The sequence below is a fragment of the Solanum dulcamara genome, chromosome 2 (genome assembly GCF_947179165.1).
Source record: "Solanum dulcamara chromosome 2, daSolDulc1.2, whole genome shotgun sequence".
In the NCBI taxonomy this organism is placed as follows: Eukaryota; Viridiplantae; Streptophyta; class Magnoliopsida; order Solanales; family Solanaceae; genus Solanum; species Solanum dulcamara.
This window is the reverse complement of record NC_077238.1, coordinates 42,763,393-42,907,571: the sequence shown is the minus strand read 5'-3', so window position 1 is coordinate 42,907,571 and position 144,179 is coordinate 42,763,393.

Here is a 144,179-nt window from a genome sequence, read left to right as displayed (position 1 = left end):
GTAATGGACTTACCCAAAAGTAATAATATTCATTGGAAGACTAAGTTTATTGATGGCCTTCCTCCTTTATTTGCAGAAAGAGTTCGAAGAACTCTTAGAGGAACTTATTCTGCTATTCCTTATGATGTCTATACATATGGTCAATTAATTGGAACTTTCATTCAAGAAGGATTAATTCTGTGCAATGAGCTTAAATTAGCTCAACAACTAAAAGCTAAAAGTAAAAAGTAAAATCATAATTAGGAGATTTTTGTACTCAATTCGCCTAGAAGGCCCTTTTCATAAAAAGGGAAAAACTCTAAAAAATATAGTCACTCTAGGGAAGATAAACCATATAGAAAATATCGTCGTTCCCGTTGAAGTAAACAAAAATATGAAGAAAAGAAAGCTCATCGTAAATCTACTAGATTTACAAAAGAATATTCTAAAAGAGATCTTAGCAAAATAAAATGCTACGAATGTGGTCAATATGGGCATATTGCTCCCAATTGTAAATTACAAAAACTTAAAGGTTTAAAACTTGATGAAGATATTCACGATAAAGTTTATGGTTTATTATACACTTCTGATTCTGAATCAGATTATTACTCTGAGTCCGAATCCAGGTCTGAAAAATATGAAAGTGAAGTTGAACTTATTGATTTTTCTGATAATGAGAATGATATTTATTCTACTTGTGGTATTAATTTCACAGTTACTAACTGTCCTTGCAAAACTGATCAATTTTATAAACTACAGTCTCAATTTCAAGATTTGAATGTTCATACTATTATTTTTGATAATGTTATTGAACTACTGAAAGAAATTTTTGATGAAGAAACTAGGAGCAAAATCATTAATATGGCGTCTGTAGCCAGCTCCTAGTCTAATAAGTTTAAATCTAAAATTGATATTGATTCAAAATCATACTCCTTAACATAAGTCTTGGCTCGTCTTGATACAACGACTAATACTACAATAAGAGACACATCTTTGGATGATTTGAAATTCGAAGTCGAAAAACGTAAAAAGGAGGTCAAATCTCTTAAACAAAATAAGATGATTCATGATCATAGGATCTCTCAATTAGAGACAACTAATAATACAGATGATTCAGAATCATCACTTCCTGTTAATAAAGGGAAAGAAAAATTTAATGAATTAAACCAAGTTGAAGATAATAATGAAGAACCTTGCTCTAAACAAAATTCATTTTTAGGAATGCTTCAGATTGTAACTGTTCATCGTTGGTATATTAAATGTACCATTCTAATTAATAATGAATTTACAATTACTAACACTGTCATGATTGATAGTGGAGCAGATGTTAGCTATATTCAAAAATGATTAATTCCTTCAAGATATTTTGAAAAAACTATTCATGCTTTTAAATCTGCATCTGGACATACTTTAGATATAAAATATAAATTATCTAACACTTATATTTGTCAGAATAAAGTTTGCATTCCTCATTTCTTTTCATTAGTAAAGGACCAAATACATCCTCCAATTATACTTGGAACCCCCTTTATTAATACAATATGTACTTCTTCAAAGATAGATGCAAAGGGATTCACTTCCAATTATAAAAATAAAGAAATATCTTTTTCGTTCATAACTGTACCAGTCACTAGAGATATAAATGCTTTAATGCATATGAAACAAAAGCATGTAGAATCTTTACAACTGGAAATATACAATTTAAATATTTATGATACAATAAAATCTGCTAAGGTTCAAGAAAAAATCAAATTAATCTCCGAAAAATTGGCCGTTGATATTTGTGCCACCATCCCAGTGCCTTCTTGAATAGAAAGAAAAATATTGTAACTCTTTCATATGAAGATGATTTTTTTGAAGAAAATATTTCCACTAAGTCACGTCCTTGTCAGATGAACACTGAGTTAGTAGAATTTTGTAAAAAGTAGATTGATAATCTTCTACAGAAAGGTTTAATAAAACCTTCCAAATCGCCATGGTCTTGTACTTCTTTTTATGTTAATAATGCTGCAAAAAAGGAATGTGGTGTACCCAGGTTAGTAATAAATTACAAACCACTTAATAAATTTTTAAAATATATTAGGTATCCTATTCCAAAAAAAGACTTATTATCACGTCTATATGACGCCAATATATTCTAAAAATTTGATTTGAAATCAGGTTATTGGCAAATTCAATTTTTTAAAGAACACACATATAGGACTGCTTTTAATGTTCCATTTGGGCAATATGAATGGAATGTGATGCCTTTTGGACTAAAAATGCTCCATCTGAATTTCAGAAAATCATGAATGATATCTTTAATCCTTATCTGAATTTTTTCATTATTTATATTGATGATATATTAGTATACTCAAAAACTTTTGAAACTCATATCAAGCATCTTGATATCTTAAAAAAAATAGTTATACAAAATGATTTGGTTATATCTAAACCAAAAATGAGTTTATTCCAAACAAAGGTTCAATTCCTTGGCCATAACATCTGTCAAGGTAAAATTACACCTATTTAGAGGTCAATTGACTTTGCCTCAAAATTTCTTGATGTTATCACAGATCGAACTTTTCTTCAAAATCTTTTTGGGAAGTCTATATTATATTTCTCCCTTTTATAAAAAATTATCTCGAGATTTATCTCTATTATATGAAAGATTAAAAATGAATCATAAATCTCCTTGCACTGATAGTCTAACTGAATTAGTAAAATCGGTTAAATATCGTGTTAAATCTTTGCCTTGTTTAACCTTGGCTAATCCAACTTGGCCAAAAATAATTAAAACAGATGCTTCCAATATTGGTTATGGAGGAATACTCAAACGAATAAATTCTAATGATAAACAGGAATATCTTATATGATTTCATTTAGGTAAATGGACAGAGGCCCAACGCAAATATGCAATAGTGGCCCATGAAATACTTTGTGTTGTTAAGTGTGTTTTGAAATTTCAAGATGACTTATACAATCAACGATTCCTAATAAAAAAAGATGCACAATCAGTTAAATATATGTTTGACAAAGATTTTAAACATGATGCTTCAAAATTAATATTTGCTAGGTGGCAGGCCAATTGGCCCCATTCGATTTTGATATTCAATATAAAAAGGGAATTGATAATTCCTTACCTGACTTCCTATCTAGGGAATACTTAGCTAATTAAAATGCATTATTTCACAACCTTTTTTTGATAATAAAACCCTTAAAACAATTCTAAAAGTTGTTCCTTTAGGCCATGATATTCAAGCAAAAATTCTTGATAAAATCATAGAAGATATCATCAGAGAAGAGTTGAAATCATTCAATTTCTCTATTCATTCTTATGAAGAAGATGATGGTCCATACTACCTTGATATAGATGATTTTTTTGAATATTACTAATATCTTATGTTTGTAGACATGGCAGCCCCGCCGTGGTCAATAATCCGAGGTCGCAATAATACTCATGCTAAAGGCAGATATGGCTCGTCAGTATCTAGCAACTTTCATGTGCTCCATATGGGAGTTTGATAAACTCTAAGGTCAGTGAAGCATCTTCATCTACCCAGAAAGATAATTCTGCAATTAACCTGGAAGATATTCCAGAAGATAGACCATTATATGGGCAATTGAAAGCATACTTGGAATTAAAAAGGCAGAAAGATACTTTTGCTTCAATCACCAAAGAAATAGATGATAACAAAAATTATGAAGAGGTATCCACAAAAGAAATTATATTTCTTTTAGAAAACTCTGACATTCAGAGATAGAATAAACCATGGAAGATCTTCCAACGATATCTAGTAAGGGGGTTATATTTCCCAGGCGAGTCATATAAGACTCGTACATATTATGAAATAATATTAATAAAAATAGGAAGTGCTGATTTCTAATATTTTACCACAGGAGAGAATGTTTATAACTTCTCAAAGATTATCATCAAACAGATCATATCTTTTAAAGAGTGGGGGATCTCCACCATGAATGAACGACAAGTTTGTGTCAATAACATGAACATCAATTTAACTTATTAGGATTATATCCAGGCATTTCACAAAGTCTTCTATTATAATAATGATCGACACAAACACACTTGGTTTATCAAAATTTATGCAAAGATTTTTGATGGACCAATCTCAAATTAGTTTATATGATGGTGTACATTCCACGGACCTACGTTAAAGATTTTACCGTATGAATATCTTAATTTATATAAAGAATGGATAAAGATTTCTTCATTTTTGACAGAATTATACCGTCCGATCATGTATGTAATCTCGATAAAATAGACCAAATATATTTCTTTATTGAGTTTTCTATACCATGGATCCATAAATGGTTGCCAGAAGTAGGTAATACCACAGATGAAAAAATCCCATGTCTCTATCATGTCTATTATAATAATTTTTAGGACAAGTTAACAAGGACTGATCCCAATACTAAACAATCATATGGTCAGGAGCTTATTGATGGTATTCGAGTAAAACTCCAGGAATACACAAAACTACCTCAGAAGAACTTGGTAGCTGACAATACACTTAAACATATTGCTTGAAGAATTTTGGTCCAACAAGGAAACAAAACTGAATTAATCAATGAGTACCTTGAAGAAGTTAAAAGAAATTTACTTCAAACTTTAACCCAGTATGATAAATCTAACACTTCAATGAAAAGTGAAGCCAGTGATGATATTGTTGATGCCCAGTCAGATGGACCCAGGCTTATCCTATCGGAATAGTAATTAGAAAAGGTGGAAGAATTCCTGGAATCTCTACAAGATAAGGAAGATTTTCTTTGGACAATTGTCAAAGGAAAAGGAAAGGCGAAATGAGTCGTCTGCTAAAAACACAGAAAAGAATAAAAGAATGGTGGGCCATGCGGGGATATATCCCCGATAATATTAAAGTAAAAAGAATCATTTACATTTCTACAGTAGAAACACTGTATATGTACAATAGATATATTTTTCTACATACCCACACGAGGGATCCAGTGGACCCATTTTTATTCTTGTTGTTCCTTTAGCCCTTCTATATAAAGTGTGTTTGTTTTCAATTTCTAAGGCAGAGTTTACTACTCCCCTTCTCTCTCTACGACTTTCTTCTCTCCCTTCTCTCTTGTATACATAGCCCTTTGTAATATATAAATAAAAGTTTGCAGTTTGGAATAGCCTTCAAGGAAAGGTACGTTATTTATTTATTTTTTTCTTTTAATTATCATCTTCCTTTATCCATAGTCATGACTATGTCCGACTAGAACTCTCATATCTATGCCAGATATCTAAGTTGTATAACATATGTAATATGAAAGAAACAGACTTAATCAACTTTTAAGAAGAATTTATCATAATTTCATGATACAGCCAATTTAGACACTACTATATTAGTCCAGCCGAGTAATCAATGATTGTGTAAGTCCCCGTTAAAAGAAAAACAAAAGGGCAGTATTTTCATACTGTTAGAACTGCTAGTTATCGGATTAATAATAGTATGTATCAGAAGATTTGACAGGGCCCTTGCTCAGGTGAAAGATTCCAAACAACCATAAATTAAATAAATCTCCTTTAGTTTGATTTTATCCTTACTAACTGCAAGTTTAAGGATATAGTTTTAAGTAAGATCTGGACTACCGTGCAGACTACCGCCAGCCTTTTAGATCTGATTATTATTATTATTATTATTATTATTATTATTATTATTATTATTATTATTGTTGTTGTTGTTGTTGTTGTTTTTGTTGTTAATAGCTAATATGAAGGATCAATCATATAAACGATATTTGAAGAGAATATAGAAAATTGCTAGTTCGTTAAATCAATAACCTGAGTAGGTATATTTTCATATCTAATAACACAATCATCTTTTTTAACAAATAATATCAAACTTCCTGAAGGGGAATATGCTTTGTCTAACATCAACATAATATTAACAGTAGAGTAATTTTCTAGAGCAACACAATATTATAATAGTATAATATCTTAACTTAAATAAAAATATAAGGGTCCAATAGGCTTCCATACCTTATCCCACTTTAACCAATATTATTCAGGGTATTCGTGAGACTTTTAACGGATATTTTAATCTCAACCTTTTTATAGGTAACTTCTCTGATGCTCCTTCAGAATAACTCAGCACAACCTAGATTCATTTTCTACTTCTAGGCGTAAGGGTGATATGGAAGGGGAGACTGTTCTTTTTATAAAAGAAAAGAAATTATAATAGAAATAATAAATTTGCTCTAGAAAATACTCACAAACTTAGATATTATTCATAAAGGGGTATTTCTATAAAGAGAAAATAGAGCATTCAAAGCTTTTTTTTGATCGATGCCTCTTCTAAAGACATGCTACTTCCTTTTATAGATGAAGGAAGTCTTTTACATCTTACAATTTACTTTGAAATGAAAGTGACTTGAAGGGAGCGTTATCCTTATCAGTTTAAGACATTTAAAAGTAAATAACTTGAAAACGACGTTACTTATATTATTATAAGAAAACAAACTAGGTGGGACCCTATATTTTTAATATAATTACAAAAGACAGAAGGGTCACTATCAGTCTCTTTCTTCCCTTATCTTCTACGTCTTTCTGATCCTTATCTTTTCTCCTTCCATTTTTATACCTTTCCTCCTTCTTATCTTCCATATGTCCTTGTTTTACTCGAATGATGTTGACATGGAGTCTTCAATTATTTTCTCCTTTTCTGGAGAGCAGAATTCGCATGTGCCTTTGGTATGTTGCCTAAGCTCACATAATCATTTTTGTGCCTATGGACTTGATTTTAAAATAGCTTTTTTCTATCATATTGTACTTAGCCTGTAAATATTGAGCATCCACTGGTAGAGTATTCCGCGCCGGTGCTATCATAACTGAGGAGTGCATTTTTTCTCCTCCGTAGGTTCTGAATCCTTTTTTGGCACAACTATCGATCCCTTGTAATATTATCTGAAGGTCGATGGCTCTTCAATAATGAATATCAGTTTTATTGAATCTATTAAATTCTTTTGTAGTTTTATCATGTTGAGTAATATAAAAAACTGTAGATTTTCCCAATTGTACCAAATGATAGGTAGCGTATCATTCTTCCTTGGAATAATCTGGTCCCGCTGAGAAGAATTTGAGGACCAAAGTATCTTTAGGAGTGATAGTAGGGTTGTTTAGGTAACAATCTCTAACACCAGTTTTTATCCATCGAGAGAGTCTATCAATTGCAGTAAAATCGGGTGTAGTTAGGTATATCGAGTTAATGGCTCCGAAATCATACCAATAACGAATCTCCTGTGGAGAGAAATCTTGCAAATAATTGATTTGGTGATAAATTCCTCCAAAATTGACATATCTAGTGGGAGTATTTTTGAGAGAAAATAAATCTCTCATTATCATTTCCTGACTTTCAGCTGTGGGCTGTACAAGCCTTTGAGGACTAAAGGACATTTGCTCATATTTATTAGTTGTTGTGGTATCAGATTTTTTGATTTTGATCAAACTGTTGATCATATCGTAGTTGTCGCCATATTGTCCAACTTTGGATGTTATCTTAGCACATATGCTTATTAGTTTGTTAGCAATCTTTGAGTCATAATCGAAATTAGCAACTGCGATAATATCGGATATTAAAGTCTGAAATACATTAAAACATTTATTAATATCTTCCAGATGTGTTATCAGCCATTGCTTAATATTGTTGTCCATCTCTTGTGAGAAAGTCTGCTGCAATATTTTTATCAGATCGAATAATTTCAATATCAAAAGAATATTCTGACAAAAGCATTTGCCATCTGATAAATTATTTGTACTCCGATTTAGCAATTTCGATAATATCGGATATTGAAGTCTGAATATCATCAAAGCATTTATTAATATCTTCCAGATGTGTTATCAGCTATTGCTTAATATCGTTGTCCATCTCTTATGAGAAAGTCTGCTGCAATATTTTTATCAGATCGAATAATTTTAATATCAAAAGAATATTCAGACAAAAGCATTTGCCATCTGATAAATCGTTTGTACTCCAGTTTGGATGGTAAATTGTTATGAATAAAAGTCTTTACCTGAGTATTATCTGTTCTAAGAGTAAATCATTTAGGTAATAGAAAGTAATACAACTTTTGATAACTTTTTACTACTGCCAATAACTCTTTTTCATTAATGTGATATCGTGTATGAATGTCGGAAAAAGTTCCAGAGTAGTATCAGCATAAACTTTCTCCTGTCTTATTTTTATTAGAATCATAATCTATCTTTTTTAGTACGCCACTCCAGTAGTATTCTGAAGCATCCATTTCTAAAATTAAATCATCACTATCTTTTCGTAGTTGTAACTTTGGTAAATTGTTACAAATAGATTTAATATCTTTAACTTTTTTCATTAAAAATTTATTGAATTTAAAACTTTTATCCTTTTTTAATAATTTTTGAAATGGCTTTCTTAATTTAGCCAAATTATGAATATAATCTGAAGCATATTTAAGTATTCTTAAAAAGCTTTGTACTTGTTTTTTATCATATAATTTATCTGGGAAGACATATATTTTTTCGACTATATGACTTTGTAGTTTTATACCATTTCCATCAATTATCATTCCTAAAAATTCTATCTCATTTTTTAATAAGCTTGCTTTTTTTTAAAAGTGCTAATCCATTTTCTAAGATAAGTTGGTAAACTTATTTAAATGTGTCAAGTGTTCTTCAAGACTATCAGATAAAACTAAAATATCATCGACATAGACAAATATATAGTCATAATCTTTAAAGATATTATCCATTTTCTTTGGAATATCTATGGTGCATTTTTTATTCCAAATGGTATGACTAACCATTCATACTGTCCTTGAGGGATTGAGAAGGAAGTATATTGAATACTATCTTTATTCATTTTTATCTGTCAGAATCCACTTTTATGGTCAAACTTAGAAAATATCTTTTTGTCAGTAGTTCTATTAATTAAAATTTTTTATGGGGTAAGAAATATCCATCAAATATGGTATTATCATTTAATTTTTTTATAATTAATAACCATCATTGGTTTATTTCTTACTATATCTGCATGGTTTCTTACCATGAAAGCAGGTGAAAGATGAGGAGAGTTACTAGGTCTTATTATCCTAAGACTTAATAATTCTTTATTCTGTTTTTCAAATTCTTCTTGGTCTTCAGGACTGTATCTCATTGGTTTTACTCTAATAACTTTATATTTGTCTTTCATTTCTAGCTTGGCTTCTATTATATTTTTATCCCAAAATTCTAAGGGATTTTCAGAGAAACATTGTTCTAAATTTTGTTTAATTGTATCTATATTTTCTTCTAATTTGCAGAAAGTTATCTGATATTCGAGCAAAGGATATCGTTGATTTATTTCTCGAGGATTGTCCCAATCAATATCATATTGTAGTAAGGGAGTACTTTTTGGAAAAATTAGTTTGTTTTGATATCCTATACCACCACGCTGGGTTGTGCGGCATTTAAATTGAATAGGTAATATTTTTGACTAGGCAGTTTAAAAATGTTTTACTACAATCGTATGGTGACAAGGAGTCTTAAATTTTATATGGAATAGAACTCTATCTATAGTACGCTATGAAATATTTCTAAAAAGTTATTTTCTAACAATATATCCTGTCCAGTGTTATAAAAATAAAATGGAAGACATTTTATTAAAAAATATTTTAATAATATAATCGGTTGAGCAATGCCTCTTGGTGATAATCTTTGGGAAATATTTCTGGTCTGCAGCAATATTTTTCTGATTTGTTATCTATGTAAGTAGCAAAATATTTTGCTATATAATCTTTATAAGTTATTCCAAAGGTATATAGATACTATATGGACTTGTCATTTTGATATAAATATTATCTTATTATTATACGTAATCTTGATACCTTGATCAAGTATATCATATGGCTTTACATTATTTAGAAAAGTAGTTCCTAATAGGATTTCTAAAGAATCGTTATTTTGTTCTGGTTCATCTAACAACCTTATTGGTATAGTTTCATCTTCGAATTTTAAAATGGTCTCTATCATGTTTGTTATCTCATATCTTTTTCCGTTAAAATCATTATAAAGGTGTTTATCTTTTCATTTATATTGTTGGAGTTGATCACATAATTTGAGGCTAATATAGTTTCCACTAGCTCGTTTATCTACTAAGATGTTAACGGGAATAAATCTTATTCCGTTAAAATATTCGCCTTTATCTTATAATTTTTTATTTCATCATTTTTGCTTCTAGAATAGGTCTAGTATATCTTTTTGACTATTTTTTTCTTATTATCGTAGAAGGGTTTATGAATCAACTTTCATCAAAGGATAATCAAGATGTTGAATCGTGTTGGTTATATAAAGGTTTAAGTTATAAATCTAAGTCTAATGAAGTATCTTCTATTTCTTGTATCCATGCTATACTAGATATTTGTATTTGACTGACTTCTTCGAATAGATAGGGATAATCTATTGTATATTTTATGACAAAACAATCTGAATGATGTGTATTTGAAATAACATATCAGATTACATAAGTTATCGAATAGGGTCTATTGTACTTGTGAAAGAAATATTTTCCTTTAAAATCTTGTATTAAGCTTAGTGTTTTATCAAAGTTTTTATCTAGGAGATGGTATGAAATCCTACGATAAATATTATTGAGTTTGCTTAAAATACTAGTTATCAATCTAGCATCCAAATGGCTTATTTTGAAGCTTTGTATGGGAGAGGGTATAGGTCCTCGGTGAGATGGTTTGAAGTAGGTGATATGGCATTGGTTGGTTTCGAGTTAGTGATGGATAGTATTGAGAAGTTAAGACTTATAAGGAAGAGGTTGAAGATGACTCAAAGTTGTCAAAAATCCTATATGGATGATAGGAAGAGAGACCTTTGAATTTGATGTGGATGATTGGGTCTATTTGAAGGTTTCACCCATGAAGTGTGTATTGTATTTTGGTAAGAAAGGAAAATTGTGTCCTAGGTATGTTGGACCTTATAAGATATTGATTTGTATCATCAAGGTTGCATATGAGTTAGATTTTCCATTTGAGTTGACTATGGTTAATCTGGTGTTTCATGTGTCAATGTTGAGAAAATTCGTGGGTGATCCTAATTACATTGTGCCAGTGGAAGATGTGAGTGTTGAATAAAATTTGACTTATGAGGAAATTTTGGTGGAAATATAGACCTGCAAGTGCAGAGGTTAAGGAACAAAGAAGTTGCGTCCATCAAGGTGTTGTGGAGAACTCAACAAGTAGAGAATGCTACATGGGAAGCAGAGGTGGAGGTGATGAAACGATACCTGTAGATCTTTCCCTCTACTCAAGCCTAAGGTATTAAGTAGTTCTTATTCAAATAGATTGAAATCCTATGCATTTAGTCCCTCCTATATCATTCATATGCATGCATGTTCATGAAGATTGATTTTAAGTCATATTTTTTGTTAAGTTTGAAAATCTTATATTCTATGTATTTCAATGTGTCATTATAATCATGATGGGTTTCTAGTCTTCTTTCCATGTCTTTTCTACATTAGTTGAATCTCATTAAAGGCCGAATATTCCAAAGGGGGAGATATTATCAGACCACAAAAGTTGGAAAGGTGGAAGACAAAAAAATCTCACAAGGTGTGTCTGTCTCTGAGTCTACGACTCTCGATACAACTCGTAGATACTCCTACGACTAGTAGGGATGAGTCGTAGAGGGATACCTTAAGACTATTTAGGACCAAATCTCATAGAGGCACTATGAATCAACAAGAGGAGTCATAGGCCTATTGACGAGTTGTACTACTAACTCGTAAGGGAACTTCAGAAACTTAGGGTTTTATAGGTTTTTAGAGATTGCAGGATGAATGGGGTTTACGATTCATAGAGAAAAGGATGAGGCATAAACATGAATCTTGAAAGAAAATCATAGACCTTAAAATCTCAGGGACTTCTCAGACCTACAGGATGACTTAATTCTATGATCCATAGACTTGAAGGCGAGTCGTAGAATCCAATTCGTACGTCAAGTCCAAAGTTTAATGAAGGGTATTTTTTTCTTTTTCCAAATTTAGTTCAATAAACCTAGACACATTTATGGCCATATTAAGAACCTATAAACACCCAACCCTTCAAATTACCCTCCTATTCTAATTCATTCTCCTAAATTCCCTAAGGCAAGATCAATCAATTTTGTCGTTCCTCCTACAATTCCAAGCTAGAGTTTAAAGAAAAATCAACTTCTTCTTTAATTTATGAGTTGATTTCAATAAGGTATGTGGAGATTGATACATGTGTTCCTATCACCCATGGAGTCCCAAGGTTTTGCTCAAATACCTTTTTATATTTCATTGATTTTCTAACCCTAATTTTAATGAATTGCATTAAATTATTTTAATTACATTTTTAATTGTTATCAATGACCATTATAAGCATGATTTTACATTAATTGCATGATTTCAAATTAAATTATGAATGCACATGTATAAATCTATGTTCAATGATGATTTACATAAATGTTCATTATGAAGTTCAATGATTTTCAAAGGAATTTTTATGAATGAAGTTGAGATTTATGACTGAATGATAAAAGTTATAATATTGTTTAATGATGATCCAAGAGAGTGATTATGGTTTGATAAATATAATTCTCATACAAATTATTTTTATATGGTGATGAGAAAAATTCTCACCAAAGTTTATGAATACCTATGAATCACTAAAGTTAATGAGCTACTCTAATGGTTATTTTTATGATGAAGTTAATGATAGTGTTAAAATGTTTTAATGAATTCTACTAGAATATTGATTAAGCACCACGAAGACTTTTAGGTGGGGTTTGTTTCTATAACGTTGTTAGTATCCAAGGGAATCTTAGTAAAAACCTAAAGTCTTAAATTACGTTACCAATGTAGGTTTCCTTATGGCTTAGCTAGTGGATCCACATATATCTCAAGATGCTATGTTTTTTCTCATGGAGTGTACCTTGGCAAGTAGCCTCTCTCTTCTCGATGTGGGAGTTACATTGGATTCTATGTTATAGCTTGCATGGTCTTAGATGTTGATCAAAGGTCTTATCCCACACACAAGTTTATGCAAATTTGTAAGGTTAACTATGAAGTTTTATGATGCATTGACCATATGTTTTTATGTGATTTCAATTTTTTTCAAGCCTTACTCGTGTTCATTTATGTTGGTCATGTATCCTATATCATATTGCTTATGTTTTGTCAGTTGTACATGTAAAACTCACATACTTAGTACCTTTTTTGTACTAATACATATTTTTCCTACATTGTTTCATAATGTAGGGTCGGAAGACACTCACGTTCCTCACATTCGTGTCTAGAGATGGTTTATTTCTTTTCAAGAGTCGGTGAGTCCTCATTCATTGATGACATGACATTTTGTTTTATGTTTTTACCTTGAATTTTGCTTATGATTTGTGTGAGCTAAGAGCTTATCCTAAATCCCCCATCAAGTTTAGTATAGAGGCATGTTTAGACGTGAAAGATTGATGTAGCCCATTTTGGACATTTGGATTGAGTTTACCTTCCTTGATTTCTATGTTGAGTTGATTCTTCCTCTTATTTCATTATGTTCATTTACCTTATGTACATGATGTATGCTATGATGTATTGATTGGTATCCTTTGTTCTCCCGCTCATCGTGTCACATATAGGCCCTAGGCTCGGATTGTGACATTCACAGATTGTGGTGGCCCTCTCATGAAGGAGCCCATTTCAGTTAAGTTTAGGGGTGTTTTGGTCTTTTCCCTAATAAGTTATTGATGAATATGGACTTTTTTTTGGGGGGGGGGGGGTATTCTATCCTATTAACTACCCTAGGCCCTCCTAACTCTCTCATTCTCACCCTAGAACTCAAATCCCAAAATCTTCTCTCTAAAGTTCTCACTCAAGAGTCTTCTTCTTCCTCAAGCTAATTCAAAGTGAAATCAAGGTAAATACTTCAATCCATTGCAATTTATGGCTTCTAAGGCTAAAGATATATGGGAATTCATCCATGGGTCCTTTCACCTATTGATTTCCAAGGCTCTTCTCAAATTCTCTTATAAATTCTTCTTCTAAAAGCCCTAGTTTTTATGAATTTTCATTAGGTCTTCTTAATTATGATTTATCTTATCACTACTGATCAAATTATGCATAATTCACATTATATTGCATGATTTCAAGTTGAATATTAATGATCTATTTTATGCGTTATTTCAATTATCTTTTCAAGGAAACTATGATCATGAATTTCAAGTGATTTCAATGAAAACTTTATGAATGATTACCAAAGTTTATGAATGACTCATGAAAGATTATGAACGATTTTTATGCAAGTAATTATGGTGTGAATGGTAATTCTCATACAATCATGTTAAAGAGGTGAAAACACATTCTCACCAACTCATGGATTCTTATGAATAAATCATGTTAATGTGCTATTATTACGATTTCTTTATGGTAAGAATTGATATGTTTTATTGTCTTTCCTAATGATGTTAATGACTATGATTTATGACTTCCGTTGTAATAATGACTAAGCACTGAGAGGTTTTTAAGGTGGGGTTCAATCAGTTACCCATAGTAGCTACCTAAGGGAATACTAGAAGCAACCTTTAGTCCCTAAATACATTGCCCGTATAGGTTTATGATGCCAATATGGCCTAGCTAGTAAATCCACATATAGCTTATGATTATGATGTTGTCACAGAGTCTACCTTGGCAAAGTATCCTCTCCCTTATCGATGTGGGAGTTGCATCTGATTGCACGTTATAGCTCACCTTGTTTTATATGTTAGTTGAAGGTCCTATCCCACACCAAGGTATATGAAAAGGTATGAAGTTATCATGATGATTTTTTGATGCATTGACCATATGATTATGATGTTTAAATATTTTAAAGGTTTTATTCATAGTTTAAGATATTGGTCATGCATCTCATGATTCATAATGATTATGTCCTATATTCATTCTTCATGCATACTTCTCACATAATGCACTCCATGTACTAACACATACTTTTCCTACAATGTATGTTAATGTTGGGTCGGAGGATCATCGCGCACCTCCTACTCGTGGCTAGAATTGAGCTTTACTTTCTCATAGTTGGTGATTCATCATGCTTCGAGGAAAAGACTTTTATCTTTTTTTCGTTCTTATGACTGATATATGTTGTCATGGGTGATCTAGGAGATTGTCTTATGCCCCCATAAACTTTAGTAGAGGCGTGTTGGTTGTCATGGAGTCTATGTTGTCTTTTAATTTAGAGTCTGAGATTTTTTCTCTTTTTTTTGAGACTTTCTATGTTGAGACTTTATTTCTGCATCTATGTCTTAGCTTTATTTCTTTTCTTATCATATGTATGCATATAAATTATATGCTAAGAGGCTTGGCTGGGGTCCTTCAGGATTTTAATCATCGTGTCATACTTAGGGCCTAGCTTGGGTTGTGACAACTATGATCACCTAGCTGATGGCTAACTAGTTAGGTCATTAGAGTACTTTAGTCCCTATCTCTAGTTCCCAAGAGCCTTTAGCTACTATGAAGATTAAAGACTTCTTAAGGTTAAACCCGCCAATTTTCACAGGTTCAAAGGTTGAGGAGGATCCCTCGAATTTCGTAGATGAAATGTGGAAGATCCACAAGGATATGCATGAGAAAGAAATTCAAGGAGTTGAGCTTGTCTCCTATCAGCTTACGGATATGGACAATGTTTGGTACAACCAGTGGGAGGAGATTCATGGTGAGGATGTTGAACTTGCTGCTTGGGATGAATTTGAAAGTGCATTCCTAGACCACTTCTTTCCTAGAGAGCTGAGAGAAGCTAAGGTTGAATATTTCGTGAATTTGAAACAAGAGGGGTTGACTGTGAAAGACAACAATCTTAAATTCATCCAAGTTTCCAGGTATGCTCCATATATGGTTCCTGATGTAAGATCAAAGATAAGAAAAAATGTCTCTGGCCTCGGCAAACATGTGGAGCAAAAGTGCAATGCTGCCTTGTTGATTTGTGATATGGAAACCTCTACACTCATGGTATATGCACAACAGGTTGAGGAGGAAAAGAATAAAGATAGGGAAGAGAATCTGCATAAGAAAGTGAGGTTTGCAGGTAATGAGACTAACCACTAGAAGAGTGCTAATGGCAGCCGTCTCTCTTTCAGAGAAGATCTTCTAGTTATGCACCTTCATCAGCTAGTGCACCAACGTCCAACAATAAAATTAACCAGAGATCTCAAGGTAACAAGAACTTCAAAGCTCAAGGTTCTCAGTCTCTAAGTAGTGTGGCCCAAGGTTCTTCTCTTAAGATGCCTTGTGGTAACTATGGTAGATTGCATTTGGGTGAGTGTCATGATGGAACTAGTGGCTACTATAAGTGTGGTCATGTGGTCCACTACATGAGAGACTACCCATCAGAAAAGCAAGATAATGGGGGAAAATATATATGCAATAAAAGATTCCTCCCAAAACCTAGAAGACACAAGTATAGAGATACTATAAATGAATACAAGTTCTAAAAGTGGAGCACAAAAACAAGACTTGTCTCAAAAAGCAAAAGACTAGTCATAATATATAAAAAAGGAGGTGGGTAAATCCAGGATGCGATATGCTCACCCTCGTCTCCGGATCAGACTGTTGTAGGCTCGAACTCAATGTTGGTAGTGGTTGCTCAGTCCTCCATCACAAAAATAGATGTAATGTAGAATCAGTACCAAAATAACAGGTACCCAGTAGGTATCATCGGCTGACTAAGCAGGAAAAGTAAAAGTAATATGAAATACTAGAATTTAAACACAACACTAGAAAGAGGGCAGAAATCTAATTGGGATGCATATGAGTGTACTAAAACACAAACAAAGAGAAAACAACTATCTAATTCCAACTGGAGTCCCATAAGCCCAATGGCTACACTCGTGAATAGGCTTAAGCAAAATTAAAATTGACCACCATAAGCCCGACAGGTGCACAAAAGAGTTAATATCAATAAAGATAGTCCGATGATGTTTCAAAGATTACTACGACCTTCCATAGACTTGAACTGAACCAATTGAGTGCTAGAAACATTATTCATATAAAGTAGGAGCTAAGGAATTGAACGAGTAGGAAGAATTAAAGGACTTTAATAAAGATTGAAATTATCAAGGACTCAAACCAATGCTAAATATGATAATGGACTCGAACCAAGTCCGTTTGTGGACAAGGACTCAAACTAAGGCTGAAGATAGCGATAGACTTGAACCAAAGATGCAGGTAGTGGTGGGCTCTAACCACGACTGTAAATAGCTGTGGAATCTATCCACGACTACAAATAGAGGTGGATTCTAACCATAGATACAAATAGTCGAGGACTCTAACCATGATTGAAGATGGCCCAGGACATGAACTGAGGCTAAACATATCGAGGAATGGATTTAAATAGTACCCTATGGAGTGAATCAGAGACTTGAACTATGAAAGGAGGCGAATCGATTAGATTTAGGATCCGCGGTAAACCGATCATCAAGGGGAACCCCAAACTGAGTGCCATCCATAAATTACTCCAAGTCCGAATAAAATCCAACCAAATCGATGAGCGGCTTTCTTACTAAGAACCATGTACAGAAGAACCGACAAAATGAGGGAATTATGGATATAAGGTTCCAAAAGATGTGTTAATGCCTAGATAAGGCTAGACTATCAGATTTAAGTATACTATATCAATATACAGGGAGCTAAGCCACCCAAAGTGAAGTCGGAGATATTCTAAGGCCTAACGACTCCAAAAATATGCAAGTCTATGGAAATCACTAGTCTAAGCCTAGACTAAAGCCAAACATGATTTCAATGATAAACACAAGCAACAATCAAGACACACCACAAGGTATAGATGATCAACTAACACAACCAACATGCTTTCATTGCCCAAAATACAAGAAAATAGCCTAACACATGGATTCTAAGAATTAAGCATGATCAACCACCAATTCACCCCAAAATTCACACAATTCCACATATATTTACATATTCATGCTTAATGTAAGGAAAGGAAAGTTATAGCCTACCTTTTGGTCGATCGCACATGCTCAAAGTCAACTTGTCATAGTGTTTCCCTTTCGTACAGCCTTAGAACGCTGCCACACTATCAAAAATAGACTCACAATGTTATTACAGTCGTTTAGACTCTAAAATTATTTTAAAATAGTGATGGACTAATTTCAAAATCTAAAATGGTAATATGGGGCCCATACTAGATATTTCTAAATTAACTCCATGAAAGGGTCTAATTCACTTGGAACATAATCAGGGCTCAAAATAAGGAAAACCAGAACATTCAATAATATGACAATTAAATCTAAGAAAACCCATAGGAAAAATAGCTAAAACCCAAAATATACCTCAACCACAGCCTTTCAGACACTCTCAAACTTATCACCCACATAGACCCGATGATTTGGAACACACCAAGCTTTGAATCACCAAAAAAAACTTAAAATAAGGGAGAAATCACAATATGAACTTTTGCAAGTGAGTTGGTTTGCGTCTCTAGTCTTCTTTAAAAAACCAGAGAATTATTCTCTATGATCGCGGCTACAGTAACCTATGAATGCAGAGAAGAGTGGCTCAGGCATTCATAAATAAGAAAGAGCTCTGTGATCACGGAAGGCAAAGCCCTCGGCCTCCATAAAGGCAACAACTTCCCAACAAATGCGAAAGGCAAGCACTCAACCCTATGCGATCGCATCTAGGGCTCCATACACACGAAGACCATTCATCTGGCCTTTATGAATATAGGTATATGCCCAAGAATGTTAAGAGAAAAATTCCACTGCACCAGCAACTACTGCAACTTCAAGTTTTGGCATTGTCCAAGTCTTCGATAGAGTGCTCGGGATTCTTTCGAAATCCCGTGTGCATAAATAGATTGTGCTACCCTACCAAATTTGACATTTCATACACAATGGCGCAATCTTTCCATTCAAGATCATCCAACAAAAAGTGAGTCCCACTTTCAAGTGTCGTTTTGAAATAATTTAATAAGGAGCCTTGAGATTAGACCGGAACTAACTACGCTCAGAAAATTTTCATCCGAGCGTGTTTTCCATGAATTTTGAGCAAGGTAAAATTTTGGACAAACTTCAAAGGATAAAACGCCTAATGGTCCAAACTTGTTTAGTTTTATTGCTAAAGGTTGATCATCCTAGCAAGCTCACAGATTTCAGACCAATAAGCCTTAGCAACTACATCAATAAAATTATCTACAAGTTACTATGTCTCAGATTGGCTCCTATACTCCCTTTTCTTATTCATGATAACCAGTCTTGATTTGTCAAAGGTAGGAGCATCACAGAAAACATTATGTTGGCACAGGAAATTATTCATGGTATTAAGAGACCCAAAGAAGGTGATAATGTTGTGGTCAAGCTAGAAATGGCAAAAGCATATGACACAGTTTCCTGGGCTTTTACTTTCTTGGTTCTGAGCAAATTTAGCTTTGGGGAACTCTTCATAGACATGATTTGGAGAATTATGAGCAACAATTGGTATTCTATCATCACCAATGGTACTAGGCATGTCTTCTTTCACTCTACTAGAGGACTTAAACAAGGAGATCCATTGTCCCCAACTCTATTTATTTTGGGAGCTGAGGTTTTATCAAGGATGCTGAACAATCTTCATCTAAACCAACAATATCATGGTTTTCATATGGAGGGGCCTTAAATTAATCATTTTATTTTTGTTGATGATATTATTATCTTCACCTTAGGAGGTAGAACCTCTATTTAGCTAATTATGAAGACCCTCTCCACATATGAGCTTGTTTCTAGTCCTGATCAACAAGGAAATAAGTTATTTCATGATCCTCTCTAAAGCTGTTACTGCTGTTAGTGACATCATTAAGGAGGTCATTGGTTTCTCAAAATAAAAGAGTCCTATCACCTACTTAGGTTGTCCTCTATATATAGAAAGGTAGAGAATAATTTATTAATCAGAGTTGGTTGCAAAGGTTACTAAGAAAATTTATGGGTGGCAGTCTAAAATGCTCAATTTTGGAGGAAAAGTCACTCTTGTAAGATAAGTTCTCCAATCTATTCCTATCCACACTCTATCAGGTATATTCCCTTCCAAAACTACTATTAAGTACATAAAAAATGTGACAGCAGATTTTTTTTGGGGAGGGACAAGGAAAGGAATAAATATTATTAGGGATCTTGGGAAACTATTAGTTTTCCTTATGAGGAAGTTGGCATTGGAGTGAGGCAACTCACTGATGTACGTACAACTCTACAATACAAGTAGTGGTTGATCTTTTGGAGAAAGAACTCTCTGTTGGGATAGTTCTTAAAGACAAAGTATTGCCAAAGGTCTAATCCCATAACTAAGAAGTGTCACACAAGTTAATCACTAGTATGTAAGTATATGATGAAGACGAAACAAGAGGTGGAAGCTCATATAAGGTGGAAAATCAACTCAAGAACTTGTTCCTTCTGGTGGGATAACTGGTTAGGCATTGGAGCTTTATCCAATTACAATGACACTAGCCCCATACTAAATAATGCCACAGTGTCACAATTTCTTTTGAATAGTCACTGGAATGAGAATAAGATAAGGTAATAGGTACCCCCACTTCTGGTTCCCCAGATTCTTAATCATAATTTTCACTATCAGGAGGGGATTAGTGATATTGCAGTTTGGACTCTTAGAGAATATGGTAAGTTTACTTGCTCTTTAGCATGGGAAATCATCAGGAAAAAGAATGAGAAGAATATTACCATCTCTTATCTCTGGAACAAAAACATACTCTTCAAAATTTCCTTTTTACTGTGGAGAGCATTGAGAATCAAACTTCCTACTAATGACAAGATTATTTCTTTTGGGTGTGAGCATGTACAATGATCTTGTTGTCTCAGACCTGGCTGGGATGATATAGATCATATTTTTATCTCAGGGAACTTTACAAATCACATCTGGAAGGGCTTCTCTAAGATCTTCGGTCTCACTCATAGTCCATCACCTTTAAGAAGCCATTTTATGAGATAGTGGTATAAGAAAGCCAATAATGAAGTCCACAAGACTCTGATATATTCCATTCCAAGCTTTATTTCCTGGAATTTATGGAAAAATAGATATGCAGCCAGGTATGGTGCAAGAAGTACAAAATTGCAAGAGTCAAGTTTCTTATTTACAAAGATACTATATAGCTCCTCAATAGCATGTTTCCACACTTGAAATGGCCTAATCGCTGGAGATAATTAGCTCTTATGGTAGAAGCTTGCACTCATGAAATAGGAATATTCACTATCAAGTGGAACAAACCTCCCATTAGTGTGTACAAGCTCAATACAGATTGGAGTGTATTCAATAATCCTTGACATATTTGGGGTGGTGGTATACTAAGGTACTGGCAAGGAAATATCATATTTGTTTTCACCATTCCTTTAGGATTTGGAACCAACAATGAAGCTGAGACTCAAGCAGCCACCTATGGGGTGAATTGGCGCATTCAACATGGGTATAGAAGAATCATTTTGGAGATTGACTCAGAGTTACTCACCAGATGGCTTATTCCAACATCTCATCAACCTTGGAAGATTTAGTTGTACACACATGGGCTACAAGGGTTGATCAGACAACTTGATTACTTTCAATGTAATCTTACCTATAGAGAACCTAACTATATAGCAAACTATTTGGCCAAGTGGAGCCAAATATTTGACATATTACTGCTCTACTACATTCATCAGCATTTACCTATGGGAGCTAAAGGAAGCTATGTATTGGAAAATCTTGGAATAATAAACTTTAGAAGGAGAAAGTTGAAAAAGATCAAAAAGCCACCATGATGTTTTGTTTTTGTATTTATTGGTATAGACTTCTCTGTACTCCTTATTTTATGTGTTACTTACCCTTTTCAATTTAGCTATTTCATTCCTTAGTTATAGCTTTCTTGAATAAGATTAGAATATTTTCTTTTCTTACTTTTGTAAGGAGAGAGTCTCCCTTATTTATGCTTTCCTAGAACTTATGTGTTTAGAGGAGTCCTCTCTATAGGTCATAGTTTCTAGGTTTTCGCTCTTTCTTTAGAATGGGGATGAGTGATTTGTCCTTAGTAGGTTAAATAGCTCATGAACGACCTTAGGATAGAGGTAAGGTTGATCAGCCCCTCCATGTATTTTGTTTTGCTAGCTTTTTTTTATGTTAAGGCCTGGGGTGTTGCTCAGCCCCTAAAACCCCTCCAAGGGTCATTAAAATAATAATAATTAAAAAAGCCTCGAGGCTCATGCCAACCACTCCATTAGCCTTAAATGACTATTCCGGAGTTAATGGAACAATTAGAATTCCATTTTGAGGTCAGTTACTTAATGTTTTGACTGAAATCAACTATTCAAGTTTCAAAACCTCCAAAATAGGGAAGCTGACATAAATCCCAAATGAACGAGTAGGCAACCAAACAGTCAGTGCCAGCAAGTCATAAATAAATTAGGGCCATGATAGAAATGCTCTAAACAATGAAAAGAATGTGTTTACTCAAAAATGACATGTAGGGTCATTACAAAGAGTCTATTCAGATTGTGTAGTTTCTGTTAATCATAAAGACACCACAGCTGACTTAGTAAGATAGATGTGGTAGATTTCGATGTCACTCTAGCCATGGATTGACTTTATGCTTGTTATGCCTCAATCGATTGTAGAAATTGAGTTGTCAAATTTTAGTTTCCCAATGAGATAGTTATTGAGTGTAAGGGTAGCCTAGAAATGTCTAAGGGTCGATTTATTCCATACCTTAAGGTCAGGAGGTTAGTCTCTAAGGGGTGTATGTACCGCATTGTTTGAGTTAGTGATGATAGTGTGGAAACACCATTCCTATAATTAATCCTAGTGGTAAATGAGTTTCGTGAAGTATTTCCTAGGGATTTACCTAGAGTCCCTCCCGACAGGGAGATAGACTTCGAAATAGATGTTCTTTCCAATACTCAGCCTATCTCTATTCCTCCATATTGAATGGCTCCAGCCTAGTTAAAAGAGCAATTGAAATACCTTCTTTATGAGGGTTTCATCAGTTCGAGTGTCTCACTTTAGGGTGATCCTATCCTATTCGTACGATAGAAAGATGGTTTCCTTAGGATGTGCATTGACTACCATCAGTTGAAAAAGGTCACCATAAAGAATAAGTACCCTCTTCTAAGAAATGATGACATGTTCGACCAACTTTAGGGTGCCACTTGTTCTCTGAGATAGACCTTAGATCATGCTATCATTAGTTAAAAGTGAGAGAAAGTGATATCCCAAAGACAACCTTCAAAACTCGTTACGGTCATTATGAGTTTCTTGTCATGTCTTTGGTTTGACTTATGCCCCTGTAGCTTTCACAAATCTCATGAATAGGGTCTTTAAGCAGTAATCGGACATGTTTTTATCGTGTTCATCGATGATATTCTGATTTATTCTAGAAATGAGGAGGAGCATGCGAACCATCTCAAAATTGCTCTCTAGACTCTTAATATTAGGGAGTTGTATGCTAAGCTTTCTAATTGTTAGTTTTGTCTTGTATCTATAGAATTCTTAGGCCATATTATTTCTTGTGAAGGTATCTGAGTTGATTCAAAGAAAATAGAGGTAGTAAAGAATTGGCCTAGACCACATCCCTGATGGACATAAGGAGTTTCCTGGGTTTAGCAGGTTATTATAGAAGGTTTGTAGAGTGATTTTCATCCATATCATCTACATTGACTAAGTTGATTAAAAAAAAGACAGTTCCAATGGTGAGATGCTTATTAGAAAAATTTCAAGAGTTGAATTGGGTTATGTTTTGATGCAAAGAGATAATATCATAGCCTTTTCTTCTAGATAGCTTAAGATTCATGAGAGGAATTAGTGGACTCATGATCTAGAGTTGGCAGCAATAGTATTTTCTTAGATGATATGAAGTCACTATCTCTATGGCGTGCTTGTGGATGTGTTCTCTGATCACAAGAGCCTATAATATATTTTTAGCCAGAAAGAGTTGAACCTGAGGCAGAGGAGATGACTTGAGTTTCTCAAGGATTATAACATAAGCATTCTCTACCACCCAGGTAAAACTAATGTTTTTTATTCTTTTTTCATGCTATCCATGGGGACTACTACTCATGTAGATGAGGAGAAGAAGAAAATTAGTTAAATGCATAGACTTGCACATTTGGGAGTTTGCTTGATAGGCATAGATGAAGTGGGTATATTGTTAAGAATGGGGATGAGTCTTCACTACTGGTGGAGGTTAAGTAAAAGAAAGACCCTGAACCTAGTCTACTACAATGTTCACAGGTGGAAAGTGATGGATTTCTCCAAAGGGGGAGATGGTGTGTTGAGATGTCAAAGTAGACTATGTATTCCTAAAGTTGCTGGTCTTTGAGATAGTCTTGGAAGAGACCCATAGACCCACCCATTTCACAAACAGAATCCTTAAGTACACCAAAAAACATAATCAAATAACAACACAAGATGATGATATGCAGTGGTTAGAAGCTAAAAGCAAAAACTCGGAGGATTCCCCTAGACGCCCGGAATTAAACCTCAGACTCATCAATAGTGAAAGTGTAACCCAAGATATGTGACCATAGGCCATCAGAAATTATACCTCGAACTTATCAATAAGTAAAAGAGTAAGATGTAGCCAATACCTAAGTCAACGGGCAACCCTAAATTGTACCACTTATCAATAATAACCTAGAGTGCGCTATAAATCCAAGCAACTAAATATGTTTAATGCCGCTCAAGTCATGCTTATTACAAGAATTTCCCCAAATTAACCGAATAAATCCCATTTCAGGTATAAACCTCAAAAAATAGCATATACGTATATATTTCCCATCATAAACAAGTTCCCTTCAATAAAATGCAGTACGGGTTTTATCCCCTTCCCATTATAAAAAGTTAAGTCAATGCCGCTATCACAAATAATTCACATGAATGCAACTCATTGGAAAATCAACAATCCACACCATATATGCATCACACCAAAATATGAAAAATATCAATCACAGAGTAGCGGTACTAACTCAAAACTCCAGCCAGTCCATGTTCAAGGCCTCAAGTCCAACAAGTATAAAATAATGCGATTAAACCAAAGATAACAACACCAAGGAAACCAATCTACTAAGCATTCAAATTATGTAAGGACAATGTTTCATATCACCTAAAATTATACTAAGGAGCTAAATCGTTAAGCAAGCCAAAAGTCAACCTAAACTAAGTATAAACAGCTAAATAATAGTTAAAATTTTGGACATGGCCATTTCAATACTAACGATCATGAAATCCTGAAATCACTACATATAATCCTTCCTAATGATCAAACTACTCTCATATATATACATGAACTATCCGAACCATGTCTAAAGGAGAAATCATAACCTACCTCAAGGTTGAAGCCGCACCTGAACCTCTATTCCAAAGTGTTTCCTTTTTATAGAGCCTCCAAATAGTGCCACACTATAAAATTAGCTGAGAATACATCAAAATAAGACAATTGATACCCATATTATATTTTATAAATTAAGAATCAAAGAAGGCTAAAATTGGACCTTGGGACCATACACGATATCATAAAAATGACTCTATCACAAGGTCCAAATGAGCTTAAGGTATTCATGCTAAAAAATGAGCATAACCCAAGCACCAATCATCTCAAATCAGTCCCACAATTAGAAGAGTCAATAAAGATCAAAAATTGATGTTTAGGAGAAATTAACAAAAATTACCAGGATAGACGGAGGTTTCAACGGCCCCAGAACCTACCCATGTGAATTTCAAACGCCCTCTAAAAAGAATAACAAAATTTGACCAAGAAATGCTCTCAAAATCGTGATTTTTACAAGTTGAGAATGATAGAATGCATACTAAAAATGGGATTAAAAGTTCACTGGTGCCAGGCCATTTGGCCTTCATGAACACAGAGAATAGCTCCACTAATGGGGAGGTCAGTGAGTTGATCCTTCAGGAACACATAGGCTAGTCTATAACTGTATAGAACAATCCCAATGGCCTCCACAAATTTGAGCTCCTACTGTGATTGTGAAGAACAAACCCATTGCACTCCACAAAAGAGAAGGTCCTCCCGTGAATGCAGAGAATACTTAGCCAGATCTTCACAAAAGTGGCCAAGGGCCGGCAATCATAGAGAAAGAATCTTAATTACACCAGCAGCTAAACACCAGCAATTTCACAAGGATGAAAAATTCCCCGTCGTGGGCTCTGAACTTGTTCAGAACTCCGTCGACACAAATAAGCCATGCTACTCTATTGGAAACAACATTTTAGACTCAATGAAAAGGACAAAATAACCGATCGTGGTCGTTTTCTCAAAATTTTGACCAAACTCAACACTTATAAAGAATTCACAAACAACTCAACCAAAGCCAAAAACTCAACCCAAAAGCCTCGGTAATTGAACCAAAGGTCATTCTAGACCAAATTTGGCATTTTGGAGATAACTGCACTGTCTGAATAAGTTTACCAAGAATGTTGAACAAAATCATACTTTGGCCAAAACTTTAAAACTAAATTGCATAATCGCACCCACTAAAAATGATGTCCTCGAATCCTGAACAGATCATCATACTAGACAAAAATGACCCTTACAGAACTGATGGAGCTGACGGAATCTTCATCTATTATCAGAATCTCTGAATGTCGGATAAAGTCAACTTTTTCAAGTCTTAGGCCTCAAAAATGGGCAAACTCACTCAAAACTCACCCAACCTCCTGGAGAAACGTTTCACCCATCCCAACATCTCACAAATGTTACAAAGAAGCTAGGTGAGGGGAAAAACAGTAAATGCATGCAAAAACACAAAAAATACCATGAGGATCATTACAACATCCACTACTAAAAGGACTTTCATCCTCGAAAGTAAAAGGAAAGGAACTACCTGAAGTCTTGAAAAGGTGAGGATATCAGGTTTGCATATCAACCTCGGCCTCCCAAGTCGCCTCCTCGATCGATAATGTCTCCACTGGACCTTTACTTATGGAATCTCCTTAGTCCTCAACTTCTGAACCTACTTGTCCAAAATAGCCACAAGCTCCTCCTCAAAATCCAGGGTCACATCCAACTGAAGCAAGTATGACTCATCTGGAACATACCATCTCAGCATACAAACCTGGAAAATATGGTGTACACTGAAAAGAGATAAAGGCAAGACTATCTCATAGGCCACCTCACATACCTATCTCAAGATCTCAAAAGGATCGATGAACCTGGGGCTAATCTTGCCCCTCCTTCCGAACCATATCATGTCCTTTATAGGCGATACCCGCAAAAACACCCCATGACCAACCATGAATTCTAAAGGCCGTTGGCCACTTTTGTGAAGTCTATAGTTATTTCGTCCCACTTTAGCTTTGGAATGGGTAGATATTAGGTCAAACTACCTGGCCTTTGGTTTTCATACTTCAACTGCTGATAGTTCAAGAATCTAGCCACAAAATCTAAAATATCCCTCTTTATCCCACACTATTGGTAGTGCTGCCTCAAATCACTGTACATCTTCACCGCACTAGGATGGATAGAAAATCTAGAATAATAGGACTCCTCTAGAATCAGTCTAACCAAGTCTCTAACTGTAGGGATACAAATTTGACCCTCAATCCTTATAACTCTCTCTGGATCTAAAATCACCTTGCTAGCCTCACCACTTAGCACCTTATCTCAAATTACCCTTAACCGCGGGTCATCAAACAATTTTCCTAAATCTGATCCATCAATAAAGATCAAGCCTCCATACAAGCAAGTACCCTACTTGGCTCTAATATATCAATTTTAACCATCCGATTGACTAGGGAATGAATGCCCAAAGCCATAGATCGTTCCTCCATATATAGGAAAGCTGCACTCCCCATATTCACTGCCATCAAGCTAAAGACACCGTCTACTTCATTAGCCTTGCTCGAGTGATAAATAATGAAGAGTTCATAGTCTTTTAGTAAATCTAACCACCTACGTTGTCTCATATTAAGGTCTCTCTAGTTGAAGATATACTAAATTATACGACGGTTGATAAATACCTCACAATGGAATCCATACAAATAATGCCACTAAATCTTGAATGTAAAAACTACCGCCACCAACTCTGATTCATGAGTGGGGTAGTTCTTCTCATTAAGATTTAGCTTTCTAGAGGAATAAGAAATAATTCTACCATACTGCATCAACACACAACCCAGGCCAACACCAAAAGTATCACAGTAGACTATAAACCCATGGCCCTGAACAAAAAGAGTCAAAATTGGAATTTAAGTGAATAAGGCCTTGATCTTTAGAAAGCTCGCCTCATACTTATCAAACTACTAGAAGGGGATATTCTTCTAATTCAATCTAGTCAATGGTGCCACTATTCAAAAAAAATTCCTCCACAAACAGCCTTTAGTAGCCTACCAATCAAACAAAACTGTGAAACTCAGTGGGAAAAGCAGGTCAGGCCTAATCACAAACTATGGCAACCTTTGCCAAATCCACCCTAATCCCATGCTTTGACACCACCTACCCCAAGAATGCTATAGACTCAAGCTAAAACTCAGACTTAGTGAATTTTACATAAAACTGCTGATCTCGCAAGGTCTGAAGTACAATGGTCAAGTTCTACTTATGCTTCTCCCTACTACTAGAGTAGGGAACAATAAAATCATGTCTGCCCTGGTACCATACAAAAAGTTACTCGCCATTTAGGATTGATACACTTGATCCACTACTAAAAAATCACCTACGAAGGTAGCTACACACATAGGATCATGAAAAGATTCATACAACATATCCAGATGATTAGCATAATAGGCAGACACATACGAGTAGGTAGAACCGAGATCAAATAAAGCATATGCAGACTAATGAGAAACTAAGATCGTGTATGTGATGACGGTATCCAAAGCCTCTGCCTCTTGTCTCTCTGGAAAAGCACATATATGGCATCTACCTCAACTACCTAACAACTCCGACTGAGGGACACTTCGAGAATTCAGATGACCATCCCTTCTACCTTGAGAACAATCTCTGGTAGATTGAACTTCATCCTTGGGAGACTGTACCTACTGAACCTTCTGGCCCCTTTGCCTACGGTGATCAGTAGTAGGGCATTCCCTAGCATAGTGCCCTATTATGCCAAAATCATAACATGGACCACTAAATGTACCCCTCCAAAATAGATTGGCTGAACCTAATTGGACAACACGGCCTAAAGACTCAGAATGTGCACACCAAGAAGACTGAATTGGAGCCTAAACCAATTATCTACTAACACCGTAAAAATTGCACTATTTGTAAGCTGAAGGGTTGCTTGAACTGCCCTAGCAGGCTGAAACTAGTGTGAGTAACCTCTGCCCGAAATTACCCTACTGTGATATTTAGACCTATTGAAACTACCCTTATAGTGGGGCCTCTTTTTGCTGCCTCCATATGCCTCATGATGCATCTCTTTAATGGTGCATGCATGATTAACTATCTACACAAAAGAACAATTCGACGCTACCATCTACTCTATAGCAATACTAAGTGAATGCCTCTAACAAACCTGCGCACCCTCTCATGCTCCATCAACATAAGCATATTTGCATGTTTAGACAACTCATGGAATCACGTCTCATAGTCATCAATTGATAAGGATCCCTAAGTTAAGTTTTTAAACTCATCCCGCAATTGTTCTCTCAAGTTGTGAGGCATATACTTCTCAAAAAATGCCTCAGAGAATGGAGCCAATTCATCAGAGGTGACCTGATTGGCACACTGAAGATAAAACCTCCATGAATGCTTTACCCACCCATCTAGATGGAAGGTAGTATAATCAACTCCGCAAAACCTCACTAAAATGAGGTTATGCAACCTTTCCTGGCAACTAATTAGAAACTCATGGGCATCCTCACCTCCTGTGCCTGAAAAACTTGGGAGGGCCTAACCTGATCAATCGGCCTAGCATCTTTTACTCCTTAGAAGACATATCTAGTCTGGGTTCCAAAGGTGAAGAAAAAGTAGGAATGGGCTAGACCACTAAGCAAGGATCCTCAACAGTAGGTTATTAACCTAGAATCTGAGCACCTTGTGCCCCTGCCTGGGCTTGAGTCTGAGTCTCGTTCGGGACTTGAGGTTTGGATGAAGTGCTAGGAAATGTTTCTGAGTTGGAAATACTCTCCATGAACTTAAGGATCCGTGCTACTATATCTTGAAACATAGCAGAGGTTGGGAAGTTCCCACACCATTCAGCTGACGCTGAACATGTTCAACCTTTATGTCAGGCTCTAGTGATGGTGCCTGCTCCTGATCTCTAGCTGGTGCTATGGCTCCCAGTCTACCTCAACCTCTAGGTCGATCTCAACCTCAACTCCTACATGGGGCCCTACCTATTGGTGTAGGAGGATCTCAACCTCCCATAGAGGACTGCATCCTACAGATGTTTGGAGGAATGAAAAAAGCAAATACTTAGAAGTTGCTAAAAACTGCACGATAAAGGACCAAACAACTGAATTTTTCCTAGGAATGTCCTACCGCATCTCGCAAGCAGGATACGGGCGTCATCAGACCAATCCACACGACTCTACTAAACACTAGCTTGTGTACTAGTGAGGCTGATATACCTAAAACTCTAAGACCACTATGTCACAACCCAAGTCAAGCCAAGATGATGCCTACTATATCTCTTCCAATGTAGTCAAGCTTAAAGCCCCAAGAGTTATAAATTTGTAGAAAACAACATTATATTAAAACAATAAAAAAAATGAAAGGAAGGAATAATAAATATAGAAAATAGGCCATCTAATAAATCTGTAGTACGATACAAAATATACAAAAAAGGCTCAAAAGTAACCAAAAAGGACAAACTAACACAAACCAAATCCTCAGACCTGGTGTCACCTGTACAGGACCTACTAAGTAGTAAAAGATATATATATATAAAATATACAAGTCTGTGAATGCTGGGAGCTCACCACGATCCAAGTTTGTGACAGCTACAAGAGATCCAAAGCCCAAGGAGGGTGGCTCATAGTTGGAGCTAAATCAGAAAAAGATGTAGAAGTGCAGCATTAATATCGAAACAAAGGGTCCCCATTAGGCATCATAGGTCGGCCAGCTCAAAAGGATCATATATATAAGTAAGGTAGTACTACAACTACTAGATAACAGTTGAATAATTCACGAACATAGACCAAAACATAGATAACTCAGACCCATATCACGAAGAGAACACTCAAGTATATGAAAATGAATAATCGAATAACAACACAAGGTGATGCAATGCAGTGAACAAAAGCTAAAAGTGAAAACTTGGAGGAGTCCCCGAGCCACACGAAATAAAACCTCGGACTCATCAATAGTGTAAGTGTAACTCGAATATATGTCCACGAGCCACACAAAATGATACCTCGGGCTTATCAACAAGTAAAATAGTAAGATTTTGCCCAAACCTAAGTAATTGGAATGCTCAGAATGGTACCTTAGACTTATCAATAATAACCAAGAGTGTGCTATAAATCTGTGCAACTAAATGTGCTCAATTCCATACAAGTCATGCTTATTACAAAAATTTCCCCAAATTAACTGAATAAATCCCATTTCAGGTATAAACCTCTAAACTAACATATATATGTATAATTTCCTTAAAAAATAGTTCCCTTCAATATAAATGCACTATGGGTCTTATCCCCTTCTCATTACCAAAAGTTAAGTCAATGTCGCTATCACATGTAATTCACATGAATGCAACCCATCAGAAAATAAACAATCCACAACACATATCAATCACACCAAAATCAAGCAAACACCAGTCACAGAGTAGCGTTACTAACTTGGAACTCTAGCCAGTCCAAATTAATGACATCGGGACTTACAAGTATGAAATAAAGCGATAAACCAAAGATAACAACACCAAGGCACCCAATCAACTTATTCAAATCGCGTCAGGACCAGGTTTCATATCACCTAAAAGCATTCTAAGGAGATAAATCCTCAAGCAAGCCAAAAGTCAACCTAATCTAAGGCTAAAGGACTAAATACTAGCTAGAATTTCAATACATGGCCATTTCAATACTAAAGATCATAAAATCCTAAAATTACTACCTATAATCCATAACAATGATCAAACTTGTCACAACCCAATCCAGGGCATGATGGCGCCTTATATAACCCCCGAGTAGGCAAGTCAAAACCCAACTGATGCGAAGGTCAAACATCAATTTAAATATATAATAAATAACATAAGAAGGCAAAAGAAAAAAGAATATAACAAAAGAACAGCCAGACCAGGGAATAAATATATAAATACGATACAAAATATATAGAAGGACCAATAGCGACCAAAAGAAATGATGAACTGGCACTAGTCCAAACCTTGGACCTGGGGTCACATATATAGGAGCTACTAAGTACAAAAGATGATAATGTGTATATATACAATACAGATCTGACTATCAAAAATTACAAGTGTAAATCATTACAAAAGAGGGAATTTAGAAAATCTCTGAACACCGAGAGCTCACCATAATTTGAATATGGCAACACTACAGATGATCAGGCACGCGTTGGGGTGGCTCGAATTAAGAGCTGCATCAAAAAAATGCAGAAGTGCAGTATGAATACCAAAATAGTGGGTACTCAATAGACATCATAGGCCGACTGATCTCAAAATGAATAAATATATTATAAGCAGCACAATGATAACACTAGTAATAAGAGAGAAGCATAAACTACAGTGATGGGAAAAAGGGGTGAAGGAAGGATCATAGCGTAATCAAATAAATTCCAACCAAACAGGAAGTCATATTAACAATCTCAACTCGCAAATACCAAAGAAATACATCATTATAAAATAATAAATATAGGTCAATATTTCCTCAACAGTGTCATGGGGCACCTGGAATTCACAACTCAAGCTTCTCAATAATAATAATAATAATAGGAAGCCAAGTATATATCAATGGGCTCCCAGAATTCACACCTTGAGCTTTTTAATAACAATAGTAATAATAATAATAACCCAAAATATATGTCAACGGGCCGCCCAAAATTTACACCTCGAGCTACTCAATAACAATAGTAATAATAATAAAAATCCAAAATATGTGTTTGTGGGCCACCAAAAATTCATATCTCGAGCTTCTCAATATGAAATATCATAAGTAAAATATCACCGGTAATTCTTTAATAAAATCCTTACCGTGATTCATCAACAAAAAGTATTTTAATGTCATCATTTTGTTCATTCTTTAAAAAGGGGTTTTAAACACCAGCGAGGGAAATCAATACAAGAACTGTGGAAAAATCATATACCCCTCGAGCTAAGTAAATATACCACTAAGAGCACCATATCACTAACTTGAGACTTCGGTATACCAAAAACACGGCCTCGAGCCCAACATTTAAATATCAAAGGCAATTAACGTACAAGAATAAACTAAAATTCCCAACAAGTGGCAAACGAAACCAAACAAGTCAAACCACGATATCATAAGTCCAAATAACCCAGAAGTGAATTCTAAGGATTCTAAGCAGTGCAAGCATGCCACAAAATCACCTAGACTAAGGCTCCAAGGCAAAATCAAACTAGTCCCAATGACGATAATCAGTTCTAAATTGGTAAATAAGATATCAACACCTAAATCACCAACCTAATCACATGTTAACACCTAAAATATACAAATTCCAACCAATCCAAGTTTAACAAAAGTAAGTGATAACCTACATCAAAGCCAAAATCATACCCGAATTGCTAAACTTGAATCTTTCCTTTCCAGGCTACCACCAAATGATACCAATCTATCAAATTATCAAAGAACACATCAAAACAAGGTCAACTATACCCATATTTCTATAATTACAAATGAAACTAAAATCGGGTCAAAATTCAAAATCAGAAATCAACTCTGTAACAAGGTCCCGAATAGCTCAAGGAACTTGTGCCCCAAAAATGGGCACATTCCGGCACCGAAAGAGCTCAAACAATCCCACCAAATTTAATCCCTAGAATAGTTCAAAAAAGCAAGAAACAATGAAATTTGAGTGAAATTTATAAGATTTTTTGGACGGAAAAGGGTCTCAGAATATTCCCACCAGAATCTCTAACACACCAGAACGAGAATGATAAAAAATGATCAAGATTTGCTCCCAAAATTTGTGTTTTGATATGTTAGAAAGGAGAAAATAGGGGATGGCAACGGGTCTGAAGAGACCACACTACCAGGCCCTATTTGGCCTTTACGAACGCGGAGAACAACCATCCATAACTCCGCGAATGCAGCTAAAGCCCACGAATGTGGAGAACAAAATTCTTGACCTCTACGAATGCTGCTAAGGGCCTACAAACTCGGAGAGTAATTTTCATGTGCCCAGCAGTTGTGCTGGTGCATTTTTACTAAGGGAACAAGTCCCTCAAGGGGGGCTCTGAACTCATTCAAAATCCCGTTGATATAAATGAACTATGCTACCTAACTGGAAATGACATTCTGGACTCAACGTAATTGATGGATTTCCCAATGCATTTTGACGGAATATTGACCCATGTCAAACATTTCAAAGAAATACTTAAAATGTACAAAGGGCCAAAAACTCATTCCGATCACTTTGGGACCCAAACGAAAGGTCATTCTAGACCAAACTTGGCATTCCAGAGCTAACTGCGCTAACAAAATTTTCATCTGAGCGCATTTACTCAAAATGTTGACTAATGTCAATACTTGGCTAGAGTTTAAAGTTAAAATGGCAAAATCACCTAAACTATAAATGAAGATTCCAAAACCCAAACCAACCTTCCTTCTAGACAAAAATGGACCTTCCAGAGCTAATGGAACCACCGAAATTTTCATACAATGCTTGAATCTATGGATTTTGACTAAAGTTGACTCTTTCAAACCTTAAGCTTCAAAAATGGCCAAACCACCTCAAAACTCAATCGAACACCATGGAAAGCATGCCACTAACCCCAATATCACATATAAGATATAAAGAAGCTATGAGAAGGGATAAAATGGTAAAAACACATAAAAATACAAAAATGACCTTGGAAGTCATTATAACATCCACTACTAAAAAGGACATTCATCCCCGAAATTCCAGAAAGAAAGGTACCTGGTGGCTCAAAAAGGTGATGATAAAGAGTACGCATGTCCTACTTGGTCTCCCAAATAGCCTCCTCGACTAGACAATGCCTCCGCTGGACTTCATAGATGGAATCTCCTTAGACCTCAACTTCCTAACTTGTCTATCTAAAATAACCACAAGCTCCTCCTTAAAGGGTAAGGACTTGTCAAATTGGATCGAATCCCACTGAAGCACCTAAGACTCATCTAGAATATACCGCTGAACCATAGAAACATGGAACACATGGTGAATACTTGAAAGCATTGGGGGCAAGGCTAACTCATAAGCTACCTTCCCTACCCATCTCAAGATCTTGAAAGGGCCGATAAACTTAGAGCTTAGCTTACCCCTCCTCCCAAATCTCATCATGCCCTTCATGATCGACACTCGTAGGATGACTCGATCTTCAATGATAAACTCCAAAGGTCAAACCCTTTGATCAGCATAACTCTTCTGCCTACTATAGGCAGTACGGAGCCTCTCCTAGATCATACAAACTCTATCAATCAATTTATGCAATAAATCATTGCCCCAAGGCCAACCTCAAAAGTATCAAACTACCCTATAGGGGATAGACACTCCTACCATATAATGCCTTAAAAGCTGACATTATGATTCTCGAATGGTAGCTATTATGATATGCAAACTCTATAAAATCCAAGGACTGATCCCAATGACCTCCAAAATTTATAACATAGGCCCATAACATATTCTCCAAGACCTGAATAGTCCTCTCTAATTGGCCATCGATCTAGGGGTGGAAAGCTGTAGTAAACTCGACTCGGGTACCTAAATCCTTCTATATAGACCCCTAGAAGTGTGAATTGAACTGAGTACCGTGGTCTGCAATGATAGATACTACCACCCCATGCAATCAGACAACCTCCCGGATATAAATTTGAGCTAACTTTTATGAAGTATAGGTAGTCTAGACCGGTAAGAAGTGAGCCGACTTGGTCAATCAATCTACGATGACCCAAATGAAGTCAAAATCTTGGGAGATGTAAGGTAAACTCACTATAAATTCCATAGATATCTGCTCCCATTTTCACTATGGAATGGGCTGGTACTGGGTCAAACCACCTATCCCCTGATGCTTGAACTTAACATGCTGACAGTTTAAGAACCTAGCAAAAAAAGCTATAATGTCTTGCTTCATCCCACACCACCAGTAATGTTGCCATAGGTCGCGATACATCTTATCCATATTAGGATGAATGGAATATCGAGAATAATAGGCCTCATCAAGGATGAACATGACTAGATCTCAAACTCGAGGGACACAGATACGATCCTCAATCCTCTAAATGCCCTTCTAATCTAAGGTCGCCTTTCTAGCCTCCCCATTAAGTACATTATCATGAATCACCCTTAGTTCTGGGTCCTCAAACTGTTGTACCTGAATGGGCTTTATCAAGAAAGACCTAGCCTCTAGCGGCCTACGGGGTTGGGTCATGACCTAGATAATGGTTGATGTTGTTAATTACACTTATGATATGTTATTTCCCTTAGTACCATTATTCCCCTACTTCCACTTATTATTTAATATCATTACCTATGAGAAGCTAAGTGAATGCTAAGAGGCTTGGGCGAGGTACCTCTAGGTGTCTCATTCATCGTGTCACATCTAAGCCTTAGGCTTGGGTCATGAAAAATATGGTATCAGAGGTCAAGGTTTTGAATGGTTCTCGGAGTCTAACATACCGAGTTGACTAGAGTCTTTCTCATGGTTTTGAGGCATGCCACAACTATGACTAGGAGACTATGAGACATTTAGAAAAGTTTTCACTTCTTTCAAATTCATGTCGTGCCCTAATATTTTATAAGACTTACCCTAACTAACAAACCCTTTTGTGTTCTCTAGATAATTCCTTGAGGAATATCACCTCCACCTAGATCAAGGGTTGATGATGAGTACCAAACTTCTCCAGTTAACAAAGCTCCATATCATGAGGAAGGAGTGACACATATGGAATTTCGCAACATCATCACAATATTGGATGAAGCCGTAGCCAACAAAACTAACCAAGATATTATTCCTCCTCCTTTTTAAGTTCCTAGTCCAGCTTCCAAGATTCAGGATTTCAAACGGATAAATCCACCCTAGTTTGATAGTTCCAAAGGGGATGAGGACCATATGGAGTTCATTGATGAAGTTTACCGGATTGTGGCTATTATGGGTATTCCTCTAAATGAGAAGGCCGAGCTAGTGGCCTATTAACTCAAAGACGTGGAAAAGGTTTTGTTTGATCTGTGGGTTTTGTAGAGGGGTGAAGATATGAGACCCATAGAATGGGAATAGTTTAAGGGTTCCTTCCAGAATGCTTCTTCCCTTTGGAGCTAACAGAGGCAAAGATCTAAGAGTTCATTAACCTTTGTCAAGGAAGCATGAGTGTGACAAAATATGCCCTTAAATTCACTAAATTGTCTATATTCTCCATTCATGGTCTCCAACCGAAGGTCAAGGATGAGCAAGTTTATCTTCGGTGTTTCTATCTTGTATCCAAAGAGTGCAAGATGGACATGTTGGTCAAATATATGGACATTTTTGGACTCATGATATATGTGGAAAAAATTAAGGAAGAAAATTTAAGGGAGAGGTCCAGAGGGTTAAAGAAAGCTAGAGTTGGTAGTGGAGGGTTCAATCCTCAAAGGTTTGATCATGGTATAAATAGAAAGGGCCAAGATGGGAAATTACTCATGGGGAAAGGTTCGAACAATACTCCTCCACCAAGGTTCAATAAGGATAAGGGTTCTAACCCAATGGTTCCAAGAGAGAATATTGGTTCTCAAACTTTCTTGCTAGCAAAAAGTATGGAAGGACTCACAAAGGGCTTAGAGGGATCCTATGCATGTTTCAAGTGTAGTAAACTAGGTCATCATGCTAGGGATTGTAGAGGTGGTAGAGGTAAGCCGCAAGTCTAAATTTCTCAAGGCCAACAAGCTCAAGAAGGTGGCCAACACACCAACCACTTTTACGCTTTGCATGGGAGACAAGAGGTTGAGGAAGTACCCAATGTTGTTACCAGTATGTTAAAGGTCTTTTCTTTTGATGTGTATGCTTTATTATATTCAGGTGCCAATTTATCATTTGTTACTCCATTCCATGCTAATAAGTTTGATATGATACATAAAATGTTAGAAGAGCCTTATTTGTTATCTACCCCCATTGGTGAGTCGATTGCTTCTAGAAAGGTTTATAAGGGTTGTCCCATGTCTATCTTGCATAAAATTATTCCTTTTGATCTCATAGAACTTAACATTGTAGATTTCGATACTATTCTAGGGTTGGATTGGTTACATGCATCTTATGCTTCTATATATTGTAGAACTCCCAAAGTCAAGTATAAGTTTGCAAATGAGTCTATTCTTGAATAGAAGGGTCAAGATTTAGTGAAGGGTAGGTTCATTTCTTGTCTTATAGCCCAAAAGTTGATTGCCAAGGGTTTCATCTAGCACATTGTGAGGGTTAGGGATGGTAACTCTGAAAGTCCTTCCATTGAGTTGGTCCTCGTGGTTAATGAGTTTCCTTATGTCTTTCGCGATGTCCTTCCTGGTATCTCTCCCAAAAGGGAATTGATTTAGATATCAATCTCCTCCTATATACCCAACCTATATTTATTCCTCATTACTGAATGGCCCCAAAAAAACTAACAGAGTTAAAAGAACAATTAAAGGATTTGTTTGGGAAAGGATTCATAAGGCCAAGTATTTCACCATGGGGTGCTCCCATATTGTTTGTGAGAAAGATGGATGGGTCGCTTTGGATGTACATAGATTACCATCAATTGAACAAGGTGACCATTTAGAAAAAGTACCCAATCCCTAGGATATATGAGTTCTTGATCAATTGCGAGGGGCATGTCATTTCTCTATGATCGATCTTTGGTCCGACTATCATCAACTAAGGGTGAGGGAGTGTGACATTCCCAAGATGACATTTTGAACAAGGTGTGGTCACTTTGAGTTTGTAGTAATGTTATTTGGGTTGACAAATGCATCGGTGTTGTTTATGGTTCTAATGAATAGGGTGTTCAAACCCTACCTTGATACATTTGTGGTGGTCTTCATTATTGACATTTTGTTTTACTTTCGGGGTGAGGAAGAACATAAAAATTATTTATGGGTTGTGCTTCAAACCATAAGGGATAGGCAATTATTTGAAAAATTTAGTAAATGTGAGTTTTGGCTAAAAGAGGTGGCATTTCTTGGTTACATAGTGTCCGGTGATGGGATCAAGGTTGATACAAAAACAGAGGCAGTAAGGAATTGGCCAAGACCATTGTCTTCTTCGAACATTAGGATTTTTTTGAGTTTCACTGGTTATTATAGAAGGTTCATTGAAGGGTTCTCTTTTATATCATCTCCTATGAAAAAACTGACTCAAAAGAAGGCAAACTTTCTATGAACGGATGAGTGTGAGAGGAGTTTCCAAACTTTGAAAGATTGACTTACCTCTGCTCCTATCTTGACTTTACTAGAAGGGTTAGAAGGCTTTATAGTCTACTGTGATGCTTGAAAGATTGGTTTGGGTTGTGTCTTAATTCAAAATAGGAAGGTTATAGCCTATGCTTTTAGGTGATTGAAAGTGTATGAACTTAACTGCCTTACCCATGATCTTGAGTTGGTGTCCATTGTATTTTCTATAAATATTTGGCGGCATTACCTCTATAGGGTTCATGTGAATGTGTTCACCAATCACAAAAGTCTCCAATATGTGTTCACCCAAAAAGACCTCAATCTAAGGAAACGGAGGTGACTTTAACTCCTAACAGACTATGACATAAGTGTGCATTACCATTCAGGGGGAGTGTGACTCATGTGGATGAAGGGAAGAGAGAGTTGGTGAAAGATGTTCATTAGTTGTCTAGATTAAAGGTGAAGTTGAGTGGTTTCAATGATGTTGGTTTGATTTTTCATAACTAGTCCAAATCATCTTTGGTGATTAATCTTAAGTTGAAATAAGACCTTGACCTGACATTTGTAGAGTTAAAGAGGTTAATGAGAGAAAAGAAAGTAGGAGTTTTTCACAAGGGGGAGATATTGTACTACACTACGAAGGTCGGTTATTTGTTCCAGATGTGAATGTCCTAAGGGGTTTGATATTGAATAAGGCTCATAATGCTTCATACTCTATTCATCCCGATTTAACTAAAATGTATCGAGACTTAAAAAAGTTCTATTGGTGGGATGGTATGAAAAAAGACATAGCAAGCTTCTTTGCCGAATGTCCAAATTGCCAACAATTTAAGTCTGAACAGCAAAGGTTTGGTGGCATAGCATAAGACATCAAAATCCCCACTTGGAAGTGGGAAAATCTGAACATGGGTTTTGTAGTGGGCTTGCCTCATACTAGGAAACATCATGATTCGATTTGGATGATTATTGATAGGATGACTAACTCGGCTAACTTTCTACTGGTCAATACTTCTTATAGTCTCGAGGATTATGCTAAGTTGTATATTTAGGAATCGGTAAGGTTGCATGGTGTACCATTTTTAATTATTTTGGATTGTGGTACCCAATTAACTTCTCACTTTTGGAGGTCATTTCAAGGGGTCTTGGCACCAAGGTGAAGCTAAGTATCGTATTCCATCCTCAAACCGATGGGCCATCCAAATAGTCAATTCAAATCCTAGAGGATATGTTAAGGTCTTGTATGTTGGAGTTTAAGGAAAGTTGGGATGATCACCTACCGCTCATTAAGTTGGAATATAATAATAACTACCACTCAAGTATTGAGATGACATCGTTTGAGACTTTGTATTGAAGATGATGTAGGTCTACGATTAATTGGTTCGAAGTAGGTAAGATAACCTTATTGGATCTCAATTTGGTTCTTGATGCTTTAGAGTAGGTGAGAGTCATTAGAGAAAGATTGAAGACAGCTCAAAGTCTTCAAAAGTCTTATTCCAATACTAGGAGAAGTGATATTAAGTTTAATATGGATGATTGGGTAAACTTGAAGGTTTCACCCATGAAGAGTGTAGTACGGTTTGGTAAGAAAGGGAAATTGAGACCTTAGTATGTAGGGCCATATTGAATCTATAACATCCCTAAAATAATGCTCACAAAATGCTCATAAGTGCCTTAAGAATGCCTTAAAATATAGGCCCTCATGTAACGCATTATCCTTAATCTTTTTGAAAAATCTAATTTTGGAATATTGATCAGGGGGTCAAAACTTGTGGGAAAATGGTCTCGGTGGATTTTTAGGACCCGTAGAATGGAAGAAGGATTTTAAAGAATCGACAAAACAGTGTGGTCCGCAACAGGACCACAAAACATACTTAGTTTTTTTAAGGGCATTTTAAACTTTTCCCAAATTATTAGTTAATGAACCTAGATGTTTTTAGGACCTAATTTAACTCTATAAATTAACCTAAACCTCTAATTCTGTTCATTCTTCTACAATTCATCTATCAAATATTTCTCTCTCTACAAAAAAGCTCTCAAGGGTTTCCATTGAAGATTTTAAGAAAATTCACTCAATTTTCCATCAAAATTCTCAATTTCTTCCAAATGAATTAGTTTTCTCACTCAAGGTATATGGGAATTGATTTATAGATCCTTTTATCAATGAAGCCCAATCAATTTCTCAAGGTTTTCTATTAAATTAAAGTATGGTATTTTATAGGTTTTGTGATATCTACTCCAATTGCATGAATTTTGATTTAAAGTATGATCATGAGACTATTTTGATATAAATTGTTGCTTATTGAATTAAATTGAAGAGTTTTTCCATAAAATCTCCTACTTTGATTTCTAGGATTCATGATGTAAATTATTAGTATTTTGATTCAACTTCTAAAGGATATTATCTATATGAATTATGTATGGTCTGATATAAAGTTTATAATCATTCATATCTTTAAGTATATTTCATTTCTTTTAAGTCAATTGCTCATGCATCCATCTCATACCCAAATTTCAAGTACAAGCTATGGTCATGAATTTTCAAAGTATGAATTATGACTATGTGTTTCCATGATGATCATGAATTATAAGTATGTTTTAAGGTATGAATTTCATGCAAGTTATGAAGTAAGGTGACTTAGGGCCTTTTGTGGTGACCTAAGACTTATTGATATGAATTATGCAAAAATGACTGTAATGATGGAAGGACAATTCTCATATTACAAATATGCTATGAAAATGAGCTACTCTATAATTTCAATCCTATGATCATGACTATGATATATGATATTATGATCTTATGTTATGTATGTATTCTATGGGATTTGACTTAGCACCGAGTGGACTTGAGGTGGGGGCCGTACCAAAAGCCTTAGTAGCAGCCTCATGTCCCATAAACTACGTGCCACCGTAGGTTTCCTTCATGGCCTAGCTAGTATATCCACAATTAGCACATGTTCATGATTAGGAGTCTACCTTGGCAAAGTAGCCTCCTCCTTCTCGATGTGGGTATCATCATATTCTATGTTATAGCTCACATGGTCTTATTGTCGGTTATGGTTCCTATCCCACATATGTATGATTTCTTAATTATGTTATGACTTGAATTATGTTTTTAAATGCTTTGGTCAATATAATTTTCTCCTGACTTTATGTATTCTAACTTGTCATGTGTTTTACTTGACCATTGCATTCCATGATTTACGATGAATGTCACGCCCTCATACATAGTGCATTCCAATGTACTAATGCATATATTTTTCCTATATTGTCTCATAATGTAGGGGTTGAGGTTGAAGATCCTAATCGTCCATGTAACTAGTAGGCGTTCTTATCCCAAGGTGTTGTGGTGAGTCCTCATTGACAGGGGACTAGTTCAAGTTGGTAATTGTTTCCTTTTCTAAAGACTTTTATTTGCATTGTATATTGAGGGTGAGCTTAGGACATGTCTTATCCCTCGCCCATATTTATGTTTAGAGGCATCTCGTTAGACATATGTTTGAGTCTATATTATCATAAGACATTTTCAGATTTCTATTCATGTTTTAGACTCTCTTATGATGTTTCTGCTTTTATATTTCACCTTATGTATGCTTATGATATATACAAAAGCCTTGTTGGATGCCTTTGGGGTTTCAATCATTGTGTTATGACTAGGCCCTAGGTCGGGTAGTGACAAACTTGGTATAAGAGCATAAGGTTTTCCATATGTCTTAGGGTGTCCAACATGCAGCGTCAAGTAGAGTCTTATTAATGGGTGTGAAGCGTGCCACACTTATGTGTAGGAGGCTATGAGTCATTTTAAGAATTCTTACATCTTTCATGATTCATGCGTGCTATAGAGTTTACATTAACACTTCTTTTATCTAATAGTCTTTCTTTGCGATTTTCATAAAAATGGCTCAAAAAAGACCACCATTTCCTAGGGGAGAGAATGTTAATGAAGATCAAGCTCCCCCGGCTCCTCAAGACAATGGTCCTCTAGCAGACCACGTGACTAATATGGAGTTCCAAACCTCTATCACTATGCTAGCCAAAGTAGTGACCAACCAAGGTGTCGTGTCTCCTCCTAATGTTCCTACTCTAGCCTCAAGAGTAAGGGACTTTGGACGGATGAATCTTCCGGAGTTTTATGGCTCAAAGGTTGATGAGGATCCTCAAGAGTTCATTGATGAAGTCTACAAGATAGTGAGTATTATGGTGGTGACTTTGAAAGAAAAAGCGGAGTTGGCAGCTTACCAACTCAAAGGTGTTGCTCAAATATGGTACACTCAATAAAAGTTGGAGAGAGTGGATGAAGGTCCTGTCGAATGGGAAGTTTTCAAACTTGCCTTCCTTGATCACTTTTTTCCTCTTGAGTTAAGGGAGGCTAAAGTGTTGGAGTTCATAAATCTTCGACAAGGCAATATGGGGATGAGGGACTATGCCCTCAAGCTCACTAAGCTATCCAAGTATGCTCCTTCAATGGTTGTAGATCCACATGCTCGAATGAGTAAATTCATATCAGGGGTGTCCGACTTGGTTGCTAAGGAATGTCGCACCGCTATGCTTGTTAAGGAGATGGACATATCTCAGCTTATGACTTTTGCCAAACAAATTGAAGGAGAAAAGATCAAAGAAATGAGGATGAGGGATTCTAAGAGGGCCTGGTATGAAGGTGGGTTCTCTAATTCTAGGACCGTTGGTAGTAGTGGATGCTCTTATCAAGGCGAAATCTCGGGGAAGAAGTTTGCTAAGGATAGTGTGCTATATCCTAAAGCTCAAGGTGAATGAGGTGTAAATGCTAGTAATCCTTCTTGTCATGACCCAACCCCGTGGGCCACGACTGGGGTCCGACCTGGACCCCCGTTTACGTAACTATCGACTACAGTCAAATTGGACTATGTATAATGTGATACTGCTCACAAAAACCTCAATGGGTTAAAACTTTTTCATGTTCATATAGCCTCCTAGATATAGGAACCAAACACATGAACCCAGTGGGTGATAAAATATTCATACACGTGTGGCCTCTTTCATATGCATCATGTCATGAAAGGGGAAAGCCATCCGATAAGGCTGCCACAACATAATAGCTTTTACAATATATCGCATAGGCATAACCAAACTAAACTCCAAAAAAAAACCAACACACATATGTCTACAAACCTCTAAGAATAGGAATGACAACATATGGCGGGACAGGGCCCCCGTCGTACCTTTGTATAAGCGAATATATATATCACAGGAGCATTACTCAAAAGCTAGGCTCTGAAACAATTAAGCACTTCCAACATAGCTGAGCGGAAATCCTAAGCTGGCGGATCTCCCAAATGAACATCTATACTTGCAGGCATGAAACACAGCCCCCCGAAGAAAGGGGGGTCAGTACGATATATGTACTGAGTATATAAGCACAACATCACTGAGATAACAACTGAACCAGGGATGCAGGAAACCAAGTATAATATTTAATAGGGTAATGTGCCTGCACCTCACAAAATAAAGTCATGTATACCATTATCACATACCGTATCTGGCCTGCGCGGGGACTCAGTGTTACAAACACGTCATCTATCATGCTAGGTATATATATGCCATTAACGCTGTGGGATGTATAGCCCGATCCTTGTATATAGAAAGTATATGCCGAGGAAGGACGGCCCAATCCATGTATCATATAATAATGCCGAGGAAAGACGGCCAGATCCGTATATCATATAACAATACCGAGGTACGATGGCCCGATCCATATAATGCATAATAATGCCGAGGTACGATGGCCCAATCCGTATAATGCATAATATTGCCAAGGTACGATGGCCCGATCCGTATAATGCATAATCTATCGTGGAATGTACGACCCAATCCTTACATAGCAAAATATGCTGAGGTACGTTCGGCCCGATCCATATATATCATAATGCATATACGTACATGCAAGACTCAGTAGCATATCAAATATCCCTCAACCCTTATCGTAAAGTATGCCCAAGAACCCCCAGGTTTAGGAGCTTACACATCCAATCACTATTCAGCCAATAGAAGACTCGAGGGTCATAGTTTAACTACTTTAAGACCCTTAGCATTTAGGAGTGAACTCGAGTCATGAGTTATACTTTGAACTTACAACTGGAGCTACCTCTACACTCAAATCATATCTCATTTCATTTACATTAAGATGTCCCATAAGAAAGAAGCGATAGGCTCTACATATATTACCTTTTATCATATAGAAGCCTTAAAAGGCGATAACTCACCTATTATAGGAGTTCTACCGTCATGAAGTGGATAAGAATTATGAACTGTACTTGAAGCTTCATGAATGGAATTATTCCCATTTTTCATACATAAAACCTTCATAACTTATATCTAATACATGCCAAAAGAAGAGGGAGGATAAGCTTTACATACACTACTTTTCAGCATGTAGAAGACTTACAAGTCCATAACTCAACTATCGCAGGAGTTCTAATATCGAGAAGTGAATAAGATTGATGAACCATACTCGGGGTTCTATGAATGGAATTATTCTCACATTACATACACAATTCACTTAAGACTAAGACATGCCAAAAGAAAGCTTCACATACCTTGTTTGAATTATTCCTTATCCTGCTTGCCTCACCATCCTTTGAACCTATTCAACATGAAAGTAGTATGAATATCAACCCCTTTTACTTTCCAACACCCTCGGTTACATCTTAGTATTAATGGAATCTATTTCCTTAGTCATTTTCCCGACTAGTTCTGTTATTCACTAAGACGTCGATGAAAATTGGGCAGCACCTCCCCTATAATGTGCCCTATGAAAATTTCCAATTAGGTCCCTAAGACCTACAGCCAACCAACAACAACAACTTGCAGCAATTCACACCAACAATATACAACATAAACTCCAAACGACTTATTCAAAAATGCGGTAGAACAATAGGGCATCTAGCCTTTATTTTGTAACGCCTTTCATTATACGCAACGAGGGGTCGTGTGGCTGCAACCAGCAACATCCACACCCCTTTTATAACGCGTTTAGTCCCTGCAACAATACATTACACCCCTGCAGCAACAACCTATAAGAACGACACTTTATTTTGACGACAATTCACTTCTAGCGACTCCAATTTAGTTTATTTTGGGCGTCAAACATATTTATCATATTTTCACATTTCCAGCCACTTAAACAACGCATAATACCCTCTATAACAACACCATAAACTCCAATTTAAAAGGAAAGGCCTTACCTTGCGTTAAACTTATCAAACTCGCCAAAACTATCAAAACGCGAAATCTAGACAGCCCACTGTCTTATATTATCGCTTAGTTTCGTAGGGGTAATTGAGGAAAATAGGATTTATGGCCTCAATGAAAGTTATAGACAAGTGTATCAAGGTCGAAAAAAAATTTGAATTACACCTACAGAAATTTGGTACGAAAATATATGCCCAGAATACTCACAACTGTCCGTGTAGGATTTCCAAAACAAAATCTGGGCAGTACCTCCTCTACACTTCATCACCCTTTTTCGCGAAGCTAAAAGCAAAATATGGATTTAAAATTATAAATAAAAGTTATATACCTATGAAATACCTTTCCAAAACATATTAAATCACCCGAAACTAAGCTATACACAAGATGTTATACCAATATTACTAACAACTGTCCTCTCCAAAAATGGGTCTGTTCCCTAGCATTTTCTCTTTACGTTTCTCTTAGTTTTCCAAGTGAAGAACTGAAAATATGGTTCCGTAGGCATTGTAATATACATATATACACCTCCATGTAATTGAGGAACACCGTAGATAATTAATTCACGGAAGAAAAGTGAAGAACTTACCTTAATTTCCTCCAATTTGTGGCTGCTGTTGTGAGCTCTCTTTCTCTCACGTTTCTCTCAATAATTTGGCTGATTTTTGGACTCCAAATGACTTAAGAGTCATTAACATACATATATAGAGTCCCTTAGGAAGTGACACGTGTCAACCCTTAAAGGTGACACGTGTCAAACCCTTATTGGGCCATGGATCCATGCTTTCAAGGAGGGGCTGCCACATGTCCTTGTGGGCCCCACCTCCTAAGTAGGTGGGTCACCTACTTGACCCTAAGTAGGTGGGTCACCTACTTGACCCTAAGTAGGTGGGTCACCTGCTTGCTTGAGGTGCTGCCACGTGTCACTCATCCATTGTCTTCCACGTGTCGTCTTTTCCCCTTCCTTGTGGGTTCGTAATCTCATCTTATTTTAGGAGCCTATGTAATCCATGCTACGTAAGCTTGGTATGTTCTTAAGCAACTCAAGTATGTAAGACATCTAAGTTGGTAGCTTACATAGGTAAATCGATTCCTACGACTCATTTCTTGGCCTCCAACTCCTTTCGAATTTTTATAACCCTATTTCCAATCTTCCTTATTATGAAGTATTTCGTTCTCCTTTCCTTGGAGTTATTTGATAGAATTATAAATGATCCGACTCACATAACAATTTTTAAGGTACCAAAGTATGGGGTGTAACAATTCTCTACTAAAATGTGCAAAGTGTGGAAGGAATCATGGAGGAAAGTGCTTGATCAGAACAGGTGCTTGCTATGTATATGGCAAGATTGGCCATAAATGATATGAGTGCCCTCTTGTAGCCAACAAGGGTGGCGATGGTCATCCTATAGGAGGCTAAGTGCAACAAGGTGCCCAAGCTCAACCTAAGGGTGCCCAATGCAACAATCGATTCTATGCTCTTCATGCTAGGCAAGAGGTTGATGATTCTCCCGATATGGTTACGGGTATGTTACGAGTATTGAACTTTACTCTTTATGCATTGCCTGATCCAGGTGCCAACTTGTCTTTTGTTACTCCTTACATTGCTATGAGATTTGATGTATGCCCCGAAGTGTTAATAGAACCTTTCTAGGTCTATACTCCCGTTGGTGGTTCGATATTAGCCATGAAAGCTTATAGAAAGTGTCCCATACGGGTCTTGCACAAAGTTATTCCATGTGAACTTGTTGAACTTGATATGACTGATTTTGACATCATCCTTAGTATGGATTAGTTACATGCCGCTTATGCATCTATATGTAGTAGAACTCGTGTGGTTAAGTTTCACTTCCCTAATGAGCCTATTCTTGAATGGAAGGGAAATAATTTAGTGGTTAAGGGTCGATTCATCTCATGTATTAAGGCCCAGAAAATGATTTCCAAATGGTGCATTTATCATATGGTGCAACTTAGGGACATTGATTCCAAAACTCCTACTCTTGAGTCGGTCCCTATAGTTAATGTGTTCTCTGACATATGTCCCGATGTTTTGCCTGGCATTCCTCCCGAAAGGGAGATTGACTTTGGCATAAATCTGCTTTACAATACCCAATCTATCTCTATTCCTCCTTATTGTATGACTCCGGCAGAACTTAAGGAGTTGAAAGAACAATTGAAGGATTTGTTGGATAAGGGTTTTATAAGACCAAGTATTTTACCTTAGGGTGCTCCCGTGTAGTTTGTTAGGAAGAAAGATGGGTCACTCCAAATGTGTATAGACAATCGACAATTGAATAAGGCCACCATAATGAACAAATATCCAATCCCAAGAATAGATGACTTGTTTAATCAATTATAAGGAGCAAGCTATTTTTCTAAGATTGACCTCCATTCCGATTATCATCAATTAAGGGTAAGGGAGTGTGATATTCCCAAGATGTCCTTTCAGACAAGGTATGGTCATTTTAAATTTGTAGTAATGTCGTTTGGGTTGACAAATGCTCTCTCTATATTCATGGATTTGATGAATCGTATTTTAAGACATATTTGGATATGTTTATAGTGGTGTTTATTGGTGACATATTGATTTACTCTCGAAATGAGAAAGATCATATGGGTCACTTCAAGATTGTTTTACAAACATTGAGGGGAAAAAAACTATTCGCTCAATTTAGTAAGTGCGAATTTTGGCTTAGAGATGTTGCATTTCTTGGCCATGTGGTGTCCGGTGATATGATTAAAGTAGATCTAAAGAAAACGGAGGCAGTAAAAAATTGGCTTAGACTATTATCTCCTTCGGACATTAGAAGCTTCTTGGGCTTAGCCGAATACTATAGAAGGTTTGTTGAAGGGTTCTCATCTATTACTTCACCTTTAAAAAATTTGATACAAAAGAAGGAAAAATTCCAATGGTCGGAAGAATATGAGAAAAGTTTCCAAATATTGAAAGATCGTCTTACGTCAGCTCCTATTTTGACATTGCCCGATGGTTCAGATGAGTTTGTTGTTTATTGTGATGCCTCACGTTTTTGTTTGGGATGTGTCTTGATGTAATATGGTAAGGTTATAGCCTATGCCTCTAGGTAAACTTAAAGTACATAAAAGAAACTATCCAACCTATGATCTTGAACTTGCGGCGGTTGTGTTTGCATTGAAAATTTGGCGTCATTATCTTTATGGGGTGCATGTTGATGTCTTTACCTAACACAAAAGCTTGCAATATGTGTTTAGTCAAAAGGATTTAAAGCTTAGGGAAATGAGGTATCTTGAACTCCTAAAAGATTATGACATGAGCGTATTTTACCATTCAGGTAAGGCAAATGTTGTAGCCGATGCTCTTAGTTGGTTGTCTATGGGTAGTGTCGTACATGTTGAGGAAGGTAAAAGGGAATTGGTCAAATAGGTCCATAGATTGGCATATTTAGGTGTGCGTTTGGTTGATTCCAATAATGCAGGCGTTCTTATACATAATGTTTCGAAATCGTCTCTTGCGGCAGAAGTCAAGGCCAAATAAGACAATATCCAACTTTAGTTGAATTGAAGAAGTCGGTTGCTGAAAAGTCCATTGAGACTTTCTCCTCAGGATAAGATGGGGTACTACATTACCAAAGTCGGTTGTGTGTTCCAAATGTTGATGGAATAAGAGAGTTGATATTGATTGAGGCCCATAGTTCTCGGCATTCAATTCATCCGGGATCCACCAAGATGTATCGTGACTTGAGGAAAGTGTATTAGTGGAATGGCATGAAGAAGGACATAGTATAGTTCATGGCTAAGTGTCCTAATTACCAACAGGTGAAAGTTGAACATTAAATGTCGGAAGGTCTAGCTCAAGAAATTGAAATTCCTACATGGAAGTGGAAAGATGTGAATATGGACTTTGTCATGGGTTTGCCTCATACTAGAAGACAACAGATTCTATTTGGGTCATTATGGACCGAATGACTAAATCGGTGCATTTTCTACCAGTCAAAACTTCTTATGGTGCTGAAGACTATGCTAAGTTTTACATTCATAAAGTTGTGAAACTTCATGATGTTCCTTTGTCGATTATATTAGATAGAAGTACCCAATTTAGTTCACATTTTTGGAAGTCATTTTAAAAAGGTCTTGGCACTAAAGTCAAGCTAAGTACCGCTTTTCATCCTCAAACCGATGGGCAAGCCAAGAGAACAATTGAAACATTGGAGGATATGTTAAGGGCATGTGTTATTAACCTTAAAGGAAGTTGGGATGACCATTTTCCATTGATTGAGTTCGCTTATAATAATAGTTATCACTCTAGCATCCAAATGTCTCCTTTTGAAGCCTGTACAGGAGAAGATGTAGGTCTCCGGTGGAGTGGTTTGAAGTTGGTGAGATGGCATTGATTGGTCCATATTTGGTAATTGATGCAATGGATAAAGTAAGGCTCATAAGAGAAAGATTAAAAACTGCTCAAAGTCGTCAAAAGTCCTATGCGGACAGTAGTAGGTGAGAGCTTGAATTTGATGTTGGTGATATGGTGTATTTGAAGATTTCACCTATAAAAAGGGTAATGCGGTTTGGTAAAAAAGGGAAGTTGAGCCTTAGATATATAGGACCTTATAGGATATTGAAGTGCCTTGGTAAGGTAGCATATGAGTTAGACTTGACACTTGAGTTAGCTTAGGTTCATCTGGTATTTCATGTGTTGATGTTGAGGAAGTTTGTGGGTGATCCAAATTCCATTGTGCCAATATAGAACGTGAGTATTGAAGAGAATTTGAATTACGAGGAAGTCTCGATTGAGATTTGAGACTACCAAGTGAAGAGGCTGAGAAATAAAGATGTTGCATCTGTCAAAGTGTTGTGGAGGAATCAATAAGTAGACAGTGCTATGTGGGAAGAGGAATCGGACATGATGAAGCGGTATCCCTATATCTTTCGTTTCACTCAAGCCTAAAGGTACTAAGTTGCTCATGATCAAATCTATTAAACTCCTATACTTCAGTTCCATATGTCATTCATATGCATGCATGATTCATGAAAATGATTTCTCTCAAGTACTATGTTTTACTTTAAGTATGAAGGTTACATGTTCTATGCACTTTTTGCAAAGTGTCCTCATGTCCATGTCGGGTTTCTAAATTCCTTTTCCATGTCTTTTCTATATTAGTTTAATCTCATTCGAGGATGAATATTTCCAAGGGAGAGATATTGTAACATCCCTCAAAAAAATCAAAAACCAAATGCTCACAAAATGCTCATAAGTGCCTTAAGAATGTCTTGATAAATAGGTAGCTCATGTAATGCATTATCGTTAATCTTTTTGGAAAATTCAAGTTTGGAATATTGATCAGGGGGTCAAAACTTATGGGGAATGGCATACGTGGATTTTTAGGACCCGTAGAACGGAAGAAGAATTTTTGAAGAATCCACAAAAGAGTGTGGTCCGCGACAGGACCGTGTCGAGAACCTGAGAAGGTTTCCTGGCCGAATTTAGTTTTTTTAAGGGCGTTTTAGACTTTTCTCAAATTATTAGTTAATGAACCTAGACATTTTTAGGACCTAATTAAACTCTATAAATTAACCTAAACCTCTAATTCTATTCATTCTTCTATAATTCATCTATCAAATATTTCTTTCTCTACAAAAAGGCTCTCAAGGGTTTCCATTGAAGACTTCAAGCAAATTCACTCAATTTCTCCATCAAAATTCTCAAGTTCTTCCAAATTAATTGTTGTTCTCACTCAAGGTATGTGGGTATTGATTTATAGATCCTTTCATCCATTAGGCCTAATCAATTTCTCAAGGTTTTCTATTAAATTAAAGTATGTTATTTTATAGGTTTTGAGATATCTATTCTAATTGCATGAATTTTGATTTAAAGCATGATCATGAGACTATTTTTATATAAATTGTTGCTTATTGAATTAAATTGAAGAGTTTTTCCATGAATTCTCCTATTTTGATTTCTATGGTTCATGATGTAAATTATGAGTATTTTGATTCATACTTCTAAAGAATATTATCTATATGAATTATGTATGAGATAATATAAAGTTTATGATCATGCATTTCTTCAAGTAAATTTCATGATTTTTAGGTCAATTGATCATGCATCCATGTCATACCCAAATTTCATAATTAGGAGTCTACCTTGGCAAAGTAGCCTAGGTAGTAGATCCACAAATAGAACATGTTCAAAATTAGGAGTCTACCTTGGCAAAGTAGCCTCCTCCTTCTCGACGTGGGTATCATCGTATTCTATGTTATAGCTTGCATGGTCTTATTGTCGGTTATGGTTCCTATCCCACATATATATGATTTCTTAAGTATGTTATGACTTGAATTATGTTTTTAAATGCTTTGGTCAATATGATTTTCTCATGATTTTACGTATTCCAACTTATCATGTATTTTACTTGACCTTTTTATTCCATGATTTACGTTGAATGTCACACACTCATACTTAGTACATTCGAACGTACTAATGCATACTTTTTGCCTACATTCACTACAAGTAATAAGACTTATTGTGGCAAGATTTAGTGGCGACCCTACTTGTTGCTACAAAAGCCTCATATTCAGTAGGGACATATATGGTCATTTCAAAATGTTTAGTTTTAGTGGCGACTTATTTTGTGTCACTGCTAATAGCTGTCACTAATTCGCAAATTATAAAGTCTCGCTCAAATAAAATTTGGGCGCTAAATATTTAGTAGCAAATTTTGAAATGTCGCCTCAAATAAGATTTTGTAGCGACCTAGTCGCCGCTAATGTTAATCCAACTAAATTAAACTTAAAAGAAAAATAAACTAAAAAATCTGTAAAATTTTGGAAAGCTTTGAGATATTAGAAAAACATCTCTTAGCTAAGCTAAACTAAAGGTCATTCTCATCAGCTCTTGCACAAATCTAAACAAAAAATGGATATTATATAGATTTGGAAAAAGGGATTGGAGGAAAGAAAAACAGAGACAACACTGCTAACAGCGGTTCCTCTTTGCTCGATTTATAGGAACAAGTAGTGTCGATCTGTTGGTGAAATATATATGAATAGGGTTCCTTTTTGCTGAATGTTCTTCAATTTTTGACGAATAGGGTTCTATAAAGTATGTATTTCATCAGGTATGTGCTCAAATCCATTTCTAGGTTTATGTATTTTAAGATTTCATATGTAATTTCTATAACCCACTTGAATTTTGTAGGAATGGGGTTCTCTAAAGTCGATGGAGAAGGAAGAGAGTTCCTAGTTTGATAATCACTGTGAGCGTAAGAAGTTCGAAGTTCTAAAGGATTGAACCAGTTCGCCCATTTGAAGTTTTGAAAATCAGTTTGAGGTAAGTTAAAAGCTGAAAGTTCTAAAGATGTTTTTGTATTTTGTATTCTTGATCTTGCGAGGTAAACTAGAAGCTGAAATTTTATATTCTCATTTGTATTTTGTATTTTGTATTTTGTATTCTCGATATCCTCTGTGTGGGTGTTTCTATGTCTGTTGATGGAAATTCTGCATTTGGATTGCACATTGGAAAATATATCTTGAAATCGAGAGTCTCTTCGTTGTTTACATCTTTATCTCTTCATGAATTTGTGGTTTTGACTAGTTAAAGAATTGACACCTTTGTTGGAGAAAGAAGTATTCACAATTTTTTTTACAGAGATTTATTTTTTATACTTTGTGTAGTTCTGTCTAGTTAGTTGATCACTCGATTCTCTTTATTTGAAGTTTCATTTTTTGGAGATGTGTAGAGTCGATAGACTCACTGTAAATAGCCACAGAATGTATGGAGAATTCTAGTATCCGTCCTTATTTTTTGTGAGCTACAAAAAGATATGATAATACTTAAAAATTGTAGGAATAACAATAATCGTATAATTATATAATTTGGATGAGAGATATGAGATTGACATTATTGTGTAGTACATAGTTGATAAATTAAGAATTTGGTGCTATTAGAATGTGAAAAAGAGAAGATTATAAATTATTGATTGGTCTATTATGTGAAAAAAGCTTTTTCCTACTAGACGGTCCATCTGCGTTTTTGATTAAAACAACTACATAAACAGTGAGTGCATCAGAAAAGTGCTACTAATACGAATAAATTCACTACCTGTTGCTTAGAAAAGGCCATGAGATCATCCGAGTTGAACTTTTTATTACCTGCATTGTACTACTTCAGTTCTATAGGGTGTATCAGGTTGTTTTGTGATGTTGTTGTTGGATGTTGCAGCTCTGAATTTTACAAGGAGCTGCAGTTCTGTATTAATTGCTGCAGCATCCTCCAGGTTTGTGCTGTAGCTCTACAGTGTTTCTGTAGTTGGTGATCTTATCCACAACATTTTCTCCTAGGTGGTTTAGTCACAACCTGCACCTTCTACAGATTTTCAATGTACCTGCACAGTAGTAGATAATAGAGAACAATGGATACTAGGTAGCTAAGCATATATGAGAGGACTCTTCTCGATACAAAGTATCTAGGAAAACCATGAAATAAGGGAGACTCTCCCCTTTGCAATATAATCCTAAATAAGGATTCTTCAGAGAGGCTATAACTTCAAGGAAATACATAGCCCTAAAAAAGAAAGAAAGAAGAGAGAACATAAAAAAAAATAAAAAAATTAGAAGAAGAGCTCATGGTGCTTCCTCTTGAGACAGTCTGCAGCTCATTTAAGGTGGTTCCATGATCCTCTTCAGCTTTTTCCTTCTGAAACTTGACATTCCAATTTGTCTAGTATGTAGTACCCCCTTGTCTCCTTAGGAAGTTGCTAAAAATTGTAGGCTTGATACAACCTGTCAACCATATGGCTGTGCTTGGAAAGAGTGTCTGCAGCACAGCACAGTAAGTCCCATTATATATGAGGCTCAATAGCACAGCTGAATATTTACTTATACTTTGCAAGATAATCACTGCAAACACAGTAAGTTGTGCTAGTCACAATCATATGTGATCTACGCTCCCTTTTTATTATTAGCATTTGATTGTGATAATTTCCAACTTCTAGTCACCACCTCATTATTGATATTTTCCTGTAAATTTATTTCTCAGTACTTCTCTGTCCAATATTTATCATTATGAATAATTGAATTAATTAACTTATTGATTTTTTTATTGAAATAGGAATGGATAAAAGTTCATTGAATATTAGGAATAGAGTTGACCAAAAATATAGAGACGAAGTAGAAGGTTTTGTTAATTGGGCATTCAGTCAACCCAAGGTGAACACTATGATTCGATATCCTTGTAAAGGATGTATGAACATTGTGTTCAAGCTAAGAATTGATTTAAGAGTAGACTTATTGAAGAAGGGATTCTCGGATTCTTATAAGGTGTGGGACTTGCATGGAGAAGTGTTGGTTAGAGTTGAAAATTCTAATATAGCACTTAATGATGAAGTAGAAGCTGATAGAGCTGAAGAGGATGACATTACTCAAATGATCCACGATGCTTGTGGATATATAAATCTGGATAATAATGCTACTTATTTGGAGGGAAATGAAGAGCCAAATATGCATGCTACAAAGTTCTACAAATTGTTAGAAGATGGTAAGACAGAACTTTATCCTGTTTGCACAAAAGTCTCAAAGTTGTCTTTTATTGTTAAATTACTTCACTTGAAGTCACTTAACCATTGGAGAAACAAATCGATGGATGAGTTATTAAGGTTCGTTAAAGAAGTTCTTCCCGAGGGATCATTTGTACCTAGTTCTTTCTATGAAGCAAAAAAAGTTCTTGGTGACCTAGGCTTGGAATATACCAAAATAGATGCATGCCAGAATGATTGTATTTTATATTGGAGCGATTATGTCAATTCTCAATCATGTCCTAAGTGTGGAAAGTCTAGATGGAAGTCAGTAAAACCCAAATGCAAGAAAGTAGCTCATAAAGTGTTGCGATATTTTCCAATCAAACCAAGGCTTCAAACATTATACATGGAAAAAGAGACATCAAAGAAGATGGGGTGGCACAAGGAGGAGAATATTGATAACGGTGTCATGTGTCATCCATCTGACTCAATAGAATGGAAATCTTTCAATGAGCGTCATCCTACTTTTTTAGCTGAGTTAAGAAATGTGCGATTAGGTTTAGCAAGTGATGGGTTTCAACCTTTTGGAAATATGAGTTCCAATCATAGTATATGGCCTGTCGTTCTAGTTACATATAATTTTCCACCATGGGATTGCATGCCTCTGTTGCCATAAATACACACAATCAATTTCCTTACGCAACAAATTGTGTTATATGGGGCATCATTGCTTCCTTCCCATGAACCATCCATGGGATAAAAATAGGATGTTATTTGATGGGAAGGTGGAAATGGGGATCGCACCTAGCCCTTTAACAGGTGATGAAGCACTTATGCAATTACATGAGTTGGGCAATGTGAGTTTTGGTAAACTGCAAAAGCGAAAGCATAATGTTTCTAACAATGCTTATAATTGGAAGAGGAAAAGTATATTTTTTCAATTACCTTATTGGAAGAGTCTTAAGTTAAGACATAACCTTGATGTGATGCACATAGAAATAAATGTATCCAATAATATTTTATCAACTATGATGAGTATGGTTGGTAAGACAAAGGACACATTCAAAAGTAGATATCATTTGGTAGACCTTGGCATTAGGCAAGGGTTGTATCCAATTGAGAATGGGGATAATATTTTGTTGCCGGTAGCTTGCTATGCATTGTCCCCTCAAGAGAAGTTGAAGTTATGCAATTTCTTAGCTAATTTCAAGGTTCCAGATGCCTTTTCATCAAATATTTCAAGGTATGTTAATGTACTTGAAAAACAAATACATGAATTGAAGTGTCATGATCATCATGTATTATTGCAAGATATTTTACCCGTAGCTATACGTGGTTTGTTACCTAAGGAAGTGTGTGAACCAATTATAGCCTTAGGTAAATTTTTCAAGAATCTATTTGCTAAGTGCCTGAAAATTGAAGATCTTGATATCCTAGAAGCTGAAATTCCTATCATATTATGCAAACTTCAAATGGTTTTTCCTCCGGCATTTTTTTATATCATGATTCATTTGCCAATACACTTGGCAAGAGAGGCAAACTTTGGTGGACCAGTTCAGTACCGGGATATGTACCCTATTAAGAGGTAACATCTTATTCTATATATTGAAAACCAATATTTTTAAACTATCATATTCAATAACTCTATTGATGAGAAATCTATATGTAGTTTATTTGCGAACACTTAAGGGAGATGTTCGCAACCCAGGTCATCCAGAAGGTGCAATTGTTGAAGGTCATATGGCAAGGGAAAACCTTACATTTTACTCACGATATTTAAAAAATATCTCAACCAAGTTCAATCAACCAACAAGAAATAATGATGGATTTGAATTACATGGTGGGATGTCTATATTTAAATTAAGTGGGCAAATAAAAGGGGCTTCAGTGCGAAAGAAACTACCTCATTATGAGTTCAACCAAGCATGTATGTATGTTCTTCAAAATTGCGAAGAGGTTTCAAAATTCATGGAGTAAGTCTTTTATTAATTCAAATATAATTTCACATTAAGATAATTTACGTAATCTTAACCAACAAAATATGTAGGGAATACATGAGAGAGATTGAAATACAAGGTTCAACGAGATCTCATGGGATGCATAATAATGAGTTTATTGGTAGGTTTCATGCACGTGTAAGTGTTCACTAAAACAACACTTTACTATTAGTGTTGGCATGTCGATATGAAGAAATTTTATTTGTTTTTATAAATATTTGTACTATCTGCACAAGGACTCGCAATAGATGAGCTCATAAGCTTAGCCGTCAGTCCAGACCAATTGGTGCATCAATATTCAATATTTATGGTGAATTTATTTAGGTTTCAAACAAAAGAACTTGTGAGAAAAACACAGAACAGTGGAGTACTTGTTAGGGGAGATAATGCAAACTCTGATAAAGAGTATTATGGTGTATTGGAGAATATTTATGAGTTGCGTTATGTGGGAAATAGAAAAGTTTATCTATTCAAGTGTCATTGGTGGGATGTGGCTCGCCTAGGAAGAGGATATAAGATTGACAATTATGGGTTTACAAGTGTGAATACTCATTGTGCTTTGAATACAAATGAGCCATTTTTGATAGAACCTCAATCTGAGCAAGTTTTTTACTTGAATGACAAGATTGATAAAGATTGGCTCATTGTTGTAAAGACAAATCCCCGTGACCTTTTCAGTATGCCTGAAGTTGAAGAAGAATTAAAAATGAAGAAGTTTATCAACAAGAGGAAGTGGAATGTAATATCTTGAGTATCAATGACCAAGAAATTGATATTGCGGTGTTTTTACATAGGGATGATATTGAACCACAAACTGTTTTGCGTACCAATGATGAAGAAAATTAGGATGATGATTTTATTAATGACAATAATATAGATGCATATGAAAATAAAGAATGCGAAGAAGAGCTTATTGATGATAATGATGGAGATGACATTGATACATCCTTTTGAAGATAGCTTAACAGAGACGACTGTATATCTGTCTACATCTTGTTTTGATAAGTTCTCTGTATTTTATTTTGATTAGGTTGACATGAAATTAATTCATAACGCTTGTATCTGTATCTTTATAAATATAATCAGCATTTTAAGTTTAATCAATATGTTACATTTCCATCAATGAGGCTATAGTTGTTAGCAAAATATCGCATATTTTTTTAATTTATTGATCTAATACGTTGTTTTATGAATTGATGTTTCTTTAGCTTGTAGACATATGTTTTATCATCTTTAATTCTGAATCTTATGCTTCTCCTTTTTAATCATGTTGCAGGAAATGAAAGGAACTGGATGAGGTAAAAGTGGAAGAGGTGGTATAAGAACTGGACGTGGAAATTTTCAAGGACGAGAAAGTCTTGCTGGAACTACATCTCAGCCACAAATACCACAAAGGTAAGGACCTCTAATGACAGAACAATCATCTAACCTAAGGAAAGGACCTCAGCAGATAATCCAAATATCAAATGACCCTATCCAAAGAACATCTCCAGAGACACAATCATCCAGAACTCTAGAAGAAAGTGTACGCCCCCTCCCCGGAGGTTGAAACTAGTGCAGGTTAGTCCACGTCCCTAGTTAGTGGTGCAGGATTGTCTGTGCTTGGTATTGGTTCTGGAAATTTAAATTTACAAGGATCTAATAGACTAATGGGTGGCGTTCTGCAGCAAAGTAAATTAACTTGAAATGCTAGCAGTTTCTCTTCTTCTAGTTCTGCTAGTTCCCTTCATCTGCTAGTTTTCATACTTGACAGAGGCTTAACTAGTTTCGTTCTTTCTTGGGTGCAGCTATAGAAACTTATTTAATAATCGTTTTTGATCTGTTTCTTAAAATATATAAGCTCAAACTTTTATATAGCTTTAAGTTGAAAAAAAGAAGAGGATAGTTGGTTAACAAAAGATGTTTTGGTGATAAGATGACATGAATCTGTAAGCTTTTAGTAGAGATGCTAAGATGCCATGATTGCATATAGTTCTCAAGATCACCATATTATTGCTTTGCAGTTTCTCGCATCAATAAAAAGAGAGGAAGAGGAAAATATAAATCTAAGACGGTTGATATTAAAACCAAGTACGGAGGAAATATCAATATAATTATTCCAGATGACATTGATAGAGCTGTGGGTTCTGGTGCTAGAGATATTGTTAATTATTGTGGCTTGATCATGAGGAGAAGCATCTCATTTCGAGATAGAAATTGGCAGAAGATTGTTTTAAAACATGGAGAAGCAATGTGGTATAAGGTTAAGGTAATAAATTACCTTCCATTTTGTATTGTCTTTAAATTACTTAATTTATCAAATTTAATATTATAATGTGTTCAGGACAAAGTTGAATTTTGTGGTGGACTGCGAGAACATAAGTTATAAGGCTTTTTGATAAGCACTATGCAAAGACTTTTTAGGGCATGAAAAGCTCGATTGTATAATTCTTACTCTGCCTATGATATTGATAAAGAAAGATTATCTCATCGACCTAAGGATGTTGAGTTGGAGGACTAGAAATACCTAGTTAAGTATTTTGGCAGTGAGAAATTCAAGGTAACTTTATTATAACCAAAACATTGTTGCCCACTCTATAATCTTAGACATATGCTTACATGGAAAACATGACATCTTTCAGTAGGTATCTAGACTATAATAAATATTTTCTGATCTCTTGACTTAGTACAGGTTGTTAGTGAGAGAAACAAAAAAATAGAAAAAAATAGATAACTAAGCATTCTTGTGGGACACGATCATTTGCAGAAGTAGAGGAAGCTACGGTGAAAACACATTTGTTCTTCTATAATTACATATACTTTTTATTATTTATATGATTATTTGCTTATATATATTTTTTTGTTATTGAACTATATTGTAGAGAAATCCTGAATCAGGAGAAAAATACACACCAGATAAAGTCTGGGAGATTCAGCATACATGTAAAAAAGACAACAGAAAATGTGTATGGTTGGATCCGCAATCCCAATAGATTTATGTAATTCCCTAAAGACATTACCTTATTATTTTTTTGATCTACTACAAGTTACTTTATTCTTTTTTTTGGAGACAACTTCTTCTCAAGATAGTCATTTTCACCTTGTCTACTTCAATATGTAATCTTTCTTCTTTGGATTTGTGGCTGTGTTTGGGCAAAACATCAACTGTAAAGTTTCTTTGTCTATGTAAATGAATACCCTTGAAGACATGGAAATGAGAACACCATTGAGGACTTAACTGCAGCTGCAGTTTTTGCCCCATATTTTTGCAGGTTCTGAAGGTGAAGATGAAAATGACTATTGTAAGGTGTTATAGGTTGTTGGATGCTAAAGGTTCCAAGTGTGGTTGTATTGTAGATGTGTACATGGTTGTGTAGTTGAGGTATTTGTTGTTGGATGTTGCAGTTCTACATTAAACTTAGATGTTGATGTAGTAATCCGCTCCATTGCACCATGCTAAATCAACTTGCAGGTTCTAGATGTATGCTGTAATTCGACAACAAAGTCATCAAGTGCTGCAAAACTTTATTTACCTACATAATGAAAGAAAATAAGAGAGGAATTCCAAGTGCTATATCAAGTGCCGCAGGTCTACAATGTACCTGCACAGCACAAACAGAGAAGAAATACCTACTCTAGTCCTTATCTCTAATGATAAGTTGTTTAGTCTAGGAAAGCTATAAACGAGGGACTCTCTCCTTTACAAAGGTCCTAACTATTAAATCTTCAAAGTCGATATAGCTATGAAATAGAGACATCCAAATTGAAGAAGAAGAAGTTAGAACACTAAAGCTGTAAGAAGAGTTCAAGGAGGTTGTTTGATCCTTTTTAGTTTTCTTCTTCTAAGACTTGCCATCCCTAGCTTGTCCAACTTGATATAGCCCGTAGTTTCTTGTGGTAGTTGCTGAAAATTATAGAAATATTATATATGTTCAAGCATATGACTGCTTTTCGACAATGTATCTACAGGGAAGTTTGCTTCTCGGAATACATGTTTGCATTGGAAGAAGACCAAAAGCTGGACCAAAGAAAGTCCAAAGTTACTTTCAATATGTACATTATATTTTGGTGAAATAATTAAATGTTATTGCAGGGTCAGCTTCAACAACTTGTTGTTGAACAACAATCTAAAGAGATCGAGCATCCCATGACTAGGGATGAGATTTTATCATCGATTCTCGGTGAGAGATCAGGCTATGTTCGGGGAAAAGGATATGGAAAGAAGCCTCCTAAAAAGACTCAACTACATCAGTCAGACATAGAGGCAAGTGTATCTTCGGCAATGGAAAGTATTCGTCAAGAGATGCAAGCTGATATGTATCAAAAGTTACAAGAAGAACGTGAACAAATGACTACTGATTTAAAAAAGAATATGAAAGAAGATTTGCAGAAAAAATTAGAAGAGGAGCGTGAACACATGAAAGGCGAGGTAGACAAGATGTTTCAAGAACAAATGGATGCTATTATGACTAGAATGCAACAGGTACTTTCTCTTGCTCTTTTGGAATATAATAAATTATTATCTTGGTGTAGAAAATAGTTGCATTAAAAGTTGGACTAGTTATTAGGGAAATCCAACAACTGAAATGTTTTCTGGAAAGCTTTCCATGGTTTTAGAGATGCTGAATCCAACAAAGCTATGGCCTATGGAAAACAAGAAGTACTTTAGTTATCAACAGTAAGTGGATGATTATTGGAAGTTTTTTGTGTTATTTATTTACTGGAAACTAGTGAAGGCTTCTGATAATCTATCAACAACCTCATCATTATCTATAGGACACTTTTGGGAAAGCTTCTCTTGGTTTCAGCCGGCGAAACTCATTTAATAAGTCACTAAGGCATATTTTTTGTTAAGGCTTCCAGATAAAAGGCTCAAGTCTTGTGTTATTGTAGGTTTTGGTTTTGTAAACTTTTTAGTTTCTGTGTTTTTATTTTTGGAGTCAAAATCCTGCTTCTTTTAGTTGTTATTTAAAAAATATTGTTTCTTTAGCTGCTACTTTATGTTGTGAAGTATAAGTAAAAGTTAAGATTTTAGGTTGGGATATGAAGAGTAACATCCCAAGAAACATGTTCTTGGCAAGGAAAAAAGTGGTAATTTTCCTTTTCTATAGACTAAGTACTGTTTGATGTTAAATTAGGACTCAATAGAAGCTATATGAAAAGCTCCTATCTCTAACACCCTCAGTCCTCTTTTGACTACTTGTTTACTGATTATAGGAGAAAAGGAATACTATGAAAGACAGTTTGAGACATTGAAGTCATTCGAGGAAGTTGATATTGTTTTTCTATTTTCAGGGACAAGGTTCTTATGCAATGGGTCCCAATCAAGAAGTAGTTTGAAGGCGTGCAATGGGAGTTTTTGCTTTTTGTACTTGTATATGCAAACACGAAATGCTTTTGTTCTAATTTTGTGAGAAGCAATGATAACTGAAGTACTAGCTAATATGTACGTACTCGTAAATGCTTTAGTTCTAATTTTGTGAAATACTATATATTAGATATTTTTAATATCTATATATATACTAATTTTAGAGAATTTATTTTTAAAACACTAAATATTGGTCTATAGTAACGAGATGAATATTACCTTTTGCAATGACAAAAAAGTTGCCACTAATATTTAGTGGATTTTTGCGGCTGTTAATTAATGACATGTAGCAGCGACATAAAAGTTGATGTTAATAGTTTATACTTTTTTACATCGATAGGAGACGCTACTAATTAATATCAATATTTATCAACGACATAAAAGTTGCCACAGTTAGCTTATAAGTTTTTGTGGCAACTATGTTGCCACTATAGGTCATATTTTAGGAGCGACATAACAGTAGCCACAGTTAGCATATAAGCTTTTGTGGCAACTATGTCGCCACTATAGGTCATATTTTAGGAGCGACATAATAGTTGCCATAGTTAGCGTATAAGCTTTTGTGGCAACTATGTCGCCACTAAACATCATATTTTAGGAGCGATTTTCCAAATATTTATGTTGTAAATTATTATATTTTGTGGCATATTTATTTATATATTATGATGAATTATGTCGCCACAGATGGAGTTTTATTATGGCGATATTATTTAATCGTCACAAATAACATTTAGTTATGGAACTACTACGAACGGAGTAATTGTCGCTGCTATATACCTTTAGCGGCGACTTTGGATTATTTTATAGCGACGTTTGGCGCCACAATAAGTCTTATTTCTTGTAGTGATTGTCTCATAATGTAGGGGTTGAGGTTGAAGATCCTAATCGTCCACGTAACTAGTAGGCGTTCTTATCCCAAGGTGTTGTGGTGAGTCCTCATTGACTGGGGACTGGTTCAAGTTGGTTACTATTTTCTTTTCAAAAGACTTTTGTTTGAGTTGTATGTTGAGAGTGAGATAAGGACATGTCTTATCCCCCACTCATACTCATGTTTAGAGGTATCTCATTGGACATATGTTTGAGTTTATATTGTCATAAGACATTTTTAGATTTCTATTCATGTTTTAGACTTTCTTATGATGTTTATGATTTTATATTTCACCTTATGTATGCTTATGATATATACAAGAGGCTTAGTTGGATTCCTTTGGGGTTTTGATCACCGTGTTATGACTAGACCCTAGGTCGGGTCGTGATAGAATCTTGAGACGTGTTGGTAAGGTTGCTTATGAGTTGAAATTTCCATTTGAGATAGCCATGGTTCAGATGGTGTTCCATGTGTCTATAACGAGGAAATGTGTGGGTGATACTAACTCTCCATGCTTTTGGAAGTAGTGAATGTTAAAGAAAACTTGACCTATGAAAAGGTCCCGATTGAAATTTTGGACCGACAAGTTAACAGATTAAGGAGAAAAGAAGTTGCATTCATCAAAGTCCATTGGAGAAATCAATAAGTTGAAATCATTTCATGGGAAGCGGAAGGGGATATGATGAAATGATACCCTCATTTCTTTCTTTCTATTCAAGTCTAAGATACTAAGTTATTCATGCTCAAATGTTTAAGACTCCTACGTTTCAGGTTTTCCTAAGTTTTGATATGCATGCATGTCATGATGTTGAATTTTAAAGTCATATTTTATGCTAAATTTAAATATCTCATGTTCTATGTATTTCAAGGGTCATTGTATTCATGATGGGTTGCTAGTCCTCGTGCTGTGTTCTTTTTTATGCTAATGATTCTCATTCGAGAAAGAATGTTCCTAGGGAGGGGGAGATATTGTAACACCTCATAATTTGGAAAGTCCTAATACGAGGAACAAAGGATAGTAAAATCTCAGAAAATTGTAGAAAATTGGCGCCGGTGATGACCATATAAGGCCATCATGGGCAGTGGTCCTCACCACACCATGACTTTAATTGCATGAAATTGATGATTTAATTAAATGTCCTTATTTGAAGGCATGAAAGGGTTTCAAGGTGTTTTGGTGGGTTGTTTTAAAGATATCTAAATTGATGGATTTCATTAGTATCATGCATGCTAGTATTGTTTCAAATTATTTAAAGGTTGAATGAATAGAACCCCCCTATTTTTGGTATATTTCAATAAAGTTTGAATTGAAAGCATTGACTCTAAAAAGAATGTTTATGAAAGAAAATGTCTATGATTAAAGGGCATCTTATGAACTGAAAGAATGATGAAATGATTATGATATGATGTATTCCACTTGTGAAAGGCCAATTCTTTCTTGTGTAAATCAAATGAAAGTTTTTATGAGCTATTCTACAGAATGATGTTTTGATGATCTAAAACTATGTAAATGATTATGTTCTTATTATATGAATTATTTTATGGGATTGACTTAGCACCAAATGGGGCATTGAGGTGGGATTCGGTAAGGAAATCCTAGTAGCAACCCCTTGTCTCATTAACTATGTTCCAACAAAGGAGCCCTAGTAGGCTTAGGCTAGTGGATCTACAAATAGCCCTTAATGTTAAAGAAATTAATGAAGTTGACAAAGTTCTACTCAAAATAAGTCTCCTCATGCAAACGTAGGGGGTTGTGTTGATTCCATGTAATAGCTCGCATCGTCTTAAATATATGTTACGATCATCTTCCCACACAAGTGAATGTTTCAAATGTTAATTACATGATTGATTGCGCATGTATTACACTATGTTTCATACTATATTAATGTTCAAATATTTCTTTAATATTCATGCATGCCTACATACTTAGTATATTCAAAGTACTAACGCATACTCTTTTGCCTACATTATATCACAATGTAGGGACCAACATTGCTCCAGATTCACCTCCCTGTGGCTAGTTTGATAGTTGAAGGCTACTACCTTGGTGAGTTATCAGATTTTTGGAACAATACTCCTTTACCTTTCGACCATATGATTTGTATAGATGTTTGGTTTTTCTTTTTGTGTACTTGTTCCTTTTATTATGAGGGTGAGCTAGGGACATTTCTTAGCCCCGCCAAGTGTTACACCCCACACTCTCGAGCTCAGAATGTCTCTTAAGTTCTTTAGACATTATATGTGAGCCGTATAAGCTACGACACTATCAAATGACTCTAAGGAAAGGAGAATGTGTTACCCCATAGTAGAGAAGGTTGAAAATAGAGTAATAAGAATCCGAAAGGAATTGGAGGCCAAATAATGAGTCATAGGACGCGATTTACCCATGTAAGCTACCAACTTAGAGTTCTTACATACTTGAGATACTTGAGGACATACTAAGCTTACGTAGCATGGATTACATAGGCACCTAAAAAAAACGAGATTAAGGGGAAAAGACGACACGTGGAAGCCAATGGAGGAGCAACACATGGCAGCTCCTCAATCAATCAGGTGACCCACCTACTAAGGGTCAAGTAGGTGACCCACCTCCTTGGGAGGTGGGGCCCACAAGGACACGTGGCAGCCTAGGGGTAAGGCATGGATTCGTGGCCCAATAGGGGTTGGACACATGTCACCATATGGGGATGACATGTGTCACCTCCTAGGACCACATATATACATGTATATGTGTGTTATACTTCAGTTCTGATCCATTAAACTTCAGCAAAAACTCAAGAACAAAACCCTAGTTTAGAGAGAAACTAGTGATGGCTAGGAGGAAAAAAAAGAGGTAAGTCTCGATTTCGTTCCATAAATTAATTATATAGCATATACCACGATGATATGGAGGTATTAGAAGTATAAAATCATGGCTTGGTGCAGCCAAAACGGACAGCAACCAGTCCACACAGTTTCAGCACGCTAAGAAGGGTTCCGAGGCGCGATTTTGGCTAGTTTGGCCAATTTCAGGTAAGGTAAGGTTTCTCCTTTAAATTTGGACTTTATGGGGTTTTTATGGAGTGTATTATGTACCTTTTATACTGCTGGAAGTTTGGAAAATTCGTGGGGATGCTCAGCGAAAGAAATAATCTAAATTGAAGTCGTCGTAGTTAAATTGTAGTCGAAGTGAGGCGTGGTGTGTTTGGAGGCTGCTGCTGGTTGGGTGGTGTGTGTTTTAGGGTCTAAATGTGTTCTAAAATAGTTGTGGAATTTTATGGTTTCATCCACACGAGTCCATGCTTCGTACGATTAAAGGTTTCGCAAAATAGAAACTAGAAACCCTATTTTGGATATCGTAATTTTGAGCGAGTCGTTCGGAGGTTGTAATGTATAATGTTGCAAAGTTTTCTATATATAAGAGCTGCTGGTTATGTTTTTAGTTGGCTGTAGATATTAGGGACGTGATTGGGAATTCGGATAGCGCACATTATAGGGGAGGTGCTGTTCGATTTTCGTTAACGCCTTAACTAGTTAAGGAACTAGTCGAGAAGGCGAGCGAGGGAATGGGGTTTATGAATACTCTTAAGTAATGTAAGATGCTGAAAGGTCTAAAGAGGTTGATGTTCATATTTATTTCATGTTACCTAGGTTCACAGGACGACAAGGCGACCGGGACAAAGACTAACCCATAACAGGTATGCGAAGCTTTCTTTTGGCTTGTTTTTGGAATAAGTATGTAAAGCCTATTCCTTCTCTTGGCATGTTTTTGGAATAAGTAGGTAAAGCTATTCTTATTTATTTTGGAATGTCTTAAATATAAGTTATGAATGGTTTGTATATTGAACTTGGGGATAGTTCCATTCGTAAAGCTCCGAGTACAGTCCATAATTCTTATCCACTTCGTAATGGTAGAACTCCTGTAATAGTTGAGCTATTGCCTTTTTAAGGCTTCTATAGGATAAAAGGTAATATATGTAGAGCCTATTGACTCGTTTTCACTTCTAAATGCTAAGGCTCTTAAGGTAGCTAAGCTATCACCCTCAAGCTTTCTATACAGGAAATAGTAACCAGATGCATGGGAAGCATGAACTATAACTCCTATTCATTTCTTAATATCAAAGTTATTGAAGTAGTTGAACTGCTACCCTCGAGTCCCTATATGATGAATACTAATTGAATGTATGAGCTTCCATGCCTAAGAACTCTATAATGACAAGTGTCTCTGATTGCATAAGTCATTTGGGATTACCTTAATAAAAGCCTAGGACTCTTCAGACTCCGTCGATGTGGCCCTTAATGGAAGTTAGAGGATACGTGAGACAATGATAGTTTTGATCCTCAAATGATAGTCCATGATGATTGTTATACCGAATCTCATATAATAAAATAATTGCATATGGTTCCTCATTACTTTACTCATGCAGGTTATTAATACGTCACTCACCGCATCCCATGAAGGGCCGGGCAGGATAAACTCACCGCGTCCCATAAAGGGCCGGGCATGATAAATTCACCCCATCCCATGAAGGGACGGGCATGATAAATTCACTGCTTCCCATGAAGGGTAGGGTATGATAAATTTACCGCGTCCCATGAATGGCCGGGCATGATAAATTCACCGTGTCCCATAAAGGGCCAGGCATGATAAATGATGAAATGATTATTCACCGCATCCTAAGAAGGACCAGGCATGATATATGATGCAATTATCATTCACCGCGTCCCATGAAGGGCCGGGCATGATTATGATGAAACTATTATGATACCGAGTTCACTAGAGGGCCGAGTACAGGGTATGATAAGGTATATGACTGCATGTCCTAAGCTGCAGGTACAGTAATCTATTAACTGTTATACATGTTTTCTGTATCCCCATTTCAGTTGTTGTTTTAGTTATGATATGTTATGCTTTATATACTCAGTACATATGTAGTACTGACCCCCCGTTCTCTGAGGGGGCTGCATTTCATGCCCGCAAGTACAGATGTTCATTTTGGAGATCGGTCAGCTTAGGAGTTCCTCTCAGCTATGTCGGAAGCGCTTCACTATCCTAGAGCCTAATTTTTGATACTGGTCATTTAATATACATATTTATTTATTCAGGGTTACGGCGGGAGCCTTGTCCTGCCATATGATGCATTTATTACTCTTAGAGGTTTGTAAACATGTGTATGCGGGTTATTTGTAAGTTTGTTTCAGTTGTGCTCATACAACGTATTGCAAATGTTTTCGTGGTATGGCAACCTCGTCGGCTCGCGTGCCCTTTCCTATTATGATACAGGTGAATGAGGCTACAGGTTCCTGAAAAAACGTTTTTGACCCACTAAGGTTTGTATATAGTATCACATCACACACGGTTCAACTTAAGGGTAGCTTATAGATACGCATAAGGGGGTCCAAGTCGGACCCCAATCGCGGCCTACGGGGTTGGGTCGTGACACCAAGTCTAAAGATGTAGAGGTATTATTGGACAAATAGATGATGATTGATGTTGTTAATTACTTTTATTCTAGGTTATTTCCCTTAGTTACATTATTCCCATTTATTTCCACTTATTCTTTATTTTTATTACCTATGAGAAGCTAGGTAAATGCTAAGAGGATTAGGTGAGGTAACTTCGGGTCTCATTCACCGTGTCACGTCTAAGACCTAGGCTTGAGCCGTGATACCTCTGGACTTTTATTACGAGTAGTCCTTATAACTCGCCAATAGGATGATGACTCATCCTGTTGAGTCATAGGACTCTTCTGAGTTTTTATCTAAAAGATGCCCTTGGGACTTTCTCTACGGCTCATCCCTACAAGTCATAGAAAGGACTGTGAGTCGTAGAGTAAATCGTCATCTTGTGGGCAGGCCATATTTTGAGACATTTCCTTTGGTTCCAACTTTTCAATTTATGGAGCCTTATAATATTTGCCGTTGAGAACATTCATCCTCGAATGAGATTAACTTATCATAGAACGGACATGAAACAAGGACTACCAAACTAACATGAATACGATGACAAATAGAAAAGCATAAACAATGAGATTTTAGAACATAACTTAAATCGCCCTTTTAAAACCAACTTCATGAACATGCATGCATATGAAACTAAACGTAAGAGTTTAATCAATTTGATCATGAAAAACTTAGTGCCTTAGGCTTGTGTGGAAGGAAAGAGATACGTATAATGCTTCATCATGTCTGCTTCTTCTTCCCATGTAGTACTCTCTATTTGTTGATTTCTCCACAACACCTTGAGGAATACAACATCTTTATTCCTTAACCTCTTCACTTGCTGGTCTAAGATTTCCATTGAAACCTCCTCATAAGTCAAATTTTCTTCAATGTTCACATAATTTCTAATGGCACAATAGAGTTTGGACCACTTACAAATTTTCTCAACATCGACACATGAAATACTGGATGAATCATAGCCAACTCGAATTCCAAATCTAAATTATATGCCTCTTTTCCAACATGCTTTAATATTCTATAGGGTCCTACATATCTAGGACTCAATTCCGTTTTCTTACCAAAACACATTACAACCTTCATAGGTAAAAACTTCTAATACACCTAATCACCCACATCAAATTGAATCTCTCCTCTTCTAATGTCAGAAGAAGACTTTTGATGATTTTGAGTTGTCTTCAATCTTTTTTTGATGAGCCTTACTCTCTCCATTGCATTAACTACCAAATCGAGACCAATCAATGCCATCTCACCTACTTCAAACCATTCCACCGAGATCTACATCTTCTTCCATACAAGGCTTCAAAAGGAGCCATTTTGAGCTACAATGATAACTATAATTGTAGGAAAACTCAATATATGGAAACTGCTCATCCCAACTTCCTTTGAAATCAATTACACATGCCCTTAACATATCCTTCAAAGTTTGGATCATTTTTTTGGTTTGTCTATAAGTTTGATGATGAAAAGTAGTACTTAGCTTAACTCTTGTACCAAGAACCTTTTGAAACTACGTCAAAAAATGTGAAGTGAATTGAGTACCTCTATCCGATATAATTGACAAGGGAACACCATGAAGATTCACAAGTTCACGAATGTACAACTTAGCATAGTTTTTGGCACCATAAGAAGTCTTAACCGGTAGAAAGTGTGACGATTTAGTCGTTCGGTCCACAATAACCCAAAAAGAATTATATTGCCTTCTAGTACAAGGCAAACCCGTTAAAAAGTCCATATTCACATCTTCCCACTTCTAAGTTTGAATTTCAATGGCTTGAGCTAAACCTCCCAGTTTTTGATGCTCAACTTTCACTCTTTAACAATTACGACACTTAGCCACAAACTCTTCTATGTCCTTCTTCATTCCATTCAACTAATACACTTCCTTTATATCATGGTACATCTTGGGGATTGCAGATGAATCAAATACCAAGAATGATGGGCCTCATTCAATATAAATTCTCTTAATCCATCCACATTAGGCACACACATAGGACCTTGGCAACAAAGTACTCTATCTCCCCCTTTGGAGAAAGCCTCATTGTCTTTTTCAGTTACCGACTTCTTTAATTCAACCAACAGTAGATCATGGTCTTCTTCAACCTTAATATCCACCATAAGAGACGATTCTGAGCCATTATGTACAAGAACACCTCCATTATTGGAGTCAACCAAATACATACCTAAATGTGCCAATCTATGGACATCTTTAACAAACTTCTTCGTACCTTCCTCAACATGTGCAACACTATCCATGGAAACTCGACTAAGAGCATCGGTTACAACATTTGCCTTACTTGGATGGTACAACACACTCATATCATGGTCCTTTGGTGTTTAAGCCACCGCATTTGCCTAAGGTTTGAGTCTCTTTGGCTAAACACATATTTTAAGATTTTATAGTCAGTAAACACATCAACATGCACCCCATAGAGATAATGACACAAAATTTTACAAAGCAAACATAACCACCGCAAGTTCAGGATCGTGGGTTTGATAGTTCCTTTCATTCACTTTAAGTTGCCTAGAGGCATATGCTATAAACTTACCATATTCCATCAAAACACAACCCCAAAAAATACGTGAGAAATTACAATAAACACCAAACCCATCAACACCTTCGGGCAATATTGAAATAAGAGCTAACGTAAGATGTTCCTTCAACATTTGGAAACTCTTGTCACATTCGTCCGACAATTAAAACTTCACTTCCCTCAGCCAAAATTCGCACTTACTAAAATTAACAAATAGTTATTTATCTCTCATTATTTGTAACACAATCCTTAAGTGACCCACATGATCTTTCTTATTCTAAGAGTAAATCAAGATGTCATCAATAAACACCACTACAAACATGTCCAAATATGGCTTGGAAATACGATTCATGAAACCTATGAAAATAGCAGGATCATTAATTAACCTAAATCTAATGACTTTAAATTCAAAATGACCATACCTTGTTTAAAACACCATCTCAGGAATATCACCCTCCATCACCTTTAGTTGATGACAACCGGAATGGAGATCAATCTTTGAGAAGTAAATTGCCCCTTGCAATTGGTCAATCAAATCACCTATCCTCGGAATATGATACTTATTCTTTATAGTGAACTTATTCAATTTTCGGTAATCTATACACATTCGGAGTGACCCACCATTGTCCCTAACAAACAACACGGGAGCACCCTTATCCAACAAATCCTTTAATTTATCTTTCAACTTCCTAAGTTCCTCCAGAGCCATACGATATGGAGGAATAGAAATCGGTTGAGTTTAGAGAAGGAGACTTAGTCAATTTCTTTTTCGGGGGAACACCGAGCAAGTCATCCGGAAACACATTAGAAAACTCATTAACTATAGGGACCAACTCAAGTGTAGGAGTTTTAGAATCAACATCCCTAACTCAGATTATATGATAGATGCACCCTTTGGAAATTATTTTTCGGGCCTTAAGACATGAAATGAATCGACCATTAAGCACTAAATCATTACCCTTCCATTAGAGAGTAGGATCATTAGGAAATTGAAATTTGATATTATGTGTTGTACAATCAATAGATGCATAAGAGACATGTACCCAATCCATACCAATAATTTCAAAATCGGTCATGTCTAGTTCAACAAGAGCACAAGGGATAACTTTGTATGGGATTTACATGGGACAATTTCTATAAACACTCTTGGCTAACACTGAATCACTAGCAGGAGTATAAACTAAAAAATGTTCTAAAAACTCTTCGGCGCACACATCAAGTCTCATAGAAAGGTTAGGAGTAACAAAAGATAAGTTACCACCCCGATCAAGTAATGCATAAACATCAAATTTAAAGACCTGTAATATACCTGTGACCACATTAGGAGTCTCATCCACATCTTGCTTTGTATAAAGGGCATAGAATCAATTATTGCATTGTCTACCGATAGGTTGAGCTTAGGTTCCTTATTGCATTAGCCTCCTTGAGGATGACCTTGTCCATCTTTGTTGGAAACATGAGGGCACTCGGATTGTTTATGGCAAACTTGCCACATCTATAACAAGCACTCATTCCTATGAAGCACTTCCCTCCATGATTCACTCCATATTTTACACACTTGGGAAATAAAGGGCTACTAGCATAAATACTTCCTCCTCCTTGAGCTTTAGGGTATGGAACCCTATCCTTAGAAAACTTCTTCTCCAAACGTTGTCCTCGTTGAGAGATGCCACTACTACCACTGGTCCTAGTATTAGAGAACTAACCTTCAAGCTGGGCCCTCTTAGAATTCCTCATCCTCATCTCGTTGAGTTTTTTTACTTCGATTTGTTTAGAAAAATCATGAGCTGAGATATGTCTATCTCCTTAGCAAGCATAGCGATACGGCATTCCTTAACAACTAAGTTGGACACCCCCAATATAAATTGACTCATTCGGGTACGTGGATCAATAACCAATGAAGGAGCATTCTTAGATAACTTAATAAACTTGAGTTCATAGTCCCTTATTCATATAATGTCTTGTTGATGATTTATGAACTTCAACGCTTTAGCCTCCCTTAGCTCAAGAGGGAAAAATCGATCAAGGAAAACAGGTTTAAAAGCTTCCTATTCAATAGGACCTTCATCCACCCTCTTTAACTTATATTGAGTGTAACAATCTTGAGTAACACCCTTTAGTTGGTAAGACACCAACTCCTCTTTATCTTTCGAAGTCACCCCCATGATACTCACTATCTTATAGATCTCATCTATGAATTCTTGATGATCCTCATCAACCTTTGACCAATGAAACTCTAGAGGGTTCATTCGTACAAAATCCTTCACTCTTAAAAACAGAATAGGAACATTAGGAGGAGCAAACCACTTACTTGGTCACCACTTGGGCTAGCATAGTAATGTCAGTTCAGAACTTTGCATTAGTCACTTGGTCCAGTAGAGGACCATTGTCTCGAGGAGCCAGGGGAGTTTGGGCTTCATTAGCAATGTTTCCCCTTGAAAGCAGTGGTCTTCTTGGAGCTATTTTTCTGAAAATCTCAAAAAAAATCATTACGGAAAGGAAGTCTTAGAATACACTCTACCATAAAACATAGATCATGAAAGAAATGAGAATTCCTAAAATGTCTCATACCCTCATATTTATTAATATGGCGTGCTTCATATTCAATAATAAAACTCTATTTCACGCGGTATGTTGGACACCCTAGGACACTTGAACCTTGTTCTCTAATACCAAGTTTGTCACATCAACCTGGTTCTAAAAGTTGTCTTTGGGATGTATTTCCCTCACTTTTAACTGATAATAGCTTGATCTGAGGTCTATCTTAGAGAAACAAGTGGCACCCTGAAGTTTTTCAAACAAGTCATCAATTCTCAAAAGATGGTACTTATTCTTTATAATAACCTTGTTCAATTGACGGTAGTCAATACGCATTCTTAAGTAATATCTATTCCGAAGTCTATCTCCCTATCACGAGGGACTCCAGGCAAATCCTATTGAAAGACTTTAGGAAAATCAGTCACTTCTTGAATTGACTTAAGGGATGGTGTCTCCATACTCTCATATATAACTTGAATGATATAATAAATACACCTTTTTGAGACTAACTTTTTAACGTTAAGGTATGATATGAATCAACCCCAAGGAATAGTTGGACTACCCTTTAACTCTATAACTAGCGCACTTAGAAAGTGGAACCTAAAAATTCAGGTTCTACAATCAAATGAGGTATAACAAGTATAAGGCTAGTCCATGCAAAGAATGACATTAATGTCAATCATGTCTAACTCAACTAATTCTTTTGAAGTATCTTTATGATAGAAAAAGACTATACAATAACAATAAACTCTCTTAGATAGAATAAACTCACCGATAGAAGTAGAAACATTGAATTGTTCTAAGAGTCATTTAGAAAGAATTCCAAACTTAATAGCTACATAATGAGTCACAAAAGACAAGGTAGCACCTAGATCAAGTAACACATAAAAAATATGAGAAAAGACTCAAAGCATATCAGCGACAACATCTGGACAAAGCATACAGCCGGTTTGAACCTTTGCCTATCCCCGAATTAGCCCTTCTCTTATTACCTCTATTTGGTAATGCTGTAAAAAATTATTGGGCTTTCCCATCGGTTCTACGACCACCTTCCTACGAGTCGTAGACCCTAGGATGGGTCATCGAAGTTCTCTCATAGGAATAGTTGGCATAAAGGAGTTTGGACTATACCAGCCATTCTAAGGCTCATACAAAGGCCTACGAGTAGTAAGACTGTCATAGAACTCAAGTAAAATTCCCTGAGCATCTATAATTGTATCACTCATAGATACTTTGATGGTTTCATCTACCAATTCGTTCTGCATACCAAAAGTTTTGAGTTTCAAAACTTCACCTATGAGTTTCCTTATGATTCTTAATGAATCCTATAGGTTGTAACTAGGGCTCGTAGCACTGATTTGGCCATTTTGAAATTTGGCTAAGTGTCCAGGGAGAACCCTTCCCTATAGCTTATAAAACCTTCTACGGGTCATAGAGTGGATTGTAAGCCATTGGCAACTTACTCTCTACTTTTCCTCTTCAGTTTCAAACTTAATCCAGGCCATAATAACACGATAGTGTCACATAATCTCAACTGCTTCATCCATCTCATCAAGAACCAATACCACATGAAGAACACTTGGTTGTTTTATTCACTTACATATGTTGAAATTCAACTCTTCACATTCACTCAGAACTTCTATTCTCTGGTTTTCCATATCTACTAGTACTCTATTGTAGACAATAACGGACTATCTAGGATGATTGGAACCTAAACATCGAGCTCACAATCAAAAATTACAAAATTAGCTAGAATGTTTTTCTACCTTTACCAAGACCTTATAGAGGATTCCTATGGTTTTCTTGATGAAACAGTCAGCCATTAGAAGCCTCATAGTAGTTGGAACAGGAACACCCAACCTGATTTGTTTGAAGATAACATAAGGAATCAAGTTAATACTTGCTCCCAAATTACATAACTCCTTCACGAATTGGTACTTCCCTGTAGTGCAAGGTATAGTGAACAAACCTAGATCAATTTTTTTGACAACCACATTACTATATATCATTGCACTATAATTATAAGAGATCTCCGCCATTTAAAAATCCATGCTCCACGTTTTGTTCATCAACTCCTTCATAAATTTGGCATACCCCGGCATCTCTAGTAATGCTTCCACAAAAGTTATGTTTACTGGGAGATTTTTAAACATTGATAAGAATTTCTTGAAATTAATGTCTTCCTCCTTCTTATTTACCCTTTGAGGAAACAATTGAGGGATTTTTGGCATAGGCTTTGGAGTCAATGAAGTAGGCATACTCCCCATATTTTGATCCTAGCACCCTTGAAAAGAACATTCTCTAATTCAGCCTCAACCTCAGTAGAAACATCACTATTCAACTCTTCAGTAAGCTCATCATTCTCAAACACAACTACCTTCCATTTTCTCTAACTAGCAACATCATCTTTATGCACATCATCGCTACCTATAATTTTTTCACTTCGAGTAAAGATTGCCATAGACTGTGCTTTTTCATTCTTTGGGCTGGCCACAATATATCTAGAAAGAACCCTTTTTGGTCTTGGATTCAAGTGGACTGAGATTTGCCCTATTTGTGCCTCACGTTGTTTGATAGAAATCGAGTGGGAGATCAATGCTTGTGTCACGATCAAAGCTAGACCTTAGGAATTACATAGTGATTCGAATCTTGAAACACCAAATCCAAGTCTCTTAGCATATCATACATGAGGATATATAAGGTAAAAAGACAATAACATACCAAAATATATTTTAAATGCGGAATAAAGTATCAACATGAATAACTCGATAATGGAGAAATCAACTCCAAAAGATCATAACAACATAGACTCCATAAACATCTAACATGCCTCTAGTAGTCTAGATGGGGGCATAAGAAAAGCTTCTAGCTCACCCAAAATATAAAAGATAACATCGTAGAAAGAAATATAAAGTCCTGTTGGTTACGTCCTCAAATATATGAGGACTCACCAATCAAGTTTCAAGCTATGTAATCCGATCTATCCACGAGTAGGAGGATGAGCGTGATGATCATTGGACCCTACATTATGATACAATATAGGCAAAATATATGTGTTAGGTTATGGAATGCACTAAGTATGTGAGAAACATGCCTGAACAATGAACATGGGATGCATGACCAATATCATAAAACATGAGTAAAACTTGAAAAAAATTGAATATCATAATGATGAGGTCAATGAATCATAAACATCATGACAACTTATATCATTTTGTATACCTTTGTGTGATAGGACCTTTAACCGAATATAGGACCATGCAAGCTATAATATGGAATTCAATATAACTCCCACATTGAGAAGAGAGAAGCTACTTGCAAAAGGTAGAATTCGTGAGAACATCTTAAACTTAAGCTATTTCTTGATCCACTAGAAAGGCCATAAAGGTAAACCTATGCGGGCAACTTAGTGACGGAATAGAGGTTGCTACTAAAGTTCCCTTGGGGCACTACTTGAGCTTCTGCACCAAACCTAATGGAATATCGAATGCGGAAGAACAAATAAATAAGATAAACAAAAGACAAAAAGATAAAAGCAAGACACAAGTAAAGAAATCAAAAGCAATAAAAGGGTACACTAAACCCTAAGACCTCAATTGATTAATCCAAAACAATCACCTATACTATTAGAAAGACCTCAAGGGAATTAGATTCCCAAGCAACCCTTCTTTCTTAACTTAAACACAATTAAAGGCTTCAACAAGCACTCAAAACACTCAAAGATTATTTAGCTTTCATATTCATCAAAATCCACCTTCTAAAATAATAAGAAACTACTACTTATACTAGGATAGAAAAGAAAGATACTTCCTATTACAATCTTACCCTTAATGAAGTAAGGGCCTTCTTTGGTTGTCTTTCTTTAAGATGAATTCACAAAAAATCATCAAGTAATGGCTAACTTGCTCTTTTCTTCTTTCCTCCTTGTACTTCCACTTTAGCATGCTCTCAATCTTCAAGCCTTCATTCTAAATTCTTGCCAAGCCTCTAAAGTATTGACTTGATTTATAACAGTTGCACTATTTATCTTGTCTTGGTATGTGAGTATCATTCTCCTTTCTTAAAAAGGATTTGTCCTGAAATATAGACCTAGAAAAACCATAGAAAAGATAAGAAACAATAAGAACCTCATAGCATGAGTTTAATCACAAGATTTAACAAATCCACCAACACACCAAGGATGTACAAACTTGTGATATATCCAACCATAAACTTTTTTCATGAACAATATAGCCTCATATGCACAAAAAACTTGACTACTTAAAATATCATTAAATAAGGATTTCCTAAAAGTTCCAATGGTGTAAAAATACCAAGTCGGCAATATCACATTGGTTAAAGGAGACATAAAGCAAAATTGATCCTCTATTTTAAGATAAAATTACTTCCAATTGACACTATGATCAAATCATAATTATTTAAATTATCATCTGGGTTAAAATAAAAGGATTTCCTTATATAATGGTCAATATAACAATCACCTACCCCATTAGATCTCATATCAACATACGAGACACACTCAACAAAAGTAAGAGCACCATCTTATGCAAATAGTTAATAAAGAAAGGTGTCAGGCAAGATAAATTCATTCAAGGTATACCCACATGTAATGCCATTCTCAAAAATATAAACTTCATTGTGCAAAGAAGTTTCAATTGCATGACTTGTACGAGAAAAATAAGTAATAGGATCTTCAATAAGGCTCGAAGAGTCACATGTTTTCACTGATCAACATCATCACTAATTTGAGGCTCACTAATTACATCACAAAATATTTCAATTAGTGGACTAGAACTACAAATAAGTTGATCAACACAAGTTTCATATGATAATGTATTATTATTAAAAACACAAGTGTCAATACTAGACAAATCGATCTTACAAAAAGAATCAATTCGGCCATCAATAGGATCATCTAGTGTAAGAACACTCTCAACAAATACATTATCATTTTATGGAAAAGAATTACATGACAATGTACTAGCATTCAAAGAAAAAGTGTCAACACTAGGTGGACACAAATTAATATTGCAAGAAGAATTAATTTGATAATCAATAGGATCAACTATTATATGAACACTCTATACAAATACATCATCACTATGTGGCAAAGAATCATTAGTCCGAAATGAAGATAATCTATCATTCACACTTTGTTCATTAGAAATTTTAAAAGTGTCAAGTTTAGCTATGGTACCTTGAGGATCACAAGAAAGATATTCCACTCTTATGTTTTCATGCAACTCGAACCGCTTGATCCAATGGGCCACCAATCAATCAAATCCTTAGTTTTAGTGTTGTTTTTGAGAGTTTGTATTTCCCCATTCTCCATGATGATACCTAAACAAGAATTCTTAAAAAGAGAAGGACAAGCAATTAGGTTAGATGGTATTTATGGCAATTCACTCATTTCACTCTTCACATCCTCTCCTTTTTCCACTCTAAAGCTGCCATCATTCACTCCCTTACTATTCTCAATATTTTGTCTCTTGATGTCATTGGCTCCAAGAATCCTTAGTTAGGAAGGCACATTTGCATTTGGCTTACCATTAGAAATTATGGGTGGAAAGAGAAGTTTACCATTTTCATCAACTAAATACTTGTACCATTCTTGTTCATATAGAATTCAATGCTTTTGAAACAAAGGATTGCCTTAACAAAGGTTAGAAGTATCCATGGGTAACATATCACACCACATCTCCTCTTGATATTCACCATGTGCAATGAATACATTCACACTTTTATCAACCAAATACCCTCTTTCATCATAATATGGATCATATTTTATCACATGAGATATATTACCAACCATTCCACCACATGAGGGGTGATGAAGTTAGTGTAGCAAAAGTTATCCAATATAAGAGAGAAACTGGTATACCCACAAACATTCACATTTGCTTTAAGGAGTTGCCTTACCATGAAACATTGAGTTTCCTTATAATGTCGTGCACCTTTTTGGTCATCTTTGAAGATTAAATGATACGCCATTGGTACCTATTTAAGACACTCAATCATACCAATAAACATATTAGGTCAGTGCAGCTAACAATCACTCAAGGATGTGTACCTTTTTTTGCCTCATAAATTACTTTGCCCAATGATTGTATCGTGTTTAGTCCGATGAGTTGCAAGGGTCCAATATCTACTTGAGGTCAATAATGGATTCTTGTTAACTCAAAAAAGAATAATTAAAAACTAATAGACAAGAGCCAGGAACTTTCAATGAAAAGAAGCAAAGAGAGTTAAAGAAAAAAATAGGACAAAACCAAATTGGCTCAAGAACTAAGTAACAAGAAGTATAAAGAATTACTTATTGTCAATTAGTTGTAGAAATTAAATAAATGAGATGAAGAACTAGTCAACAACTAATTAATATCAATAGTTAGACATTAAGTAGTTAAGAAATCGAAAAAGAAATAAGTGTAGAAGAACTATGAAGTTGACACTTAGAAAAAGTTTGGAGTCCCAAAGAAGTTTATCACTTGAAAGAGTTTGATTAGATGATTAAAACTAGTTAACAAGTAATTAAATATGTTAATTAATTGCTAAATAGTTGAGAGATAGAAGGTAAAAAGTGTAGAAAAAAATCACAAAGTTTTGACACTTAGAAAAAGTTTTGAAGTCCAAAAAAATTTCTATACTTGCAATATTTTGAGGCTGAAAACAAAAATTCTGCTCTCTGAAGTTGTACAACATGCACGCAGTAGAGAGTTGTACCTCTTTGTGTGGCAGTCTGTTGTGCTTTCGCTGATGTCACTATTGCGTGGCTGCTGTGTTGGCAGTTTCTAATGACGTAGCAGCTGATGTGGCTGCCACATGGAAATAATATTTTTTTTTTTGAATTTTAATTTTTTTTGAAATTTCCATTAGTGGGCCAACAAACAATTTGACCAACTTTTTCTTGGGAACATTGGATCAAATGCACTTTCAACCTTCTTCTTCTTTAAGAATAACTTGAAGATCACCAAGAACACACACTAAATCCCAACACTCTAAAATCAACTTCAAATTGACTCAAAATTTAGGATTAGTTTCTCCTTGACATAAAGAACAAACTTCATTGATCATTAACCTTCATTACCTCCTCAATGAAAGAAGCACTTTAAAAATTTAAAAAGTTTCAAAATCTCAAAACCCTTCAATGGTAACTTCACTTTTTCAACTCCAAATTGAACAAAATTTGAAACCTAGACTCAAAAAACACTAGAGAACAAGGATTTAGTACCAAAAACAACAAATCAAACACAATATATTTTTGCATTTTGTTATTTTTTATTTTTTTTGCAAACTAAGACTAGATTTGTAGAAACAAATCTAAACGTAGGATCTAATACCAATTGATGCAATATCGAATGTGGACGATAAAATAAATAAGATAAACAAAATAAAAAGGATAAAAGAAAGACACAAGTACGTAAATCAATAGCAGCCAAAGGGTATACTAAACCATAAGACCTCAATTGATTGATCCAAAACAAACACCTATACTATTACAAAGACCTCAAGGAAATTAGATTCCCAAGAAACCCTTATTTCTAAACTTAAACACAGTTAAACGCTTCAACAAGCACTTAAAACTCTCAAAAAGTATTTAGTTTTCATATTGATCAAAATTTTCCTTCTAAAAATAATAAGAAACTACTACTTATACTAGGATTGAAAAGAAAGATACTGGTTATTATAATTTTACCCTTAATGAAGTATGGGCCTTGTTTGGTTGTCTTCCTTTGGGATGAATTCACAAAAATTCATCAAGTAATATGGCTAACATGTTTTTTCTCTTTTTTTTCTTTTTTCTTTCTTGTACTTCCACTTTAGCAGGTTCTCAAACATCAATCCTTCATTCCAAATTCTTTTCAATCCTCTAAAGTATTGACTTGATTTATAGCACTTGCACTCTTTATCTTGTCTTTGTATGCGTGCATCAGAACCCACCTTAAAGTCCTCTTGATTCATATTCAAATCCCAATGGAATTCATAAATCATAATCATTAACATTATTTGGAGAGGAAATAATAGATTCCAATACAACATCATGAATGATTCATACAAGAATGAGAAAATCTTTCAATCCTTATGAATTCGTGAGACACTGAGAAAATCTTTCACCATCTTTAACATGAGTATGTGAGAATTTCCTCTCACAACAATGGATACTTGCTTAAAATATCATTGAAATCATAATTTATCATCATTCATTACTTAGCACAAGTCATTCATAATTCATTGATAGAAATCCTTTATCGATCAGTATGATAATTCTTTAAATTATATTTGACAATAGCATAAGACATGAGTCCATGAAAATCAGCATGAAATCATGCAATTTAACTTGAATCATGGATCATTAGCTAAATAATAATGAGATAAACCATAATCAAGATGACCCAATGCAATTTCATAAGAATTAGGACTTATAGGAAGAATTTATAAAAGAAAATTTAAAAAAACCTTGGGACTCTATGAATGGAAGGATACATGGATGAATTATCATATACCTTAGACAATTAGGGCCCTAAATGCACTTTAATTGGAGACTTAAACTTGAGATTCCTTGAAACCATGCTTAAGGAAGAAGATGGACTTTCAGAGAGAGACTCTATAGAGAAGATTTGTGTTTAGGGTGAATGGGAGTGAATGAGAGATTTAGGGGGGTTTGGGGTTATTAATAGATTATAATTTGTACCCAAAAACCGTCTAAATACATTAATGAAATAATAAAAAAAAACAAAATCACCCTTAAATAAAACTTAACAAGTCACCTGGACATGAGGTATTCATGGATTGTGTAGCCCTTCACTATCCATGAAGGGGCTCTTTAATATGAAGGAAAATTATACTTGAGGGGTCGACTTCTATGGACCCCATCACGGCTCGTGCAGAGCTCCACGGGTCGTGGGGAGCTTCCTGAAGAATGACATATGCATGTCTCTAGGAGTTAGGTTTCTATTGAGACCATTATGGTCCGTGAAGTGTCCCATAGGTGGTGGAATTAATCATCAATCGAGTTTGCAATTTTAAGTAGTCATGTTCACAAATGAGTGTACGGTCCATGGTGCCCACCAAAACTCGTAAACCCTTTCGTAAACTTTTCCCCTTTTTTCCTCTTTTCCCTAGTTAACTCCCACGGTGCCTTTCACGTCCTGTGGTTAGTTATGTGGCCAATGAATATGGCCCATGAAACAAATCTGGCACAAAAGCTAAAACTTTTCTGAGAATTTTCTCTTAAACTGCGATTTTTGACTCTCCAACTTCTGGTGTCTTACAATATCTTCTCCTTGGGAACATTCATCCTTGAATGGTACTCAAACTAGCATGAATGACATCGGAAATATATATAGCATCCCAACATGAATGCAAAACATATCAAAAATACATAAAATATGGAATATTCAATCCCAAGCTAAATCATGAGTTAAAATTTATTTCATGAACACGCATGCATATAAAACATGAGTTTGACTGAAACACATAAACTTGATAGAGTGAATCATTAAGGAATTGAATACCTCAACTAGGAACAGAATTAAAGAGATGAGGATATAGTGAAATCATATCAGCTTTAGCTTTCCATGTAGCACCTTAAACATATTAGTTCCACCACAACACCTTAACGGAAGCTACTTTCTTGTTCCTCAACCTTCTAACTTGCCAGTCTAGAATCTTAATCAGAACCTCCTCATAGGATAAATGTTGTACAATAGAACAATAGAGATAGGATCACCCACACACTTCTTCAATAATGACACATGAAACACTGGATGCACCAATGCCAGTTCCGAGGAAAAATCCAACTCATATGACACCTTGCCAATCTGCCTCAAAATATGATATGGGCCTTCATAGAGAGGACTAAGCTTCTGTTTCTTGCCAAAAACATTATACCCTTTATGGGTGAGATTTCTAAGTAAACCTAATCATTTACCTCAAGCTCAAGTTCTTCTCTCCTAATATCTAAATAGGGTTTAGGTCGGCTCTGGGAACCTTTAATATTTCCCTAATGAGTCTAACCTATTCCATAGCCCCTTGCACAAAATTGGGTCATATCATGGTTACTTCACCAACTTCAAACCAACCAATAGGAGTTATACATCTCCTACCAAATAAAGCCTCAAATTGAGCCATACGAATGCTAGAATGGTAACTATTGTTATAAACAAACTTGATTAATGGTAAATGATCATCCCAATCACCCTTGAATTCAATGACACATGCTCTCAAAATGTCCTTCAAGTTCTAAATTGTATGCTCGTCCTGACCATCAATCTAAGGGTGAAAAGTTGTGCAAAGCTTAACTTGAGTACCAAGACCCTTTTGGAAATTCCTCAAAAATTAAGATGTAATTTGATTACCTAGGTTTAGAAATGACAGATTGTGGAATACCATGATGCTTAATCAACTCACCAATATACAGTCTAGCATAGTTTTCAGCTTAAAAAGAAGCCGTAATGAGAAGAAAATCTGCCGACCTAGTCATTCCGTCAATAACTACCGAAATTAAATCATGTTCCCTATGGGTACGAAACAAATATGTAATAAAGTCAATATTCAAGTCTTTTTACTTTCAAGTAAAGAGCTCAATTTCTTGAATTAAACCTGTTGATTTTTAATGCTCAACCTTCACTTGTTAACAATTAGGACATTAGGCCACAAACTCCACAATATCCTTCATCATGCCATTCAACCAATATACTTCTCTCAAATATCTATACATATTTGTGGAATCTTGATTAGTAGAATACCATGAAATATGACCATTAAACTATATCATTTCCCTTTATGCCATCAATATCGGGAACACACCAACGACCTTGATATCTAAGCTCACCATCTACCCTTGAGAGAAATCATCAATGGAATTTCCATCAACCACATCATCACTCTCTTATTTTTCCTTAACATACACCACAAGAGATGATTCACAACCATTTTCCAGAATGACACCACCATCCTATAAATCAACCAAGCGAAAACCTAAAGGACCTAGTCTATTAAAATCATGAACTAACTCCTTTTCATCCTTAATATGGGAAATACTATTCATGGAAAATCTACTAAGAGCATCAACAACCACCTTTGCCTTACCTAAATGGTACAACACACTCATATCATAATCCGTCAATAACTCAAGCCATTTCCTTTGAGGTTCAAGTCCTTTTGGTTGAAAATATAGTGCAAAATCTTATGGTAGGTGAATAAATCATCATTAAAGACATAGATATAGTGTCTCAAAATCTTCAAAGAAAACAAAATTACAGCTTACTCCAAGTCATGAGTTAGATAATTCTTTTCATGTACCTTGAGTTGCCTAGAAACATAGGCTATCACCTTACTATTTTGAATCAAAACACAACCAAGAACTATTGAACCCTTCCAGTAAAGTCAACACTTAAGAAGAGGTAAGCTTATTTTCCAAATCTTGGAAGCTTTTCTCATATACCCAGACCATTGGAATTTCACCTTCTTCCAAGTCAAAGTTGTCAATGGCGATGGAATGGAAGAGATACTTTCACATACTATCTATAATAACTATCTAAGTCGAAGAAACTTCACATATCAGATAGAGAATGTCAAGCCTAATTCTCAACTGCTTTAGTTTTCTTAGGATTCACTATAGTACTTTCACAAAAGACAATTTGGTCAAGGAAATCAACTGACCTCAACAAAAACTCAGACTCACTAAACTTGGAAAATAACTAACGGTCATTGAGAATTTGGAAGACAATCCTTAAATAATTGGTATGATCATCCTTAACTCAATATTAGATCAATATATTCACAATGAATATAATAACGAACATATTCAAATATTGCTTGAACACCATCTTCATCAAATCCATAATAGTTGCAGGAGCATTCATTAGTTCGAAAGACATAAACAACAATTCAAGTGACAATATCTAGAATATCATATTCTTTCACTCGGAGTTGATGATAATCCGACCGAAGTAACTTGCACCTTGAAGTTGATCAAACAAGTCATCAATCCTTCGAATGGGATACTTATTCTTAATGGTAACTTTATTCAATTGTTGATAATCAATTCACATTTTGAGAGAACCATCCTTCTTTCTAACAAAGAACATTGAAGCACCCCTTGGAGAGATACTTGGTCTAATGAAACCCTTATCTAATAAATCCTTTCACTCTTTTAATTCTGTCAAAGCAATCTAGTAAAGAGGAATAAACATAAGTTGCGTATCAGGAAAAAGATCAATACCAAGTCTATCTCTCTTTTGGGATCCACCTAGGAGATCATCGGGGAATACTTTCAAAAACTCATTAATTGCTGAAACTAACTTAAGAGTAGGAGCTTCAGAGTTTGTATCCCTAACCTTGACTAGATGATGTATGTAACTTTTAGAAATCATTTTTCGATCTCTTAGACATGAACTGAATTAATATTTAAATACAGAATTACTACCTTTCCATTTTATGACTCAATTATTAGGAAACTGAAACATAACAAATTAGGTTCTATAACATATAGAAGCATAACATGCATGAAGCCAATCTATATTAAGAACAATATCAAAATTGTTCATATCAAGATCTACAAGATCAACTGAAGTGCTTTTATGAAAAAACTTCAATGGAAATTTTTTATAGACATTCTAGAAAATATTGAATCGCCCATAGGAGTATAGACCAAAAAAGGTTCTAACAAGACTTCGGAACAAGCGACAAACTTCATAGCAAGATAAAGAGAAACAAATAATAGAGTAGCAATCGGATCTAACATTGTATAAACATCAAAACGAAATATGTTAAACATACCTGTCCCAATATCGGGATAATCAATTTTAGCTTTAACCACAACCAAATGCTGTAGTAGTACTCTACTGAAGTGGATAACCTGTAGATCAAGTCTGAGCTTTGGGCCGACTAGCATATTTAAAATCTTTTTCATGATGACCTGGTTTACCACACCTATAACTTGCTCCTCGACCCCACCAAGCACTCTCCTCTATGGTGTCTTTCACACTTGTTGTGCAGGGAATGACTTGGCCATTTGGAACTCCACTTTGAACCTTAGGGTTAGGCACCCTATCCTTATTGAACTTTGAAGCCAGAGTGTTTGAACAATTTTGGATAGATTACTTTTGGAAAAATTTAGGAAATCCACGATTAGCCAACTTACCATATTAAAACTCACCACCATTGGTTTGAGACCTCTTAGACTACATTCTAGACCTTTGTTTCAACTTCTCCTTTTCTATTTGTTCGGCATGTGTAACGATCTAGATTGGCCATGGATAATGAGCCATGAGTGTCGAATGTCCATGCTAATCAATGATATTGACATATCACGACCTCTATTAGCCGACTTACTATGTTAAATGTAATGACCTCTAAGGTCATTTTCGTGATTTTTTGTGTTTCTATAGTTTTACTCCTTCCCGTAGCTTCATTATAGCTTTTTTATGATGTTGGGATGAGTGACATGCTCCCCATGATGTTCAGTTGACTTTTGAGGTGGTTTGCCTATTTCTGAGTCTTAAGGATTGAAAGAGTTGACTTCAATCAACATTTGGACATTTGGACATCGGATGAAAATTTTGATGGTTCTATCAACTCTAGAAGGTCATTTTTGATCTAGAAGGAAGGTTGGTTTGGGTTTTTGAGTATTCATTTTGAGTTTGTGTGGTTTTTCCATTTTAACTTTAAGTTTTGGCCAAGTTTGACTTAGGTCAACATCTTGAGTAAACACGCTCAGATGAAAATTATGTCAACATAGTTAGCTCCAAAATGCCGAGTTTGGTCTGAAACGACCTTTGGTTTGGTTTTTTAGGTGCTAAGAATGATTTTTAGGCCATTTGTGTGATTTATGTTTTTCTTTTGGAAATAATTGACTTTCGTCAACTATTCATCGAAATAACCTCCATTGAGAAATTTGTTGATTCCGTTGAGTTCGAAATGCTATTTCCAATTAGGTAGAATAGTTCATTTGCATCAACGAGGTTCTGAGCCCCCATCGAGGGACTTTTTCCCTTGGTGAAATTGTTGGTGCACAGCTAATAGTGCACCTATAATTTGTTCTCATCATTCGCGGGCCCTTGAACGCATTCGTGGAGGTGTGGATGTTTGTTCTCCGCATTCTCGAGCCTTTTGCTGCATTGGTGGAGGTTTATCTTCTTGTTCTCTATGTTTTTGGACTAGCATTTGCGTTTGCGGAGGGTGAACCGACTGACCTATTTGTTCGTGGAACTTGTCTCTGCATTAGCGAAGGTAAAATGAGGATTGGTAGTGAGGTCTAAAAACCCGATATTTGGCTTCCACTTCTCTATTTCCCTTAAATGAAAAATCAATTTTGACAGCTCCTCTAGACCATTTTTGATCATTCTTATTTCGGTGCATTGGATATTCTTAAGGGAACATTTTGGGACTCTTTCTCATCCTAAACATCTTTTAAGTCTTGCATAACTTCGTTCTTTCTTTCATTTTTGGCTATCTTGGGGCTTGAAATTGGTGGGGTTATTTTGAGCTCTTGCGGTGCTTGGAATGAACCCATTTTTGTGGTGCAAATTCCTTGGGATATTTTGGACATTGTGATGGAGTTAGTTTTTCAATTTCATGCATGGATCCAAATGTCAAATTTTGACCTGATTTTGGTTGTATTTTTCATTATAGCAATATAGGTATCGTTGGCGTTGTTTTGATGTGTTCTTTGATAATTTGATAAAGTGACATCATTCAAAGCCGGCCTGAAAGTGAAAAGCTCAAGTTTAGCAGTTTATGTGTGGTTTTGTCCTTCTGGTAGATTATCGATTCCTCTTATTAAACTTGGCTTGGTTGAAATTGATATATTTTGGGTGGTAACGTGTGATTAGGTTGGTGATTTAGGTATTGATATTATTTTAGGCATTTTGGAGTCAATGATCATCGTTAGTATCTAGTTTGGGTTTAGCCATTGGAGCCTTAGTCTAGGTGCTAACTTGACTTGTTTGCATCGCTTAGAATCCTTAGAACTTGCTCCTAGGTTATTTGGACTTAATATCCTGCTTGTTTGGCTTATTGGGTTTCGATTGGCCGCTTGTTATGATTTTAGCTTATGATATATCTTATTTTCTTTTGGCATTGGATTATTGGGCCCGAGGATGTGCTTGTGGTATACCGGAGTCTTGAAGTTAGTGATTTGATGCCTTTGTGATAGAATATTGTCTCGGTTTGAGTGTTATATGATTTTTAACATGATACTTGTCTTGTTTTACCTCACCGGTGCTAAAAAACCCTTTTTAAAGAAAGAATAAAATGGTGAAGTTAATACTTGATTAATTAATAAGTGAAAGGGTTTTTAAGGAAATACCGGTGATATCTTATTTATGGCATTTCATGGTTGATAAGCTCGGATGTGAATTTCGGGTGGCCCATTGATACATATTTTGAGTTATTATTGCGATATTGATGAGCTCGATGGTTGTTCCTGGTGCTCCATCCTATTTTGGGGGGATATTAATCTATATATACTACTTTATGTTCAAGCATTCCTTTAATATTTTGTGGATTGAGATTATTAGTGTGACAATCTACTTTGTTGGACTTACTTGACTACTGTATAATCTTCCCATACCCTCTTTCTCTATAATTATAGTTTTATGCTTCTCTGTTATTGTTATTAGCATTATCGTGCTGCCTAATATATATTTATTCTTTCTGAGCTCAGTCAGCCTATGATGCCTACTGAGTACCCCATATTTTGGTACTCGTACTATACTTCTAAATCATTTAGATGTAGCTCCTAATTCGATCCACCCCGAGCACGTGCTTGATCATCCATAGCTATACCAGATCTCGATTGTGGTAGACTCCTAATGTTCAGCGACTTGCTACATTTACTCTTTTGTACTGACTTGTATTTTGTATTTTGGACAATCAGTTTTGCATTGTATATTCATATATTTTCATCTTTTGTACTTTATATCTCCTGTATAGGTGACACTAGGTCCAGGGTTGGTCTAGCATTGGCATTTTTGGTCACTTTTGAGCCTTTTTGTATATTTTGTATCTTATTTACATATCTATTCCTTGGTCTAATTATTTTGTTTTAGTCGTCTTAATTTTGTATTTTTTATGTTATTAATTATTTATTTAATTTGATGTTGACTTCCACATTAGTAGTGTTTGGCTTGCCTACTCGGAGGTTATAGTAGGTGCCATAATGGCCCAAGTTTAGGAAAGTCTCCTTACTGCCCAGAGTAGGCAGAAGAGTTATGCTAATCGTAGGTTCGACCTTTAGAGTTTAGGGTTGGAGATTGAATATTCCTGCATGTGTTGCCCATGAAGAGCGTAATGAGATTCGATAGGAGGGGTAAGCTTAGCCCTAGGTTCACCGACCCTATTGAGATCTTGAGATGGGTAGGGGAGGTAGCTTATAAGTTGTCCTTTCCCCATCACTTTCAGGTGTTCACCCTATATTCCATGTTTTCACGCTGTAGTAGTACATCCCACATGAGTATCACGTGCTTCAATGAGATTCGGTTCATCCTAATGAGTCCATAGCCTTTGAGGAGAAGCCTATGGCAATTTTGGAAAGGCACGTTAAGAACTTGAGGTCTAAGGAAATTCCATTAGTGGAGGTCCAATAGAGGCATTGTTGGATCGACGAGGCTACTTGAGAGACTGAGCAGGATATATGGGCCGATATCCTCCTCTTTTTGAGCTACCAGATATCCTTCCTCCTTGACTTTCAAGGACGATAGTCCTTGTAGTTGTGGATGTTGTAAAACCTCCAAAGTCAATTTTGTAGTTTTTCAGTTTTTTACAATTTTACCCATTGTCGTAGATTCTTTATAGATCTTATATGATATTGGGATGGGTGGCATGATCCCCAAATTATTCGGTTGAGTTTTGAGGTGTTGCGGCTATTTCTAAGGTTTAAGGCTTGAAAGAGTTGACTTCAGTTAACATTCGATGATTCAGGCATCGTATGAGAATTTCGACAGTTCCATCATCTCTTGAAGTCCTTTTTGGTCTAGAAGGAAGGTTGGTTTGGGTTTTGGAGTCTTTGTTTTGAGTTTGTGTGGTTTTTCCATTTTAACTTTATGTTTTGACCATGTTTGACTTTGGTCAATATTTTGCATAAACAAATAGATGAAAATTCCTTTAGTGTGGCTAGATTCGGAACGTCCAGTGAAGTTTAAAACTACCTTTGGTCCATTTCTTAAGGTGCACAAAATGAGTTTTAGGCCACTCGTGACATTTATGTGTTTTTCTTTGGAAATTATTGACTTTTGTCAACTATTCATCAAAAAAACCTCTGTTGGGAAATCCGTTGATATTGTTGAGTCCAGAATGTCATTTTCCAGTTAGCTGGCATTGTTTGTTGCATCAAAAATGTTCCAAATGATTTCTGAACAAATTTTGAGCCCCCGTTGAGGGACTTTTTCCCTTGATGAAATTGTTGGTGCATCTATAATTTGTTCTCCACGTTCGTGGGCCCTTGTCTACATTCGTGGAGGTGTGGCTTATTGTTCTCTGCCTTCATAGGCCTTTTACCTCATTCACGGAGGTTTAGCTTCTTGTTCTCTGCATTTGCGGACAAGCCTCTATGTTCAGGGTGGGTAACTGGCTGACCTCCATATTCGAGGAACTTGTCTCCGCATTCGCGATGAAAAAATAAGGCCTGGCAGTGATGTCTTAAAGACCCGATTTTTGGCTTCCTCTTCTTCATTTCCCTTTAATCAAAACTCAATTTTAAGAGCTCATCTTGACCATTTTCGATCATTCTTGTGTTAGTGCATTGGAGATTCTTGAGGGAATGTTTTGGGACTCTTTGTCATCCTAAAACTCTTGTATGTCTAGCGTAATTTTGTTGTTTCTTTCATTTTTGGCTATCTTAGGGCTTGAAATTGGTGGGGTTGTCTTGAGCTTTTCTAGTTCTCAAAATGTGCCTATTTTTGGGGCACAAGTTTCTTGAGCTATTTGGGACCTTGTGATGGAGTAAGTTTTTCAATTTCATGTATGGGTCCCAATGTCGGATTTTTACCCGATTTTGGTTCAATTTTTAATTATAGAAATATTGATATTATTGTCTTGCTTTTGATATGTTCTTCGATAATTTGATAGAGCAGCATCGTTCGTAGGTGGCCCGAAAGTTAAAAGCACTATTTAGCAGTTTGTGTGCAGTTTTGACCTTGAGATAGGTTATGGCTTCCTCCTATTAGACTTGGCTTTGTTGTAATTAATATATTTTTGGTGGTAAGTGTTATTAGATTGGTGATTTAGGTGTTGATATCCTTTTGAGAATTTTGGATTTGATGATCATCGTTAGTATTTAATTTGGATTTTAGCCGTTGGATCCTTAGTCTAGGTACTAGCTTGACTTGTTTACATATTTAGAATCCTTGGAACTTGTTGCTAGGTGATTTGAAGTTAAGATCCCACTTGTTTTTACTTCGGCTTATGATATATCTTGTTTGCTTTTGGCATTGGAATGTTGGGCCCAAGGCCATGCTTGTTATGTACTGGAGTCTTAGGTTGGTCATTCGATTCCTTTGATGGGATGTTGTCCTGACTTGAGTGTTATACATTTTTCAACATGATGGTTGCCTTGTTTTACCTCACTGGTGCTAAAAAATACCTTTTTAATACTTTTGATTAATGAATAAGTGTAAGGGTTTTTAAGGAAATACTGATGATATGTTATTTATGGCATTTCATGGTTGATGAGATCGAGTCATGATTTCGAGTTACCCTTTTATTGAATTTGGGCTTACACTATTATATTTTCCATTGATAAGCTCGAGAAGTGAATTTGAGCGGCTCATTGATACATATTCTAAGTTATTATTTTGATATTGATGAGCATGATGGTTGTTCTGGGTGCTCCATGCTACTTTGGGGGGATATTGATCTATATCTAATACTTTACGTTCATGTATTCCTTCAATATTTTGTGGATTGAGATTATTAATGTGACTACTAGCTTGATTGGATTTACTGGACTATTGTATGATCTTCATGTATCCTCTTTTCCCTTAGTCGTAGTTTTATGCTTCTCTCCTATTATTAGTAGTATCATCGTGTTGCTTAATACATATTTATTCTTTCTGAGCTTGGTTGTCCTATGATGCCTACTAAGTAACCCGTGTTTTATTACTCATACTACACTTCTGCTTCTTTTTGATGCAGCTCCCAGTTCGAGCAACCCCCAAGGGGCTTATCATTTGTTGTTGTGCAAGATAGGGATTGCGCTTAGCTCCCAAGGTTCAAAGACTTGCTACATTCCCCCTTTTGTACTAACTTGTATTTTGTATTTTGGAAAAACAGTTTTATGTTGTATATTTATATATTGTCTACTTTTGTACATAGTAGCTACTGTATATGTGACACTAGGTCCGGGATTGGTCTAGCGTCAGTCCATCATTTTTGGTCACTTTAGGGCATTTTTGTATACTTTATATCATATTTATAAATCTATACCTTGGCCCAATTTTTTTTATTAAATTCATCTTACTTCTGTATTCTTATGTTATTAAATTTTTATTTAAATTGAGGTTGACTTCTACATTTGTTGGGTTTGGTTTTGCCTACTCGGGATTATAGTAGGAGCCATCCTGTTCCGAATTTGGGTCGTGACATGAAAACTCACCGCCATTGGTTCAATCCCTCTTGCACTTCCTTCTAAACCTCTCTTTCAACTTCTTCTTTTCTATTCTTTAAGCATGTGTCCATCTCCTTTATTGGCATGGAATTTCTACACTCCTTGAGCACCAGGTCCGGCACACCTTAAATGAACTAGCACATACGGGCCCTTGTATCAGCAATTATTAAAGGAGCATATTTTGACAACTTAGTAAACTTAAGACCATACTCTCATACACTCATATTACCTCACCTCAAATTGATGAACTCTTGAACCTTTGCTTCCCATAACTCCTAAGGAAAAGGTGATCAAGGAGAAAACATTGGAATTCTTCCCACTCAGCGAGTCCATCATCTCTACCCCTTTAACTCTTGCATTGGTCATACCAAAATTGAGCAACTCCCTTGAGTTGACAAGCCTCCAAGTTCACCTTTTCTACCGAACCAATGCCTATGATATCCATAATATTATCAATACCCTCAACTAACTCTTGTGGATCCTCGTCCACTATGAAAGCATCAAACTCAAGAGGGTCATACAATTGAAGTGAAGAAATACGGCTCAAAACTCCATATGAGAGACTTGCTTATTCAAAGGGTGATTCAAAGCTTGTTGCTGCTCTTCAACATTCCGTCCCACAAGAATTCTTTGTGGAGATGTATTTCTATAATCTCAAGGATAAAACATGAGAGGGAAACACCTTAGAGTTCAACTCTATTGCATGACAAAAGAATGATGAAAGAAGTGAATTTTCCTAAACGTCCATAGCCTCTTATTCATAGATGTGGCGCGCTTCGCATCGATCAACAAGACTCTACTTATCGCATCGTGTTAGACTCCCTATGACACTTTAAACCTTGTACTCTATTACCAAGTTTTTCATCACCCAAGCAAGGCCCTAGGCATAACACGGCGATTAGAATCTTGAAGGACACCAATCAAGATTCTTAGAATATCATACATGAGCATACATAAGGTAAAAAGTCAAGAACATAACAAAAGATATCATAAATGCAGAATAAAGTCTCAACATGAATAACTCAATAAAGAGAAAATCAACTCAAAATGAGCATGACAACATAGAGTACATGGGCATCTAACATGCCTTTACTGGTCTAGATAGGAGATTAAGACAAGCTCTTAGCTCATCCAAAAAAAAAAGATAACGTCATAGAAAGGAATATAAACTCAAGTTGGTTACATCCTCGAATGCCTAAAGACTCACTAATCAAGTATCAAGCTATGTAATCTGATCTAGACATGAGTAGGAGGATGAGCGTGATGCTCATTAGACCCTACATTATAATACAATGTAGGCAATATGTATGGTTTAATACATGAAATGCACTAATTATGAGAGAAACATACATGAACAATAATAATATGACATAAATAATATGTACGTGGGATGCATGATAAATATCTTAAAACATGAGTAAAACTTGAAAGTATTTGAATATCATAACAATGAGGTCAATGCATCATAAACAACATAAGAACTCATACGATAACGTATACCTTTGTGGGATAGGAGCTTTAACCAACTCTCAGAACCTAAAAGTTAGAAAGTTAGAAAATTTAGTTCAAGATGGAAATCACAGAAAAATTGCAATAGGTGAGGATCAAAAGGCCCTTCGTGGGTCGTACTGAGAAGCCGTGAGGGGACCAAGAAATAGAGGAAAACTCAAGTGAACTCCATGACTAGGTCTATAGCCCGTGATCTTATTCATAGACCGTTGGGTTATCAGTGAAGTTCAACCCTTTAAATCATGGACTCGAGCCATCTTTACAAGTGCTACCAGAGAACGTGGTCTCTCCAGTCAAACGTCTCTAATGCTAGACTTGACGAAGTCTGTTCCCACAAACCACTCCACAGCGTGTGGAGCTCTTCACAAACCATGAAGATGTTCAGTATAGGGTTCTTTTTGGTTTTTTTCTTATGATCTCATCAATGAATGTGGATGGTTTTAGGGGGTTTATACTAACCAATTGGTAACAATCAATGTAACTCTAGCCACTAGAGGGAGGAGCGTGATTGTCGGACCCTACATTACAATACAATGTAGGTAAAAGTATGTGTTAGTAAATGGAATGGACTAACTATGTGAGAATTATGCATAACAACAATAATAGGACATAAGAAATATGAACTCGAGATATATGACCAATACCTTTGAAAACATGAGTACAATACAATGCATCATAAATTCGACATACGAGACCATATCATAGCATATGCCTTTATGTGGGATATGATCTTAACTGGCACTTAAGACTATGCGAGCTATAACATGGAATCCAATATAATTCCCACGTTGAGAAGAAAGAGGCTAATTGCTAAGGTAGACTCCGTGGGAACATCTTCACCTAATGATCTATATGTGGATCCACTAGCCAATCTAGAAAGGCAACCTACAGTGGAAACGTAGTTAGGGACTATAGGTTGCTACTAGGATTCTATTAGGTAGATACTTTGGCTAACTAATTGAAGCCCACGTAAAATTTCTCTTAGTGCTTAGTCATTATACCAATGAAAATTCATGAAATCATCATCATAATTTCATCATAAATAATTATAAGAATAGCTCATTGCATGAGTGATTCATAGGAATCCATGAGTCGGTGAGTAAAGCCTTTCACCTCTTAAACATAAGTTGTGAAGAAAACCTTTCACAATCTTAATATCTTGCTTGAAACATCATTGAAAAATAATTCATCACCATCATAGATTTTTATAAAATATATCATCAAAATGCATGATCATAGTTCAATATTTATAATTGAAAATCAAAGCTCAACGCATGGGTCCATGAGAAATAATTTGGAAATAATTTATTATAATGAATTTATGCATGATAATGAATAATAATATTAAATTAAATCATATAAGAAGGACCCATAAGGAATTCACACAAAACCCCCATAAATTGGGTGTAATTGAACTTCTAGAGTTAGGATCTTTTGGGGCCCAATGGATGAATGGAATTCATTAGTAAACTCACACATACCTTTATCAATGGAGCCTTAGTGAAAGGATTATGGAGATTTTGAAATTGATATTTCTTGAGCCCTAATTTATTTGAAGTTGAGACCCTTTTGGAGAATGTTTTAGAGAGAAGACTCTAGCAATATAGGATTGGAAAGTGAATGAGGAGAATTCAAAGGGTTTGGATAATTTTAATCTTAGGACTTTGTATTAAAATGACATAGTCTAGGGATTGAATAAGATGGAAAGGAGAAAAATTCCCTTACTTAAAACTGATAGAAGGAGGTTAAGAGAGATAGGTCATGCTTGCTGACCAGTCGGCGAGTCACCATTCAACCATGCTATGTCTCCAATCTTCCTTAGTTGTGAGGATATTTCTCAAATACTTTCGACGAGATTAACTTTGATCACATTTCTAGTTTAGAGGGTCACCAAAGTGGCCTTTCCCTCGTCTAATCATCCTCAACTTGTGAATTTCTCTAAACTAATTGGTGAGATCATCTAGCCCACATAACATGTTTGGCGAGTCTTTAAACCACACTCTTCATCGCCAACCTTCCCTTCTCCTGACAACCCTTCTCCATTAATTTGTCTAACGTTTTAGGCAAGGTAGAGTTACTCACCTAGTCGACTCGTCATATCACCAAACCTTTCTTCCAAGCAAACTTAGCGAGGTCATAAGGAAATGAGCGAGTCTTCCAAACTATTTGGTGAGACGCCAATCCCATTAGGCGAGCATCCTTCTCCAATTTTTTCACTATTTCTCTCTTTTAACTCAAAATTCTAATTTTTTCACTTTGGAGGCCTCAAAATTATAGTGACCCCAAGTCATTTATGACTTACTGGCCAGACAGTTCGGTTGCCTGGTCATTCATTATGTTTTATTCCCTTATCCCTATTTTGGAGCTTTTATAACTTGAAAAGTTGTCCTTCATCATAACTTTAGGAAAACGACCTCAAAATGGAAATTTGACAATTTCATCAGCTGTGGATTGGCCAAATTAGGCTAGAAGTAGGGTCAATACGAGTACCGAGGCTATCAGCATGAGTTTAGGACCATTTGGTGCTTTTTCTTTTGAAATTTGGCCTATATTTGACTTTTGGTCAACATTCATTGAAAATACACTTGGATGAAAATTCTAACCACGTGGTTAGCTCCAAAATATTTGTTACACCCCGTACTCTGGTACCTCAGAACGCTTCTTATGTTTCTGGGAAGGCTCTTATGTTTTTTAGAAGTTGTAATGTGAGTCGGATAATCTATAACGCTATCAAATAATCCTAAGAAAAGGAGAATGAGATACTCCATAATAGAGAAGATTGGAAATAGGGTTAGAAGAAGTTGGAAGGAGTTGGAAGCCAAGTAATGAGTCGTAGGACTCGACCTAGTTGCGTAAGCTATGGATTTGGATGTCTTGCATAATTAAGATCCTCGAGCACACGTCGAGCTTAAGTAGAAAGGAATAAGTAGGCTATTGAAGTGACACGAGATTACAAACCCACGAAAATGAAGCAAGGAAGTGACAAGTAGGTGACACACCATCTTGGGCTAAGTAGGTGACCCACTTACTTGGGGTGGACCCCATGCTGCCACATGGCAGCGTATGATTGGCCGCATTGTGTGATGTGGCGCCCTAGGGGATGCCACGTGTCACCCCTAGGGTCTGCCATGTGTACCTCCAAAAGTGGTGTATATATTCCTAATTAATGACTAAGGAATTCATTTTCAGCATCTCTTAACTTAAGAAAAGTGAAGAAACTTAGGAGAATAGAGAGAGAGCTACGGCAGCAACACAACAAGGTAAGGCCTCTATTTTTGATCCTTGAATTAATTATTTAAGGTATACTTCGGTGATATAGCGGAGTTAAACAACATAAAATTTATAATTGGGGTTTCGAGGAGGTTCTCATTTTTGTCAACAAACCTATTTTTGGAATGGGACTGTTGTTAGTAATACTAGTATAACTCCTTCTGTAAATTTTCATTTCGAGTGATTCAAGATGTTTTGGAAAGATATTTCATAGTTATATAACTTTTATTTAGCCTATAAAACCTAGTTTTTCTTTTATTTACTCAAAAAAGGATGATGAAGTATAGGTAAGGTGCTGCCCAGATTTCATTTTGGAAATCCTACACGGGCCGCTGTTGGTATTTTTGGCATATATGTTTGTAAAAAATTGTTGTAGGGGTGATTATAAATTTTATGAGACCCTAATAAACATATATATAACTTTTATTGAGGACATAAAGCATGTTTACCCTAATTACCCCTTCGAAACTAAGCGACAATATAAGATAGTAGGCAGCCAAGATGTCACGTTTTGATAGTTTTGAATAAGTTGTTTGGGGGTTTGTATTGTGTAATGTTGAAATGAATTAGTTGTATATATTCTGATGTTTGTTGTTGTTGGTTAGATGTAGTAATTAGGGAAGTGATTGGAAATTTGGATAGGGCATGTTATAGGGGAGGTGCTGCCCGATTTCCGTTAACTCCTTGACTAACTAAGGAACTAGTAGAGAAGGCGAGCGAGGAAATGAGTTCTATGAATACTAGTGTGTAACTTAAGATGCTGAAAAGTTGAGGGTTGTCGATACTCGTATTTCTTTCATGTTAAATAGGTTCAGCAGACGATGAGGCAAACATGTTAAAGAGTAATCCGTAAGAGGTATGTAAAGACTGTTTCTCTTTTCTTTTGGGCATGTCTTAGATTTAAGTGACAAATGATATGTGTATGAAGCCTGGGGTAATTCTATTCATGATCTGTTAACATGATTCATGATTCATAATTCGTGCTCACTTCTGAATATTAAGACTCTTCTATATGCTGAAAAGTAGTGTATGTGAAGCTAGCGTTTTCTTCTTTTGGCATGTCTTCAAGTTAAATAGTGAATGATATGAACTTGAGGGTAAATCTACTCATAATTACCAAGTGTAATTCACAGTTCTTATGTACTCCTTGATGAAAGCACTCTTACAGTAATCGAACTAGGGCTTCTCAAGCCTTCCATACGTTAGAAAGGGATGAGTATGTGAAGCTACCCTTTCTTCTCTTTTGGCATGACTTAGATGTAAGTATTATGTATAGGAAATTGGGAGTTATTCCACTATTAAAAATCTGAGTGCGAGTTAAGGCTCTTGTTCACTTCCTACTGATTAGAACTCCTGTAACAAGTTGAGTCATTACTTTTCAAGTCTTTCATGTGATAGAAAGTGGTACATGTAAAGCTTATCTTTTCCTACTTCTAGGAAGACTGGACTATAGGTACTATAGAACATAGATTTGGAGATAGCCCCATTTTTAGATTCTGGATGTAGCTCATGACTTGTACCCACTTTTGAATGATAAGGGCCTTGAAGTAGTTGAACTACGACCCTTGAGCCTATTATAGGTTGAATAGTATTGGGATGTGTAAGCTCCTATACCTAGGGGCTCTTGAACATGCTTTATGGTGATATCTAAGGGATATTTGATATGTTACAGAGTTTTACGTGCATGTATATGCATTATGATATATATGGATCAGGCCAGATGTACCTCGACATATCTTGCTATGTAAGAATTGGGTCGTACATTCTACGACATATTGTGCTGTTTATGGATCGAGCCGTTGTTCCTCGGCATTGTTACATAATATATGGATCAGGCTATCGTACCTCGACACTGTTACATGATATATGGATTGGGCCATTATTCCTCGGCATTATTATATGATATACAGATCGGGTTATCGTTCCTCAGCATTTTTATAAGATTTGTAGATCGAGCTATCGTTCCTCGGCGTGTACTTTGTATATACATGGATTGGGCTGTACAATCCACAGCGCTAATGGTATATATGTTCTTATGATGACAAAAATATATAGTTATTACACAAGTCCCCGAATGTACCATACGTGATGATAGCATATATGCCTTTATTTTATAAGATGCAGGTATGGTAGATGGCTAAATGTTATACTTGTCCCCTGCATCCCTATTTCAACTGTTGTCTTAGTTATATGCTTTATATACTCAGTATATATATCGTACTGAACCCTCTTTCCTCGAGGGGCTGCATTTCATGCCCGCAGGTACAGATGTTCATTTCTGGTATCCGTCAGCTTAGGATTTCCACTCAGCTATGTTGGAAGTGCTCCATTGTTCTGGAGCTTAGATTTTGGTGCTGACCTTCTAATGTATATATTTGTTTGTTCAGGGGTATGGCAGGAGCCCTATCCCGCCATATGTTACTGTTAATATTCTTAGAGGTTTGTAGACATGTGTGTGGGTTCTACGTGTAAGTTTTGTTTAGTTATGTCTACGTGATGTATTATAAATATCAAGATACTATGGCAGCCTTGCCAGCTTGCAAGCCCTTTCATGATAAGATACAAATGAAAGTGGCTACAGGTATATGAAAATGCTATGACCCACTAGGGTTCTTATGTATAGTTCTTATATTAATTGTTATATCTGATAGTTAAGTATACGGGGTACTAGGTCGAACCCCAGTCATGGCCCATGAGGTTGGGTCGTGATAATATTATTCACCCTTTGTTTGCTTTTTGAGTCTTTCGGTGTAATATCGAGGCCCATTATGGAAATTGGCTCAACATGGAACTTGGGTGTGGGACTCACTTTTTGTTAAAATAACCTAGTATGGGAATTTCTAATAAGCCATTGATTTTGGAACGTCGAATTTAGAGGAGTAGCATATCTCATTTGGATCCACAGGAGTTCGAATGAATTCGAAGCACCCCGTGGGTATATTTAAACTTGAAGAATATCATCTTTTTAGTTGATATCTTGTGCAGCCAAAATTTGTCTCCACAGTCGCTAGCCCTTTGCCACATTAACGAAGGTTCTTGAAGTTGCTCTCCGTGTTCGTAAAGGCTTAAGTATTTTGCCTCCACATTCACGGGCCTCTGGCCTTGTTCATGAAGGCAACGCTTCTTGGCCTCCCTATTTGCGGACTACTGTAGCCGTGTTCGCAAAGGCCAAAGTTCTGATTTTTTAATAAAAGACCAAGGACGATTTGATCTCACTTCCAAAACTTCCAACTTCGATTTCTCTTGCATTTCTTACTAAAATTTGGTGATCCAAAGGTCTAAACTCAAGATATTTTCTAGGGGAATTTGGTGGTGAGCTCAGAATCTCGAGAGGAAGCTTCATGTGAGGTAAGTTTTCATAATTAGCTACTGATTTAGTCATTTTCGAATGAGATTTTATTGAACTTTGGGAGATTGTATCTTGATCATATGAACTCCATTTTTTGTAATTTTGAGGCTAAGTTGTGGTAGTTTTGAGGAGGAACGTCTTGGTATAATTCATTTGGATTGGGAAAGTTCCATTTTTGAGGAATCAATGATTAAAAGTTACTACCATTTTCACATCTTTAGTTTAAATTATGAAAAATTTGTTACTTGATCATTTTGTGTCATTCCCTAATCCCGTATAGTTTATCAATTTAATTTTTGAGCTGGGGGTGTTGCTTTGGACTAGTTTTTGGGGTTAATTCCAAAACTCTGGATGCGAGTCCCACATTTCCAGTTTCAAACCCCAAAATTGGCCCAATTCCAAATTCGATAATTTTAGCATCAAAACAATTGTATTGAGGAGGGGATTAATATTTTTTTAGTATGGCGGTGATTGGAGATGATTTAGAGGGTGAGAGCTTCATCATTGTGGATTCGGAGCACGCATGATCGTCTTCCAGGTTGGCTACGGTCTTTCCCTTTTGACTGAACTCTATTAGATATCGTATAATATATTTAAAATGTGACTAGGTAAGTAATTTCCTAGATTAGCATTCCTCTCACCCAATTCTATTTTCTTGTTCTTGGGTAAACTTTAGGCTGGAATAGTCCCGTATTATCCTCAGATTAGAATGTGAGCCTTGGTTGTGGTGTTGACTTAGCATTATTATCATGTTTAGTACTTTTATTGATGGCCTTAGTCTAGGTTTGAGCCTTAGGATCTTTATCAAGTGTTTATTACCCTCTTAGTTAGGCGTAGCTTTCAGTAGGGCTTATTATGGATAGGATACTCTTTATACTAGTACCTGTATTCTCTACGGCTCATCGTGGACATAGATTTGGATTTGTTGTGCTTGTTAGGAGCTGAGGTGGCATATTTTTGGGTAAGACATCAATCCTAGAGATATTTCTCCCCCTATCAGATTTTGAGCCATTCCTCAATTACCTTACTTTTGTTTAGCGGTAGGATCATGATGTCATCTCACTTGTTATGTATTGTTAGTCCCAAGGCCATATACGAGGAGAGATTAGGTACCAGGTTAGTCCCTTGACTTATTTGTGTGCAAGGACCTCATATTTCCTTATGGCTGCATATATCTTATTTGGATATTGGTGATGGCATCCTTGCATTGTTTGAACATATTCACTCATTTAGTGGTACGATCCTGATATTAACATATGAATTTTCACTACTACTTTTGAGAAGTCCTTCTCTTATTTTTATAATTTTAAATTAGTTTTAACCGATGTTGTACTACCTTGATACTTGGTCGCTGGTTTTTAGAAACTTATGAGGTGTCGGGGACGTGCTCTTTTTTCTACTTAAGACATTAGAGGAATCTATGATGCACTCAGTTTTTCTAGGCTATTCTGTATGTCGACACCATTTCTTGGCCTATCGATGCCCTTGAATATACTCCTGCTAGCTGGGATATGCCCCTGGAGTTTTTTGGGTGGGCGGCCCTTTTTCAGGGTGCTCATAGTTGAGTGTACTGGTTTACAGATAATCTGCACGACGTCTTTCTTTCTATATCGGCTTGGTTGCTCACTCTCCAGAACTACTACGAGGATACTATTTATCTTTGTAAGACCTGGTTTGGGCCTAGGAAGTGTAGATGGACTTCTGACGTCTCCTATGGGACCCTCTATCCCACTGAATGGGATAAGGGATGCACATGGGTCCCACATGTTAGGCTAGGGGTCAAGGTGGGTCTATACACTTGTTTTTATTGATCTCTGAGAGCCACAGATATTGTCGCTGGTTTTTACTATAGACTTGCATTTATTAGCATTGCTTATCACCAGCATACTTGTATGTTGTGGTCTCCCAATTTTATGGGGGCTGGGGTATGTTTGTCCTTATTTATACCTTTCCAAGATATGGGCGTCCGGTCGGTTATTTTCTGATTATACTTGTTCCTATCTCTTGTTTTACTTGTAGTTGGTACCTTTGGGTTGTATTTGTAGTTGGTCTACATGGCATTTGAGTTGGATGGTGGTTGTTTCTTCCTGCTAGGCTCAGTCGGAATAGTTCCTAGGTGACTGTGTGGTTAGATATGTCCGTTAGTACTGTATTTTCATTATTACACTCCTATGATATCTTCTTATTGTTAAATAGGTTGTTGTACTGGGTTTCAGGTGTGTTCTTTGACTTTGTTCCTTTATCTATGTTCCTTGTCTTCTAGCCTTATTTTCTATCATTATTGTGAAAATTCCTGATTAGTTACTTGTGCAGTATTTACATGAGTATATGTTAATTATACTTGCTTTATTTATGGAGCTCAGTCATCTTATGCTTACTGAGTACCATTCGGTTGGTACTCATTCTACACTTCTGCCCCCGATAGATCATAGTATGGGTTATCGCCCGTTGACTTGGACTGCTGCAGAGATGCTTTTGATTAGAAGATTTGGTGAGCTCCTGCATTCGAAGTTTTTGAATTTCATCCATGCCAGATTAGGACTAGTGATTACTTGTTTTTGAAGACTGTCTGTACTCATATGATATTTGTAAAAGCCTTGTACTTCCGTTTTGGTTTTGATGCTCCATTACTGAATGATGCCAGGTCTTGGGGTGGTTTCTTGTGTTTGTTTCAGTTGTTCTTTGTCTTCTCATTAGCACTCACTTTCCATTTTATTTATAAATATTCCTCTTCATAGCCCGTTGCCTTTAGTTCTGAGCTAAGGGTTAAGGGTTAGGCTTAATTGCTAGTGGGTGTTAGCAGGTTCCATCACGGCCTGAGAAATTGGGTCATGACAAAAGTAACTTTTAATCACTATTTGTGTATCCATGAAATCACTCTCGAGCCTAAATAGGGGTGCTAATGAAATTAACCCAAACCTTTGTGTAATCCTCTCTCTCAAACGAGATTTAAGCTGACAAATTCAAATCAATTGCTATTGAACCACTTAACATCACCTACTCAACCTAACATGATGATAAAGCATCGAATTACATTTGCAACAATAAATCATAAATGAATACCTACTAAATTAACAAAACCCATATTAAATTAAAAAAATCTTGAGCTGATAAAAAACAAAAAATCAAAACTACAAGTTAATTACATAAGGATCCCTAGAAGGATTGGGTTTAGTGACACATTGAAAAATTGAAAGAAGTATTACCAAAATAAGTATCTCCCATTGAATTCAGAAAATTTTCACTTCAAAATCCAAAAACCCTAAATCAATTTCCCCAAAGTACCTTAAGAACAATATCAAAACCCCAAGAAAAATGGAATGTTCTACTTTTTGGTTCTCAGCAGTGCAAATATATCTTTCACTCACTTCAAAAATCAGTGTAGACTTTCTCCAAAAATAGGCCAAAATTCATGCTAGGACCACTTAGTCAATGTAAGTCGTTCCCACTGAAGTGGTCGATAAGTTGCCAAATGGACTGGCATCTCACTGAAGTGGTCGATAAGTTGCCAAACATTTTACCTTTTGTTTCTCAATTGAGCTCGCCTTCCAGGTAGGTGAGTCACCTTTCACTGTAAAGGATCGCCATTTAGTTCCTTGTGTGGATGGTTTTACTCATATCTAATGAGCCCCAAACCTTGTTGTAAGCCCCTCCAAAAGTGAGAAGTGAACTATGAACCGTGGTCCGAGACAAAGGAAATAGGGTCCCCATGAAGTCGGAATATGTGACTAATGTAAAGTTGGGCTATCTTCTTCGATGTATACTTCACCCAAACTAGAATAAAATAGGAAGACTTGGTCAATCTATTAAAACCCACCCAAATAGAATCATAACCACCTATGGTGGTAGGTAGAAACAATGAAATATATGTTAATTCTCTCCCACTTCCATGTAGGAATGGGCATCCTCTGTGATATAGCTCCAAGCCATTGGTGCTCATACTTGACCTGTTGATAGGTCAAATATCTAGAAACAAAATTTGTGGTATCTTTCTTCATAACACAACACCGGTAATGCTGGCTCAGATCATGATACATCTTCGCAGCTCCTGGATGGATAGAATATTAAGAAAAGTCAGTCCCCTCTAAAATCAACTTGATGAATTCGCCTACCTTGGGCACACAAATCCTGCCTTCAATCCTTAAAAACCCATCAGCATCAAGTACGGACTCCTTGATCTCACCTCTCAAAACCTTATATAAAATGAGACACAACTTTTCATAATCAAATGGGTGCTCTTGGATTTTCTCAACTAAGGAAGAATAGGCCTCAATGAAAACAAGAAAACCACCACTCTCCTCCAAAACATACAATCGTATAAGTCTGTTGGCTAGCCTCTAAACATATCTAACCAAGGGTCTCCTATCAACACTAATCTTAGCGAAACTTGTAACACCCCAATTTTCTTTTTATAGTTTTTCTAAAGGATTGCCAAGTGATCCATGTTATCTATGAAGTTCTACGTAAGCTATTGATTGGGATGTCTTACAAAACAAGTAGGTGATGCATCTACATGGACTAAGTAGGTGATGCACCTACTTGGACCAAGTAGGTGACACACCCACTTGGAGTGGACCCCATGCTGCCACATAATACCTTTGGATTGGGCGCAAGGATGAGGTGGCGCCCTAAGGGCTGGACATATGTCACCCCTAGGGGATGCCACATGTCACACTTTAAGGGAGCATATATATATACATGTTAATATGACTAATAAGTCATTAATTCATCTTTCCTTGGAGAAACTTAGAAAGACTTGAGAGAAAAATCAAGAGAAAGAAGAAAGAGAGCTATGGGTTTGGCCAATTAAGGTAAGCCCTTCGATTTCGTTCCATCAATTAATTGTATAAGGTATTCTTCGGTTAAGTAGAGGTGTTTAACAACATAAAATTTATAGTTGGGGCAGCGAGGAGGTTCTTGTTCTTGGTAGCAAACCTATTTTTAGATATGACTGCCGTTAGTAATATTAGTATAACTTCTTGTGTAAAACTTCATTTTAATTGATTCAAGATGTTTTGGAAATATATTTCATAGGTTTATAACTTTTATTTAGTATTAGAAACCCATTTTTTCTTTTAGCTGCTCGAAAAAGGGTGATGAAGTATAGGGGAGGTGCTGCCCAGATTTTATTTTGGAAATCCTACATGGACAGCTATTCGTATTTTGGGCATATCCTTTTGTAAAAAATTATTTTAGGGATGATTCAAAATTAATTGGACCCTAATACACATGTTCATAATTTTTATTGAGTCTATAAAGACTATTTCCCCCATTTACTCCTTTGAAACTGAGCAATAATACAAGATAGTAGGTTGTCTAAAATTCCGGTTTGAATAGCTTGGGATGATTTTTATTAATTTTATGTTTAGTTTCGATATGATGAAACTCTTAAACGTAAGTAGATATTTGGTTGTGTATTCAAGGTATATATGTGCTTATACAAGCTAAGAGGAACTGTTTAACGAAGTGGATTTTGGTTGGTCTATAGCGGAGAGGAATTGAGCTCCTTGAGTTGTGCTAAAACCTGTTCTATGCTAAAACTCCAAGGTTTATGTAAAACTTGAACTTAAAATATTTTATTTTCTGAAATTTGAAGTATTTTGATGGGTTGTTTCCTTGCTCCTTATTTTGTATTTTGGTATGACTATTATCTCAAGTATTGCAAAACTTTTGCTAAATCGCCCACTTGCATGAATTGCTTGATCATTTTTCATTCTTTATGGGACTTTGTCCTTCTTGTTATGGTGACTTTTCATCGATATTAGCATGCCTCTCAATTCAGATCTTTCCCATCTTGACTTTGGATTTACAATTCATCCTGACGATGGGATTTTCATCCATTTTCGAGTACGAGTGGAAAGCCACTTTCAATATGGTTCTTGATTCTCTTGATATTGGGTGAAAAACCTGGTTATATGGGCTTCGATCCTTCTTGATTTCGGAGCTTCAATCCATCTTGATATTGATTATTCTTAGTATGAAAGAGTGATGTACCTATTGGGTGAAATTGATTATTTGATAATTCTTTTGAATTGAATTATAAGTCTCTTGATACTTGAGCCTTTGAATATTAATCTTGATATTTTGAAACTCTTTAAGGTTTGTATTCGATACTTTGATATACTTGTTCACTTGGGCTTACTTTTACCTTATTGAGCCACCAGCGATGAACAAGGGAATTGAAGAATTTAATAGCTCCAAGCCCATAGTTTTTATACCAATAAGCTTTTTGCTTAGAGATCGTTGTTTTCTATCATAGGTACTGTGTTGGACAAGGTATGAAGATGGATATTTGGAGTAGACTTTTTAGAGCCCTTATGAAGATCATATTTGCATATGCATCTAGTTTTTGTAAATATTTTGGGGGACTTGTACATGATATATGTAGCACTTATGTATGAAATTTTGAAGGGTTGTGAAAACAAAACTATATGCTTGTAACTTGAACAGGGTGATTAGTTTTGCTATTTTGGAGTGTTCTTTTAACTCAAGTCATGCATGTACTGCGTTTATATATTAGCATATTATTTTGTACAAAGGAAGATAATAGTTTTGTAATAACTACTGGTTTGAGTTTTGTGTATTTTATGGATCCGCAATGGTGTTGACTATTCATGATTTAAAAAAAAACTACCTTTTATTTCGTAAGTGGCAGCCTCCCAAAGGGGGTGCTACAAGTGTTTCTATCAGAGCCTAGGTTTATAATTCTAGGACTTTTATTGTGACTTGTTGGTATACTGTTTGTTTTGTTACATGTTGTTTTTGTATATAGTGCATATGCATCATGTACATTTCCCTAATTTAATATGATCTTCCCTTATGAAGAAATTAAGTCATGGCATCTTCTAGTTCCAATAGAATTATGGAACCCTCTCATGAGAGTTTAAATCTAATGCCTAACTTCACCTACAAGAATGGGTTGGAGAACATTTTTTAATTCTAATCCTTCTAGTACAAGGGGATCTGAAGCGGGAAGTAATCAGGGTACAAGAGTTGGGCCACACCCACAATTGAGTCATAGTGCTCCTGCTGTTGATCCCCTTTTTCAACAAATGGCCGATTTCTTTCATCACATGGCTAGTAGAGTGCCTGACCCTGATAAACTAAAATTTGAGAAAAAGAGAAAAATGGGTGGAGTTAAGTTTGAAGGCACTGTTGACCCTACAGATGTCGAGCAGTGCTTGGAATGGATTAAAAGAGTGTTCGAGCAATTAGAGCATTCTGACGCTACCAAATTTAAGTATATTGTCTCACTATTACAAAATGATGCCTATGATTGGTGGGTAAGTGTACCGAATGCCAGGGAAAAACCTCTTGTTCTTACTTAGAATGATTTTGGGAAAGAATTTCAAAAGAAGTATGTCCCACCTGCTTATCATGATCCAAAGAAAAAGGAGTTCTTAAATTTAAAGCAAGAGAGTATGTCTATCGGTGAATATCAGTTGAAGTCTCTCAGGTTATCCCTCTATGGTGGAGGTATTATTAATAACAAAAAAGATAAGTGCAAGCGATTCGAAGATGGTTTGAATGATACTTTCAGAAAATATATAGCAGTCCTACAACATGAAAACTTTTGTAAATTAGTTTCAGCTACTCTTACTTTGGAAAGAATCGACAAGGAACAAGCTGGTAGAAATGAACATAAGTTCAGGAAAGCTTATGAAGATTTGGGAGGTCCATCAAAAAGGGGGAGGTTTGATAGATCCCAAGCTAATACGTTTTGCAAGTTAGCCCAACATAAGCAGAATAGATCAAGTTCCTTCACTTCCAGCACTCCAAGATCTAGCTAAGGAAAGACTCGTATACCCACTTGTGCACAATGTGGAAAGAATCACTTTGGTACTTGTAGAAGAGCTTTTGGCGCTTGATTTAACTGTGGGAGCTTTGATCATAAGGTTAGGAATTTTCCTAATCCGAACCCCACTTCTTCTCTACGTACGTAGGGCTCAATTCAAAAACCTGTTACCACTCCCTCTTAAGGGAATAGAGGTGCAAGATCTAGAAACATACAAACAATAGGTGCAGATGAAGCCAATCCACCTGGTGGGTCAAGATCTACAGCATGAGCTTATACGATGAGACATAGGGATGACCAGGATGGAGCAGATGTGGTTGTTGGTAAATTTCACTTATTCGACTTATATGTTATTACATTATTTGATCCTGGTTCTACACATTCGTATGTTTTCTCATCAATGGCTTTTCCTGAGAATGTGAAATTTGTAAGACTCGATAGTGGGGTGCTTGTCCAAAGTCCTTTGGGGCAATAAGTTGTTTGCAATCAAATCTATCGAGGTTGTCCATTGGTGATTAAAAATCTAGTCTTTACTGCTGATTTAATTGAAATGCCTTTCCAAGAGTATGATGTCATTATCGGTATGGATTGGCTTTATAAATTCCATGCGGTAGTTGATTATAGGTTAAAGTATGTGACCTTTAGAGCTCCTCCACTTTCACACATCACTGTTCAAGGTGAAAGTTCATTGACGTCTAATATCATCTCCGCAGTAGTGGCAAGAAAGATGGTTAGACAAGGGTGTGAAGCATATCTTGCTCATATATTTGATACATGCCTGGAAGGTCCAAGACTTGAGGATATACCCGTGGTGTGTGAATTTCCTGATGTTTTCCCTAAAAATCTTTCCGAACTTTCCCAGAAAGGGAGGTTTAATTGCCCGTAGAGATTGTTCCTGGAACCACTCCTATCTCTATGACGCCTTATCGAATGGCTCCAGTACACTGAAAGAGTTGAAAAATCAATTTCAAGAACTCCTTGAGAAAGGTTTTATTCACTTGAGTGTTTCTCCCCGGGGAGCTCCTGTGCTATTTGTGAAAAAGAACGATGGGACTTTAAGGTTTTATGTTGATTACCGGCAACTGAAGAATAAATACCCACTGTCTAGGATTGATAATTTATTTGACCACTTAAAAGGTGCTAGTGTGTTCTCAAAAATTGACTTAAGGTCTGGGTATCACCAACTGAGGGTAAGGGAACATGATGTCCCTAAATCTGCCTTTAGGACTCGATATGGCCATTATGAATTTTTGGTGATGCCATTTGGGTTGACAAATGCTCCTGCGACATTTATGGATTTGATGAATAGCGTGTCTAAACCTTATATCGATCATTTTGTAGTGGTTTTTATAGATGATATTTTAATATATTCCAAAGATAGAGAAGATCATAGAAAGCATCTTCGAATTATTTTGCAAATTCTGCAAGAGAAGAAGCTTTATGACAAGCTTTCTAATATGAATTTTGGCTCAGTTAAGTGGCCATTCTGGGACATATTATATCGGCGGCAGGTGTGATAGTGGATCCTAGCAAAATTTACGTTGTTATTGAATGGAAACCACCTAAAAGTCCAACTGAAGTAAGGAGTTTATTGGGTTTAGCGGGATACTATAGAAGGTTTGTCAAGGGATCTCCATTATAGCATCCCCTTTAACTAAACTCTTGAGGAACGATGTCAAGTTTGTATGGGATGACAAATGCCAGGAGAGTTTTGAAAAGCTCAAATCCTTATTAACACAAGCTCCTATACTTACTCCACCAATTGAAGGGAAGGAATATGTGATATATAGTGATGCCTCTCATCATCGTTTGGGTTATGTCTTGATGCAAGAAGGGAAAGTGGTTGCGTACGCTTCCTAAAAATTGAAACCACATGAGCTAAACTATCCTACTCATGACCTTGAGCTCTCTGCCGTAGTGTTTGCCTTGAAAATTTGGAGGCATTAATTATATGGCGAAAATTGTCACATATTTACTGATCACAAGAGTTTGAAGTACTTGGGTACACATAAAAAGATGAATTTGAGGCAAAGTAGATGGCTTGAACTCATTAAATATTATGACTGCACAATCAATTATTATCCGGGTAAAGCCAATATGATAGTAGATGCGCTAAGTCATAAATTCCTTGCTAGTTTATCGCTAAGCCACTTGCCTTTGTTTCTTAAATTAAGAGCCATAAATGCTTGTCTTTCATTTAACTCTGATTGCTTTATTGCTGCCGGTTTGCAAGTCAAACCAGTTCTACTTGAACAAGTGAAAGAAGCACATAAGTTAGACGAGAAGCTGGTGAAATTGATTAAAGAAGCTCAAATTGGAGAAAAGCTTGATTTTAAATTAAGGGAGGATGGTGTTGTACTTTATCAAAATAGGTTATGTGTCCCTAAAGATGACAATTTGAAAAATGAAATTTTGAATGAAGCACATACTTCACCATATACAATGCATCTTGGAGGTACTAAAATGTACCAAACCATTAAAAACACTACTGGTGGAAGGGTATGAAGAAGGACATTGTGGAGTTTACTTCTAGATGCTTAGTTTGTCAACAGATAAAGGCCGAGCATCAAGTCCCGACTAGTTTGTTACAACCCTTGTCGATACCTAAGTGGAAATCGGAAAGAATAACTATGGACTTTGTTTCTGAGATTCCACGTACTCAAAGAAATCATGATGAAATTTGGGTTATAGTTGATAGGCTAACCAAAAGTGCTTATTTCTTGGCCATCAAGGTGGACTACCCACTTAAACGTCTAGCAAAATTGTATATTGAGGAGATTGCGAGGTTACATGGAGTTTCTGTTTCTATTGTATCTGACCGAGACCCAAGGTTTACATCTAGATTCTAGACTAGATTGCAAGAAGCTTTGGGCACTAGTTTGAACTTTAGTACATCTTTCCATCCTTAGACAGACGGTTAATCAGAGAAAGTGATCCAAATCTTGGAAGATATGCTCCAAGCTTGCATTATGGAATTTGAAGGTAGTTGGGATAGACACCTACGCTTGATAGAATTTTCTTATAATAATAGCTACCAATCAAATATAGGCATGAATCCCTACGAAGCCTTATATAGGAGAAAGTGTAGAACTTCTCTTTGCTGGAGTGAAGTTGGTGAACAAAAACTGGTTGGTCTTAAGATTGTGCAACGAACTGAAGATAAGGTAAAAGTCATCAAGGATCATCTAAAAATTGCTTCAGATAAAAGTCTTATGCTGATCTTAAGAGGCATGAAATTGAATATCAAGTAGGAGATAAGGTCTTTTTAAAGGTTTCTCCATGGATGAAGATTATGAGATTTGGCCAAAAAAGAAAACTTGAGAGAGTTGGTCCAGTTGCATATAAACTGGCTCTTTCATCGGAGTTAGATAGAATCCACAATGTCTTCTATGTTTCTATGGTTAGAAGATATTGCTCCGATCCATCTCATGTTCTCCCTGTCGAATCCATTGAGATATGTCCTGACTTGACATATAATAAGGAACTTATCCAAATCTTGGCCCGTTAGACAAAAGATATTAGCAATAAGAAAGTTTCCTTAGTAAAAGTCTTTTGGAGGAATCATTCTAGCAGTAACGCAAGCTGGGAGCGAGAAGAGGATATCGAATTCAATATCCACATTTGTTTTAAGTATAAGGTAAATTTCGAGATGAAATTTCTTAATGGGGGAGAGTTGTAACACCCTAATTTTCTTTTTATGGTTTTTCTAAAGGATTGCCAAGTGATCCACGTTATCTATGAAGTTCTACGAAAGTAATTAATTGGGATGTCTTACATAACAAAGCTACTTGAACACACGTTGAGCTTAGGTAGCAAGGATTACATAGGTTATTAAAGTAAGAAGAGATTTTGAACCCACGAAAGAGAGAAAAAGAGGCGTAACACCTACTTGAAACAAGTAGGTGATGCACCTATTTGGACTAAGTAGGTGATGCACCTACTTGGACCATGTAGGTGATGCACCTACTTGGACCATGTAGGTGATGCACCTACTTGGACCATGTAGGTGATGCACCTACTTGGGGTAGACCAAGTAGGTGACACACCTACTTGGGGTGGACCCCCACTCTGCCATGTGGTAGCTTTAGATTAGGTGCATGGATGAGGTGGCACCCAAGAGGCTGGATTTATGTCACCCCTAGGGGATTCCATGTGTCACACTTTAACGAATCATATATATATATACATGTTAAGATGACTAAGAAGTCATTAAGTCATCTTTCCTTGGAGAAACTTAGAAAGACTTGAGAGAAAAATCAAGAGAAATGAGAAAGAGAGCTGTGGGTTTGGCCAATTAAGGTAAGCCCTTCGATTTCATTCCATCAATTAATTGTCTAAGGTAGTCTTCGGTTAAGTAGTGGTTTTTAACAATGTAAAATTTATAGTTGGGGCAGCAAGGAGGTTCTTGTTCTTGGTAGCAAATCCATTTTTAAATATGACTGTTGTTATTAATATTAGTATAATTCCTTATTTAAACCTTCGTTTCGAGTGATTCAAGATGTTTTGGAAAGATATTTCATAGGCTTATAACTTTAATTTAGTCTTGGAAACCCATTTTTGCTTTTAGCTGCTCAAAAAAGGGTGATGAAGTATAGGGAAGTTCTGTCCAGATTTTATTTTGGAAATCCTACATGGACAGCTGTTGGTATTTTGGGCATATCTTTTTGTACAAAATTGCTGTAAGGGTGATTTGAAATTGTATGCGACCCTAACACATATGTATATAACTTCTTTTGAGGCCACAAAACCTATTTCCCCTATTTACCCCTTCAAAACTGAACAACAATACAAGACAGTAGGGTGTCCAGAATTCCAGTTCGAATATCTTGGGCTGATTTTTATTAACTTCATGTTTAGTTTTGATATGATGAGCCTCTTAAACTTAAGTAGATATTTGATTGTGTATTTAAGGTGTATATGTGCTTATACAAGATAAGAGGAACCATTTGACGAAGTGAATTTTGGTTGGTCTATGGCAGAGAGGAATTTAGCTCCTCGAGTTGTGGTAGAACTTGTTCTATGCTAAAATGCCAAGGTTTGTGTATAAACCTGAACTTAAAATATTTTATTTTCTGAAATTTGAAGTATTTTGATGGGTTGTTTCCTTGTTCCTTGTTTTATATTTTGGTATGACTATTATCTCGAGTATTGCAAAACATTCGCTAAACCGCCCACTTGTATGAATTGCTTGATCATTTTGCATTCTTGATGGGACTTTGTCCTTCTTGTTACGATGACTTATCATCGATATTGGCATGCCTCTCGATTCGGTTCTTTCCCATCTTAACTTTGGATATACATTTCATCTTAACGATGTGATTTTCGTCCATTTTTAAGTACGAGTGGAAAGCCACTTTCAACATGGTTCTTGATTCTCTTGATATTAGGTGACGACCCTTCTTGATATGGGCTTCGGTCCTTCTTGATTTTAGGACTTCAGTCCATCTTGATATTGATTGTGCTTAGTGTGAAAGCATGACGTACCTATTGGGTGAAATTGATTACTTGACAACTGTTTCGAATTGAATTATAAGTTTCTTAATACTTGAGGCTTCAAATGTTAATATTGATATTTTGAAACTCTTCAAGGTTTGTATTTGATACTTTGATATACTTGTTCACTTGGGCTTACTTTTACCTTATTGGGACACCAGCGACGAACAAGGGAATTGAAGAATTTAATTGCTTCAAGCCCAAAGTTTTTACACCACTAAGCTTTATGCTTAGCGATAGTTGTTTTCTATCATAGGTAATGTGCGAAATGAGGTATGAAGATGGCTATTTAGAGTAGAATTTTTTGAGCCCTTATGAAGATCACATCTGCATATGTATCTACTTTTTGTAAATATTTTGGGGGACTTGTACATGATACATGTGGCACTTATGTATGAAATTTTGAAGGGTTGTGAAAACAAAACTATATGCTTGTAACTTGAACAGCGCTACTAGTTTTGCTATTTTGGAATGTTCTTTTAACTCAAGTCATGCCTGTACTGCATTTTTATGTTGGCCTGTTATTTTGCACAAAGGAAGATAATAGTTTTGTAATAACTACTGGTTCGAGTTTTATGTATTTTATGGACCTGCAATGGTGTTGACTATTTATGATTTTAAAAAAAAACTACCTTTTGTTTTGTAAGTGGCAGCCTCCCAAAAGGGGTGCTACAAAACTCCCCATATAAGGAGTCTTCCTACTCAAAGCATCGTCCACCACATTGGCCTTCCCTGGATAATATAAGATGTTCATGTTGTAGTCCTTCAGTAACTCAAGCTGTGTATGCTGCCTCAAGTTGAAATCTCTCTAACTAAAAATGTACCGAATCTGATGATGGTGAACACCTAACAATGTACCTTATACAAGTAGTATTGTCACAACTTAAGCATAAATACCACCACCACCAATTCTAAGTCATGAGTGGCGTAGTTCTTATCATGGGCCATCAATTGTCTAGAAATATAGGTAATAACTTTGCCCTCTTGCATTAACACACCACCCAAACAAACACAGAAAGCATCATAATACATGGTAAAACTCACACCCTCCTTAGGTAGAGTCAAAATAGGATCCAATGTCAAAAATGTCTTGAGCTTTTGAAAGCTCGCCTGACACTCATCGAACTAATGAGACCCCATGGTCTTCTAAGTCAATCTAGTAAATGGACCTTCAATAGTGGAGAAACATTGCACAAACTGTCTAGAATAACCTGCCAACCCCACAAATCTTTAAATCTTGATCAGAGAATTAGGTTTCATCTATCCCTTAAAAACCTCAAACTTTGTCGGATCCACTCGAATACCCTCTTTTGAAACCACATGTCTCAAGAATGCCACTTAATCAAGCCAGAACTCATACTTGGAGAAATTTGCATACAACTTCTCCTCCATCAATCTCTATTACATTATCCTCAAGTGAGGGACATGATCCTCCTCAATCTTGGAATATACCAAGATGTCATCAATAAATACAATCACAAAGGAATCCATGTAAGTTTAAAACAATTGTGTTAGTTAGCCTAAAGAAATCACCAAGAACTCATAGTGGCCATAATGAGTCCAGTAATCTACTTAGGGATATAGATGCACTAATCTTCAATAGGTGATAGTCAGACCTCAAATCAATCTTAGAGAATAATATCGCTCCCTAATGTTGATCAAACAAGTTATCAATACGATGAAGAGGATACATTTTCTTGATAGATACCTTGTTCAACTGTTTATATCCATCATTCTTCTTCACAAATAAGATTGATGCACCCCAAGGTGACACACTAGGGTGAATGATCCTTTGCTCAATAGTTATTGGAACTGATACTTCAATTTCTTTAACTCAGCCAAAGCCATAGGGTATAGAGCAATAGAAATAGGCTTAGTACCCGACTCCAAATCAATAGAAAAATCAATGTCCCTATTTAGAGGAACACTTGGAAGGTGAGTAGGGAGTACATCTGTAAACTCCTGAAACCAAAAAACAAACTCCATAGTAGGTGGCTCAATACTAGTGTCCCAGATGAAGTCTAACTCAGGCAAACACCCTCTATCAATCAACCTCTAATCTCTAAGGAAGGAACTAACTCTACGAGGGTAAGAACCATTGGTACCCTTTCACTCAATCCTCGGGACATGAAGCATCACTAATGTTATATCCCATGCTTTCGCACCTTAGGACATTGTCTTACATCTTATTAAAGATCCCACGTGATCTAGATTATCTACCACTCTATCAAATAACTCTAAGAAATGGAGAATGAGATACACCATAGGAGGGAAGGTTGGAAATAGGTCTAGAGGGGATTGGAAGGAGTTGGAGGCCGAATAATGAGTCGTGGTACTTGACTTACTTGCATAAGCTACCAACTTGGATGGCTTACATAACTAAGCTACTTTAGTACACATCAATCTTAAGTAGCAAGGAATACATAGTCTCTTAAAGTAATACGAGATTACAAATCTACGTAAGAGAAATAAGGAGATGACGCACCTACTTGATGCAAGTAGATGATGCACCTACTTAAAGTAAGTAGGTGATGCACCTACTTAAAGCAACTAAGTGATGCACCTACTTGAAGTAAGTAGGTGACTCACCTACTTGGAATGGACCCCATTTCCATATGGCAGTATGTGGGTGGCTACATAGCCTAAGGTGGCACTCTAGGGGGATACCACGTATCACCCCTAGGGGTATGCCACATGTCACCTCCTAAGGAGGTGTATATATGTGTTATATTCTGGAGTATATATTTTTTTCACCATGTTTTTCCTTGGAAAAAAGAAGAGAAAAACCTTAGAAAGCTAGAGAGGGAGCTATGGCTTTGGCAAGAGGAAGGTAAGTCCTCCATTTTTGATCCTTGAATTAATTATTTAAGGTATCCTATGGTGATATAATGATGTTTAATAGAGTAAAATATCTATTTGGGTCAGCAAAAACATGACACAAATAGTCTATTCTAAGGCAAACTTTGGCAAGTTTTGGACAAGGTAAGGTCTTCTTTTTCAAAGTGGAGTTAATAATGTTTTTATGGAGTGTATTACATGTATTGAAAAAAGATGGAAATAATACAATTGTATAAGTATGCTTGGCGTTAAAAAAATTAACTTGAAGTCGTTCTAGCCGAGTTAAAGTTGTTAAGGTTGTATAGTGTTGTTGAGATTGTGGCATTGTCTTTGGAGATGGTTTTATGACATGTTGCAGGGATGAAACGTAGGTTAAAAGGGGTGTGGGTGCTTCTGGTTGCAGCTACCCAACCATCCATTCCGCGTGGTTAGAGATTTTATGGATTAACGATCTAAAACATTATTTTGGTATCGTAATTTTGGGCGAATTGCTTGGAGTTTGTATTGTGTAATATTGAAGTAACATATTTGGATATATTCTGCTGATTGATTTTGTTGGTTGGATTCTAAGTTTTGGGAGTTAAATTGGAAGTTCAGATAGGGCGATTTATAGAGGAGATGTTGCCAGAATTCCGTTAACTTCTAACTAACTAATAGACTAGTCGAGACTCGTCAAGAAAGAAAAATAAGAAATTGGTTCCTATGGGTAGTTAGTGGTGGAATTTTAAGCTAGAAGGTCGAAGGTCACTAACTTTAGTATTACATTCATGTTAAATAGGTTAAAGAAGTAATGAAGTGAGCTTGGATGCAAGTAGTCCATAATAGGTATGTGAAGCTACCATTTCTTCTCTTTTTGTATGTCTTAGGTATAAGTGACAAATGATATGTTTATGAAGCTTGGGGTAATTCTATTCATGAGCTCTTATCATGATGCATGACTCATAATTCTGGTTCACTTCTGAATGACAAGGCTCTTAAGGTAGTTGAGTTATTACCCTTGAGCCTTTTATATGTGTGAAATAGTAATTGGATGCATAGAAAGCATGAACCATAATTCTTATGCACTTCTTGATTTTAAAGTTCTTAAAATAGTTGAACTACTACCTTCGAGTCTCCTATTTGATGAATAATAATTGAATGCACAATCTCCCTTCCCTAAAGGTTCTGAAATGATCAAAGTCTCTGATTGCATAAACTATGCCTCTGCTTGCATAAGTCGAGACTCTGACCACATACGTTGTGTTTCTGATCTCATAAATTATATGGCATTATCTTGATGCATGTCTGTGATCTCTGAGTCCCCACCTGCTATGAGCCTAATAATATCTAAAGGGGTACCTCGGATAATTACTCCCTGGGTCTTCAGGTGACGGTTCACTTGACTATTTCATTGAGTCTCAAATGATGACTTAGTTGCATATGATTTCTCACTACTCTACTCATGCACACTGTAACCCATCTTCCTTCGAGTCCCATAAAGGGGTTGGGAATGCGGTCATGCCTAACTTTACTATTCATTCATTGAGTCCCGGGCCGACTATATATGTATGAAGTATATGAGGATGAAATGTCGTATATGATGAAGTAAAGCATATAATGACGTCGTATGTGATAATGCTCATCACCGAGTTCCAGGCTGGATATAGATATGATGAGATGATGGAAAATATGGACCAGGCCATACATTCCTCGACATTGTTTTAAAATATAAATCAGGCCATACATTTCTCGACATTATGTTAAATTATGGATCAAACCAAACATTCCTCAGCATATTTTACTAGGTGATAATGGAACTGAGTCCCATAGTGAGTCGGGTGCGGTACGACATGTACACTACTCTTTCATTGAGACCCTCACTAAAGGGACGGATATGATAGATAGGTATACATATGAGAACATAGTGAGGTACTTGTAATGGATGAAATGATGTCGTATATGATGGTATGATGCCGTGTATGATGATATGGCAACACCGAGTCCCACAACGGGTCAGGAGTTATATGTGAGGATGATATACATGCCCTCTTTTCATAAGATGCAGGCATAGTGATTAACTATCATACTTGTTTCCTGCATCCCTATTTCAGTTGTTATCTCAGTTATGTTATATTATGCTTTATATACTCAGTACATATATCGTACTGACCCCCCATTCTCTATGGGGGTTGCGTTTCATGCCCGCAGGTACAGCTGTTCATTTTAGAGATCCGCCAGCTTAGGATTTCCAATCAGCTATGTTGGAAGTGCTCTACTGTTCTGGGGCCTAACTTTTGATGTTGGTTATTAATGTATATATTCATTTGTTTAGTTGTAAATGTTTTTATGTTATGGCAGCCTTATAGGCTTGCGTGCCCTTTCATGATATAATACGAATGAAAGAGGCTACATGTACATAAAAATGTTGTTACCCACTGGGGTTCTTGTGTATAGTTATTATACTTGACAATTATATATACGGGGGTCCAGGTCATACCCCAGTCACGACCTATGGGGTTGGGTAATGAAAGAAGTGGTATCAGAGCAGTTCGTCCTTGGAATGTCTACAGACCGTGTCTAGTAGAGTCTTGTCTATTGGTATGTTGTGCATTATATCTATAGATAGAAGGCTACAAGAAATTTAGAATGTTATTTTCTTTCAAATCTAAGATCATGCGATAGAGCCAAGTTATAGGGAGTGAAATTTCTCATACTAACCAGTGATTTTAGTAGGATGACAACATCGATAGAAGAAAGTAACTGATGATATTCGAAGTTATGAACCACGTAGGTAAACAAAGGCACAAAAGTGATATGTTAGGTAGGGTGTTGAAATACGATTGATGTGTAAAGTTGAAAATTAAAAGGAAAAGTAGACAGAGAAGTGTAACAGGTGCAGTTTGAGTAGACATAAAAGGTAAGTCCATTTTTATATTGTTGTTAATATTGGGTACCGTGTGTGGCTGCAATATGAGATGATATGACTATAAATATATGTGCGCTGTGAGGCACTGTTGGTATTTTCTGCGTGCAGGTGTTGAGATAGTAAGAAATACAGAGGAAACTCAGCCCAAATTTTCTAGAAATAAGAAAAGAATGAGATATAGGGTTGTAGTATGTCTTGGAAGGTTGTGCCCACAACAATGATGAGATTTGGTTAAACCACGAGTATGGCTAACCTCAAGAAATGAGTTAATTGCTGAATTGATGGCAATAGAAACTAGGAGGTCGATACTGGTATGATAAAATAAATTTGGAAAAGACTTGTGACCCTAAGAAGATGATTTAGGAAAGACTGATAGATCTGGATAGAACGATATAATGAGGCACCGACTGAATTGATACACAAGGATAAACTATGACGAGGTATAGTTAAAACAAGTAAAAGTAAGATAAAGACAAGAGTACAAGGAAAAAAAAGGATTATGACGGATATGAAGTATTAATAAGACTAACTGAAAAGGGTAAGTAACCCATAGTAAGAATTGTGAAAAAAGGTTAAGAAGTATTATACCAGGTGATTGAATGGGAACATGATATAATGTGAATATAACGAGGACCGTTATGGAAATAAGGAAAATCCAGTAAGAAATTGGCCTAAGATATGACATGAGCCATGTGATTGGAATATAAAGATAGGTGTTAAATGGAAAAGCGAGCTATGGAACAAATAAGAAAGACTTAGCAAGTTCTGTAAGGAAAGTTTTGAATAAAGGTTATATGATGGTGGAAAGGATAGCTAGTGCAAGGAAATAAAGAGTAATATGGAATTCCTTGCGCATAAAAAATAGATATGAGCAGAAGGAATGATAAGAAAGTTCTAACAGAGGCACCCAAGATAGACATAAGTAACTGAATACGAGGACAGAACGAAAGGAGAATGTATAGTTATAAATTTAAAGGGGTAGTGAAACAACATGGTGTTAAGGTAGACCTATTGTTAAGGCAAGCGCGATATGTTATTGAGAAAGTGAACATTGGGCGCATGACAGGGATGAAAGCTCATGAGGCATAAAGAAGTATTTTGTATACGTGACTCGACTACCAAAAATTAGAATAGATCTGCACCTCACGATTATGTTAAGATGTCATACATGGGCGATCAAAGGTATGGATGATATAAAGGAAGGCATAGATATAGTGCAGTATACCAAATGTGTTAGAAAAGAATCATACGCATTTGAAAAATTTGAAATAAGGGCGTAAGGTAAGATACAAACAAATAGCAATATGGGAACACCCTAAAGGGGGGAAGTGGCTTCAAGTGAGATCCCATACTAGTGTGAATTAACAAGATCTAAAAGCCAGTAGTGAACAAATAGAAGCCATGATACCTGAGATGGTGCTGAGAATTATTAATAAGGACCTTAGTATAACATCAAAGAATGGGTGCATACAAAGGGGATGAATACGACAAGAGAATCACAATGAGAACTTAAAGATATTGTAAGGGATAGCCAGGCTACACTTGACTAAAGGTTAAGACATTGGTAATAGAGTTACTGGCTACTGACATTGTGCTATATAAGTAGGAAAAAAGAAAGGATAAAAAACCTCTCCTATGGTAGAATATGAGAGAACTTAAGAGTAAGTAAAGGAGGCAAAACAGGTATGACAAAATAAACTACAACTACGTGTCAGTACAAGGAAATATGTGGAGCAGAATAAACCAAGAGAAGGAAAGACTATGATTAGAATTAAATGCACTCTCTACAAATTATGCAAAAATAGTTATGCAACCTACAACTATTGGTATGCTAAGGATGAGATCAGGTGGTTACTTGGTAAAAATGATAAGAATTCAATAACATTAGGGTGATTGCAATATTTTGGATACATGAAAGGAAAGTATAAGATGGCTTGAGGCAAAACTAGTGAGACATGACTAGTATTGAGGGAAAAAGCCATAGTGAGCCCTGACATCAACCGAAGGAGGTAAGAAGCCTCGGCTCGCCGTGCACTACTTACAGAAAAAAGAAGAAGCCTTATGGATAATATAGAGTATGCATGAAGAGTAGTGTGGAAACGGTAAGGCATTTGTTAGGCTGATCTAAGTACCTACTCAGGTTTGTGTTAATATAGCAATATGATGTGGGGCAAGAGAACTAGAAACAATATCTTAATAGAAGCACAGTAGAATATGCCTAGAGTATTGAAAGTTGGGGTAAGAGAAATTGTATGATAACGTAAATAGAATTGGGCATCAGAAGCCTAGTAGCCTATTACAGGAAATGGAAATCCCAACTTGGAAATGAAAAGTAGTTAATATGGATTATAGTACAGGCTGACCTCACATCCTAAGAAGCATGAGTTCAGATGGGTTATGGTAGATAGGATGCCCGAATCAACACATTTTCTTCCAGTTAGGAAGACATATTTAGCTAAGGGTTATGCGAGATGATATATTAAGAAAACAATAAGATTTCACGAAGTTCCCACATCTATTATCTCAAATAGGGAACTTTAATTTGTAGCTAACTTCTGAAGATTATTCCAGAAAGGATTGGGAACATAGGTGAACCTTGGTACAACATTTCACCCCTGAACTAATGGACAGGCCAGCATATTATCCAGACGCTAGAAGGTATATTACGGACCTACATTACTAACTACATGAGTAGTTGGGATGGCTATTTTACACTTAGTAAATTTGCTTAGTGAAACACAATTGACAAGCCCAGACATGCCTCAGCAAATATTTGAATCGACATAAGTCATACACAGATAATCGACGTCAATATTTAACACTTGAAGTTGAGGATTGAGCATGTTTGAAAGAGGCACCGATGAAAGGTATAACAAAATTTGACAAGAAAGGGAAACATGGCCCGAGATATGTGGGTCCTTATCAGACCATTTATAGGATATGCATAGCTGCTTATGAGTTGGACCTACTATTGGATTTGGAAGTGGTACACCCAGTCCTTTAGGTGTCAAGGCTTTGCAAATGTATAGGTGACCCTTCTAGAATAGTTCCTATGGAGGAGATCCAAGCAACAAGGGGTTATCCTACGAGGAGCAACCTATCGCCATTAGGGATTGGTAATAGGTCTAGAGGGGATTGGAAGGAGTTGGAGGCCAAATAATGAGTCGTGGTACTTGACTTACTTGCATAAGCTACCAACTTGGATGTCTTACATAACTAAGCTACTTGAGTACACGTCAAGCTTAAGTAGCAAGCAATACATAGGCTCTTAAAGTGAGATGATATTACGAACCCACGAAAGAGAAATAAGGAGACGATGCACCTACTTGAAGCAAGTATGTGATGCACCTACTTGAAGAAAGTAGGTGACTCACCTGCATGGGGTGGACCACACTGCCACATGGCAGCATATGGGTTGTTGCATGGCGTGAGGTGGCACCCTAGGGGGATGACACATGTAACCCCTAGGGGTCTTCCACATGTCACCTCCTAAAGAGGTGTATATATGTGTTATATTCTGGATTATATCTCATTTTCAGCATGTTTTTCCTTTGAAAAAAGAAGAGAAAAACCTTAGAAAGCTAGAGAGGGAGCTACGGCTTTGGCTAGAGGAAGGTAAGTCCTCTATTTTTGATCCATAAATTAATTATTTAAGGTATCCTACGGTGATATAACAATTTTTAATAGAATAAAATTTCTATTTGGGGCAGCAAAAATATGACACAAACAGTCCACTACGTTTCAGCACGTTAAAAGGACTTCTGAGGAAAACTTTGACAAGTTCTGGACAAGGTAAGGTCCTTTCTTTCAAAGTGAAGTTAATAATGTTTTTATGGATTATATTACATGTATTGAACGAATCTGGAAATAAGAGAATTGCATAAGTATGCTTGGCGTTAGAAAAAAACTATCTTGAAGTCGTTCTAGCCGAGTTAAAGTTGTTAAGGTTATATAATGTTGTTGCGATTGTGGTGTTATATTTGGAGATGGTTTTATGACATGTTGCAGGGATGGAACGTGGGTTAAAATAGGTGTGGGCGCTTTTGGTTTTAGCCACCTAACCCTCTGTTCCACGTGGTTAGATATTTTACGGATTAACGATTGAAAACCTTATTTTGGTATTGTGATTTTGGGCGAATTGCTTGGAGTTTGTATTGTGTAATATTGAAGTAACTTACTTAGATATATGCTGCTGATTGTTGTTGTTGGTTGGCTTCTTAGTTTTGGGGGTTAAATTGGAAGTTCGGATAGGGCAAGTTATAAAGGAGATGTTGCCCGAATTTCGTTAACTTTTAACTAACTAATAGACTAGTCGAGACTCGTCAAGAAAGGAAAATAAGAAATTGGTTCCTATGGGTAGTGGGTGGTGGAATTACAAGATGGAAGGTCGAAGGTCACTAACTTTACTATTACTTTCATGTTAAATAGGTTAAAGAAGTAACAAAGCAAGCTTGGATGCAAGTAGTCCATAACAGGTATGTGAAGCTACCCTTTCTTCTCTTTTGGAATGTCTTAGGTATAAGTGACAAATGATATGTTTATGAAGCTTGGGGTAATTCTATTCATGAACTCTTATTTTGGGGTAACCCTCCATTTTACGTGGTTAGAGATTTTACGGATTAACTATTGAAAACCTTATTTTGGGCGAATTTCTTGGAGTTTGTATTGTGTAATATTGAAGTAACTTACTTGAATATATGTTGCTGATTGTTGTTGTTGGTTGGCTGCTATGTTTTGGGGGTTAAATTGGAATTTTGGATAGGGCAAGTTATAAAGGAGATGCTGCCCGAATTTCGTTAACCTCTAACTAACTAATAGACTAGTCGAGACTTGTCAAGAAAGGAAAATAAGAAATTGGTTCCTATGGGTAGTGGGTGGTGGAATTACAAGATGGAAGGTCGAAGGTCACTAACTTTACTATTACTTTCATGTTAAATAGGTTAAAGAAGTAACAAAGCGAGCTTGGATGCAAGTAGTCCATAACAGGTATGTGAAGCTACCCTTTCTTCTCTTTTGCAATGTCTTAGGTATTAGTGACAAATGATATGTTTATGAAGCTTGGGGTAATTCTATTCATGAGATCTTATCATGATGCATGACTCATAATTCTGGTTCACTTCTGAATGACAAGGCTCTTAAGGTAGTTGAGTTATTACCCTTGAGCCTTCTATATGTATGAAATAGTAATTGGATGCATAGAAAGCATGAAGCATAATTCTTATGCACTTCTTGATTTTAAAGTTCATAAAGTAGTTGAACTACTACCTTTGAGTCTCCTATTTGATGAATAATAATTTAATGCACAAGCTTCCCTCCCTAAAGGCTCTGAAATGATCAATGTCTCTGATTGCATAAATTTTGCCTCTGCTTGCATAAGTTGAGCCTCTAACCATGGACGTTGTGTTTCTGATTGCATAAATTGTGTGGCATTATCTTGATGCATGTCTGTGATCTCTGAGGCTCCAGCTGCTGTGAGCCTAATTGCATCTAAAGGGGTACCTCGGATAACTACTCCCCGGGTCTTCAGGTGACGGTTCACTTGATTATTTTATTGAGTCTCAAATGATAACTTAATTGCATATGGTTTCTCACTACTCTACTCGTGCACACTGTAACCCATATACCTCCGAGTCCCATAAGTGGGTCGGGAATGCGGTCGTGCCTAGCTTTACTATTTATTCACCGAGTCCCAGGCCAGCTATATATATATATGAAGTATACGAGGATAAAATGTCGTATATGATAAAGTGAAGCATACGATGATGCCGTATGTGATGATGCTCGTCACTGATTCCCAGGATGGATATATATATGATGAGATGATGGAAAATGCAGGCTGGTTCATACGTTCCTCGGGAATATTTTAAAATATCGATCGGGTCATATGTTCCTCGGTATTATTTTACATTATAGATTGGGAAAAATATTCCTGGGCATATTTTATTATGTGATAATGGCACTAAGTCCCATAGCAGGTCAGGGGCGGTACGATATGTACACTACTCTTTCACTAAGACCCTCACTAAAAGCACAAATATGATAGATAGGCATACATATGAGAACATAGTAAGGTACTTGTAATGTATGAAATGATATCTTATATGGTGGTATGATGTTGTATATGATGATATGGCAACACCGAGTCCCACAACAGGCCGGGAGTGATATATGAGAATGATATATATGCCCTGTTTTCATAAGATGCAGGTCTAGTGAATTATTAAGTGTCATACTTGTTTCCTGCATCCCTATTTCAGCTGTTATCTCAGTTATGTTAGGTTATGCTTTATATACTCATACATATATCATACTGACCCTCCATTCTCTGGGGGGCTGTGTTTTATGCCCGCAGGTACAGCTGTTCATTTTGGAGATACGTCAGCTTAGGATTTCCACTCAGTTATGTTGGAAGTGCTCCACTGTTCCGAGGCCTAACTTTTGATGCTGGTCATTCGATGTATATATTCATTTATTCAGTAGTACAGCGGAGGCCCTGTCACACCATATGATATAGTTAATACTCGTAGAAGTCTGTAGACATAAGTATGTGGGTTGTTTGTGAGTTTGTTCAGTTGTAAATGTTTTTATGTTATGATAGCCTTGTCGGATTGTGTGTCCTTTCATGATATGATACGAATGAAAGAGGCTACATGCACATGAAAATGTTTTTACCCACTGGGGTTCTTGTGTATAGTTCTTATACTTGATAGTTATATATATGGGGGTCTAGGTCAGACCCTAGTCATGGCCTACGGGGTTGGATCGTGACAGCTAAGGTAAAGATCTTATTCTAATATTCAAGAATCGCATGACAAGGAGAGAGCAAGTGCATACCAAATATAATATTACAATTTATAATCCCAAGATAATCGAGTCTACCCAAGTGTCATTTCCAGCCAAAGAAACAAGATAGGATTGATACACTCGATCCACCACTAAAGGTACACCAATGGGTGTAGAAACATTGCAGGAACAGGTATACAATCACATATCAATTCAAGACCAAAAGAAAAATAAGAAGAGACTTAAAAGAAGGTAGACCCTAGATCAAATAACACTAACGTTGGTCGATAGACCCAGATGATACCTATGATTACAGCATCTGAAGGTTTAGCCTCAAGTCTCCCTAGAAAAGCATCATATTAGGAACCTCAACCACCTAAAGTTTGAAAAACACCTCTACCTCCATGCTGAATAATAGAACCATTACCAGAAGTTCTACCATATTTACTTGTCTAACCTTTACTTTTCACGACCCGACCTAGGGACAAGTCGTAACATAGCGATTGAAACCCCAAAGAACTCCAACCAAGCGTCCTGTACATATCATAAGTATTTATAAGGTAAAATAAAAAGCAAAAACATCATCAGAGAGTCTAAACCATGAATAGTAAATGAAGAATGCCACATCACGACATAGACTCAAAACATTTATCCAACTATATGCCTCTACTCATGAATATGGGCGGGGGCTAAGACATGTTCCTAGATCACCCTCAATATGAAATATAACAAAAGTTTTTGGAAATAGTAACTAACTCAACAACTAGTCCCCGATAAATGAGGACTCACCACAATGCCACTGAAAAGGGAAGCCTAACTAGCCATGTAGATGAGTATGATCTTCAACCTCAACCCGACATTATGAGACAATGTAGGAAAAAATATGCATTAGTTCATTGGAATGTACTAAGTATGAGAGTGTGACATGCAACGTAAATCATAAAATGCAAAGAACAAGTAAAATACATGATAAGATGGAATAAGTAAACTCATGATAAAATAATATTGACCAAAGCATTTTAAAATCATAAATTAAAAATCATAACATACTTAGGAGATCATACATATGTGAGCTATAAATCATAACCGACAACAAGACAATGCAAGCTATGATATGGAATCTTGTTGTCTCCCCATACAATAAAGAAAAGGGGAATCTACTTGCCAAGGAAGACTCTACCCCGCTAGGCGGGTCATACATACGCTATATATGGATCCAATAGCTAAGCCATGAAGACAACCTATGGTGGCACTTAGTTTATGGGACATAAGGCTACTACTAAGGCTTTTCGTAGGACCCCCACCTCAGTCCACTCGGTGCTAAGTCCAATCCCATGGAATACATGTATAGCATAAAAATCATAATTACATATCTCATAGTCTTGATCATAGGTTTGAAATCATAGAGTATCTCATTTTCATATTATACTTGTAATGTGAGAATTGTCCTTTGATCATTACAATCATATTTGCATAATTTATATCATTAGGCCTTAGGTCACCACATAGGGTCCTAAGTCACCTTTTAGGCCATAGATAACCACATAGAGCCCTAAGTCACCTTACTTCATAACTTGCATAAAACTCATACCTTGAACTTAGAGTAAAACTCAATTGCATAATCAATTCACTTTGAAAATCATGTAATTCACTTGAAAACATGCATGATTATAAACTTTATATTAGCCCATCCATAATTCATATAGATAATATCCTTTGGAAGTATAATTCAAAATACTCATAATTTACATCATGAACTCTAGAGATCAAAATAGGAGAATTCAAGGGAAAACTCTTCAATTCAATGTAATAACCATCAATTTATATCAAAATAGACTCATGATCATATTTTCAATCATAATTCATGCAATAGGAATAGAGATCATAAAACTAATAAAATACCATACTTTAATTTGATAGAAAACCTTGAGAGTCTTTTGTAGAGAGAAAAATATTTGAGTAGGTGAATTGTAGGAGAATGAATAGAATTAAAGGTTTAGGTCAATTTATAGAGTTTTATTTGGTCTTAAAAACATCTAGGTTCATTAGCTAATAATTATGAAAAGTCTAAGATGCCCTTATTAAAAACCCAACTAGGCCAAAAAATCCTTACCAGGTCTGTGACGTAGACCTATCGCAGACCTTTCTGTTTCGTGTAGTTTCTTAGAAAATCTATGTTCTGATATATAAGTCCTAAATATCAACTGAAACCTTTTTCCCATAGGTATTGACCCCTGATCGATATTCCGAACTTGGATTTTCCAAAAAGATTAAGGATAACGCATTACATAAGCGGCCTATTCCTAAGGCATTTCCTAAGGCACTTGTGCATTTTGAGAAACGTTACACTACAACCCCTAGATGGAGGCACTAAATCTCTATCTGGAGTGGCCTAATAAGGATGATGGGATACTGAATAAGTCTACAAGGGAATTGAAAATTATGTGTCCTAAATCTCATCACCCAAAACAAGACCTCGATATAGATGAAAAACCGAAACTGAACAACTTCTATAAACTCTTTTGGGCATAACCGACTCACCTACCGGAGTATAAATGGAGAAAGTCTCTAACAAGATTTTGGGGCTAACATCAAATCTCATGGACACATAAGGAGTAACAAAAGACAAATTTACACCCGGATCAAGTAAGACATAAACATCATAGTGAAAGACCCATAACATACCGGTAATAGCATCAAAAGTATCCTCCACCTCTTGCCTACCATGAAGAACATAAAATCGATTGTTGTGTTGACCACCCTTTGGTTGCACTTGAGTACCTTAAGCAACTTGTCCTTGAGGACGAACTTATTTAACCTTATATTTCTTAGCATAATGACCCGACTTACCACATTGTTAGCACATATTCAAGCCCTCTAAACACTCACCCATGTGGTTCTTTCCACACTTCTTGCATGTGGGGGTCACTTGACCAATAGGAGGACCTCCTTGAGGCTCATGGTTGGGCACCCTATATTTTTCAAACCTTGGAGTAGTGGCATTTGAAGATCCTTTAATGGAGTACCTTTGGCGAAAATGAGGACGCCCACCACCTCAAGACTTAGCATGAGAAAAATCACCCTATCGGTCCTTGGCCTCTTTGACTCTCTATTTTTCTTCTCCAGCTTCTCACTCTCTATTTGCTCCTCATAGGTCATAAGTCTAGAGATATCTATTTCCCGAATCAACATGGTCATCTTACATTTCTTAAAAAACATATCCGACATACTTGACACGAACTTGCTCATACGAGCTCTTGAGTCGGCAACCATGAATGGAGCAAATTTTAATAATTGAGTGAACTTAAGGGCTTACTCCCTCACACTCATACTAGATTGCTTAAGGTTGATGAATTTTTATATCTTGGACTACCTTAACTCCAATAGGAAATAACAGTCAAAAACACTCTTTTTAAATTATCCCAACAGTTGAAATAGTGGTGATTTTTTTCTCCTCAAAGTCACCACCGTCCGGCAGTTAGCGTCGCAGCCAACTTCAGCCTACCAACACATACACACATATTTGACACTAAGTTTAATTTGTATCAAACACAATATAAATAATGACATGCAGCGTTACAGGCAAATGCCCAACCTTTTATTATTATCTCTCACTCAGATATACAAAAGGAACTCACAACTTTGGAAAGGCTTACAAAATGCTTGCTACCTGATTTTCCTAATACTTTTTGGGATCGAAAATCCCACATGATTGAACTTTCATATATTGATGGATTCAATGAAAAGGCCATTTCCACAAAAGCTAGGCCAATTTGCAGGTTTTACTGGTACTATAAAGAATTGGTGGGATAACTACCTTACCGAGCAGAATAAGGCAGAAATTCTTAACGAAGTTACTACCAAAAGAACTGTGAAGGTAGAAAATGGAGTAGAAACTGCTTCTGAAACAGTCGTAGTTGGTTTTATGAATAATGGCAGTGTTTTGGAGGAAACCATCAAACTTTGTCAAAATTATTTTCAGAAAAATTTAGTCAAATTCAAATTGATCAAGGCATTTCTACTTTACCAGAGCACATCCAATTGTGTAAATATTTTATTCAAAAAAACATTTCTTATATTTTGAGTTGGACTTTTAAAATTGGAGAATTTGAAAGAATCAAGTATTTATCCAAAGAAATCCTTATCAAAGGATGGTCTCCTGCCCCTAAAGAAACTCAGCAAACTTCTTCAAGAAGTTCTCCTTCTCTACACCGGTCACCAAAGAGTGATCTAAAGAAAAGACTTGAAAAGGCCCTATCAGATTTGGATAACAACACCAATGAAAATGAAGTCCTTCACCTTCTAGAAGAAGCCTCTTCTCAAAGTGATGATAATGGAGATATGCTAAACCCTAAAGGAGTAGCAAGAGCTTATTTCAATCCATATGATGATTAAATCCTGATTGATTGTTTTAAAACACGGAATAATTAATCTTTCAAATAGAGATAGAAAGTATCGGAATTATTATGGAAGAAAAAGATGAGTCTCTAAAAGAGACAGAATATCTTTTGATTTAATCAAAATGGACCCCACTCCACCGAAAGTTCTTTAACTTATTCGGAAAAAAAAGACAAGCTCCCGACAAGCTTTTGACTACTCAAAAGTAGTGGACCCCTAAAAGAAGACGTCCACCAACTAATGGACCCCTCCAAGATAAGGTAATCCTCAACAGCCAATCAGAAGAAGGCCTGTAGGATTCTCATTATCTTTTAAAATCTATATAAAGACTTGTATAACTTCATTAGCAGACATCAGAAAAAAAATTACTACCAATTTTTCTCTTAGTCTCTCTCATCTGTAATCATGTTTGTAATACTTCCGCTTCATCAATAAATCATTCAGCTCTGTAGTAACTCCTTTGACGCTAGTGGATATAGCCTTTGGGGATATAGTGGTTTTCATTAGCTTGTAATATACCCTATATATTATAGCTATTTCTCTAGTATCAGCCTTACTTTTCATATTCTTGGTTTTGACATTAAGTGTCAATGTATCCATAATATTTGGATCATGGATATCGACTGAGAAATTGGGGTAACAGTTAAAGTATACCGGCCATTGGCTAGGTTACTTTCTAAAACTTCTAATAGAGAGTCATCAAAGTTTAGAAGTCTATCATCTCTAAGCAGAAGACAAATAGGAATATTTAAGCCTTTACGGAAGAGAGGTTTAACAGCTACTTGGACCAGACCAATATGAAGAAATTTAAACTCTTTTTGATATCTATTGATATTGGCAACAATAAATAACTTGATAGTTTCAAGGCAATTATTGATAGCAATTGTGGACTCACACGTCTTAATATTATATTTTTTAAAAAGTGAAAAATTACCTAACTGGTAAATTTTCTCAAAAGGTTCTTTCGGAATAGACCAGTTTTGCAACTTATTTTTTACCTTAGAGATAGATAAATTAACACTATTAACAGTATACTGATGATTATTCGTTAGAAAAGGTATGCCTTAGATTACAGTACGTGAGAAGATAAGTGAATAGTAATAGTTAGTTCTTAGGAAAGTTATGATCAAATTATATTACATATATTTCTAAGTCTAGAAAGCATAACTTATGGAATTATAACACGGATTTTATGCTAAGGATTTTGGATTTTATAAGAGTTTATCAAATAAACTACCTTCATCCCTAGGCTTCTTAAATGGGACGACATCTTGACCGATGAAGAATGGAAATTTGATTCCATTACTCATCCTCTACCCATTCAACCCGATCGATCTCAAATCGACAGGGTTATCCAATTTCCAGATGGATCTATTAACCTTTAGTTTTTAAGATCCAACTCCTACAGTCAAGCTTCTTCAAGTAGACGAATGCCTTCGGCTTCAGCTCGACCTTCTTCTTTTTGCCCCCGAGAGGGAGACGATTCATCCAATGAACCTATTGATCAGGGAAAAGTCCATGGAATAGACTTCTCAGGAACTATCCCAAAAGTCTACTACGAAACTATGAACCCTGAAAGTCCCACTCTTAGCGATATGAAGCCAGAGCATAAGAGAAAAGACTTTATAGGTGTCCTAACCTTCGATGATACCTTTATTCTTGATAAAAGAAGGCTTAAAAAGTGGTGGAAACTTCCTGAACACCAAAAGAAAGTTGACTAGTACAAAGCCACTTACTCCTTAGAACAAAGAACCTCTTTTAGAGATAAATGATTTAGAGACATGGAAAGATTCAAAACTGAAATTGAATTTTTCAAATAGTTTGAACACTTAGGACAAATCGATGACACTAAATCATCCGTCCAAGTTCTGGTTAACAAATGGTACACTAGAGAACAGGTGATAGAAAGTATCACTCCCTCTTTAGAAGGACTTAGTATTCCCTATAGAAAAAATATCATTAAAGCCTCTCCTTTCAAACAACCTCTTGAAAAGGATACCTCTCTTCCTACAGCTGCTGATATTAATAGCATTTATGAACAGAATAACTACACCAATCAGGTCCTTCATATAGTTTCAAAACAGATAGAAGAATCCAAAAGCAGCAGTTACAAAGGAATTTCCCAGATTGGAAACAATCCTAGTACTTCTTACTCTGGTCCTCACATTGAGACGAACCCCATTTTTAAGATTCCAGAATTTTCTAAGGAAGACTTTCCTAAATTAGAAAATCCTCTTAGTCAATCCAATGACATCCTTGAAAGGATGAATGATCAGCTCTCCAAACTCAATATCACCAAACGAGACCAAGTTAGAGCCATCACTCTAAATTTCTTTGCAAGTAGATATCCCAACAAAAGGAATTATTACTCTAGACCCTCCTTCCCAGATGTTCAGTTTGAAGAAGATACTCTTCATCCGTAAGGAGCCACAGACGGGCATGGAATTCAAGAATGGAATACATATGGAATGGCAGAAGGCCAAATCTATAAGACTCCAGGAAATGGGGATGAATATCACTGCCTACAAAATGATAGGTTGCAGTGACAAAAATGCCGCAATTCGACTTATTGCAGGTTTTACTGGTACTATAAAGAATTGGTGGGATAACTACCTTACCGAGCAGAATAAGGCAAAAATTCTTAACGCAGTTACTACCAAAAGAGCTATGAAGGTAGAAAATGGAGTAGAAACTGCTTCTGAAACAGTCGTAGAAGATGCGACAGCTACCCTTGTTTATTGCATTGTAAAGCACTTCGTAGGAGAACCTAGACTCTTCCAAGATAGGAGCCTAGAAATCCTTAAAAATATTTATTGGAAAAAACAGACTTACTTTAGATGGTACAAATATATGTTCATCAACAAAGTCATGATTAGATCAGATTGCAATAATGATTACTGGAAAGAAAGATTTCTTAGTGGATTACCCCATATTTTCCTGAAAAGGTAAGGTCAAAAATCAGAGATAGATGCGAAGGGAAAATCCCCTATCCCTATCTCTCTTATGGCGACCTTATAAGCCTTATCAATGTCACAGCTATGGAACTTTGCACAGACCTTAAGTTAAAGGAACAACTTAAGAAAGAACAGAAAACCCACTACTCAGAATTAGGAAGTTTCTGTCAAGATTTTGGGTTCCCAGTTTTAAAACCCCCTTCCTTCAAAAAACTAGGAAAACGGGAAAGAACTTCTTCTAGTTACTCTCGCAAAAGAAGATCATCCAAGAAGAGAGAATATAGAGACAAACCCAAAAGAAAATTCAAAAGGAAATCCTCAGAAGGATCTTCTGAAGACACTTGCTTGACTTGTGGTAAGAAGGGACACACATCCAATGAATGCCCCAGAAACAAAAAGAAGAAAAATAAAGTAAATCTTCTAGAAGTAGATGAAGAAACTAAGAAAAAACTCTTCTCTATTATAGAAGAAGAACAATCTGAATCGGGCTCAGACTACTCCTCGGAAGGAGAAAGTGATGATGAGTTCTTGAATGTCGCCCATGACACTCAGTTAGAAGAGGATTCAAAATGCAACTGCAATGGAGCATTTTGCATGTGTGATAGCAAATCTATCAATGTTATATCTGAAAATTCGATAGAAACTCTATTTTCTACTATCGAACAAATTCAAGATGAAGATGCTAGGACGAAGTACCTCCTTGAATTACAAAAGTTATTTACCAGGCAGAAGGAAGAAAGGCCTGAAGTGACTCCTTTTAGCATGAAACAAATCATGGGAAGATTTGACTCCAAAAAAGAAGAACCTTCCATAGAGTTGTTAAGAGGAGAAGTCAAAACTCTCAAAAACGAAATCAGAGAAGTCAAGGCACGACTTCACAAAATTGAGATAGAAAATCTCACTAATCAACTTCAAAAAGAGACCACCAATCATGAAAAATCTTCAAAGGCTATTCTCATCGAAGAAACTGATGAAGAAGATACTGAGACCGAATCTCACAGGTTTGAATCTGAAGAAGGAAAATCTGTTGCAAGTATAAAAACTATTACAAGAATTAGACCTCAAAGCTCCCATATTCTGATAAAGCTTGTCATTAATAATGATTTCATACTTAACAAAATTGCCTTGTTAGGTAGTGGTGCTGATAGAAACTGCATTGTAGAAGAATTAATTCCTACAAAATACCTTACTAAGGGAACTACAAGATTATACAGCGCCACAGGTGAGCATATTTTGATTAATTACAAACTTTCAGATGCTCATATTTATAATAATGGGATTTGTCTTTCTAATTATTTTGTTATTACAAAAAACATTAATGAAGAAATTATTTTGGGTATACCCTTTATTACTCAAATCAAACCGTATCTTTCAGATTTTGATGCTATACGCACAAATAATTTGGGAAAAGAAATTGCATTTCCTTTTATTAAAACTCTTTCTCAGGAAGAAAGTAAACTTCTTCAGAAACAGACTTCTTTTAAAATAAATCTTATTTCTTAAAAATTAAGCAAATTGAGCAAATTTTAAAAACCCCCGGAATGGTAACTAAGATTGCCAAACTCCAAAAAACTTTTATAAAGGAAATTTGCTCTGATTTTCCTAATACTTTTTGGGATCGAAAATCCCACATGATTGAACTTCCATATATTCATTGATTCAATGAAAAGGCCATTTCCACAAAAGCTAGGCCAATTCAAATGAACCATGAATTAATGGAAATTTGTAAAAAAGAAATTAATACTCTTTTGGCTAATAAAATTATTAGACCTTCAAAATCTCCTTGGAGTTGTTCCGCCTTTTATGTTAATAATGCAGCTGAAAAAGAAAGAGGATCTCCTATACTGGTTATCAATTACAAACCTCTTAACACAGCTTTTGTCACGACCCAAATTCGGGTGTGATGGCACTCATCTCAATCTACCGAGATAAGTCAGCCTAATACCCAATGAAAAGTAGATGTGGAAAAAAAAGAAAAGAATCAAAATTTAACTTAAGCGAAAACACGTAAAAGAAACTCAACATCCCCCAAGATTGGTTGTCACGTGTACAAACCACTAATTTTTTATCGAAGTACGAAAAGAAATACAGTCACAATGTCTTTGTCTCTAGAATAAGACTAAAACATAAGAAAAGAGCAAGAGGTGTCCGCTAGATGAATGTAACAGCTACCTCGACACTCGGAATGATAACCTCGGATGTAGTAGAAAATGCTAGAAGATCAAGCAGGTCCGGGCTCACAACCTACACAAGTGTGGAAGCAAAGGGTGAGTACCAAACAACACGGTACTCAGCAAGTAGATAACTAAAACTAAGCCAAACTTAATAGATACAAGTACTCCTTTCCTTCCAACCGAACCTCCTTAACTACAACCTGCATAAAATCAGTCCAACTCTACACTTGTACAATAACAACAGTAATACAGTCCATAAATACTCATCAATAGTCTCGTCAATGAATCATACCAAGTCAAGTTCAGCACGCACAGAGAAATATGAGAATAAACACAAATTCACAAATATCAACAAAATGCGATGCAATGCAATGAAATGATGCATGTCTGTCCTATTGATACACATCCGCTGAATCACAGTCCGGAACCCATGGGGGACATTTTTGTCCATGTAACCTGCCACGGAGCATATGGCCCGTCCCCTCAATATATATATCTTGCCACGGAGCGTGTGGCCCGACCCCTTTATTTCATAATACCTGCCACGGAGCGTGTGGCCCGACCCTTTTTGTTTCATATCATTTTCAGTTTCAACACAATATGTTAGAACCAATGCAATCAATTCATGTTCATATAATTCACGATAATAACATGAAAATAACAATATTTTTCCTATCTCACATCAACATAATCATTTCACATGTCCAAAATCACAACATATCAATTCCACCAATATATGTCATTAGATCACCATTTTATACCCCTCATCTCCATTTTTAAGGTCAATCATACAGTCAAGAACCCAGTCCAATTTTCATTACTTCCTAGTATATATGACACGGAAATACAAGCATCTATAAGCTTAAACTGAGGTTTAGAAATTCACTTGCCTTAATTAATCAAGCAATTACACCGGTACTTGAGCCTTCCCTTTTTGTTGGATCTCCAAATCAATGTAATCTTGTCAAATAAATAACCACAATAAGATTTTGAAACTAACAACACCCATATCATTATATGTCTAGCCTAGACCCAAAACCTACCCAAATCTATAATCAAGTTCTTAATGTTGACGTCCAATAACATGTCAACTCTCATATTTCCAAATTTTAAGCCTAGGGTTAGGTTCTAATTTCCCCAATATTATAAATTTAATGTAATTCATAAAATATAATATACCTAATATTTAATTATCTATTTTAATATATCAAAATTCAGGAACTAACTCATTCTATGTCATTGAAGTCAAATCTGAAATTTTCTTTTCGATTATGTTCACTCATGATAAAATAAACTCACATGTCAAATTTCAGCTAAAACGGATCGTTATTCGACCCCCAAATCACGATTTTATATGAAGAACCCTTGGGTCATATTTTCTTATTTCAACATTGTTTCTCCACCAATATACCCTAAAAATATGTTCATAATCACATGAAAATTTAATGGAAAGGATGAGAATAATTACCTTGACTCTTTAGAATGAAAATCCCTATTTTTCTGTTCTCCTTTATTTTTCTTTTCTCCCTTTCTTTTCTTTTTTTCTCCGTATTTTTGTTTTCCCCAGTTTTTCTTCTTCTTCTTTTTTTCGCTGCGCCGCTGTTCTGTCTTTTTGTTTTCGTTATATCTGATGGCATTAGGCCATCAGAGTATATATAAAAAAAATCTTTTCTTTTATTATTTTTTTTTCCTTTTCCAAACTAATTATGTATTAAAATTTACAAACCCTACTAACCTATTTTAATAAATATAAGAAAAGTGGTATAGAATATTAAATAAATCAACACTTTAGCCCATTAATTAAATTAATTATTTAAAATCACCCATCAATTAATTAAATGAAGTTATCGAATAGTCTAAAATATACAATTTAAATGTACGGAATGAGTCTTTTATGAAGGGAAGAAGACTCGTTCTAAAAATGACCTAACGGGTCATTACATTATCCACCACTAAAAATCATGTTCGTCCTCGAACATAAAGAAGGAAAAGGAAGAATAGCCGACGTTACCTAAAGCTTGAGTTATTATATTCTAGAGTCGGTGTTCATCCCTCCAAGTGAGCTCCTCTTTAAGACCATTCCATCAAGATCAACTAGTAAGAACTGAATTTTTGAATTAAACCTTGGTAGATTTACAAATCAGGAGTGATTACCAAGCCATAAACTAACCCATGAATTCAATTTGAATCGAAACCTATTGAATCATAGCACAACCACCAAGGCGAGTCTTTTCTCACATACTTACGATGAAGTTCTTAATACCGGCTACAACCAGAAGTGAACTTGAACAACCACCATATACTCATAATGTGCAAACCATCACAGGTTTTGTCAAGATTCCATTCTCACTACCAAAGCTTCCCACGATCTTAAGTTATACAAATCTGATCATTAGGCATTAGGTACTCATTACTGGAGATTATGATTTATCTAACCCAAAGAATGAAATGATTGAATACCCTCCTAGCGAGCGATACACCCAAGCATACAAAACTTCTAATAACACTATCGAAAATTGTAGATCAGTAGTTGTGATTGTAAACAACCCTTAAGAGCGGTAACACTAGACCCATTGACCCCCCCACATTCTACCATACATAGCCAGAATGAGACCCCGACGAGAGTTAAATCTTAAGACTGTTGGACAATTGTAAATATCCATGGTAGCTCTTCTACAAATTCTTATAAAAAGAATTGTGCATGTAAAATTACTATTATACTTCAACAATCCCTAACAACACCAAATCTATCACAATTGAAATGACCAAGTTTGCAAACGAATCCTACCCTACCAAAAGGATATCGCAGGATCAGTACACCTATCAACCACTAGGGATCCATCCACTGAAGTAGAAACACGTGTAGGCATAGGCAGCGAATCATACTTCAAATCATGTCCAAAATAAAATAGGTAGTTACATAAGAATATACGAAAACAAGATCGAATAACACAAGATACTTCTCCCATAGTGCTTATATCAAACATTTTCATTCATCTGACTCCATCATTTTGATTTATTTTTATTTTTTTTGCTACCCACAATCAACCAGTCTGTTCTCTATACCAAAACTTCGAGAAGTTCTTGGTCACCTGAATAATCCTATATAATATGAGCATATAGCCTCTATTTACCCTTGAGTGCCTATGTAACGCATCACAATAGTTCGTATAACCCATCAACAGAGTAGTATCAACCCAATTTGATATCCTTAATAACCATGAAGAACTATATCCCATCTTGTAGTGCATCTATAAGTCACCTACCATAATTTGAGAGTCTAACCTTACATAAAACACATAATCTTCGACACCTCACTATTTGTCATTCAAACCAAAAAAAAACCTTCAAAAAGGTCGTTGTTACATCCCTCATAAGTATGTGTTGAACCAATTAACATTGTATAGTCATATCTGAACACAAGGGCAAAAATTCGTACAATCTTCAACTTTGAACTAAGGATCTACACATAGTGTCTTATTTCTTATCATTTCTTAGATGCTTCCCATGAAGCAAATTTCAAATACCTTGAACTGTTTAATATATCCGACTCTTATTCCTTTTGCTAACTTATTTACCAACCTTATTCTTTTGAATCAAAATTTTAAGTGAAGCCCTTTCTTAGGCCTTTTAATGATCAAAAGTAACAACCTGTAAGACCCAAACTCTACACAAGTATTTTCAATTGCTCAAGATCTGATGTGATCGATCATTTCTCAGCTTACTAATCTATACCTTGACGAAATCTACTGTCATAATGTAGACTTAAAATGAACAGCTTGAATTTCGAATTCCATCCATGTAATCCAATCCCATTATCTATCAACATTAGCTCATATATTGAAGACCTTTATGAATTCACGTATCTTAGCTATCATTGATCGCCTCTTCATTGATCTTATTGTATCCTTCGTTAAAATTTAATTATACCAGTTACCAAACTCGAAACCATAAAAGAACTTATTACCATACTCGAGTCAAACGCCTATAGAGTTATTTCTCAAATCTTATCCAATAATTGGTAACCCATATAAATAACACATAACACTGCCACCATAAACAGAGCAAAATAAATAGAACCACGTGTCACTAAATTTAATTCTCCACTCTCTCTGAAGATACATTCGGCCCTTACAACCAGAGAAAATATCATTGTTCTCGCCTTATTTTGAAGGCTATACTACATTCCACTAATTATTTTTATTTATGGATTTAGATTCTTTCAAATCTATTAGAGCGGTGTCTCAACACATTCTACGACTCTCCATACAAACATACCACTCATCAAATAGTAGAAAACCAGAAATTTAGATACCTACAAGTCATTATTATCATATCGAATCTATTTAACCAAAAATCCTTAAAGTATGGTTGTGTCCTGATCATAATACATCACAAATTCTTATTACCGTTATACTCAATAACCATTGCCATCATCTCGAAGTAAACCTTCTCAATCGACAAGACACCTTAAACCCAGTTATACCAACGAAATCCAATGGAATAAGCCAATTTTATGCGCACCCTCACTAAAATTCTTAATTTCCTTCACACAAGTATACTCACTGCTACTTTCTTTAACCATAAGCTTATCATTCTGATATCGATCCACTCCCTTGGAGTTTACGGTTAAATTACAAGTCCTCACTTAGAATTCTTGAGATAATTTAACAACCTAAATGCATTAATCATACCAAAATCCACCACTAAGATCTTTCTTATAACCAATGCTTACCCCAAGCATCCGTAGTAACAAACTAGTTAATTTTTCAAATGTGAATGCAACATCAAATCTCATCATATGAGAAGATGATACAACTGATAACTCCTTAAATAGTTTGTAATCACACTTAATAATTGATGTATTTGTTTTTGTATACCAATAGTAACACACCGTGAAAGTTGGATAGATCCACCACTAGAATAAATCATACCCACCATAAAGATCATACCTAGATAGTTTACATCTTCCTAAACATTACGTAACTGTCATACATTACCAACGCATTTCAGTTTCCAGTCAAAATCGATATCACTCTTCAATAGGTAAGGTCAATAGCAGAAGCAACACAACCCATAACCCTAACAAAATAATCACAAGTACCGCGGTAGTAGACTTATAATAACCCTTCCTGATATACATCCACCTTATCAAACCGTTGTAGAAATTCTGACCTCGATTAGCGTAAAATCATCCTTATCACACACTATGTAACTCATTCACTCACAATGAACTTCACGGTCTATAGTCTCCAAGGGCACAGTGCTCACAACATAGTCATTCCCCCAATTATACCATTCTCAATTGTAGAACCACTTCAAACATTGGATAGGCCAAACAAGCATCATTCTCGATGCTTAACCACTATCCAGAAATATAAGACGTTCATATAATCCTCCAAACCATTGTTCCTCTTTCTATACCATATCCTTAAAGTATATTATTGAACCATAACCTTACTTACTCCTTTAAAATCACTGTGCATTACAAGTCTCACCATACATCCTTTCCATAAGTTTATTACTTCCACCCCCAAATTAAATCTAGACCACGTGATGACATTTCAACTACACGCACATAGAATTAGGCAAGAGTCACCGCTATATATGAGAGAACGGAGTGAGGCAATAGATAGATCGGATCAAGGACGCACGATAGAGAATCAAAAGGTGAAGATATTTCCAAAAAGTCTTCATAGCCTCTCAAAGATAAGTACAGACATCTCCGTACCGATCCTCAAGACTCTACTTAGACTCGGCTTGTATACACATGAGACCTATGAACCTGGGGCTCTGATACCATTTTTGTCACGACCCAAATTCGGGTGTGATGGCACTTATCTCAATCTACCGAGATAAGTCAGCCTAATACCCAACGAAAAGTAGATATGGAAAAAAAAGAAAAGAATCAAAATTTAACTTAAGCGAAAACACGTAAAAGAAACTTAACATCCCCCAAGATTGGTTGTCACGTGTACAAACCACTAATTTATTATCGAAGTACGAAAAGAAATACAGTCACAATGTCTTTGTCTCTAGAATAGGACTAAAACATAAGAAAAGAGCAAGAGGTGTCCGCTAGATGAATGTAACAGCTACCTCGACACTCGGAATGATAACCTCGGATGTAGTAGAAAATGCTAGAAGATCAAGCAGGTCCGGTCTCACAAACTACACAAGTGTGGAAGCAAGGGGTGAGTACCAAACAACACGGTACTCAGCAAGTGGATAACTAAAACTAAGCCAAACTTAA